A 144,179-nucleotide genomic window follows, 5' to 3' on the forward strand; every position below is an offset into this window, starting at 1 on the left:
AAGGGGTTAGCCATCAATTTGAATGTCCCTAACTAAGATTTCAGAATAACCACTATTGTCCACAACTTTATACAATTCTAGATAATAAATCTACTATGTGAAAATCAAGGTTTTTTCATTGGATTCAAGGGGTTAGCCATCAATTTGAATGTCTCTAACTAAGATTGCAGAATAATCACCATTGTCCACAACTTTATACAATTCTAGATGCCCTCTCTTGAGAATCCCAAATAAAAAAACCATGCACAAGATCCCTAACCCTTGCAAATAGTTGATCAAAATTGCTCCCTAATCTTTATATAGTGGACTAGGCTCTCTGACAATGAGGATAAAACCTGGTTGTAGAAGGGGAACTAGAAGCTCAACATCTAGAAGATATTCACATGCAAGTTCTATAAATCAATACACTAAAATATTTACGTGAATGATTATTTCAATTTACTATTAATTACAAGTTATGATCTACATTTCACGAAGACATCTTATATTCAAAATAATATTTTATTATTAAAAATATATAATATTTTTCTTTCACTTTATTTTTATTTTTATTATTAAATTTATATATTTTCACATTATTTTTGTAATCTTATTTTAAATTTTGCAAATGTTCAAATCTCATCTTTATTTTTGAGTTTTCATATTTTACTTTTCACCTTCGCCTAAAATAATATTGAAACTCTTACTACATCTATGGAAAAGATTTGATTCCTCTACGATCTTCTTAAATCTAGAGTTAAGATAGATATATGCTTAACGCACTAATAAAATGCTTTAACTATAATAAAAAAATTTATTTTCACTTGTTTTATGTAATATATACATAGTTGACATTGAAGTATTTTATTTGTGTTTGACATTCTCCACATTAAAATGTTAATACATGTCACTTCATTTTTGGAAGTAGAGAACATATATAGATATGACTCTCTCTCTCTCTCTCTCTCTCTCTCTCTATATATATATATATATATAATTGTTATTAATCTCCTTCATTCTTTGGATTAAAAAAAACCTATTGATGGAATAAAAACTTTCTCCTCCTTTTACTCAACATGTGTATTGAAATATTTGATTTATAACCCATGATAAACTTTTTTTTTTGTTATTACTACTTTTTAATATCAACTCCACGTTAAGAATGGAATAAATTACACATCTTAATAAGTGAAATTGAAATTATAACATTTTTTTTGTGGACAAGAGGAACCCAACAACTATTAGACTCTTAACTACCAGTAAACCTCTAGGGGGCTATGATATGTCCTCCTCCCCTTAGTCACAACAGGGGGGATTTGAACCTCGATCTTTCGAGTTTCAACTATTTCAATTTAATTTAAATTACTTTATTTTTATTTTTCTCTGTATAAAATTAATATAAAATTATGTTATTTAATATGGACATTGAAGTATTTTATTTCACTAAAATATTTTTTTGCTATTAATATATTTTATGTGATATCAATAATATTATTTTTACATGTCATCTTTCATATCCATATTACGCAGTAAAGGAATTACATATCTCCCTCATACTAAAAGTAAAATAATTTTTTTTATCTTTCAATTACTTTATCTTTGTGTATAAATTCGATGTAAAATTGAGGTGTAAATTGAAGTATTTTATTTATGGTCAACATTATTATTATTTTTCAATTTATTTTTTCAAAAAAAAGATTAAGAATTTTCTATTAAAAAGATAAACTGGTTTTCAAGCTAGAACCCTTATATACTTCATCCAAATCCATGATAATTCTACCTTCAAAAGTCCAAAACAAACGGAGTCTATTTTGTGACATTTTTTTCTCGGAGAAGATTAAATATATGCTTATTCTATTTTCTATAGAAAACTCCTTTAAACAAACAAAATTTAAAACAAAAAGTTTCAACTAACCAATGACTAGCTTGTACATTCTCTTTGAAACTATTAATTGTAAGACTGAATTGTGTGATTCTGAATTGCTTTGAAATACCTTCAAGTGGTGCGAATAGATACAAAGAGATGGGGGAACTAACAACCATCCAAGACGAATTGAATGAAGTCGCATAATTGATGGTATCGGTCCCTGTAGAAGCTCAAATTTTGATGTTGTTCAAGAGGTTTTTTGGACACATGTACAGTAGATACACTGGGATCATAAGTACATAGGGGGTCTGTGCAAGCAGTTGGAGGGGGTGTCATGTGGGATGGAGAAGTAATTTCCCATCGCCGAACCTTGAAGACCTCTGATGGATGACCGCCTTAATTCATAAACATCCACAAGCGCTCTCAGATTCCAGTTTCCTCATGTATCCATCTGCTTAAAAGGCCATTAAGGACCTTGAATATTCCATCTTTTCCAAATAAAGAGGTCATGGCAATGGCATATTTATGAAAAATTGTTTCTTCAACTCTTACATCCCTTGATTCATACTTGTGCCTTTATTGGCCCATGCATTCACTGAAGAATTCAGATGCCTTAAGACAGAAGAATTAAATCTTCTCGTATTTTTGAAGTTAAATATTGATCCTATCTAATATAGGGAGAGATTATTGTTTTGGGATATTCTCGCTTCCTATACATTTGCGAATTACAATTTGTGAATCACTAAAAATCATGAGATTTAATATTTTATTTTCAATTGTTAATTTCAATTTTTTTAAAGAGCCAAAAATTTAGCTTCATTGTTGGTAGCAACGCCCAACCCCCAAGCTTATTGAATCTCAAATTTTTCACTAAGGCTAAGGATAACCTTTCTTGCTCTTGCCACCTTTTATTTTTTAATTTATTGTTAATGTAAATATCGTTTTATTATTTTTAAACGTAACGCTACATAACAACATCTCTCTCATACTATGTTAGGATGTATCTCATACTATGTTAGGATGTAGAGTTTGCTACATAACAACATTTCTCTCATGCTATGCTAGGATGTAGAGCACCTCTCTCAATGCAACAAGAGTAATTTTTTGACGTAAAAAATTAGAATTTATAAATTTGTAATTTTTATTATTTATTTAAAAAAAATTATTAATATTTAAAAGATACAATTTTAATTATATTTTTTCAATTGTAATTAAAGTGTAAATTTTAAATTATAAATTAAAAAGAAAGGAATAATATTTATATATAATATATAAAAACATTATTTAAAAAACTTTAATTGAAATTTTTAACTGGAAATCAGTAAATATTTAGAGCCTTAATTTTAAGTTTCATCATATTAATATTATCATTTATAAATTAATCAAAGAAAAATTTACATGTAGCTTAGCTTTTCAAAGTTCAAAAACTGCCATTTATCACAAAAGGACTACAAATCTTGGCCTATCATCCAAAAATACTAGTAAATCTACTAACCGACCTAGATTCGTCTTAATTTAGGATCAATCAAGCACCAAGAAGGATCGAATATTTGGAGGCGCAAATCTTTCTCAAGTTTTGACCCCAAAAAAGAGGTTTGCACCTTGAGAGATTTGTTCCCTCTCGATGCTTGAAAGATTCAGAGTTAAGATGGATCTACACTGATTATATATATATATATATATATATATATATATACACTACTACTACAACTACTAGTAGTAGTACTTCATGCTTTTAAATAGCCTATATTACATAAGAATACCATTGGAAAAACCATGGGTTATCAAAACCTAGAACCCAAAAACTGCCAACCATTTAAATAAATTTAAATAATTTTATCTCTCCAATTTTAGTTTATTTTATTATTCTTTTTATGCCTTTATTTTGACCAAGTCAAAATGTTTACATAAACATAATATGACATTACAACATCTCTTCCATACTGGGCTAGAGTGTGTCTCTCAGCGCAATCAACAACAAAATATCAGACAGTGTTAAATTTAATAATTTCAACATGAATATACTTATTCTCTAAAGATTCAAAATGAAAACTTTGTGGTTTTTTGGGTTGTGAAGGAGGAAATGCCTCTAATGTTGGCATGCCTTTCCTTGAGTTACCTAACTTTTCTCCATCTTCTTGGAGCAGGGACTTAATGCTCTTATGCCCCTTTTTTCTGTCCTCCGTGACCAACTTGGGGAGAATTTTGAAAGAGTACATATAAAATCTTGAATGGGGATTTAAAGAACTTGAACCAAATTGAGTGTTATCATTTTGACTCTTGGATTTGAGATATTTCATGTGAATAATCTTTGATATGATGGTTTCACATGGATTGTAGATCTTTATCGAGATAAGCCTCTACCAAAGTAATCAATAGACATGAATCATCCAGATCCATGTCTTCTGGGAAGCCTTGAGTTTTATACTCTTTCATTACTAAGTTAGTTGGCTCCTTTGGTAGACAATTTTTCTAATTAGCTCTTGGATTATTTTCCTTGGCTTTGTTAGTGGCGGTAAAGATTTTGGAATACACCTAGTGGTTGGCTAGGGGACTGATTAATTATCTTCTTGTTTTGAGGTCTCGTATGGAGAGGAGAGAGACACAAACATGTTTTCAGATCTAGGATCTTGACAGGAATTTGCGAACTGAGGTCTCAAATTCCTTTTCTTTTGGGTGATTTTTTCAAAACCCTCTTTCTCTCTGTGAGTTGACCGATCTTTTAATAAATCCTTTGCTATCAAAGGATAGTCTCTAAAAATTTATCCATATTCATGATAATGCCTGCATCTAATTGAGATATTTTCATTATCCAATGTACGTTTCCAAAGATTATCATGATAATAAATCTCTATTGAAGTTGGAAGAGGCTGTGAAATATTCATATAGACAGAGATCCTTGCATAGGATGTGTATCTTTCTATCTCACTTGACTCATAAACCTTTACAAAGTTACCAATGGCATTGTCAATGCCTTTAAGGATTTCTTCCTCACAGTATTCCTTTGGAAGAGAAAAGAGCCCAACCCATATTCGAGAAGCAAGGAAATATTCCTTCTCATATTTGTACCACTATTTCCAAAATCACATGAAGAGCCCAACATTATTAAAAAGGTAAGGTCCTCCTTAAAAAACTCTCATTCTAGCCTCCAAGTTGGAAAAAAAAATCACAAAGAATCCTTTTACTCCTAGCTCTAAATATATTTGTCACTTGAGGTTCCATTTATTTTGGATCTCACTTGTCTAGGAAATTTCAGAGGGCCATAATCCAATGAACTTGTTGAACAGAGCATGATCATGTGTTAAACACACATGAAAATGTGGATAAGATATCCAACATTTCCCCCCTTTATCCGAAGGGGTATATACAAGTCCAAGAAGAGAGTTGTAATACAAAAGTGGCAACTAGTGGTTGAATGTGCTCTCTCAAATGAAGATATAAGGTGGGAGAACTCGAGGTCTCAACCGACAATGGTTTAAGGATGACCACCAACACTGGAAAACTTAGTGCAATTCTTGGAACTGTTCCAAATCTGGCTAGAATCTGAAGTGTTATGCTAGAGGAAGTGCTCCCAATTTTTGTGAAAAGGGAGACCTTTGGGTCTCAACCTAGAATGCTTTGTGCAATTCCCATAACTCTTCCAAATCTGGCAATAAGTTGAGGTCTTTTGCTAGAGAAAGTGTCCCTAATGCTTTGAAGAGGGAGACCATCAACCTGGAAAATGGAGGTCTTCAACCTGCAAAAGAAAGGGAGAGCTTCAACCTGAAAAAGGGAGGTCTCAACTTGCAGTTGTTTAAGGAAGGCCACCAACCAAAGGCATGCTCAAAGGCTTCTTTATCTCTGGCTACAACACTGAATCTAGGTATGGTTGTCTCTGGTTGTAGGCTTAGGCAACAGGTTTAAGTTATGGCTCAAGCTCACTTGATATATTGGTGAAGCTTGTAGATGACCATTAATTTCCCCCTGTGAAATATGAGGTGATAGGATGAAGAGATCTCATCTACAAGACTTTTTAATACTCGAGAACAAATCATGTGGTATAGCGAAATATATTCTTGGTCATTGAAGGCCATTGCCAAGAATCAATCCATCCAAGGTGAATATTTGTTCTTGCAGGAGGCTTGTTTCTGAAGCATTTGTTTGAATGTTGATTGGGTTGACTGCAATGCTCACATGGATGAAAATCAAAACAATGATATTTTACATCGCCAACTCTGTCACAATGTTGTTGTTTGGAAATCTTTTGTTGTGGAGGAGAAACGAGAACAGGCTAATATGAAGCATCTTGAAGGAACCCAACACTTTGAAACTTGATGGATTTGGAGTAGTCTTGGATGTAAGAGGACAGAGCCTTGTTATATCCAAGGTCAGTTTTGTGCGTATTGATGACAAGCTCTTCCCAAGGTCTGACGACAGGCTTGGGAAGGGCAACCTGTACTTCTGCATTTTTATGCAAAAATGCTCTTGCATTGGGCACTGAGTGTGAATCAATATCAACTTTATTGATCTGATTAGTTTCTCACAGCTGATGGGATTTAACTTCATACTAAAAAAGAGGATCATTATGAACAAAGCCAAGTCTAGAATGACAACTCTTCTACTATAATTCATCTCACTATAGTTGTGATTCAAGCTGCAAAAAACACAATTTTCTCATGTGCATTTTGCAGACAGATTCTAATGTCAGTGAGAATATTTTTTTTTATTGTGATTGTACCACCAATAGTAGAATGTATCAGAGTATTTAGTAACTCTAATACTCTATCAAACGTTTTCTCCAAGTCAAGTGAATGAAGGATGCTCTAATCAACTCCTAGCTCTTCAACTACTTTTGCAAGCTCATATGCTCCAAGAGGCCCACTAGCAGTCGCAAACTTTATAGTGAAAAGAGAATTTTCTCCAATGGTTTAACAGATCTTAGAAATCAACACATTGCCCTAAATTCCAATATTGTTAGCTACAACAACTACAGGGAAAATAATGTGTCTTTTTGCAAAAAAATGTAGTGGCATGTATACGTATCTCTAAAATCTCCACAACTGACAATATATGAGCAAGCAATTATATTACAAACTTTAAAAAATGATTGTGCATGAATATTGCTCAATTTTTCTTTGAAAAAGGATGCATGTCGCAAAAGTTGTGCAAGAAAATACCAATAAAGACACAGTTCGATACAACTAGTGTAGATTGTTACACTACGCACCATCACTCGTTCATTGCCACCATAAATCTTTGTCATCTGTCATTTTCAGCAATGTCTCTTCATTGTGCGATCCACTATCAAAGAAAAATTACAATAAAAAAATACATCAAAACTCCTTGCACAAGCAAGATGGATGCACTTTTAAAATTTGATGGGAATGCTGGAAACTGTTGCCATAAATAACTTATGTAGTGTGAAGAGCTTTCCATGCACCACCCTTTCTCTCAACGATGCCCACTACCATCCCTTCGAAGATTGAGTGGAAACAGGGCGCTGACATGAACAATACACTTTTGCCAAGCCATAATCTAAACAAACCAAACTCTAGATGGGCGCGAAAGATGAGAAGGAATTGTTAGTCAACCTCCAATAAAGAGGTGAAGAAAACAAGGGGTGTTTTTTTAATAATCCTTTTCTGTCTAATTAAGTTAGTTGCTTTGACTGAATATCAATGAGATAAGTAGGTTTGTATATCCTCAATTGGTAATGTGTAGTATCAATATGCTCACTTTAATCGCCAGAAAGAAGCTCCCTCAACCACCTTACATTCAATTTTTTTTTCTATCATCAGTTTCTTTTTACAAAAGAGAAGGTGAAAGATCACTAACAGAGCACGAGCATAAGTTACTAGCAAAGGGACAGGCCTGGGCGATGGCAAGACTGAGCGAGAGAAATAACACATATGTGACATGCACGGTTCTTTTCCTTAGTGTAGATTGGTACAATATTAGAGTGACCTAAATTGAAGTAACACACACTTAAATGCAAAGGAAGCAATGCAAATAATTTAATGCACAATACAATAGTTACGACAAAGTAGCCCGTGAGGCAACAAAATCTTGTTGGGAAGTCAGTGGAACAACACGCAATAAGAAATAGGCATGCACACATTAATTGGCAGTTCTTACAAGAAAGAAGGCAGAACTAACATGCAAAGAAAGAGGCCACAAAACCAGTCGCTCAAATTGGAACACGTCCTGAATTTGCCCGCTCTGATACCATATTAAACACACATGAAAATGTGGATAAGATATTAAAGATAAGACATTGAATGCATTTACTATTAATAATTATATTGTAACAACCCCAGGGTAAAAGTTCATGTAATAAAGTTAATAAAGACAAAAAATAAGACCAAGGTCATGTGACACGTATTCCAAGCTGAATGTTGGGCAAAAAGATCCTAGTGGGTGTTCACTTGGTTTATTATAGCTAAGAGAAAGCGGCAAAGGCAAAGAGGCATTATTTAGCATCTTATTTATGGAAATAAAGGAAATCGGGAGAAAAGGAAGGTGAAAGGTCACAGGTTTGCATGTAAGGAAAGTTAAAGGAAAAATAGAGGAAAATGAAGAAAATAGAGGCCTCAATGATAAAAAGGCTTTTGAGGATTAGTTCACGACTTTTGCTAGTTAATATTTTGTCAGTTCTACCTTGGAGCTCTCTTTTATTCTCTCTCTCTCATACTCTTGCACACTTAGAGCATTATTGGAGCACTCTAACATTGGAGAAAGGAAATCAAAAGGAAGGACAAGGAAAGTAACGATCAAGCAACAACAAGTTGGATTAAGCAACTTCAACAGGAATACATGCAGGTAACACGTTGCATGTGTGATTTCCTAGTTGGTTTGGAAATGCATGGTACATGCACATGTGTATTTGGTTCTTTTGTTGTCATTGGCATGGGTTTTTCCAGGTGTGACATTGGTTTGAGCCTTGCCTTACCATTTCTGAATAACCATGGTGTGATGGGGTTCTTTGATTGGTTGAGATTTGGATTGCGGGGTGGTTTTGGAACTAGGTGAGGCGGTCTCAGGAAAATTCCCAAGGGCCTAGGAATCCCTTAACCAACTTTAGCGAGGTTGCGGTAAATCTTGAGGGTGAAGAAGGGAAAATTCCTCAAGGTATTGGTGAAGAAATCTGGAGGCATCCAAGCTTGTGTTTGGGCCTAGTGATCCCTTGACCGGTTTTGGCTGGATTGCGGTAAACCCTGGTAGTGTATGTTTTTGTTTAGGCCTAGGAATCCCTTGACCGGTAATGGTGGGATTGAAGTAAAGCCTGGTTTTCTATACCCTTGTTAGGGCCTAGGAATCCCTTGACCGGTTTTGTCAGGATTATGGTAAAGCTTGAGGGTGGAGGTGGTTTGATCTCTGGGAAGTCCTAGTATATTTAGTCTTGAGTCCCACATTCGTGCTTGGAATATGGCACTGGGGTGATTGACTAAAAGAAATATTTGGTTCAACCTAATCTATGGTTGGGTGGTACATGGAAGTCCCTGACTTGGTTGTCTTTTGCATATGTTAATAAGAGCTCTTTTCCTTTTGTATTTCCATGAGTAATTGTACTTGTTATTATGTGGCTTTGATGGTTGTTCTATCATTGTTATTATTCTGGTTATATGTTGGTTATAGTCATCGTTTCATAACAAGTTCTAGTGATGGGTCTTGACATGTTTTGATTAGTTGATGAATGGTTAATGAATGCATGAGCTAATATATGTTATTGCAACTATCATGAGAGGGCATTAGACCTTTTTAATTATTCTCAGATAAGTATCAGACCCTTATGTTTAAATATGCATTCATGACCTATAGATTACATGTTCTTAATATATTTAATGAAATGACTGTCATGGTTAGGCTTGGCGAGGTCAAGTATTTGATAAAGTTATGTACGAGTGGCTTTGTCTTGATGTCATTTATCATTTTGGAAAGTCTGACTAAGTTTTGGGCAGTGGTCTGGACGCTCACCTGGAATTTAGGCTCATAATCCGAGACTGCATGCATTGAACTGGAGATTTTAGGTCACAACCGCTAACATCTAGGCTTATGGGAGCAGTTGGAGGCCCTCAACCACATGCATGCCTTGTGGTGGGAGTGGATGGGTGCCAAGTCACTAAAACATTAGTCTAGCTCAAGGTTTGGGCACATGGAGTGGTGGTTTTACCTCTGAGTGCCTTGTAAATCCTGTAGGATGTCATTTGATGGTTGGTTAGTTTCAATTTGTCGATTCCTCTTACTTAACTATACTTAGGAGGTTGAGTCATGTCACAGTAGCTCTCTCTTTCATGTTTACCCCAACAGGGCAGTGAAATTGGGTAAATGTGGAAGGGGTGGATTACATATAGGTATCAAAGCATGGTTCAATACTTGGATTTGATGGGCGGAATGTGTTTGTCATGCATGCATTTCATATGCCTATGTGTTCATTATGCATGCATTGTGATAGTCATTGTTGCAGTGGCGTTGTCATGTAGAGGTTGATGATGTCGACGTTGAGATGATTGATATGCTAATTTCATTATATGTTGTGCTAATTTTGATTGATTTTGCAGTTGAGATAGCCTCCCCTAAACTTCATTGAGGTATGCTTATTCTGTTTGTATTTGGTTTATCTTACGTAGTATACTTGCAGGAAGAAGAGATCAAAGATTACTAGAAAAATGGTGGATTACAATTCATGAGACTCCCCTTACATATCAGATGATCAGCCAAGAGATAAGTACTCTCTGGACATACTAGACACATTGAGAAGTTTAAGCGAAAAAATACGAAGTTGAAAAGAATATAATGACAGAATCATTCAGTCACATGAAAGACTTGCTATGGCACAGGAGAAACAAGCAGAGGTCCATGCAATTATCCTTGATAGTTTGTCAAAATTGTATACATGGGGACATGCAAAAATCAATTATGGATAGGAGGACAGGACTAATGGGACATATGGTAGCAGGCTTCATGGTGGGCACAGGTTGAATAGAGATGACATAATCAGAGATGGCAGGTTCTTGGATACACCTGATAGGAGAGGAAGTGGACATGGGTTATACTCTAGTTTTGGTTTGGATAGGTATCATGGTCATCATTGCTATCATCCTTACATGAGGAGTGACAAGGGATATTTTCCAGATGAGTTCAAGAAAAGCAAGCCACCTACGTTTGATGGAGAATTGAAGAAACCAGAAGATGTAGAGACATGGTTGCTTGGGGAGAAGAAGTTCTATGAGCTGCATGATTACATAGAAAACATGAAGGTCATGATAGCTATTTTTAGCCTAAAAGGGAAAGTAGATATCTGGTGGGAAGACGTGAAGTGGGTTAGAGACATTAGGACAAAGGAGTTGAATTGGCATGAATTCAAGAGACTCTTCAGGAAGAAGTACTTGTAAGAGAGGTACAATGATTGATGACTTGTTTGATCAATTTAAGGGAGCAACAATGTTCTCGGAGATTGATTTGAGATCAGGATATCATTAGGTACGCATCAAAGAGGAGTACATCTACAAGACTTCCTTCTGGGCATGGTATGGGCATTATGAGTTTTTGTATTTCCTTTTGGTTTGACTAATGCTCCATCTGATTTCATGTGTTTGATGAATAGTGTGTTGCTTCCTTATCTAGACAAGTTTGTGATAGTATTCATTGATGACATATTGATATATTCTAAGAATGAGGAAGAGCATGTCAAACACTTAGCAAAAATATTGAGATTACTAAGAGAGCATTAGTTGTATACCAAGTTTAGTAAATGCAGTTTCTTTTAGATAGAGGTACATTACTTGCCTATTATCAGGGTGGTAGGCCTCATATCTACAGTGCTCAGGAGGCACAGACAGTTAGGGATGTTGGGCAGAGCATTCCTTGGATTTATGCAGCATTCGATAACAAGCAGGTGAATCACCAGGTATCTATTATCGAGATGGATGGTAAGATTTGTAATCAAGTTGTTTCTATTTTGATTGACCCTGGATATAATTGTAGTTATGTTAACCCTGACCTGGTGGATAAGTGTGGTTTGAGAAAAGAAGTGCATGCAGAGTATTGGTTGGTGCAATTACCTACATGTACTAAGAAAAGAGTTCATCATTGGGTAAGAGCTTGTGCATTTGAGTTGAACGGTATGCCTATGTCAGTGCATATGAATGTGCTTCCATTATGTTCATACATTATGCTTTTGGGTATGGATTGGTTGTATCTTCACATGACTAAGGTGGATTTCTATGAAAAGGCTATTGAGTGCTTGGATGACAATGGAGAAAAGAGAATATTGCAAGTTAAGAAGAAGGTGACATCAATTAGAATGGTTACAACTATGCAGGCAAGTCGTAGTCACAGGAAAGGGTGTGTATTGTTTGTAGTGCATGTTTCTAGTGATAAAGGTAAGGATGTTAATGATGTGGAAGTCTTAAAGAGGTCCCCGGTTTTGCAATAGTTTCCTGATTTGTTTCTAACAGAGATTTTAGAGTTATCGCCTGAAGCATAAAAATTGATGCTAAAACACAAATGTTGATAGCTTGTAGATTTAATTGTTAAAAATACACACAGGTATTTAATAATAATTATTAATATATAAAAATTGTATATGATGATTTGAATGTATAATGAGGACCCTGCTTTTATACCTCAACAGGTGACCTTTCATGAAACGTGCAGTGAGGAGCCCCCCTCTAGGCCGCTTTGAAGGCAGCTGACAGCCATGAGATGGTCAGCTTTGCCTTCAGCTCAACTTCATTCGCACACAATCTCAGCTCTGAAACTGGTGGAAAAGAGGTTATTATACTCCTCAAAACTGCCAGGTTCTTGTTATATTGGTTGTTGCCCCCACTCTGAGAGCCTGAACTGTTCTTATTGTTGAAATGTCCTGAATGCTGATGAATCTCCCTGTCCTTCAAAAGAAAAAGAGGGAACTGTTCGAACATGTCGCAGTGTTCCTTTTCGGCTGCAGCCAAAACAAAGGAAATTTCTAAATCGAGCAACTCTACGGGTTTGTTTTTCACTTCCGGTAGCACTTGCGCTCCCCACCCCAATACCTCGAACCCGAATAGGCTTGATGGATCAGGGCTGCAACTTTGAATTGGGCAATGGAAATCACTGTTATACGGAGACAGTCCTTGAGATTGTAGGATTCCCTTTCCATGGCGTGAAAAGAGATGAGCTTGGTCATGTTTTGCATCTTGAACATTTAGATCAAGCACCTCATTCCCTATAAGCAATTGCAAACTGCCATCTGAACATCTCACAAGGTGAGCATTGATTTCATAAGAAATGGTACCATTACGATTTTGGACCTTCCTCCATCGTACTATATTATCATCCAATCTAAACTGTTTCTTAGTTCCATACTCATCCGTCTCAAAATTTTCCTTTTCAACAAATGTCTTCGGGTCAAACGGTTTTGGCTCAATTCCTATGATATTTGACATTCGCATAATATTCATATTGTCTGGCTGCCCTCGAGGTGGGCGTAATGGAAACTCCAACTCTAAGGTAGGGCCTACTGGTTTCTCCTTTTGCCTTTGCTCATACTGTTGTTCTTCATTTGATTCATATCAATCCACTTCATCATGTCTTATAAATTCTGGATATAGTCCCTTTTGTTCACTCTCAACCCTTTGATCACTAATATCTCTTTCTTGCTCGGTATCTGCTCCTTCTCCTTTACTTTCAACATCAACTTCATTTGGATCATCATCTAGATCATTTTCCTTTCGAGCTTCTTTAACTTCTGCAATTGACTTTTCTAATTGTTGAAATGCTTCTTGAATACTAAACTGTTCAACGTCATCAGGACGTGAACGTAACAACACATTGTGCGGCGAACTACGTTCAAAGGCCCGCATGATTATATCATGTGCCATGGCTCTGATACCACTGAAGCATAAAAACTTATGCTGGAACAAGAAGACTGATAGCTTGTAGATTTAATTGTTAAAAATACGCACAGGTATTTAATAATAATTTACTAATATATAAAAATTGTATATGATGATTTGAATGTACAATGAGGACCCTGCTTTTATACCTCAGTAGGCGACCTTTCGTGAATGGGCATGTTTTTCAGACATGCCTTTTCACTTAATTTAATGACTAATTAACCTAAATAATATTTAATTATTTAATATTTATATTTATTTTATTTAGCTAATTGTTATGAATTATATTCATAACACCGCCTCACAGGGAAGTGGACTTTTCTTTTGAGTTGGCACTAGGAGTAGCACCAACATCAAAGGTGTCGTACAGGATGAGCACTCCAAAGCTAGTGGAACTGAAGCTGCAGATGAAGGAAACGCTTGACAAAGGATACATTAGGCCAAGTGTGTCGCCTTGGGGTGCACCAATGTTGTTCGTGAAGAAGAAAGATGGTACTCTCAGTTTGTGTATTAATTACATGCAATTGAATAAGGTGGCCATCAAGAACATGTACCCTTTGCCATGGATTGATGACTTGTTTAATCAGTCGAAGGGAGAAACAATGTTCTCGAAGATTGATTTGAGATCAAGATATCATTAGGTGCGCATCAAAGAAGAGGACATCTACAAGACTACTTTCTGGACCGGGTATGGGCATTATAATTTATGAGTTTGTTGTAATTCCTTTTGGTTTGACTAATGCCCCAGCTACTTTCATGTGTTTGATGAATAGTGTGTTGCTTCCTTATCTAGAAAAGTTTGTGATAGTATTCATTGATGACATATTGATATATTCTAAGAATGAGGAAGAGCATGTCGTACACTTAGCAACAATATTGAGATTACTAAGAGAGTATTAGTTGTATACCAAGCTTAGTAAATGCAGTTTCTTTCAGATAGAGGTACATTACTTGGGACATGTTGTTTCCAAGGAAGGCATAGCAATGGACTCAAAAAAGATCAAAGCTATCATGGAATGGGCAGCTCCTAGGAATGTGGATGAAGTTAGATCATTCATGGGGTTAGCAGGTTATTACAACAGGGCTATGAGGAACTTCTCACGAATTTCCTATCCTATTACATATTTGCAGAGAAAGGGAAAGAAATTTGAATGGACGAAGGAATGTGCAACTATCTTTGAGTAGTTGAAGCAATTGCTTACAAATTCTCATGTTCTAAAGATTGCAGATCTAGATAAAGAGTTTGTGGTGTGTACAAATTCTTGCAAGAGAGGACTTAGTGGAGTCCTGATGTAGGACGAATAGGCGGTATGCTATGAATCAAGGAAACTAAATGAGCACGAGCAAAATTATGTGGCACATGATCTTGAGTTAGCAATGATCATTCATGCATTTAAGATGTGGAGGCACTATCTTCTTAGCAGGAGGTTTGTGTTGATGAGTGATCAAAGTGTGTTGAGATATTTGTTTGACCAACCTAATCTGAATGCCAAGCAAGCTAGGTGGTTGGCTACACTCAGTGAGTTTGACTTTAAGATCAGGTACATTAAGGGAAATAAGAACAGGGTTGCAGATGCTCTTAGCAGAAGAGTGCAGGTAAATCACATAACACCTATGAGTTCATATGGGACAAATTTACAGGATCAGATCTTACAAACAAGACAACAAGATGATAAGTATAAGAAGCTTAGGCACAGGTTACAAAAACAGAGCACAGGTGATCAGGATGTGGATTATCATCTCACAACAGATGGTTTGGTGAGATTTAGGAACATGATCTATGTGCCAGACAATAGTGAACTCAAGAAGCTTATCTTACGGGAATTTCATGTAAAGCCATGTTCAGGTCATCTGGGATATCAAAAGACTCTAATAGCAGTTAAGAAGTTCTACCATTGGCTAAATTTGAAGAAATAAGTAGATGAGTTTGTTTCAAGATGTTTGGATTGACAATAGGTAAAAGCAGAGTGCAAGCATCCAAGTGGTCCATTGCTACCGATTCTGATTCCAGAGTGGAAATGGGAGGTCATTTCCATAGATTTTATCATAGGTTCACCAAGAACATCTATACAACATGATTCTATTATGGTTGTGGTGGACAGGTTGACTAAGGTAGCACACTTCAATCCATTGAAGTCTACAAATTCAGCTAGTGAGGTAGCATAAGTCTTCATGCGGGAGACAATGAGGTTGCATGGTATTCCTAGGAAGATTGTGTTAGATAAAGACGACAAGTTCACTTCCAGGTTTTGGAAAGAGTTGTTTATAGGTTTGGGTACAAAGTTGGCCTTCAGTACAACTTATCATCCGCAAACAGATGGACAAACAGAGAGGGTCAACAAGATTTTGGAGGACTTGTTGAGGATGTATGTTATGCACCAACAAAAGAGATGGGATGAGTATCTTCCAGTGTTTGAGTTTGTTAACAACATTGGGTATAAAGAGTCACTGAGGATGAGTCCTTTTAAGGCATTTTATGGGTGGAGTTGAAATACTCTTATCAGTTGGAGTGATCCAAAGAACAGGGTACTGATTGGACCAGACATGTTGGCATAGACAGAACAAGAAATGCAGGTTATCAAGAAGAATTTAAAGGTAGGACATGATAGACGTAAGAGTTATGCAAATCAACACATGGAATTTAAGGATTTTAAGGTTGGGGAGCATGTGTACCTACGCATCAAGCCCAAGAAGTGCTCCTTGAGGATTGGATCATGTCCCAAGTTGGCACCTCGGTATTGCGGGTTTTTCGAGATCCTTGAGAGGATTGGACTAGTCGTCTACAGACTTGCATTGCCTTTGCCAGTGAAAGTCCATGATGTTTTCCATGTTTCATTGCTTAAAAGATATGTGAAAGATGTTGATCATGTGATTGATTGGTCTGTATTGCAGGTGGAACCAGAACGAGAATTCTAGCCGAAACCTCAATGCATATTGCAACATAAATAACTCATGCTCCGGAACCGAGCAATCGAGCAAGTTAAAGTGCAATGGAAGCACTTTGGGCCCGATGAAGCTACATGGGAGATGGTTGATCAGATGTAGACTATGTATCCTTCATTGTTTGTTGGTTGAGGCAAAGGATTTTTGGTATATATACATATTTATGTATGGTTGTTATTGTAAATACCACAATGAGTTGTGTTATAAAATTCCAATAAGCGGTATGATTGTCATGTTGTCATGTTGGTTTTGATTTTCAGTAGGTTTTTCATTGTAAATACTGCATTGAGCGAAGTTTTAAAGCTCCATGGGCAATATGTTTTGGTTTTTAGCAGTCTTGTTGGTCATAGGTGTCATAGAACATCGAGGATGGTGTTACATTAAGGGGGAGGGATCTGTAACAACCCTGGGTTAAAAGTTCATGTAATAAAGTTAATAAAGACAAAAATTAAGGTCAAGGTCATGGGACATGTATTCCAAGCTGAATGTTGGGTAAAAATATCCTTATGGGCGTTCACTTAGTTTATTATGGCTAAGGGAAATGACAAAGATGCATTATTTGGCATTTTATTTATGAAAATAGAGGAAATTAAGGGAAAAGGAAGGTGAAAGGTCACAAGTTTGCATGTGAGGAAAATTAAAGGAAAAATAGAGGAAAATGAAGAAAATAGAGGCCTCAATGATAAAAAGGCTTCTAAGGATCATTGCACGGGTTTTTATGGTTAACAATTTGTTAACTCTAGCTTGCAACTCTCTTTTATTCTCTCTCTCTCTCTCTCTCATACTCTTGCACGCTTAGAGAATTCTTGGAACACTTTAGCATTTGAGAAAGGAAAGAAAAATGAAGGACAAAGAAAGCAAGGATAAAGCAAGGAAAAGTTGGATCAAGCAACTTCAACGGGAATACTTGCAGATAACATGTTGAATGTGTGAATTCCTAGCTGGTTTGGGAATGCATGGTACATGCATGTGTGTATTTGGTTCTCTTGCTGTCATTAACATGGGTTTGGCCCGGTGTGACAATGGTTTCAACCTTGCCTTGCCATTTCCATATAAACATGGTGTGATGGGGTCCTTTTATTGGTTGAGCTTTGGATTAATGGATGGTTTTGGAACTGGGTGAGGTGGTCTCAGGAAAATTCTCAAGGGCCTAGGAATCCCTTGACCGGTTTTGGTGGGATTGTGGTAAAGCTTGAGGGTGGAGATGGGCAAATTCCTCAAGGTATTAGTGAAGAAATACGAAGGCATCCAAGCTTGTTTTGGGCCTTGTGATCCCTTGACTGATTTTGGAAGGATTGCAGTAAATCCTGGTAGTGTATGTTTTTTTATGGGCCTAGGAATCCCTTGACCGATAATGGCGAGATTGCAGTAAAGCCTGGTTGTTTATACACTTGTTAAGGCCTAGGAATCCCTTGATAGGTTTTGGCGGGATTGCAATAAAGCCTGAGGGTGGAGGTGGTTTGATCTTCGGGAAGCCCTGATAGATTTGGTATTGAGTCCCACATTTATGTTTGGAATATGGCACAAGGGTGATTGGCTAAATGAAAGATTTGGTTCAACCCAATCTATGGTCGGGTGGTGCGTGGAAGTCTCTGACTTGGTTGGCTTTTGCATATGTTAATAAGAGTTCTTTTCCTCTTGTATTTCCATGAGTAATTGTACTTGTTATTATGTGGCTTTGATGGTTGTTCTATCATTGTTATTATTTTGGTTATATGTTGGTTATAAGTATGGTTTCATAATAGGTTCTAGTTATGGCTCTTGACATGTTTTGATTATGAGTGATTGGAATCTTCCACAGTTATTAGTATTGTCAGAGATTTTCAGAATAACATTGTGTAATATGTGTGATCCGTCCAAAGTTTCGGATGGAAACTCCATCCATCATCAGGGACCAAAGAAAGTCTTGTGAGTAAACGATTGCTGGAGAGCTTTTTAATAGAAAAAATGAATTATGTATTCGTCGGATTAATGATCAAAATTTAAAAATTAATAGATAATATGTGACCAACTTCACTTTTTGAAAAAATAATGATTAAATTAGGATTTATTAATTTTGAAAAAATTAACAAAATTATCAGAGAAATGAAATGGTAGGAATATGAATTAGATTTTTAATTTTGAAATCAGAATTAAATTTTTAATTTAAGAATTAGTTTAAAAAATTAAAATTTATTAACTTAAGAATTAGTTGAAAAAATAAAAATTAATTGAAGAATTAAAAATTAATAACAAACATAGATAAAATAATAACAAATATATTCATCTATATTTGTTATTAGTATCATAAAATTAATTTTGCTAAATGACAAATTAGTTGAATTTGATCAACTTTTAAATGAAATAAGGATTATTAAGATGAAAGGGAATTAATAAATCAAAAAGAATTTTCTTATTTTATAGTTAATAGTAAAAAATATAAGTAGAAAAATAAAGAGGCTAAGAATTAAAGCAAGAAATAAAATTTGGACTTAAGGATTAATTTAAACTTTGTCCATGTAGAATATATATTTTCATTGTTATTAGTTAGATAAAGTTAAGAAATAAAAGTTCTTTAAGATGACCAAAAATAAATAAAAATTATTAAAACATTAATAGATAAAAGAAAGGAAAGGATAAAAATAGGAAAAGAGGGTAATAAGAGGCACTCAGAAGGGGGAGACGGTAATCATGGTAGGGTCAAGAGTCATTGGGTGACACTGATTAGTTGATGAATGGTTAATGAATGCATGAGCTAATAGATGTTATAACAACTATCATGAGATGACATTAGACCTTCTTGATGATTCTCATATAAGTATCAAACCCCTATGTTTAAATATGCATTCATGACCTGTAGATTACATGTTCTCAATATGTTTGACAAAATGATTGTCATGGTTAAGCTTGACTAGGTCAACTCTTTGATCAAGTTTTGTATGAGTGGCTTTGTCTTGATGTCATTTATCATTCTTGAAAGTCTCATTGAGTTTTGGGTAGTGGTCTAGAGGCTGACCTGCAATTTAAGCTCAAAATCAAAGACCGCATGCATTGAATTGGAGATTTCAGGTGATAATGTTGGCAACGAGGATTGTGGGAGCAGTTGGAGACCCTCAACCATATGCATGCCTTGTTGTGGGAGTGGTTGGGGTGCCAAGCCACTAAAAAGTCAGTTTAGCTCAAGGTTTGGGCATAGAGAGTGGTGGTTTTGCCTCTTAGTGTCTTGTAAATCCTGTAGGATGTCATTTTGTGGTTGGTTAGTTTCAGTTTGTCAATTCCACTACCTTAACTGTACTTAGGAGGTTGATTCATGTCATAGTAGCTCTCTCTTTCATGTTTGCCCCAATAAGCCGGTGAAATTGTGTAAATGTGGAAGGGGTGGGTTACATATCTACATTTATACATTTTCCATGAACGCTAGATTCATCTTCCAAGGTCTCTTGGACTCCAATGACTCTTCGCATTCCACCACACCAACCCTTAGCAGATTAGGTGTCCAATGTCCTTTCTATATTGGACGTATTTTGCAATATTGTAGAAAACACCATTGAATTTTATTTTTCCAAAATGCTCCAAGCAATGGTTTCTCTAAGTGAATAGAATCTCCATTTCCTCTAACTAATTTTTGAAATGGATGCGAATCATAAGGAGTTTGGGAGGGATTACTGGTATATCGAGCATTCCTACGAATTCTTGAGATAATATGATTAAAGGAGGAGGCCAATTCCCCTACCGCAGAATTGGCCATGAATGACAATACAAAAGAAAACTAGGAAAGATTCCTACATGAAAAATATGTCATGTTATCCTTTATGACCTTCATAGAACTTGGAAATGAAGACTTGTTTAATAACCCATTCAATATATAGGAATAAGGTTAAATTGCAATTAAGGTGTGATGTCTAAGATTTCATGTAAGGTGCTACAAATTTCACCAATCCCTTCTCTAATAATTCCAATTATCACCAAACAAAGATATTGATTATCTAATGGGTATTATTCATGGATAATATTCATGACCTTCATAGAACTCGAAAATGAACCCTTATTATTCCCTGCCGCAGCAGGGTAATAACGCATTCAAAATGCGTTTGATTGTGACATTAAATCTCAATTCACTAAAAATTAAAAAGCCATTTATAAAGTTAACTTTGTAAGCGAAATATTTTTTTTTAATATTTTTATTTATTTATTTAATTTTTTTAACAATTTGATTGGTTCAAGCCGCTTGACTCTTATTCCACCATCATTGTTTCAGCCATCATCGTGCAACTGCTGCAGACTTTGTTCTAGAGTGTTGTACGTCGTCATCGTGCAGCTAGGTTTTACCGTATAGATTTGGGCTTTCACGATGACAAGTCTCCAGATTTGGGCTTAAACCCACATTCAATGCGTGCCCACGACTAGAACCTGGGCACGATTCACAAGAGCCACATATTTTCAACCGAGGTTTCAAGATTTCAGTGGGGTTTCAAGATTTCGACCACTGAAGAAATAAAAGAACCTGAAAATAATATACCATGGAGTCAGATATTAGGCCTACGATTCCAATACAATGAATGCCAACATCCACGCAGAAAATATAAGCCAAATTTATTACGCGTGTGAGTGAGGACAGGAGAAGCAAACAAATCCATCCGGTAGAATGAACAGAGTCCTTCCGTCTCCAATTGCTTAATCATTCTTCTTCTTATGAAAATTTGCCCACTCAGGAAGTTTGGATCAACATAATAACAATGATGCCCCGAGTAAGCTCTATAAATCATCCTTGTAAAATAGCAGAAGCCGAAAAGATAGTTGAACAGAGACCCAGAGGCTGCCCGAAGAAAAAGCTAAGAAGCACAATAGCTTTAGGCTCGCTGATATAAGGACAGATGAGAGATCCAGATTCACTAGAGCCGCGTGTTGCAATCTCAACTAGCATGTGTCAATATGCATCGTTGAATTGAGACAACTATTGGTATAAAGTGGCAGACGCCTTGTTCGTGAAAAATATTCCATTCAAAATTTTTCTGTAAAATATTCCATTCAAAATTGATTGATTCTAAAACATTAGATTTAAGATATATATTTTAACATACTCTGTCGATATCATAGAAATTACAATAAATCGCAAATCACTATCAGATTTTGGCTAATTTTTTAGCCTATCTATTGTCGGGTGGCTTGCAGAACGAAAACCACGAGGAGAGGGCGATATGAGTTTGGGTATTTTTATTTTTTTCTTCCCACTTTGTACTATGTCGAAATTCAACAAACCTAATGTTTATAAGTGATGAACAAACAACAAAGAGGAACGTTAGAGTTATTAAGAAGTACGAGATTAGACAACACTTAAGGTCTCGGGACTTGAGGAAAAGAGTGAGTTGACTGTCGTCTCTTGAGGAGAGATATCGATTTTTTCTCAAGGTGTACCCATGTCATATCCTCATCACCACTTTGATGGTTATCTTCAACCTGTGATGCATGGCTCATCTCCAGTCTGATGTTGGGTTGAGGTTAATTAGAAAATTGAGGTTAAATCATTGTTTCCATGTTTAGTAGCATGCCTAAAATACCCAAAGAAACTCAACTAGAATCTTCCAAACCCTAGGATTAAAACTAGGACAATAAAACAGAAGAATGTGAACCCCAAGACAAGAAATTGCATCAAATTCTAATGAATGGAGCTAGGTTAAATGACAGATAAAACTAGTAATTAAGTTTGTTCACATAAAATAGGGCACGAAATCATATACATAGGATCGATTTGATATTCATTGAATTGAGATCGGATTTTGTTGGACACCTAATCCCTTAAGGGTTGGTGTGGAAGCTGAACAGCTAAAGGGAGCCCAAGGGACCACTTGGAATATGAAACCAAGGGTCATTCCTATGTATTATAAATATGTGTCATTGTGAATAAGAAAAGAAATCTAATGTTTATCTTTCCTATTACCTCCGCCATGTATGTGTTTAACATGGTATCAGAGCTGCAGGCAATCTCCTTCCATGCTCATATTTGAGCCATTTGTTTTGTGGCCGCTCTATGCATATTTGGAAGAGTGTTTCTGAGCGAGTGGGCATAGTCTCGAACTGCGTTTTGTGATTGTTGGTTACAGATTCTTCTAGATGCGTTGAGCATGTCTATCTCTATTGGCATTCTCGATGTGCATTGGAATTGCTCTGGTGCGATGCAGTATAGGTGTGATGCCTTTGATTTAACACTAGTGCGGTGAACACTGATGCATTGATTGGTATGTGCAACTATTATTCTATGACTCGTAATGCATTAATATGTGTCATATTGTAACACACTCTTGGTTGCTTCTGGCCTCCCCGCGACATTACATAGTCAATCTCCTAGAGGTACCACCGAGATCCTAACTCCTCATGCGTTGAACGCTGGCTTGTCATACCTTCCACTACCACTCTATAATCCACCGTTTTTAATGTATAACAATGTGGTAATATTGTGTTGCGACATCACTTGGTGGCCCTGCCTCTTTCCCATACCGCTCATATGCATCCATCCCTTTGTAAGTAAATAAAATAGTTCTTTGCCAAAATCTTCATACATTCGCAACGCCTCCACCACCATGAGTTCCTTATTATTTGTGTTGGTATATGCTTGAAAACTGAGCGTTATTCCTCTACACTACTTGTTGGCCATGTTTATGAGCACATTTGGGTGATACATTGGTGTATGTGTTTTTGCTTATGCGATTGGGCTGCTAATTGAAACTACATCAGAATTTCCTAATCTTGTATTAGACTGTCCAGTGCTCCAATACATATCATCAATATTCCTGTAGCAGCTAGTAGGGAGGACGAGTCATTTTTGAGTATTTATGAGTTGCATATATTTGTACAGGGGTCGGGTATATAGATCGATTGATCCAACTGTTGAAGTCGGGTTGCATATATTTGTGAATGGGTTGGGTTAATCTTTCTTGCAGATCAAGTTCTTCAGAAGAGGTCGAGATTTGGGAGGTGAATCACTGAATTCATATCCATATTAAGTCCAAGACCCTTTTCTGTTGCTAAACGGAAATTTCATCATCCATTTGTGAAGGAGGACATAAGCAAATTTTAGAGGGACCGTGGGTTATCTACACAGGCTGAGAGCAATCCGGAAGGTTGCCGAAACCTCTTCTCATTGAGGCTGAGTATTATTCACCTTGGGAAGGCCGAATCAAGACACCTTATATAAGCATCATTTCAGGAAGATGTGTTATCTTTGGGAGGCTAAGTAGTAGGATAATCCACTCATTACTGAGAGGTTGAGTTTCAAAATTCATAGAGGACGTGTTCTTAGTCAGCCAATAGCAGGCCAAATTCATCTTTGTTGGAGTTGAGTGTTATATATGGTTAGAGGGTCAAGATTCTATCTCAATGTTCTGAACAGTATCATCGTTAACGATGATCCCCATACTAGGAACTGGAGTGGGAATTATTGTCACAGTGGTTTGTTTGGCTACGACCTCTCCTCCAGCCTTTCCATGTTGAAACAAGCCATTGCGCATACTCTTGTCACTGCTCTGCCAGGAACTCTCTCGGCCTCGTTTCTAAATTTGGCAGAGACATTCACCTATAATTTGGTATGCTTTGTAGGAAGAAAAAGAACGGGGAGAAAATGCAGGCTATTGCAGGAAGCAAAATTTTCTTGCCTTTGGATGGGCACAATCAAGTCTAGGGATGAAGAACCTTTTGCAGCGGATCATCGGCGAGGCCACTAAATTTGGTGGTGACTGAGGGACCTTCAACTAAAATTTCGAAGGGCGCAGTTGGTTTGAAATCTTTAGTGTGGGGATCACGAAAGATATGCAAGGAAAAGAGAATGAATTTGGGCTTGACGAACAAGTGTGGTAGTTCTTCTAAATTGAACTCGAATAAATCTTTACCCAGGTTGGATTATTCCAAGTAAAAGGGGAGAGTCCGTGTTGCATTTCTCAATTATTAATGCCCAAAGATTTGGTGACAAGGAGGGAGTGTTTCTACACTAATTCGAGAGGCTGATTTGATGTATGTGCTAAAAAAATTGGAAGCTGGTTCATAGGGATCAAAGTTCTGTCCAAAGGGGACTGAGTGGGGTTTTCTTTCTCATAGAGTTGAGCCAACAATTATATATATACATATATCACCATCAGACCAGGCCTGATTTCTTCCTTAGACTAAGTTATTTATGAGTAGAAGATCGAAGAGGATGTGTTTATTTATGAGCAGAAGAAGTGCTGTAGGAATGTGGCAGTGAAGGAGGAAAAGTCATTCTTTTGTGCACCCAATTATCACTTGCGTTCTCCTATAGTTCTAGATTTGTGTGTGCCTCTTGGATCAATTTTTGTATGCATGTAGCCACCTATACATCAGAGACCGAGTTGATTTCTTACACCTATAACAACTTTTTTTTAGAGAAAGACGAGTTGTTATCATCTTTGTAGTAGGCTAGCATCCTATCACTATAGATCCGCATTTCCTATTGCTGTAGCAGCTCATTCAGGTTGATGTGATTCCTGTAGCAACTTGTTTGGAGTGCCAAGTTGGGTTCAAATAGCCCTAGATCAGCCCATTCAATCTTTGTCCATTGGGATAAATTACCAGGTGTATTCTTTGCATTAGTATTGTAAAAGTTTGGCGTTGCTCTCTGTGCTGGTTTGAAACATTGAAGGTTGCGAACTGAGTTTTATTTATTTTAGATTATTGTTGATGAATTGAATTGACCTATTGAAGTTTAAAAATGACTTAAATTGGAAATTTATTAGAGTTATTAAGAACTCTAATTATGTCAACTATTGAAAGCACAATCAACATTAGCAAGGAAACTCTTTTTGACATTCAAACTTGCTTGCAACATACACAAGAGAAGATTGATTTTTTGTAGCTTGAATCTCAGCTTGAGCAAGATGAGTTACAATAGCATAAGCATCATGACATCCATCAACAACCAGCAAGTGGTCAAATCAGTAACATTGAGACAAACTCCCATCAACAACAAATCAATAATGTTGATCTAGTACCCAATGAAGGAGCAAAATTGCATGCAGAAGCAGAAGTTTAGTTTGCACTTCCCAAGCCCATCATCATACCTTGGGAAGAACTTGTCCATAACAAGCACATAACTGGTCTTGGATATGAAAAGGAGGTGTCCTTTCATATTCCAGATTACTCAAAGCCCATTTAGTTTCAAAGTGCTGGATTCCTTCATGACAGTTCACCTTCAGTTGTTCCAGATTCTCCTCCTCTTCCACAACAACAACAACAAATTTTTAAATGCCAATATTGTGACCGAGTTGGCCATATGAAAGATCATTGTTTTGATCTTCATCCATGCAAGCAATTTCAAAAAACTAGTCATTCTTCAAACAGATGCTTCAAAAACAAGCCTCCTGCAAGAACAAAGATTCATCTTGGATGGATCACTTCTTGGCAATGGGCATCAACAACCAAGAAGATATTTCAGTCATATGTCCGAACTTGTTCTAGAGTATTGAACAGTCTTGCAATTGAGTTTTCTCCATCATCACACCTTATATCTGACAAGGGGGGAGTGATGGTCATCTACAAGCTTCAAAGTCACATCAAGCGAGCCTGAGCCACAACCTGCCATACCAGATTTAGAGTTGTAGCCAGAGACAAAGATGCCCTTGAGCACGCCTTTAGTTGGTGATGCCTCTTCAAAGAATTGGGGACACTTCCTCTAGCATAAGACTTTAGCTTCTTGCCAGTTTTGGAAGAGTTTAAGGAATTGCATTAAGCATTCCAGAGTTGTTGGTCATCCTTAAACCATCACAGGTTGAGACCTCCCTTTCATGGTTGAAGGTTTCCCTCTTCAAAACATGAGGAGCACTTCCTTTAGCAGAAGACCTTAGCTTCTTGCCAGACCTGGAAGAGTTCCAGGAACTGCACTAAGCATCCCAGTGTTGGTGGTCATCCTTAAACCACCTCCCTTTATACCAACATTTCAAAGAGCACATTCAACCTAGTGCTGTCATGCATTTTTGCACATTTTGTATTACAACTCTCTTCTTGAACTCATACATAACCCTTCGGATTAAGGGGGGGATTGTTGGACACCTAATCCTCTAAGGGTTGGTGTGGAAGCTGAACAGCCAAAGGGAGTCCAAGAGACCACTTGGAATATGAAACCAAGGGTCATTCCTATGTATTATAAATATGTATCATTGTGAATAAGAAAAGCAATCTATTGTTTATCTTTCATATTGCCTCTGCCATGTATGTATTTGACATGTTTGAAAACCGTTCAGCCAAGGCGAATTTCGACTTTCAAACCAAAAATGCGCCCAATGCGATGACCTACGTGTTAACCCATCTTACGAATTATTACATTCATTCTTATGAGGTTACATTTTATAAGGAGTTTTTCATATTCACATATTTTTTTATTTTTTATTGTATTTTATTATTTTATTATTCCCTGTTGCAACATGGTAATAACACATTCAAAATGCGTTTGATTGTGACATTAAATCTCAATTCACTAAAAATTAAAAAGCCATTTATAAAGTTAACTTTGTAAGCGAAATAAAATAATTATTATTATAATATTTTTATTTTATTTTTTAACAATTTGATTGGTTCAAGCCACTTGACTCTTATTCTGCCATCATTGTTTTAGCTGTCATCGTGCACCTACTGCAGACTTTGTTCCAGAGTGTTGTACACCATCATCGTGCCACTGGGTTTTACCGTACAGATTTGGGCTTTCATGGTGACGAGTCTCCAGATTTGGGCTTAAACCCACATTCAAAGTGTGGCCACGACTAGAACCCAGGCACGTCACCTTCGAATAAAACTTTTCCCCACTAAAGAAAACTATGTTCAAAAGAATACAACAGACGCGTGGCATATTTAATATTGTATAATGGTGTATATAGTTTATATTTGATTTTTTAAATACATAACAGGGAATTCTATGTTATTTAAGATTGCATTACAAAATTAGCCTCGTGCTTTTAGCCTTCATTGCCCATTCACACCATAGGTCGATAATTAAATATGAGCCTTATTATTTAGGATTACATTGAAATATTGACTTCTTGCTCTTAGCCTTGTTTGAAGCTTTAATTGATAACTAAACCAAAATATTTATGGACCATTCATATCATAATTTAAGTTGATAATTAAACTTGAGCCTTGTCATTTAGGATTACATTGATTATTTTAAAGTATTAGCCTCTTGTTCGTAGTCTCATTTGAAAGCCTTGTTAGGATTACATTAAAGTATTAGCCTTTTGTTTTTGGTCTCATTTGAAGTTTTGATGAATCATTTATACTATAACTTAAGCTGATAATAAAATTTTATGTTTTATGCTAATTGTTTTTTGTTTTTGTTTTTGTTTTGTTTTATTTTGTTTTGTTTCTTTTTAAGTATATATATATATACAGATTTTAATCTTTTAATTTTATGCGTATTAATGATATTTGGTCCTAATGTCTGTCTCCGCTTAACTTAACTAACTTTATGTTAAACATACGGGTTTTCACTTTACTGATAAATTAAACTGATCCCTTTAGTCACAAGATTTTCCATTACTTCATGACAAGGGTTTGGTCGTTCGATCGAATCCGCCTGCTCACGTTCAACTAGTGGTACATGGGAATCCATTGTTCCAGAGTGTTGTACGTTGCTTCGAAATATTGTCCAATATCTTGTAGAGCAGGCATTGCCTGAGAGCAGAACTGTCTATCTGTTTGCTTACCCGCACACTCTCCGAGATCACCCTCTCCTTTCTCGTCACCGACGCCATTCCACAGTCTCAATTTGTCTGTGGCATCCACTACGTCGGTGGATCACATGGGTCCTCCTGTGAACTAGCGTTCAAAGTCCTACACAATGCTAATAAATGCTCCTCCAATGTTGCTTGTACGTTAGTACAACTACAAATCGAGCACGACTCCCTGGTTGCCAGATGTATGCAAAATAAAAATAAAAAATAAAGGCAACTTAATAAGAGTCCAATCATTAATAATGAAGCATAATATTGATGAATAATTTGAAAACAAAAACTAATTTATATTCATTATAGAGCATGAGCTCTTATACAACAACACATCCATAAAAATACCTTTGTCGATTTGGCAATAATAATGGAACCATACATTGTCATCAAGGGCGATGTAGGATTTCTATTTCTAAAACTATTAGAAATTCCACATTATTTTTTAGTGCACTCCTTTGTATTATCATTATAATTGTATTTTCCTTTATTTTTCTCAAACTGTTCTGGAGAGGCTCCTCCAAATTCAACAAATTCCAAAAAAAAGCCTTATAGCGAAAATAAGTATATCCTAATACAGGAAACTAATGAATTATTTAGTTTTTAATAAATTTATTATCATTTCCATCAAAGCTTTTGTCTTTTTCTTTTATTCTCATTCCCTCTCAAATGACCGTTCCCAGTCACACAAACATATTTTTTTGTGTTTTTGCGTTACTATGTAAGATTTGATAGCCTATTAGAACCTGATGCTAAACTTAGATGCAAAACCGTGCAGAATGTTACTAATTTTTGCAAAAGCATGGATGCTTTGTCTTTGCCATAGATTTGCTTCCCAATAAATTGTAATTATTTATTTGGACAATAATGTAAAGTTTTGTCTATATGCATAGTTGGTTATGTTATACAAACTTATTTACTTCAAATCAATAATATCTCTTTATAGGGTTTGGAGGTTTATAAATTCCATGAATATCATCTCAAATATAAAATAGTTTAAATCAATAATATCTTTTTATAGATTTTATAAATTCCATGGAGATTCTACCAAACATAAAATATTTTGACATCCTGTTAAAATGAAGTTTTACTTTAATGACTTGTGAATTACCCCTTTCTGCATGAAAATAATGTCATTACCCAAAAACTTGATAGTTTAATGGACAAGGAGGTGGGTATTTACTAGATGACATATGATGCTGAAAATTATATCCCTTCCATCTATTATGTTATTTTTCTTAGTTTTCACATTTTTTCCCTTTTACCAAAAAAACAAAAAAAATGAAGAAAATTAAAATATATACATAACCATGCCCATGGCTTCTTTTATTGGCTAATGAAAAAATGTTTTAGAAGTATCTTCATGATACAATATATTTTATAAATTATCTATATCACATTCATTCTTAGTGTGGTTCCTGTATCACCTACACAAATAATAGATTAAAATGAACAAATATGATATTAAAGTTTATAAAAAAACTATCCACAAATAGAGTTCTTATTATCTCTGCTTAGCTAGAGATAATGCAATCATGAATTATCTTGCTATTTTAATTGTAATTTTTTATTAATATAAAGTTGTATGTTTTTATTGGTTTTTACTCCAATTTAACTATATCTAAACTAAGCTAGAGTAGCTACTCTGCCTTGGTTCAAATGTGGGAGCTGGTTCATACATTTCAAAGTTCAGTAATTAAACTAAGCGGTAGGGAACGCTAGCTATGCGGCCTTGTTTAAGAACTCATTCAATAAATAGGATTCCATGACATCCAAAACCTTAATTTGTTAACATGGATTAGATTCCTAAATTGAAATTACATTACAATAAATTGAAAAATGTATTAGTCGAAAATTGCTAAAAAATGGTAAAATGGACCAAAGCATCCCAATTTTTTTTATTAAGAGGCTCCACCCTCAAACCCATTACATTACAATGAAAAATATATTGGCTAAAACACAAAAAAAAAAATCCAAATGGATCAAAAGATCCCAATTTTCTTCTTCTTAAGGGGCTCTACCCTCGAACCCCTTAGCAAGGGAACCTTGCTACAAATGTCACGAATCCTTTCTCTAATAATTCTAATGATCACCATACAAAGATATTGAGTATCTAGTGGATATTATTCATGGATAATATTCATGACCTTCAAAGAACTTGGAAATGAACCCTTGTTTAAGAACCCATTCAATATATAAGATTCCATGACATCTATAACTTTAATTTGTTAACATGGATTAGATTCCTAAATTTAAATTACATTACAATAAATTGAAAAAAGAATTAGTCGAAAATTGCTAAAAATGGTACAATGGACCAAAGCATCCCAATTTTTTTATTAAGAGGCTCCACCCTCAAACTCATTACATTACAATAAAAAATATATTGGTCAAAAAGCACTAAAAAAAAGGTCAAAATGGATCAAAAGATCTCATTTTTTTCTTAAGGGGCTCTACCCTCGAACCCCTTAGCAAGGGGACCTAGCCAGTACTCCCGACAAAATGCAATGCATGGGGCGTAAGGAATATATTACACCTAACATAAGACATTAAGGTTGTTAAATTGAAATTAAGGTGTGATATCTAAGATTTCATGTAAGGTGCTACAAATGTCATGAATCCTTTCTCCAATAATTCCAATGATCACCATACAAAGATCTAGCAGATATTATTCATGGATAATGATTACTTTTTTGTTCTTGCAATAAGATCTAAAATTAGTTTTTGATTAGTTAAAGGCTTCTTAATCAATTTTTGATTAGTTAAAAGCTTGTTGTCTTCAGGTAAGCCTTGTTGAGGAGATTTGAACTTTAAATCTCTTAATATAAAACACTTCATTTTCAAGAGCTTGCCAATTACACTACAGAAGAAATTATTAAATATTAAATATCAAGATGTACCAAACTTTTTTAATATGTAATTTTAAATTTTAAAATTATATTTAAAAAAATTAATCTATATTTTTTAATGTGTAATTTTTTAATTATAATTTATAAAATTTAACCTATATTATATTTTATATAAAATTATATAACATTTCAATATTTCAATTCAAATATAGTTTAATTTCAATTATTAACCCATGACAATAAAGTTTATCTTGAATGTAAATTCTTTTCCAATGGATTTAATTGACACAAATACCTAATTATTTATTATTTATTTAATTTCCTTTAACCATATATATATATATATTTACATTTACACATTAATTATATATATTAATTATTTTGATTTTTAAATATAACATTACTTTAACTACATATCTTTCATATTAATATATTACAAAACAATATCACTTTCCTAACCTAATATTAATTATAATTTAAAATAGAAATTAATCAACACAATTTTGACATTTAACATTTCAAAGTAATTCTAAGTTAATCATGGGAAACTCCCATGAATCAATACAAACTAAACAGTAAACAAGATACAAATTTTGCTTAACATTGATTTCTATGATAAATTATAATATCACTCAAAATACCTTGAGAGTTTTAAGGGCTTAACATTGATTTCCATGATAAATTATAATATCACTCAAAATACCTGGAGAGTTTTAAGGGTCTCCACATTGACGGGTGACTAGAAAACCCTAACATCCAGTAGATTGATCAAAATTTGATGATATAGTCTCCCAGATTTAGGGGAAGGCTCGCTAAAAACGTATGGTTTGCATGCTGGATACACAGCCCCCACCAACCTACCATGGCTACAACACGCCGACATAAAACATTGTGCATACATCACCACTGCAAAAACTTTAGTTCTATTGTCGTGTCAAGAGGTCCCATGTAACAATCGAACCGCCAACCACCTGACAACTTTTTGGACAGAACTCTCTGCGGCAACTTTGTGACATTGCGGTTGGGATTGGAATATATTTCAAAAGATTGGGAGAAACAGCAAGCCAGATTTGGATGAGGGGCGTCAAGAGCAGGTTCATAAGAAGCTGAAATTTGATGATTGGCGCATTTATTAAGGGGTTGGTGCAGAACGGAAAATCTCCCACGGTACCTGATAACTCTAGATCTCGCCAGAAATAGAAATCAGGATTCTTAACGACAAAATGTGAAGATCTGTGTGTAGACTACGGCTACGGCATTGGGCTCTATGCAGATGGATACCCAAATGGAAAAGGACGAAGATCGCGAGAGGCTTTTGGAATCCGAAGAAAACAACCATGCGCCTCATGACAAAGTTGAAAGGAGGAGCAGCTTTGAGGTGGATGAAGGACTCCAGAGGAGACACAGCAGAAAAAAAAGAGGGGGGCTCTTTGCATCCATTGACAAGCGGTATTGGTTTGCATTCTCCCTACCTGCTTTGCTTCTCCTTATTTATTTTACCACCAATTTAAATAGCTGGTTTGGTTCTACACCAGATCTCAAGGTCGAGTTTCCCCAAGAGCAAATGAGAGAGGCAGAATTGCGAGCTCTCTACTTGTTGCAAAAGCAGCAACAAGGTCTTCTCCACCTCTGGAGCTATATCACCATGAATTTGACAGCCAATGCCGCTACCAATATCACTCCCAATAGATCTCTCATTGCAACTCCCAATCCAGCTCTCAATACCACTCTAAATGCCACTTCTCCTCCATCTCTGAATACTACTTTCAATAATAAATCCCCTAATTCAGATATATCTCCCAATACCACTCTCAACAATAAATCCCTCTCTCCAGATGAATCTCCCAAAACCACTTCTAAAGAATCTCCTAACACCACTTCAAATTCCCCTGAGAATACCACTTCGAATGTCACGCCTAGTGCATTTTCTAATAACGTCCCTAGCAATGCGGCTTTTAATCCAAGTATTTCTGGGGCTTTCGTCACAGAGTTGCTTTCGCAGATTACGCTAAACCAGGAGATTCAACATACATTATTATCGAGTCATCAGACTGGCAATGTATCAGATTCAGAGCAATTTGATGTCAATACGACTCTCAATTACTATGGTGGTTCCACCAGTAGATGTGGTAAGGCTGTTAGCAACAATGTGGAGAGGAAAACATTGAAGTGGAAACCCCGGCATGACCGGTATCTGGTGGCAATATGCCTATCTGGGCAGATGTCAAACCATCTAATTTGCTTGGAGAAGCACATGTTCTTTGCCGCGCTGCTAAACCGAATTCTGGTTCTCCCCAGCCCAAAATTTGACTATCAATATGAACATTCTCTGGACATTCAGCACATGAAGGACTGTCTGGGGAGCAACACTATAATGACATTCGAGGAGTTTTATAATAAGAAAAGGGACCATTTGCATATCGATAGGTTGATCTGCTACATGGCCTCACCACCTTGTTACATGGATGATGATCATGTGAAAAAGTTTAAAGGACTAGGATGGTCTATTGGCAAAACAGAGGTCGCTTGGCCTGAAGATTCCAAGCTTAAAAGCTATCCTTCACATCCGCATTCAGAAGAAATCGTGAAAAGATTTTCATGCAATGATGAAGTCATTGGAATTGGTGATGTATTTTTTGCAGACGTTGAAGAGAAACGGGTGATGCAGCCTGGTGGTCCCCTAGCCCACAAATGTAAGACTATTGTGAAACCAAATCGGCACATTCTTTTGACTGCCCAGCGGTTTATTCAGACTTATCTAGGAGCAAATTTCATAGCCTTGCACTTTCGTCGATATGGCTTTCTACAATTCTGGTTAGTGACTGGACCTTTTCATTCATCTTTTTGTGGAAAATCCTGTCCAATATTGAGTACTGGTTGAAAACTACCATCATCTAACAATTAGCCAAAACCCATTTTGTTTTGAAGTATAGTAATATAAAGTATTATCGGTAACTACAGCAGAAATAAGAGTAAATTGCTGAATTATGAGGAGTTTGATTACTTCCTGATCGATATTGTAACCCTTTTCACTGTTTTGTTTCAAATGATGCTACTTGATTCGCTTCCCTTAGCGTTGATAATGATGACACTTGATTTGCTTTTCTTAAGAATAATCAAATGATGTAATTCTAGCATTCTTCATTCGTTGATCCAGGTCTGAAATTGTTAGGAAGTTTTTTTCAATTTTTGTTCACAAGCTTCTTTTAGCTCATATTTTACCTCTTGAAGGTACTTGATCCTCAGCATGTCCAGAGTCAAAATCAGTTCGTTTAGAATGAACTCACATGGAATTAGAATACACCTAAACTTGTATGGTAGCGAATTGAAGTTGGGAAGAAAGAATACACAGCTGACATTGTTTTTGTGCCATTTGCAATGATATCTTGTTGTTCTCTCAATATTTTTTGCACATACTATTCTTGGCCTCCCGTCAATTGGGAAACTCTGTCTCTACAATTATTTTGAGCCCTCAATAAGTTTGCTTTCAAATGTGTGACAGTGCCCCAGGTACTGGCATCAATCAATGTAGTTTTCTTTCTTTCTGTAAATTGAACAATTTTGTCAATTGATATTAAACAAAATATTATAGCATATGATCAGGATTTGTCCACATTTTTGCTTTTTCTCTGTTTGATATGCTTGGGCTATATTCTGTCAGTGAACTGAACTTTCAGGGACACCTAATGTTGTCATTGTGGTTTTAAAACGAACGTTTTCAACAATAATAGTGCTCTGTTATTCTGGAATACTGGATGTGATTTGAGCCTTTCTGTATACCATCATGTATAAGCCTATAAAACTGTCTTTATCTGAGTCTCATCTACTTGAAGATTCTATCCTATCACAAAATCTTGAGTGTGTGATTTGAGCCTTTCTGTATACCATCATGTATAAGCCTATAAAACTGTCTTTATCTGAGTCTCATCTACTTGAAGATTCTATCCTATCACAAAATCTTGAGTGTGTTTGGCATGTAACTTCATTCTGTATCATTGCACATCCATATACATTGCTCCCCATCAGTTCTAAAATGCTCTACTCTTCTACACTATGTTTTGAGACCTGAATTGGCCGTCTTCAAATTTATTGAGTTGTCCTAGCCACTCTTAGCATTTAATACATAATGTGTCTCTCTTATTCGTCTTGTGAATCAAATACTTTTCTCCTCTATTCCTCTGCAGTTTTTAGGGTGAACAATTGGTAGTCATCCTCATTGTACTTTTATTGTCTTCTATCAGATTGATGTCTGTTTTGCTCTACTCCTTTTAAATGAACTATACTTCCTTTAGGAATGTATGACCAGTTTTTGTCATCTGACCTTAAAATTACAAAACTATCAACTTGAGACGTGTGTTATAACTTTTTCCTTTTTGAATATCACATAAGATCTGAGATAAATGATTTTTCATGTGGCATGAATGGACACATTTTTATCGAAGCTGTTACTTATGACTTATTCTGCTGAACATAATCTTAGATTCTTAAACATGAACTGTGATTCTTGTGTAATTCTGTGGAGGATTGGGTTGCATAAATGGCTGCCAGCATATGCACACAAGCTTTAATAATTCTATCAACTGTTTGAAGTCATTGGGTGTAATTACTGCCATACCATTGATTTATTTGTTAGAGCTTTATGGTAATTTTGACAATTTATTGCATGGTAGCAGAATTTGGTTGAAACGGGCCTTTGTGTGTGTAAATTTGGCTAAAAATCGATTGAGCTGAATTTCCCTAAAATTCAGACTTGACTTGCAAGGAAACTCCAAACATCTGACATTGACAATTGTGGAGCATGTCATATCCATCTGTCTAATATTCCTATATTCATCACATCTGTCTATTATTCCTATATTCATTAGAGGTATGTTGGGATATACATTAATACTATTAGTTAAACTATAAAGTTTTTCTTTTTTCTTCTTGGTTTTATTAATTCTGCTGGTCTACTATTCATTGAGCATTTAAAATCTCTGTTGTAACTCGTGCTGTGCATTAATATAATCAGTTAAAAGCATATTTCACACTCAGTATTGCTTTAGAGAAAACAACATGAATACATTGGAGATTTGAGTATCTACTTTGTATCCGTGTAATGTATACTTGTATTTTTTTGAATTGACATTTTTCAATATGGTTTTTTTCACAATCATACCAAACCCGAATCCGTATATGCTAACTAAGATTTATTATAGAATCTAAGGTCCAAAATCTGGAAGCTATTATCATTCTTGGAACATTCTGTGCTGGATTGCCAGTCTTACATATTGCATACTCACCTGGTTCCAAATTGCATGTTAAATGGCCCTGTAGTAGATGTGGCTCCTGCATATTCTTTTCATTGTAATGATATGAATAATTTGTTCACTGTTGAGGTGGTTGGATGAAGAGGATAGTGTTATCTGTGTTTTGAGATTTACTTGCTTCCAGATGAAGAGAGCATTGGTAGCTTAGTTTTTTTTCTTTTTAAAATTACTATATATGTATTTATATATAAACTTTATTTTTTGTCCTTATTAGTCAGTGGGTTTGTGTTTCTCTTGTTCTTTGAGGGCAGTGATTGGAGAACATGTGAGGGATAACTAATGACTTTCTGCTGCTTGTCTTTAATTCCAGTAATGCAAAAGAAGAGAGTTGTTTCTTTCCCATTCCACAAGCTGCAAATTGCATTCTTCAGAAGGTCCAGACGTCCAATGCACCTGTTATTTACCTGTCAACTGATGCACCAGCAAGTGAAACTGATCTTCTGCAATCTTTGATTGTGTTCAATGGTCGGACAGTTCCACTAGTTAAAAGACCTGCTCATGATGCTAGAGGAAAATGGGATGCGTTACTTTATCGACACCGTCTTCATTCTGATGATCAGGTTTACATTTTATTTTTTTCGATTTTCTATCTACTCAAAAGCTAGGTTTGCACTGACTTGTTTAAGAAACTTTTTTTTTTAAAATTATTTTGAGGTGAAACTCCAATGAAGCTACATTTCTTCTTCTTCTTCTTCTTCAGATTTTCTATTATATAACGATTGTGATATGGAGGATATCGAAGATATAAGGGTTGGCAAAGGGCTCACTATCAAGAAACTACAAATTGTCTAGATCATTGATGCCACATCAAACTGGAGGACAGATACGCCTGATAAAAGAATAGAAAAAATTGCTGAGCACCACAATGTCCAGAAAGACATATAGATAGTGTTAATCCTCATTAGTTGGGTATTACATGAACACTGTACCGTAACCACATTAAATGAGTAGCAAGAAAAGTTTAAAATCCTACACAGATTAAGCATCTGGAGCCACTCAACCAGCGGGGGCAGGTTCGTCATCATCATTTTAATTTTTCTTGGAAAATGCAGCATATATCACATTACAAATCATTGTACATGGTACATGAAGAGTAACACATCCAGGAGCCAAAGAGTAGGCACACCAAATTCCCCACCGTACATAAGGAAAGAGTGGTAGCATATCATTGTGTTGGACATTGGATAAACCAATGCTCCCCGTGTGTTTCACGACATGGACTAACTGCCTCTTGTGGATCCTTATCTCTGGCGATGCGATCGTTGACTAACACCTGCGGGTTTTGGTCTAATGGCAATTGTGATTCCCAACAGGTGGTATCAGAGCGTAGGTCACAAGTTCGATACACACCCGGCTCGCGTTGGGGGGGGGGGGGAGATTGTTGGATATTGGATAAGCCAATGCTCTTTGTGTGTTTCGCGACATGGACTAACCACCTCTCGTGCATCCTTATCTTTGGCAATGCGATCGTTGACTAACACCTGTGGGTTTTGGTCTAACGACAATCGTGATTCCCAACACCTTGTTAGTTCCATTGTTTTAAAACTCAGCCTCAGCCTCAGAATCGGTCGAGGTTCAACTCAAACAAGGATCAACTTGGACGGATCTGATTTCTAAAAAGATAGAAAAATATTTAAATTTTAATGAAAAAATATTTTAAAGATTCCAAACCATGATTCTAAACCATTAAAGACAAAATATGCAAAATCTAATCATGTATATACCACGTAAGGGTGAGAAAATCAAAATGGCACTGAGTGCAATACATATTAGCGACAAAATACATAACCAATGAGGCTTGGTTGCTCTAAAAGGCCTCAAGAGTCTAAAAATCATGCTACAAGCTATTGGAGTCTGGCTTACTACATTATATGTTATTACATAGTACATATCATTGATCGACATGATCAATCATTAAACTCCTTACCATTTGCTAGGAAAGGAATCTTCAACATGAACTACAAAATCATCCTCTAGCTCAGAGTCTTCAGACTCCTCAGGGACATCTGCAATTGCATTCGCTGTAGTAGTTCTAGCAGAAACATGATTTGGCTGAGCTGCATGGCTAGTGCTTGCATCTACAATAGCTGGTGCTACGTCCACTCCTACTAGTGGATATGGATCCAAACCAACCCTCCACCAACTCCAAGTTATCAATATCAAAATCGGGATCAAACTCTATTGGGTGAGACTCCTCCACCCATTCTAACTAGCATTGCTTTTTAATGTTGCTCCAAAACTCCAAATGTTCACAAATGCTCAATGAGATAAGTTTGAGGAAAATAGAGGGGTTGGGGGTCTTCTTATGGTTGTGGTTTAGTGTTTAGGATGCATTGAATTAGGTTTTAGGAATTTCTTTTTTAAAAATAGAGTATTTTACCTTCAGGCCATGATAGTGGGGTCTAATGAGTGACTCAATTGAGTACTGATGGACTCGACTGAGTTGTACTGATATGGTATTGAAGCGATCGAGTCAAGGGTCAACTCGACTAATTTGGTACCAAATCGATCATTTGAGCCAAGTCACTAAGTCAATACGAAGGGAGGTTAACTCGGTCAAGTTGACCGATTTCAAGTCAACTTGGACCGAATATGAAAACATTGGTTGATTCCAAGTGGAAGGGAATCTGAAGAGCTAAATTTGATCAAAATGTAGAAACTCCTCTATTAGATTTTCCACAACCCATCACCGGGTGTTCAATTCCAAGCAATAAATTACTGAATAAACACATAGCTAGGTTCCTAGCAAAAATATTTAGCGGAAACAATTAATGGTTTGAATCACATGAATACACATAGATTTCTGCCCAACAATTGAGTTCATCATTAATAAAACTCAAAACCTACTTGGGCTCCTATCCTGGGATAATGGCCCAACTGAGAAAAGATACAAAAATTACTTTGGATCTGATCCAACAGATTTGCCCTAGGTTGATGTTTGATCTCTCCTGTAGATCTAGATCTCCAGCCTCTCTGCACTTCCTCAGACCTAATACACGCTCATTGAGATACTGCTGTCAATGTTGTGCTGCTATTGTATGCCTTCTCCCTCTCCCTAGTCTTGCTTTTATAACTTTGCATTGAGCCAAAACTGTAACTGTAACCCTAATCTCAATGTGATTAACAATTGAGATTAGATCTTGCCTCACTTGAGATCAATGGCTAAGATTAAAACTTACTCATTAAAGTAAATTACCTTACTTTTCCTAAGTTTTATTAGCTCAATAAGCCAACATATTAATATGTGTTTTTTCCTAAGCTAGACTTAGGCTAAGTTACTTCAGCTACTTGCTCAGCCTAGAGCAAGTGTTCTAAGGAGATGTTGGAGACTTTTGCACACCTAGACGTAAGGCTTGTGTAGAAGTACCTATCTGAACTGCAAAAAATGAACATCCTCTGTTATTTTAGGTATGTTCTATGCTTAGAGCAATTTATTTCAATTTTCATAGTTAGCTCAATATCTTTCCCAGATTAGCAATCCCATCAGCATTAAAGTAAATTGCAGATAGAACATTAACATAAATCACAGAAGACAAGCCAAGACAAGAGGACACAAGATGTGGCGCTAGCTAGGGATAAACCCCAATGTGGGGAAACCCTTGATCAATTCTTCTTATATGTTCTTCAATAGTTCAACATAGAGAGAGAGAGAGAGAGAGAGAGAGGGAGAGAGAGAGAGATGGTACATTTACAACAAATGTCAACACTTTGACTTATCTAGATAAGAGCTTAGATCATCTCTAAGAAGATGATACATGAGATTAGTTGAAGACATGTTGCTTCAACTGATTCTCCAAGGTGACTCCTTCACCTATCATCGTGCTGCATCTCGTCGTCATGCTGTACCTCATTTGCCACCATGTGCTTGTTGCACCTTGTTTACCATACTGCTGTCCCAATTTCTATCGCAACACTATGTCTTGTTGCTGTCCCAATTGTTATTGCAACACTATGTCTTGCTACTGTCCCAATTGTTATTGCAGCACCATGTCTGTTGCTGTCCCATTGAAGCATTGTTGTACCATGCTTGCTGTAGCTTTTGGTCTCCTCAACGTGCCCAAACAATCACTTAATTTCCAGTGTTTACTTCCTCATCTACTCGACCTTGCAGCCTGCCCACTTGGCCCTAAATCCTTGGCCCTCCATCCAACAATTCGGTCACTTGAAGTGGCTTGCGGCTAGGGCATCATGGAGCTGTGGCTAGGGCAAGACAAACCAACATTTAGGGCTTCTCCATAGGGCAGCGTTAGGGCTTCTTCATAGGGCAACGTTAGGGCTTCTCCATAGGGCAGCGCTAGCTCTTCTCCATAGGGCAGCATTAGGGCTTCTTCCTCATAGATTTCTCTCACACTAAAACCCAAGATAAGTGGAGAGAAATCAAGAGAGAAGTTGTGTGTAAATGACTCTCAAGTCATCTCCTTTTATACTAAAACGTTGAGCTCATGAGGGGTTTATTTGGTTGCTGGCCGACCTTGACAAATTGTCTTATAACACAAATAAATTCATAACTCCATGAATATTTATCGAAATTGGATGATCTTTAGATCAATCCTACACCTCTCGATGAGAGGGATCCAAGAAAAATATCAGCTGCCATAAATAAGATGGTCCACATGGAGTTCTGCCCTAATTGCCAATTTTAACATCCTCCCCATCCATGGGATAGTGAATCATCATTAGTAGGTAGATTTATTGTTGAGAAATATAGCTTGGATAGAAACTTTTGCCTAAGTTCAGTGTGATGTGCGAGAAATAGTTCAAGATATTTCAAAAAAGTAATTGTATTTTCAAAAAGCAATTCATTAAGTTTAGTAAAAAAAAATGAAGTGCCTTTTATTTAGATGTTGAGCCTAAAAAGTGTATTTCATGCATGCATGACTTAAACTAGGGTAAGGATAATTTTATTAATGTCTGACTAATGACCATAAAAGTAGGTTCAAGGGATTGTTGAGTATGATCATGTCATTTTAAAGCAGGAATCCAAAAGGTCTCCTATCAAAAGCAAGATGCAGGATGTAAAGTGAAGTAGAGAGTGAGATGCAAGCTGAGACATGAACAACTTTTGACCTCGAGCCCAAACCTGCTCTAGGGTGGAGATGTATAGGAGGAGAAGATATAGGGACAAGAAGAACCAAAAGTAATGAGGTAGGTCTATCATGGAATAAATCCATCTCTCATGTCATCCCATGCTGAATGAAGGAAGCTCAATATACTTTAATGTCTAGAGGAAGAACCGGTGGGATGCTTGGATAGTTCGGTGCACTATTGTCTGGAAGAGGTAATTCGTCATTGAGTTTTGGGCTGTCTCATTCATCTCATTGGTAGGGATTTGATTTTGGTCATGTTGTTGAAATCTCGTGGGATGGGGGAAGGTCCCATGGGTTTGCATTGACCTAGAGTTCAAAGCTACATTGATATTCGTTTGTCTCTTAGTGCCACTTGTTGAGGGTATCATCGTGAAGAAGGCACTGATCTAATGGGTAGAATCTGGTCTAGGAGGAGGTTGAAAAAATGAGCTAGGAGCTTGAGGGCCTCCTACATGAATAAGGCCAAGTACCTCTTATTGGAATATATGAAGAAGCTAGTGAGGGTTTGAGTCCCTCTGAATAGGCAACGAAACCTCTCTCTGATCTCATAGTAGATGGGGTAGTGTAAGATGAATTGCTCCTTAGTCTTGACCTCTTATAAATGACATAATTGGTAATCTTGTGTGATTAATGGATCTAGTGGTTTGTCTCTACGCGAAGTCTGTGAGAACCCACACTAAACTGGCTTAGGGAAATGTGAAGAGATGCATCTAACGGACAACTATATAATATGTTTGAAGAGTGAGCCCGCCCATAAGCTCAACATAGAAGGCCATCTTTGGGCATAACTCACCTTGAGGGTTAACCCAAGTGATCTGGAAATTGCCTATAAATGTCATCCCTGGTGATCTTGTTCAACTCTTGTCTAGTAGGTAAGAGGTGGCTAGGTGTGTTCAAGGAATATCTAAATGGGGGGAGATGGTCCATCTAAATGCCCATGGACTCTAGAAGATTTGAAATTCCTATGAACAAACCTCAAGCTCGACCTGAAGCGATAGAGAGGGCAATGGTCTTTGAAGAACAAGAGGTCAAGTATGGATACCAACCCCCTTCATTGAGTCAATGAAGCTTTGAATGCAATGCATAAAGGAGACTAGTTTGAACATTGTCTCAAGTCGAAAGGATAGAGCTTTAAACTTTGTTAGGATGATGTGCTGAGGGACTATATGCTTGCATCTAATGATGTGTCAGAGGAGAAGGGCTTTGAACTCTCTCACTTGACGCTCAATTAGACTCAAGTAAAGAAGGTCCCCAAATCTAAAAAATAAGATTAGGGTCTTGGTCTTAGCTAAAAGTATAAAGAGAGGTCAAGGTAGAGGGTTCAATCATGGTTGAACAATTGAGCAGGTTGTGCAACTGAGAGAGCAAGAGAGAGAGAGAGGATAGGGATTAAGGAAAGAGGTCTTTTTGAGCAATGGGGAAAGATGTATAATCCTGTATATTTGTATAGAACAATTCGGTGCAATTGTATGGAAATGACTATGCAATCATACAAATAGGACAATGTAGCAACATAGAAATCCGTACAACCATACTGACAAGTCATATAGTCGTATGGACAATGCCATATGATTTGTATAACCAAGCATATAGTCATACAACATGCCATACTTTCTTAGGTAAGTTGCACTGTTTAGTTCAGGGTGATTTTTGTTTACTATGTAGTTGCTTGGTTTTAGCAAACTATGGAGGTTTCCTTTTAGGTTTTTTGAAAGAATGAAATGCTGAATTTGAAGGAGAAATTACTTGCATGAAACTATTTTTATGCTTTTGCTATTTAATATCCAGTTATTGTGTGATTGATGCTATGGTCTGAAATTTAAATTTTGCATTAAGTTCAACAATTAATTTGTTTAATTGAGATCATAAGGACATTAGTAAGCTTGGAATTTTCACACGGTATCATAGTTAATATCTTTGATTGCGATTTTCAAGGATTTGCAACAATGAATCAATTGCAGGAAAGAAGGACTAGCAGTTAGAGGGTTTCAAAACTAATTTTCAAATTTGGGAGTTTGTGCAATAGATCATAGAGATAACATCAACTAGCCTCAGGTTGGAATATGAATAGGATGGCTCCTCAAATTTTTTATCAAGGAAAATGAGGGTTGCATTCTTACTAGAAGAGAATAATCTTTGGGATATTGTTAAGGATGTTGTACCTTTGCCTACAAATTCGTAGTAATTGGCAACTCACAAAAAGAGGAAAGCGAAGGCCAAGCAAATGATATTGGATGCCATAGAGGATCAACTAATCTCTCTCATATTTGAGAAGAAGACAATGAAGGAGATGTTTGATGCCCTAGTAAGTTTCTACCAGTGTGAGAACATAAATTGGAAGATGTTGTGGAACAAACTTAGATCCATGGAGGTGACTAGATTAAATGTAGTTGCTAGTTACTTTATGAAGGTCACATAGGTTCATCATCAACTTGTAGCAGTTTGGGAGAAGGTTACAGCTGAAGAGCTAGCGAACATGGCATTGAATGGATTCTTAGCTTCTTGGGAACCATTTGTTAAAGGTATTTGTGCTTGAGAGAACTTTACTAACTTTGAGAGGTTGTGGGATGACTCTATCTAGGAGATTGGATAGAGTCAAAGGCAAACAAGAAGGGTAGTGATGAGAACCTAGCTCTATTTGGTTTATCAAATAAGGGTAGAGATAAAGGACCCAACAAGGGTAAGGGAAAGAGTGAGGAGTCAACATCATAGCTGAGGAAGAACTTGAGTAAAATTAAGTGCTTCATTTGCCATAAGCATGGTCATTATGCATTACAATGTCCAAAGAAGAAAGGGAACTCGTAGTAGAAGCAAGTGACAACCTTTGCAGAACTTGAGATGCACAAGTTGGCTAATAAGTTCAACAAGGGTTTTTCATTGATATCTTGCTTTTCTACCAACACAATTACGAGGAATGCATGGTATGGGGTAGTGGGGCATCTCAACACGATATTAGCTCGATGGTTTTGTCTAGTCTAGAGAAGCATGGCTCAAGAGTATAGGTTGAGCTTGGTGATGATGCCAAGTATATAGTGGCAGGGCTTGGTACTATTCTCTTCTAGCTTGAGTAAAGTAATTATGTGGATTTTGACAATCTTCTATTTGTTCCAGGTCTTAGGAAGAACTTGCTTTTACTTTCGGTCATGGAGGATAAAGGCTTTGCAGTTGAGTTCATGAATTACCAAGTCCTCACTAGATTGAAGGATTCTAGCTTAGATATAACTCAAGCAATAACTGTTGGAGAAGGTAATTTGTACATGTTGCATGGTGAACTTGTTCGAGGTTTGGTGCATAATAGTTACAACTTATGCAAGTTGTGGTACAAGAGGATGGGGCACTTGCATTATAGTGCATTCCCTATTATGAGGGAGTAATCAGAGGTCTTCCAGGGTTCAGTATTGATCAACATGGTGTATGCAGAGGGTGCACACTTGGTAAACACGTTAAGGCTACTTTCCAAAGTTGTGAGCAAATGTCTTACTGGATTTTAGACCTAATAGAGTTGAATGTTTTTGGACCAATGTTAGTAGCATCAATAACATGAAGCATTTATTATGTTTCTTTCATCGATGATTTCTCTCACAAGGCTTGGATATACTTCTTAAAAAGCAAGGATGAGGTTTTTAGCAGGATTCAAGAGTTCAAAGCTCTAGTTGAAAACCAAATGGCAAATAGGGAAGAAGATCAAGATTTTGAGGTCAAACAATGGGGGAGAATATACCTTCAAGGAGTTCAAGGGTTTTGCAAGGAAGTAGGAACCAAGAGGGAGCTAACTATTTCGTATAACCCACAACACAATGGGTTTGGAAAGTAGAAAAATCAATCCACCATGGAGGTTGCTAGGGTTATGATGGATGACTAGGACTTGTCAATGTTTCTTTGGGCAGAGGCATGCAACACAATAGTCTACATCTAGAATTGTTGTTCTCATAAGATCTTGGAGGACAAGACACCATAGGAGGCATTCATTGATGAAGCTAGAGGAGAGTCATCTTCCCAACATTGCATGTCTAGTTTATATCCATGTATCAACAGAGAAGATGACCAAGTTGGAGCCCTCTAATAGGAAGCATTTATTTGTAGGTTATAGTGAGACTTCAAAGGCTTACAGGGTCTATATCTTAGAGAAAGGAAGACAATGGTGAGCATGGATGTAAATCTTGAGGAAGAATTTGTAGTTATAAAGTTCCATGAACATATTCCAGTGATACTGGATGAAGACCTAGAAGCTCTGAAGGCTGAGCTAGGGTCACCAACGATTTCCATAGTAATACAGAAGCCTTCAGGTGAAGAGGGGGAGACAATTGCGACATTGCCTCTTCAACTTTTGCAAGGAAACCTCAATTGTTCACTCAGGTATTGAGGGATGGTTAGGAGCATGTTGAGACCCCTCGAAACACCTCCAGGAGAGAAAAATCTAATGAAGTTCCTAGGATACATGGCATTGATGAGTGACATTCTAAATTTTGAGCCTTCTAGCTTTTATAAGGCAGTAGATTGATAGGTATGGTGGGATGTGTTGAATTTTCCACAATAATGCACAGTAGATACTGATCTTCTGCTTTTATAATTACTTTCCAATGATTTCCAATCAGGTTAACTTATGTCACATATATCATTCATCAATTATACAAAGAAAATTTCAACAATAATGCAATAAAAACAATAGGATCATAAAGAGACAACCAAGCACAATAGAGACAACAAAGTTACCCTGGGAAAACCCAACCTTGGGAAAAACCCAACAACTATTCTTTTAAGGAGAAATTGTTCATCAACAATATTTACAATTTCAAGAGAATTCTAGAAATTTGCGCCACATCCAAGTCTAAGATACTAGTTAAAGCTGTTCAAATACCAGCGAGTTAATGCTAGTCAAACCTCTAAAAATTAGAGAAATTAGTTTTGGTCAATGCTGGTCAACAATGTGAGATTTCAGCTTGAGATCAGCTCAGTCCTGCGGTCAACTGTGGTTGACTACGACCCAAATCTATGGTCAAAATCTTCTTCTGCGGTCCAATTTTGGCCTTTCTTTGTGGTTAAACTTAGTCAAGTTCTCAGTGAAACACAACAAATTCTCAATCAAACAGAGTAGGTCAAACTCGGTAAAATGGCAACATCTTTATCTTGGTCAAACTTCAGATTTCCTCCTCTTGAGTTTGCACGCGTGGATAAAAAAATAGAAGAATGTGTTTGATTCAAATTGGTCCAAATGAGATGGTTATCATGTGTTTTTATATTAGTCAAATGGGTGATTTTTTGACCAAAAGTCACACCCTTTCATGGTGGGGCTGACTTGACCATTTGGGGCCTACACGAAGCCCAAAAATACATAATTTTAATTTTTCATTTCTATTGGGTGCGTGTTATATTCTTTCCACGCATCATGGGGTCTGGGGCAACGCCCCAATTTTTTTTATTTTATTATATGCGAACCCAATAATAGTTGGGTAGACCCAAGAATGGGGGGCGGACCTACCCATGGTTTTGCGCATGGTTTTTGGGCACGATGGTTTTTTCCCATGCTATTTGTAGATCTGTTCAAGGAAACTACGATTATGTTCTAATCCAGGGTTAATGGATTGGGGTTTATGAATGCTTCGACATGTATATATATGTATTGTGACATTGAAAGGAATATAATGAAAAATCAATTGGGTATTCCCTGTAATAGTTGGGCGGACACAAGAATGGGGGGCAAACCCAAAGATGGTGGGTGGACCTACCCATGGTTTTGCACATGGTTTTTGGGCACGTTGGTTTTTGCCCATGGTATTTGTAGATCCGGTCAAGGAAACTACGGTTACATTCTAATCCAGGGTCAGTGGATTGGGGTTTATGAATGCTTCAGCATGTATATACATGTATTATAACATTGGAAGGGATATAATGAAAAATCAATTTGGTATTCCCAGTGTATATTTGTTTTATGTTCTCGCCATTGTATATTTTTCTGTTTTAAGAATATGTTTGCAGGTAATTTCTATACAAACTTAAAACCTACAATTTCCATAATTTTCTTTGGCCGACTTTGGGGGCCTTTGGGCATGCGGGAATACCTCTCGATGCTACACAAAAATCAACACTCTCTCTTAGCGAGGGAGGTGTTGTCGCGCGAATTGACACGACAACGCTCAGACCGGGGGCTGTCACTCTGATCCCCGATCCCTCCGTTTAAGCCCGTCTCCCGCGGCTAAGGGGGGTAGACCCTGCGAGATAGTGAAGACCAACTGCCAAACAGTTGGGTGGGAGACACGATACACGATATGAAAAGCACTAGATGGATTTAGAGATTTAATAGACCAGTGCCTTGTGGAGTCAATGTTTAAATGATTACTTTTTAAATGATAAAGAAACATGGACCATGAACAGCAACCATCTATCATCAGCTAAATCATGTGACCAAAAGATATCCGGCAACTGAAAGCTTTGAAGAGATAAATGCCTTAAACCACCATGAGCATCATGAGTTATTGACCAGACATTGGATTTCGTGTTTCGACTTGAAAATTTCAGATCTCAGCATGAAAGATATATCGCGAAAGCAACTGAAACTGGCAAAATGATTTTCCACAAAATTTTTATTTTTTCAATTTTTTTTTTAAATCTTTTTTCAATTTTTATTTTTTAATGTTATGGAAATTATAAATGAATCTAAAAAAATTAAAATTTTAAAACTAATCTAATTTTAAAACTAAACTAAACAAAAAATTAAATTAAGATTAAAAAAATCTAACAAAACATTTTTTTTTTTTAAATAAATTTAAAAAAATGAAATTTAAAAATTAATCTAAAACTTAAAAAAAACAAAACTAAGGCTAAAACAAAAACATTTTCTTTTTGATTTTTTATGACAAAACTTTAAAGCTATTTTAAAATCTAAATAAAACAAAACTTAAAGAATTTAAACTAAAGCTAAACATTAAAATACAAATCTAAAAAATAAAAAAAATCTAAAATCATTAAATCTAAAGAAATAAAAACTAAGTTAATGAAACTAAAGCCTAAGTCTAACATATATACATTTCTATGAAATAAAACTTTTAAACTAAAATAACCTACGTCCAAACCCTTTTTATTTGATTTAAAATACTATTGAACGAATCTAAAATGAAATCAAAACTTAAAAAAAATTAAAATCTAAACATAATGAAACCTGAACTAAACGTAAATAAAAAACTACGACAATATATACATAAACCCAAGACGTTGAAACGATAATGCCTGACCCATTCAAAGGAAAAATTGAAGGAAACTCACGCTGGAGAAAATGAAACGACACGCAGACGCTTGCAAAGGGAATTTACCTGGCCCGGGACTGAGGACGGCGGACGGATTTACAATTACCTGATGAAACTGGAGTTTCCGCGTGATATGCCCACTGCTGAATCACTTGAACGCTGGACGTAATGAGTAAACGATTCGCCCAGCCAATGTCCTTGCTGGATCCACAGGCTTGCGTTTTTTAGACGGCTGATCTTTCAACGCATGGTTTGAGGCCTCAAGTCATCACCACGTGAAGCGTAAAGTATGCGGAATGGGTCATTCGTTGGTAGCCCGCCTTGTTACAGTGCCTCAGGACAGAGATTATATGAAGTTTCAGACGGTCAATAATGCTCAGAACTGCATCAAATACTCAGGGTTTTTCTTTGCTATTTCGGAATGTCTTCATGATTGAGTATCTCAAGCCGCAAGTACTTTAAGGAGCTCCGGACTGAGCACGTTGGAGCGATTTCGATTTGGATTGGACTTGCTGGCTGGGCAGCTGCAATAAAAAGAAAAAATAAAACCCTAATTTTAAATCTGTGTATAGAGCAAAAATTGAAACCCAAAACAGCTAATCAATGTACAGACTTGGCCCCTGAACAGCCAGATTTGGCAATAAGAGCAGAAATGTTTTCAGTATATCAGAAATTTTGAACTTCACTGTGAACAGAAAGAAAATCTCTCAATGTAAAACAGAAAAGAAACTCTTAATGATTAACCCAGGGAACAATCAGCTGGGCTCTGCACAGAAAAGCCAGTGGGAGTCGGCTGGTTCAGCCTAGAACTTCCCCAAACGCCCACAATTTCCTTCAGAAAGGTTTTCCTGCACATCTCAAGCAACCATCAGCAAAGAGAGAGAGAAAGCTGCTAGATCTCAGGAAATAATGGAGATACCTGCCATTATTTCAGAAACCCTAGCAGCCCTCAAACCCTAGCAGGTGAACAAGATACCTGTACCCACAATACTCTACAAACGCTATTATTAACAGCTGAAAATAACATATGCAGAAAATTAAAACAATCTCACAGCATTTCAAGAGAGTAACACCAGCAAGATATGGACCCCAAAGTCTTCTTTATTAACCAGAAACAAATTTACAAGAGAGCTTCTTCAGTCTTTGACTCACAGATCGAATCATTTGAAATGACCCCCTAAGACCCTATATAAAGGAAATGATCCTAAGGGCTAGTTCGAGTGATCCATGTAGAAATGATCTCGACCGTTGATGAGGATCAAGACATCTCTTGATCTCATCCGTCGATTTATTAACTTAAAATATTATTATTTTATTAGTTAGGGTTTTTGCTTCATTTTTTAATTTTTTATTATTTTTTTATTTTTTAATTCATTTTAAAATGGATCACTGAACTAAGCCTTTCGGAAACATCACCTAGGACCTAGGACTTAGGACTCATGAGGGGATTTAAACATTTCTCGACCCTCAGGACTCATTACATCATGACTTTTACAAAATTACATCTTAAGGGACAAGCCCATTTAATACAGACCCTCACAAAACACCCAGTTCTGCGACACAACTATAATCTAGCAGATTTAACACACTAGGGTTTTCCTAAAGTTCTAATGACAAAATCCATCCCGGCTTTGGGGTCAGGTTTGAAGGAAAACTCTGCCGATCCATGGATTGGTGAGACGAAAAACCTCCCGGGACGCAGATCATCATTAAAAAGTTAGGTCCACCTAGGCAACTTTACATACATGACTCTGATCTGCTTAGATTATTTACAACTTATACATGCAGACTGGGTTTACTACAAAAATGATCAAGCTGCTGATGATGGCAGGATGGCACGGACATGCATTGACACGACAACGCTCAGACCGGGGGCTGTCACTCTGATCCCCGATCCCTCCGTTTAAGCCCGTCTCCCGCGGCTAAGGGGGGTAGTCCCTGTGAGATGATGAGACCAACTGGCGACCAGTTGGTTGGGAGACACGAGATACGATATGAAAAGGACTTGATGGATTTGATTAATTGAGCAGACCAGTGCCTTAAGAGATTGTGGTTAAAACGATTACTTGTTAAATGATATAAAAATATGGACCATGAAGAGCAATCATTTGTCATCAAAGGCATCAGCTAAATCACATGACCAAAATGATATCCAGCAATTGAAAACTTCGAAAAGATAAATGCTTAAAACCACCACGAGAATCATAAATTATCAACCAGATATCATATTTCGTATCTCAAACTTGAAAATTTAGCATCTCAGCATAAAACATATGGCGTGAAAGCTCCTGAGACTTGCAAAAAATAATTTCCCACAAAATTTTATGAATTTTTTTCGAATTTTTTTTTTTTTGTTGTGTTTGTTTACTAAAAAAAACAAAATTCTAAAAAAGCAAAATTCTAAATCTAAACCTAAAACCCTAAAAAACTCATTAAAAAATATTTTTTATGATTTTTTTAATTAATAAAATCCTAAAAGCTAAAACTAACTAAAATAAAACTAATTTACGACTTAACCAAAATAAAGCTTAAATTATTAAACCTAAGAAAGTCTAATTCCTAAATTAAAGCAAAATAAAATTTTAAATTAAAAAGAAAAATGAAACAAAAATTTATAAATCCTAAATTTAAAAAAATCCTAAATTAAAATTTTATTCTAATAAAACAGCTAATCTACACCAAAACGTATCTAATCTAAACTACACTAAAACAAATCTAAATCAAAAAATCAAATATCCTAAACTAACCAAACTCAAAGCTAAAGTCTAAAAGTTAAATTACAAAAATGATCAAATTTAAAATTATATTAAACTAAGCCTAAAAAAATAACTACGCTAACTCTGATCGTATTGCTAATGAACAAAATCGATTTCAAATTTTCCCTTTTTTTTTTTTTTTATTTGATTTTATATGACTAAATAAACCACGCATGACAAACAGCAAATATTTTTTTTTTATGAAAACGATTGAATGGTTTGGGGCGTAAGACTCAGACTCAAAACTAAAAACAAAAACGATTTTCGTGACAGGTTTCGTTTTTTTTTTAAAGGCGTGAACGTGGGTGTCTGGGGCACAACACGATGACCATATGCATGGATTGACTCGAGACCCTGTGCAGAACAGCGAGAAAACCCTGTGCGGAACAGTGAGGGAGAACGCCAGAATGATTTGGGAGCAGTCGATGAAATATTACTGAAGCATACCTGGAATATGCATGACTTTTTTGGTTTGATATTACCTGAGGATCGATGAAACGATTTTACCTGCGGCTCTGAATTTGTTTCTGCTGACCGGCGTAAAACAAAGAAGAAATTTTGATGCCCACGCAGATATACGCCGACGGGTTCGTGGACCTGCACATAAACTCTAAAACGAAAACGCATTTCCTCACAGGCCGAGAAAAGACATTACAGATGCAGGGTGATTCAATGGCGTGAGAATGATAACAGGGTTTCCAAGAGCTGATGAATGCCAGAATTCAAAAATCGTGACCCTAGCTCGGACCAAAAAAATTCTAACACAGGCAAAAGGAAATATGGTAATACGCAGAGCCTCTTAGATATTCACCAAAAGATATACCTTAATTCAGATACCAGATTGCAGAAATGTGTAATACGACTAAAACAGTAAAAAATTGTTTAGCTGTTACCATGAAATTTCGATGCCGTTCATAAGTCGATGGATTACCGTCGGTTTGCAAATATCTCATCCATTCCTGACGGTGTTTGTTTGCACTGAGACACGGCCCACAGATTCCCGGTTCTGAGAGCGGATTTTTAAATGTAATGATGGCTGTAAGCTGGTCTTGCAAAGACAAAACCCTATACCTGCAAAAGACAAACAAAACCCTAATGAAGACTGAATAAAGCAAAAATTTTGAAACCCTAGATCCGAAAAATTAATTTACAGATTCGGCCCCTTAACAGCCAGATTTAACAATAAGAACAGGAAAATTTTAAAGAAAAGAAATTTCAGATTGTCACTGTGAAGAAACTTCAGAAATTCTCTCATGCAGATCAGAAAAATAAAACCGAATGATAAACCCAGGATCAAATCCACTGGGCTCAGCAGAAAATGCTTGTGGGAGTTGGCTGGTTCAGCCGAGAACTTCCCCTAACGCCCACCAAATCTTCTTCCACAAGGGTTTTTCTGCACAACTCAGAAACAACCATCAGCAAAGAGAGAGAGAAAGCTGCTAGATCTCAGGAAATAATGGAGATACCTGCCATTATTTCAGAAACCCTAGCAGCCCTCAAACCCTAGCAGGTGAACAAGATACCTGTACCCACAATACTCTACAAAAGCTATTATTAACAGCTGAAAATAACATATGCAGAAAATTAAAACAATCTCACAGCATTTCAAGAGAGTAACACCAGCAAGATATGGACCCCAAAGTCTTCTTTATTAACCAGAAACAAATTTACAAGAGAGCTTCTTCAGTCTTTGACTCACAGATCGAATCATTTGAAATGACCCCCTAAGACCCTATATAAAGGAAATGATCCTAAGGGCTAGTTCGAGTGATCCATGTAGAAATGATCTCGACCGTTGATGAGGATCAAGACATCTCTTGATCTCATCCGTCGATTTATTAACTTAAAATATTATTATTTTATTAGTTAGGGTTTTTGCTTCATTTTTTAATTTTTTATTATTTTATTATTTTTATTCATTTTTTAATTTTTTAATTCATTTTAAAATGGATCACTGAACTAAGCCTTTCAGAAACATCACCTAGGACCTAGGACTTAGGACTCATGAGGGGATTTAAACATTTCTCGACCCTCAGGACTCATTACATCATGACTTTTACAAAATTACATCTTAAGGGACAAGCCCATTTAATACAGACCCTCACAAAACACCCAGTTCTGCGACACAACTATAATCTAGCAGATTTAACACACTAGGATTTTCCTAAAGTTCTAATGACAAAATCCATCCCGGCTTTGGGGTCAGGTTTGAAGAAAAACTCTGCCGATCCATGGATCGGTGAGACGAAAAACCTCCCGGGACGCAGATCATCATTAGAAAGTTAGGTCCACCTAGGCAACTTTACATACATGACTCTGATCTGCTTAGATTATTTACAACTTATACATGCAGACTGGGTTTACTACAAAAATGATCAAGCTGCTGATGATGGTAGGATGGCACGGACATGCTGATCAGGTGCTGCTTCTTTTTGTCAAAAAAAACGGGATGCACTGCATGGGTAGTTGACCAGTAGAGGTCAACAGGAGGTATTCTACGCAACACATTACCCTTGTTGAAATATCCCCTTCCTTTAAGAAAAGCTTATGAGCTTGTCATGTTGTTGTGTGTCTATAGATAACTCCATCCTGGAGTGGGCAATGTAACTCTTTGTATATCCTGGGTTGGCTAAAGTCCTTTATGGTTCCTCAGGCAAATGTATCGATCTCCTTGTGGTCATGACCTAGCCAAGTCCTTTGGCATTCAAGTTCTTCTAGCTTCTCAGGAGAGAATTTGCCTTTTGACCATTCACCTTTTTGGTCAAAGTCCTTTATGACCTAGTCAAGTCCTTCTGGCTTCAAAGGTGAACTACATCTACCCTCTTCGGTGGACATAGCCAAGTCCTTCTGGCTTCAAAGGTGAACTACATCTATTTCCTTCGGTCGACATAACCAAGTCCTTCTGGCTTCTAAGGAGAAGATCTATCCAATCCAATAATTACCCTAAGACATTCACCTTTGGTCGACCTAACCAAGTCCTTCTGGCTTCAGAGGTGAATGTATCCTATAATTGCCCCTGTAATTGTCTTGGGCCATTCACCTTTCTAGTCAAAGTCCTTTATGACCTAGTTAGATCCTTTTGGCAGCCAAGTCCTTCTGGATTCAAAGGTGAATGTATTCATCCCCTCTTGGTCAAAGTCCTTTATAACCCAGCCAAATTCCTTTATAGCTTTAGGAGATTATCAACCCAATCTTGCAAAAACCTCATCATTTCCTTCCAATGAGGGAGACATTTAGTATCAAACTAAGCTTGTCTTTGTCCACAATCTACTCATTTGTGGATATGTACTGGAGTTGTACTGCTCCTCTTTGCGTCATGTCTCAGATGAAGTGATCCTAGCCATGTCCTTCTTGCTTTTGAAGCCACAATGCTTCATGACTTGCGATATTCTTGCAAGACTCACTTCACCTCATGAGCCGCATCTCAGACCACATCCAATACAATGTAGGTATCACATGCTTTGCCACTATCCACTGTATATGCTTCTGTTCAACCATAAACGGGTTTAGGATGTTCATTGCTAAGCAAATATCTGGCTTGGTGTTAACCAGGTACTTCTAAAATCTAGTCAACTGCTTGTACATTGTGGGATTCACTAGAAATGAATCTCCAATCCCAAGAAATAGTTTATCTGTCAGAATCCTTCATTTTAATCTTCGAGGCCAAACTCCCTCCGACACTGAAGCAGGTTTTCTTGTGGTAGTCTTGGCTGCTCCCTTTGTCATGGAAATGAATACTTTTGTCATTACTGCTCCCTCTGTCGTGTAAGCAAGTCCTTATGCTCCTAGAGACCTTTTGTCTCTAAGCATCTAGTCTGACAATCTCAATCCCATGATATCTTCTTGGAAGGATGCTCCTTCCACTTTGCCTAATTAGTTCCCTTGGAACAGGAAACTCTTCCTATTGTTGGACACGATCCTAGATGTTAATTAGTACAATTTCTTCCAAACATTCTTAAGAATATGACCATTTGTTATGGCAGCAAAAATCTTCTCGTAGTCCACTCCCTCTTATTGCGAGGACCCTCTTGTCACAACCTTGCCCTATACTTCCTAATGCTGCCACCTATGTTATAGCAGTGTTTGCAATAGACTTGATTATCTGTGAACCTCACTTAGGGGGCCATGGAAAATGGAATCAAGTCCATACAAAAATAAAAAAAGTCGAGGTTGACTAAATAAAATAACAATACTCAAGGGAGAGAAAAAATACTCATCTTTTAATTCTTAAAAAAGAAACAATTGAGAATAGAAGGGATTTGTCAATTTCTTGACATATCTAAAGGAATTTTTTTTGACTTATTCTGAGGTGGCTGCTCATCATCATCCTTTTCAACATTGGCTGTTGATGCATGCTCCCTTTCCTTCCTTTTTCTTTCAGGGCAATTGGATGCACAGTGTCCAAAATTTTGACAAGTGAAACACTTCACTTTTGACATGTCCTTCTTATCTTGCGCGTGAGCAAGTCCTCTACCTGAATTCTTCTTACTAAATTTTCCAAAATCCTTTTTGTCAAATTTTCCAAAGTTCCTTTTTCCCTTTCCTTTTCTTGTATGAGTTGCAAGGACTAATGTTTCTTCATTTTGTGGAGTCTGTGAGTTATTTCAAGATGATAATCTTGACTCTTCTTGAACACAATCAGTCTGTTAATTTTAGGTATGTTCTATGTTAAGAGCAATTTACTTCAATTTTTCATATTAGCTCAATAACAATTCCATATTAGCAATCACATCAGCATGATAGTAAAGTGCAGATAGAACATAAACATAAAAGCATAAGACAAGCCAAGACAAGAGGACACAAGATGTGGCACCAGCCAGGGACAAACCCCAATGTGGGGAAACCCTTGATCAAATTTTCTTATGATCTTCAATAGTTCAGCAGAGAGAGAGATAGTACAAATACATAAATCTGATATTTATGGCACCAGTAGAATACCCTTGACCAGAGAAGTCAATGCTGGTCAAACTAGACAGAATCTTCCATCAAGTGGCATCAATAGAATGCTCATCAAACTGAGCCAAACATAATCAAATCTTGACCCAAATCATCTCCCAGAATTCTGATGTCGTCTTGCTGCACTAGCTGTCATTGCTTCATGAGATATGGCTTCAACATTCAGTCAACAATACAGGTCTTCGAGGTGAGGCTCTATCACTTGTGCAATCCTTAGATCAAACTGTGCTGCTGGCTATGGCCTATGGCCTAGCGCAACAACAAGTTAAGCCTGTGATCTCCAGTCATATTAACACATCGGTATTGAGTCCAACAAGCTTGACTCAATCTGAATATGCTGATCTTGGACCAGGACAGATTTATTCACTGCAATGACAGAGGTTTGTCAGCCTTATAAACTGTCCTCATGAACAACCTCATCACTGCACTGTCACCATACTTCTAGGACACAATCATGAAGAGACTTGATGCTGTCAACATGATGACTGGTTAGGGCACTTCTTGGTTGTAGCTTAGTGATCTAAACAACACTCAAACAGTATACCCTAACTCTTCCCTTTTGTGGATTCTGCTGTCCCTCAAGAACAATATCACTATGCCCAAACAGTCTTCAAATAAGCCACGCTGTCACCTACAGCAGTGTGGCGTTATGACAACAGTTGAGATGACTGTAGCTAGGTCTTTTGGAGATTAGACAGCTGCTTGAGACCTCGTTTGCAGTGGCTGGAACCTCCTTCTTGGACTGCGGCTAGGGCAGATAGAAGCCTCATCAAACTGCGGATTAGGGCTCCTAGTTTGGGCTGCGGATTAGGGCCTCTTGACTGTGTTTTAGACTGCGGATTAGGCTGCAGATTAGGCTGCAGATTAGGAGACCTTTTGAGCTGCAAATTGAAGCTCCCTTTGACTGCTAGAGCTCCCCTCTAGAACTGCGGCCAGATCTCTCCATTACCTGCGACTAGGGTAAGTTTAGAATCCTCCCATTAGGACTGCAGCTAGCTGTGAGTTTATCTCTTCCTCTTGACTGCGGCTAGGGCTCTTTTAGAGCTTCATTAGACAGTGTATAGAGGCTTCCTAAGGTATTGAAGCCTCTCCTTTCTGAGAAGAATAGCCTCATTTAGGACAATGTATGACTGTGATTTTCTCTCTTTAGGGCAGCGTATAAGATTCTCCCATGACTGCGTCTAGGGCACTCTAGAACAACGACATAGGGTCTCTTCTAGACCTGCGTTAAAGCCTCTCTTCCATAACTGCGTCTAGATATCATTAGGCAGCATATTCTCCTCTAGATCTCTCCTTCCACCAAAACCCAAACAAGTGGAGAGAGATCACAAGAGAGATGTGTGTGTAAAATGACTTGAAGACCTCTTCTATTTATGGTGAAATGTTGAGGATAGTTTGGGGTAATTTGGTTGCTGGCCGACCTTGACGAATCGTCACATAACACAAATAAATTCATATCTCCATGAATGCATGTTGGAATCAGATGATCGTTAGATCAATCCTACACCTCTCGACGAGAGGAATCCAAGAAAAATATTAGCTGTCATAAATAAGAAGACCCACATGGAGTTTGGCCCTAGTTGCCAATTTTAACACAGTCCATATCTCATCAAATGTGGGTAGTTTTGATTGTGCACAAATTCCTTGAATAAATGGTTCCCATGAGGAAGGAAATCCATTGAGAGTAATTGAAACAAGTTCTGGATCTTCAATGGTGTCTCCAATGGCTACAAGCTCGTCTCTGACTTGTGAGATATTCATAAGATATGAGACAACAAAATCTGATTTAACCATTGTGATATTACGAAGTTTCAAGGCTAACTTCCTATTGGTATTGATGCTTGCATACAATTTCACGAGAGCATCTTATATTGCCTTGGCAGCCTTTAATCCAACATGAGGAATCAAGTGATCTTTTATGGAATCTACCAAAATTCCCTTGGCCTTAGCTTCATTTTTCTTATATTTGGCTTTCTCTTTAGCTCCCTCTAGCTTTGGTATGACTTTCTCTTTAGCTCCCTCTAGCTTTGGTATGACTTTCTCCACATGATCGTTGTTGATGCCGCCTAGCACACATGCCTAGGTTAGTGTGGGAAGAGCCCTTAACCCCGCAAGGTGTGGCTTGGTGGCAAACCTAAGAGATGGGGCTGTCAGCTATTCCCAACTCTCTCCGTTAAAGCTCTCTCCTAAGTAAGCTAAGGGGGGTGGTCCCCAATGAGAAGTTAGATGAAATTATATGAGTTTCTAGGAGACTAAGGTTAGAGGAAGGCTTGGAAAAAATAATTTTTTTCCAAAGACAGGAGCAAGTAAATAAACAGACATGAGCAATATTCAAAGATTCCACCTAAAGATAAATAATCATATACCAATGCTTGAAATAAATAGTTGCTCAAGATAAATGACAATAATACTTGATCAAGATGGAAACTTAAAAGATGATGACAAGTAATCCTGCTAAACAAATCAATGTTAGATAAAAATGATATCAATTTCAAGATACATATTGCACTTTAAAGAAATGCTTAAATACAGATACTATCGTTCATAATCATAAGCATGTATAGTAGCAATTTGGAAGAAAATGACTTGCAAAATATGAAATTAGATGAATCCCAAATATCACTTGCAAAGGAAAAAGTTGTACTTGCTAAATGAGATACTTCAACAACAAAAATGATTTCATCAATGAGACATGAGATCATTCATCAAGCACATGAAATGAATAAACTTGCAAGTAAATTGGAAAATGCTTTAAAAAAAATAAATGAGTTAGAATGATATGCACTTCCCTGAAGTGAGATGCAATTATCTTGGTAAGTTTTTAAACTAATTGCCTATTTCTAGGTGAGAGATTTTCCTTTCAACTTCTTACCAAAGGGTAAAGATTGGGGTGATTTTAGAGAGAGGCGCTGAGGAAGTTCTTGTCTTCGTTAACGATACCTTTCCCCTAATCCTTACAAGCCATGTGTGCCGTCGTTCCTAAAATGGGAAAATGGCACCTTCGTAACTGCAGGGTCACACACTTTACTCCATACCAGTTGGAAGAACATTCAAAGAAAATCTTGGCCCTATCATTTCTATTCAACCAAGCTTATGTGTTGAGAAATCAATGCTAGTAGAGTTAGGGTTAGATTTCTCTTTCTTGATAATTACTTGTGAATTATGTTGGCTTCTTTTACTTCTTTGTTATATTATCTTTCATCAAGCAATTACCAAATTATTTGTGTATGAAGATCACGAAAACACAAGACACAAGATGTAGGCACTCTGCCAGGGAAAAACCCAGTCAAAATCTCTTCCTTCAATAGTTTTCTCGAGACTCTTCAACCTAGACACAAACCTCCTCCAACCACCAAGTCAACCTCTTCTTCCAGCAACTTCGACCTTGAAGCAACATCACTTCGACCGAGCAAATCCATAATTTCGGCCTTCCAGTAGCAGAATCTTTGACCCAACACTTCCAAAATTTCGACCCTTCCAACAGTAAAACTTTGATCCAACAATTGGCCCAGTAACTTCGCATAAGAGAGAGAAAGAGATACCCAAAAACTTCGACCTTGATCCTTCGAGCACTTCTTCTTCTCTTCTTGCAATTTCGCACTTTTCTGCCTCTTGGATTTCGAACTTGTGTGAGAGATGCTTCCAAATGAATTCAAACTGCTTGTATATATAGGTTTTAGGTGAGGTCCAATTGTCCTGTTTGAGGCCGACTTGGTGTGGAGGTGTCAAATACCTAATTTGACTCAATAATAAATCTTTTTACATGATTCAAAAGCCCAAGAAGGGTCTCATAAAATGTACAATGACTCTAAGGACTCAATATAAATCTTAGGAGTACACAATGGGGACTTTGACTAATAAAAGATGACTCAAGCATGAAACCCATGCTTTAATAAGTCATTTTAATAATAATAAAATAAATCTTTTTCATTCTTTTGACAAGTACATTACATAATGACTCAAATACATTTATGAAAACTGAACCTAGTTACATTCTTCAACACTCCCTCTTAACTAGGGAGGTATTCATAACAACATATACAAGTACAAGGAAGATCTCAAAACATATGAACTATGAAGAGTTTAGGCACCGTAATTCCATGGACTAGATTCCTGACCAGGGCAATCTATCCAGGTGGGACTAAGATGGACTAAAGCTTTCAGCCTCTCTATGTACCATCAAGCTTATTGCTAACCATCAACCCAAGGATCTAGGTGTGTATCCGAGGTCAGAGCTCCATGACCAACGCCATTCAGCCTACTTCGTGAATAAGACATCAACACATAGTGTCGACCAAATGTCCTCCCAAGCGATGTGTCTTACACACAAAGCCTCAACAAATCTCTTCCAAACTTTTATCATCATCAACAATATCAACTAAATCAAGCATGCTTTTAAGATATTCAAACTTCTTATTAGGAGGAGACTTTGATAGTATATCAACTACCTGATCGTCTGTCGGGATACACTGTAGCTTCACTATCCCATCTTGCACCAAGTTCCTAATGTAGTGGAACTTATTGTTGATCTTTAGATATCTTGATGCAACTTTGATTATCACAGTTTATCACTGTAGGACCCAGAGGCTTCTCGAACAAATCTGTCAGAAGCTTTCTCAACCATACAACCTCCTTTCCTACTTCACATGTAGCCACATACTCTGCTTCAACACTACTCAAAGCAACGGGATCTTGCTTTCTACTAATCCATGAGATCATGGTAGATCCCAAACTAAAGCATCTACATGTAGTGCTTCTTCCATCAATTTCACTAATACCCCAGTCAGAATGTGTGAAGCGAATCAGCTGGACTTCCTTGCTATCATACTTTAGGCAGTGATGTATAGTGCCACGAAGATATCTCAGTATATGCTTGGCAACTATCCAGTGATCATGATGAGGCTCCAACTGAAACTGACTAAGAATATTCACAGCAAAACATATATTTGGTCTAGTATTTACTAGATACATCAGAGAACCCACCAACTTACAATAGGAGGTACGATCTACGAGACTTGAGTCAGAGCTCCTCAACTTCTTGAGATTGGTGATCATAGGAGTAGTCATGGGCTTGGAATCCATCATCCCAAATTTTTGCAACAACTTGATGATATATTTTCCCTTCGCCAGATATATCTCCCCAGGCTTCTGCCATACTTCTAGAACTAGGTAATAGTGCATCAATCCCATGTCCTTCATCTCAAATTCGCCTGCCAACATCTTCTTGCATTCTTGTATCCTTCGCTCCACACCTGTAATGAATAGATCATCCAAATATAGTAGAATAATGATTGGCTCGTTATCCACAACCTTGGTGTAGATATTTGGATCAACATTACTCTTCACGAACCCAATTCTTAGAAGGTATGCATCCATTATTGCATATCGTGCCCTAGCAGCTTGCTTTAAACCATATAGGGCCTTCTTGAGTCTACAAACATGAGTGTATTTGTTATTTACTTCAAAGTCTTCGGGTTGTTCAATGTATACTTCCTCATCAATGGTCCCATTCAGAAATGCTGCCTTTACATCCATTTGATGGATATTCCATCCCATTGTAGCAACCAATGAAACCAAAGATCTAATGGTAGTATACCTTGTGGTGGGTGCAAAGGTTTCTTCATAATCTATGCCTTCCTTTTGAGAGAAACCCCTTGCAACAAATCTAGCTTTGTATTTGTCTATACTTCCATCAACAACGTGCTTGATCTTGTAGATCCATTTGGAGGTGACAACCGATTTGTCACTAGGTCTAGGAATGATTTCCCAAACCCCATTTTTCATGATGGATTGATATTCTTCCTTGCTTGATGTAGATTCTATATGCCTTTGAGGAGAGACTATAGCCAACGAAGACCCCTTTGATGCTTGTAGAATCTAACTTCTTTCGTTTGTCCTTTGGAACATGGATATAGGCAGGACTCCCAAAGATTCGAAGATGGTCCACACTTGGCTTCTTCCCTGTGAATGCTTCCTCAGGTGTCATATTCTCAAGAATTCTATGAGGACTTCTATTTTGAATATATTTTGTTGTCATTGTTGCTTCTCCCCATAGAAATTTTGGTAAGTCTTGATCTAGGAGCATTGTTCGTATACCTTCTTCAATTGTCGTATTCATTCTTTCGACCACTCCATTTTGTTCGGATAGTAGGGAACAATAAGATCCCTCTTAATTCCTGCTACTTTACAATATGCAATCAATTCTTTAGAAGTGTATTCCCCACCATTGTTGGATCTCAAAGTCTTTATTTTTCTTTCTGTTAGAGTTTCCACTTCAGATCTAAACTCCTTGAATTTTTCAAATACTTCATCCTTTTTCTTGAAAGGTAGAGCCATGTCTTTCTAGAGTGATCATTAATGAAATGTCAGACATAGGTCCACACACATCAGAATGAATGAGGTCTAGTATTTATTTAGACCTTGTTTCACTATTTGTAAATGGTTTTCTTGTATGTTTACCCAAGGAAACTCCTTCACGATCTTCTTTGATATTTGGGATGCCATGAACTAGTTGATTAAGAGTGGGAATGACTTTCTAGTGTAGATGACCATATCGTCTATGCCATAGCTCAATGGGATTGATTTCCATGTGAACTAGAGCTTGAGGAGATGGTGTTATGACTCTATATAAGCTTCCTTCATGAACTCCAATAACCCTAGCTTTATCGATACTTGAATCTTTTCCTCAAACCAAAACCTTTATATCAATAAAAACATCTCTATCCCCTTTATCTTCTAAGCAAGAAATTGAAAGCACATTCTTTTTCAAACTTGGAACATATAGTATATTGTTGAGATGTAGCTTAGCTCCATTCTCCAACTTCAAAGGATAGCTTTTGTTGTCTCCCAATTCCATTGCATGAGAAGATGGTTCCTTTGATAGAGTGTGAAGTTGTTTACTCTTCCCTGTCATATGCCTTGATACTCCACTCTCAATAATCCATGCATTATCATCATTAAGTGGACATGTAAGTGAAACCAAGAACCCTTGACTTTTGACCTTGTTGAATAAGTAGTAGAAGATCTTCTTGATCCGACTTCCTGCAGTATTGAATCCCATTCTCATACAACTTATCATAAAGGGAGTAACCATTTCTTTCAAGCCAATAGAGTGATCTTCAATCTTCCTTGACCTTAGCTCTGAAACCATGTTGAGAAATCAATGCTAGTAGAGTTAGGGTTAGATTTCTCTTTCTTGATAATTACTTGTGAATTATGTTGGCCTCTTTTACTTCTTTGTTATATTATCTTTCATCAAGAAGTTAACAATTATTTGTGTATGAAGATCACAAAAACACAAGACACAAGATGTAGGCACTCTCCCAGGGAAAAACCCCTATCTAGGGGAAAACCCAGTGAAAATCTGTTCCTTCAATAGTTTTCTTGAGACTCTTCATCCTAGACAAATACCTCCTCCAACCACCAAGTCAGTGCCTTCTTCCAGAAACTTCGACTTAGAACTTCGACCTTGAAGCAGTAGCACTTCGACCCAACAAATCTAGAATTTTGGCCTTCCAGTAGAAGAATCTTCAACCCAACACTTTCAGAATTTCGACCCTTCCTATAGTAAAACTTTGATCTAGTAGTTGGCCCACTAACTTCACATAAGAGGGAGAAAGAGATACCCAAAAATTTCGACCTTGATCCTTCCAACGCTTCTTATTCTCTTCTTGGAATTTCGTACTTTTCTGCCTCCTCTTGGATATCGAACTTGTGTAAGAGATGCTTCCAAATGAATTCGAATTGCTTGTATATATAGGCTTTAGGTGAGGTCGAATTACCCTGTTTGAGGCCGACTTGGTGTGGAGGTGTCAAATACCTAATTTGACTCAATAATAAATCTTTTTACATGATTCAAAAGCTCAAGAAGGGTCTCATAAAATGTACAATGATTCTAATGACTCAATATAAATCCTAGGAGTCCACAATGGGGATTTTGACTAATAAAAGATGAACCAAGCATGAAACCCATGCTTTAATAAGTCATTGTAATAATAATAAAAAAATCTTTTTCATTCTTTTGACAAGTACATTACATAATGACTCAAATACATTTATGAAGACTGAACCTAGTTGCATTCTTCAACATGTAAGTTTTTCCCAAAAGAGATGTTGATTGTAATGCTTCAAGATAAGAACAATGAGATAGTGCTCAACATAAATTGCAATAATGATTTTAATTGGAGAAATTAAATGGAAATTAGCTCACAAGTGTTGCATGTGCTTCACAAATTGATTGAAAGTAGACAAGCTAAATGAAATGAGACAAGCAAATTGCTTAAGGTAAGATTGCTTCAAGTGAAATGTAATGTGCCAATAATCACCAAGATAGTGATATGGAGCATAAGTTGACACAATAATGTAACATATATCCATATAGTTATGAAACAATTAAACAAGTTGAGTGCAAATGGAATAAATCAAAGCTTGTCAACAAAAGTAAAGTGCTTGCACATAAATGAAAATGCTCAAGTAGCAAATTGTCAATCTTGAAACTTAGGCATGCAAGAACTTAAATAGCAAACTTAATTAACAATGAAATGTGATGGTGAGGTCGTGTTAATTCCCAATTAAGCGTGCAAATGAACTAAGTAGAAAAGCTAGGACGATGCAAGTCAATCCACCGACAAAGTTTACCTTCTAAATGAGGAGGAGGGATGCCATGGGTAAAATCCCAATCTCCCGCAAGAAAATAAGAATTTTATTAGATGCTATAATGAGGAGAATGCTTTTTAGAAGGCTGCCCAAAAGATGAAGGAGAAACTTTACAAAACAAAAGCTTTGGAAGCTAGAGTCTCGTTTCAAAATTAGTAACCACAATGGCCAATGGGATTCTCTCAAAATCTGAAAATTATGAGGACTAAATCAGCCCCAAAGGCCCACGACCTAGCTAATTTGCAGCTGCCCCCTAATGCTCATGACCTCCTTGAAATTGATCTCCAAATGAGTGATAGGTCCTGCAAACACTAGTTAGAAAGTTTCCAAAATTCTCTTCAAAACTCTTGTTGCCAAAAGCTCCAAATGTGGGCTGCAAAACAAAAGATATTGTTAGTGGAAAGAGCATGCAAAGGAAACAAAACATAATTCATACTAATATACAAGAAACCAAACCAAGTGATATGAGTGAACCCCCATACTTGTTTAGCTTGGAAAATTGCTCTTAATTAGCTTATGTAACCTTGAAAGCTCTAGATCAAAAGAAACATGTAATTTAAATGAATAGATGATGCAAGTAGATAATGGGAAAGAGCAACTTTGAAGTGAAAATTGGTGAGTCTTGAACAACCTTGAATCCGGGAAATGAGTTGATCTATGGGAGACTTATCCCACGCCCAAATGGATTCCTACACACAAAAATCAAATAGATTTATCTCTACACACTTGAAATAAATATTAGTTGCAAAATGATTAGAGCACACAATGGGTGAATAGGCCAAATATTCTTTCAAAAATAAATTGGCAAGTTCACTCCTATAATGCTGCTCTAAATCAATGATACATGCAAGATAGCTTGTACATTTCAATCCAAACTAGATGACAAATATAAGCTAACAGTATTCAAATATGCAAGAAAATTTAAATATAATAACAATAACATGGAAGGAAATTTCCTCAAAGTGCCAAGAGAACACCACCAAAATTGCCCCAAAGCCTTTGATTTTGTTAGTTAATTGCAAGTACAAAGTCGCAGAGTTTCCTCAAGCCCAATAACTTATAACATAAATACATAGTGAGAGCCCAATGCTCACTTATATAGAAATTTGGGGGCTAATCCCAATGAATCCAAGTGACAAGTGGTGATGGAGAAAATATCAAGAAGAGAAATCGAATTCCAAGTGTAGAGATGAGATGACAAGTGTGGAGCTTCAACCAAATCAAATTCCTTGAGGTGGCCATCCAAATCTTCATCAAGCAAGTCGAAATGTGCAACAAGAGGGAGTTAATCCCTAACCATCAAGCCATGAAGTGCCACATCGAATTGATGTTCTCAATGTGCCATGCGTTGGAGCTTCTTGAGGAAATGCTTGGGCTTTCCTTGGGGAACTCATTGATCATGATGATGCCAAGTGTAAAAGGACTGGAGTTGTGTTGGAGACAAACCTCCACCAAAATATCAATCAAAAATCCATCCAAATATACCTTCATGTGCATTATCTCCAACAAAATTGATTTTCCCAATCAACAAATCGAACTCCCTTTTTGTAGCAAGAAAATCGATTTTCCCATGTGATAAATGCTTTGATGGTGTTGGGTGCCAAATCATTTCCCACTTGTCCTTTGACTTAATTTTTGACTTTAGATAATTTTCAAGTTATTTCCATGTCATTTTCTCACATGGAGTTATTTATTTATTTCCATTTATTTAATTTCTGTGTTAATTTATTCCCACATTTTCCATTAGACTTAGGAAAAATGGGTTTTGAGGGTCTAGAACTTATTTTTTACCCCTCGAAGTATGTCTTAGTAGAAAATTGGCGAGGAGAGATGTAATTTTAAGCACACATACCCCATACAACATCTCTAGTCTATACTTATCACTGTAATGGCCCACCAATAACTACAAGCAAAATGTGGATATTAGCATACATACGGGGTATTCATATGATAGTTACATATGCATGAACCACATGTATTGCACTAGTAGACATACTAGCTAATACTAGAAAATGCTTAAGTTACAGGAATGAATTAATTATCGAAATAAATTTCCATCTCACCAAAACATAATAAATATATCATGTTAGGTATTTGATATATATATATACCACCCTTATATACCATAAGAGAATATAATTTAATTTACAAATTATATTGGAGCAAAATGAATAATATAATAATGTAATTTAATTAAAATTATAAATAAGGTGAATTAAATTAATTAAAAAATTAATTAAATTAATAAAGTAATGTTAAATTAAACTAATCAAATAAATGCTACATAGCCTATTCTATTAAAAAAAAATCTACACAATCAAATCTATAAAGATCATTACGAGATCTTTGACATGCATAGTTCCACGTAACAAGAGTGACACAGATACAGGAAAGGGAAAAAAAGTGGTGAGTCGGAGAAATAAAAGGAAGGGAGTACGATTGAGAAGGGTGACTTTTATTGGGGGAAAATGACGTGCAGGGAGGAGGAATTTAGTTAGAAAGTCACAGACTAAGAGAAGCCTCAATTGTTCTTGGGTTTTTGGGCACGGGGGCAGAGTACTTCATTTGTGAAGTACTTTGGTGCTAGGTACCGAGGTTGTGCTTAGTTTGGCTGAGAGGTTTTGGTCATTTTGATAACGGAAGCAGGAGCAACAACCGCCACTAATATCATCAGACATAGTTTTGATTTCAGGAACACTCCAAGCAAAATTACAAGTAAGTACTTATTGATGATTTGCTAAAATCAAGAATGTCTGCTTGCTTCATAAATTTAAGGGTTTAGTTCTGTATGAATGATAATTTAGGGCTTTATGTATGTAATGGCAAATTAAGGCTTTATAACTGTTTAGGGCTTTACAATTACAATTTACATTTAGAGATTATTCAAATTTCCGCCCTGCAAGAAATTTAAAATATTAAAAAACTAACCTTTAGACATATTCAAATTCCACGAAATTTTACGAGTGATCTAGTATGGTGATATACAATGACTCTAGACACTAGAACTCACCCAAGGCCTTGCCATCAAGCCGCACTTCCGCTTTGGGGCTATGCTTGGAGGAAAAAACTCAATTAATTATTAAGTTCTCGAAAGAACTTGATTATTAACCAAGTAAAAAAAAACCTCCCAGAGTAAACTCACTTGATGACAAGTGCCAAGTTACCTAGGCCTATTACATGACTTAAATCATCACTCTAGCATCACTTTACATCATCCCCGTAGGGGTTGTGGAATCTGAGTACAACATGAAAAGAAGATGAGAAGAAGAAATAGAGTTAAAAAACTCTGATGACATAGTGAACTCTGATAGTACATGAGGGTTCTGACACATCCTCGGGCATGGAGTCTTCAAAAATTTTTAGGTACACTTTAGTGGTCAACAATCTTGAAGTTCATTCTCTTCCAAAATAAGTAGTGTTTTGGTAGTCCAAGATCTGAAACTGATGGCACCATCCAACCTATCTTCAATTGCCAACATGTCTTCAATTCTAAGGTTTGTTGCCATTTTAGGCAAGAGACCCAAAAACCAAATACGTTGCTTGAACACTTGTCTCTAAAGCTGACTTTAATGGCTGTTCTTTCAACAAAGTTTTGATACCATGTTGAATTTTCTAGAATAATGCACAATAGAAATTGATCTTCTGATTTGATAATTACTTTCCAATGATTTCCAATTAAGTTATCTTATGTCACATATATCATTAAGCAATTATACACATAAAATCTCAACAATAATGCAATGAAAACTATAGGATCAAGGAGATAGCCAAGCACAATAGAGACAACAAATTTACCCTAGGAAAACCCAACAACTTTTCTTCTAAGGAGAAATTGTTCTTTAGCAATATTTACAATTTCAAGAAAATTCTAGAAATCTGTGCCACAAATCCAAGATACTAATCAAATTGATCAAATACCAACTAGTTAATGTTGGTCAAACCCCCAAAAATTAGAGAAATTAATGCTGGTCAATACTTTGAGATTTTGGCCGGAGGTTAGCTCGGTCTTGCGGTCAATTGTGATCAATTGTGGTTGACTACAGCCCAAATCTGCGGTCTTCTTCTTCTGCAGTCAAACTTGGCCCTTTCATTGTGGTCAAACTCAGTCAAATTCTAAGTCAAACACAATAGATTCTTAGTCAAACAAAGTAGGTCAAACTCAGTCAAATAGAAGCTTCTTTATCTTGGTCAAACTTCAAATTTCCTCATTTTGACTTCGCACGTGTGGATCAAAAAATAGAAAATGTGATTCAAACCAAATGAGATGGTCAACATGTGCTTTTATATTAGTCAAATGGGTGACTTTTCAACCAAAAGTCACACCCCTTCATGGTGGGTCCGACTTGACCCTTTGGGGCCTACATGAAGCCCAAAAATACATAATTTTAATTTTTCATTTCCATAATTTTCTTTGGTTGACTTGGGGGCCCTTTTGGCATGCGAGAATACCTCCTAATGCTACACAAAAATCAACAAGATGCCATGGTGGAGGAGTACATCTCCATCATGAAGAATGATGTTTGGGACATATTGCCAAGACCAAAGGGGATGTTAGTAGTGAGTTCTAGATGGCTCTACAAGATCAACAGAAAACTGATAGGTTCCTTGATGTATTTGGTCAACACCAGGAGAATTTGATTTAGCCAGAGGAGTCGCCAAATCTATTGCTGAAGGCTAGGATATACTCCATGGGGCCAAGCGAGTCAAGGCAGAGACAGGCAGAGCTGCAGGATTCAGTGAATTTTGAAGGTACAGCAGATAGAGCATGTGCAAGAATTGTGCAGTCTCACGCAGGGGCAAGTCGTATAGCCCAGTTTGGCCATATTTCAGAGTAGGATCAATTGTGGTGCTGAGGTATTTGCCTCAGTTATTTTGCCAGTATTTCTCTCAGGAAGAATTGCTAGTTTGGCGACATATTATTGTACTCAGAAATTCATGCTGTTGCATAATAAAATAAACCCTCAAACTGTTGCATCGGTTTTCCCAAGTTGGGTTTTTTCTGGGGACTTTTGTCCGAAAATAACTATGTCAATTTTTATGTGTGTGCTAAATTATTTCTCAGTTTATAGTTTATCTTTTGCAAAATTTAATTTGGTGAATATTGCAGTTGTGAATTATTCGTTGTTTGTGTGGGAAAATAAACTGTTAATTAATTTACAGTTAGAAGAATAATTTCCAGTTGTTGCACTAGTTGAAATTTTCACATGCTATTGGAGCAATATTGATCAGGCGAGGAAGGGAGTCTGGCAGCATGATTTCCAGATTTGCACAGAGGTTGGCTTAGCAGATTGAACTGCTGGGCAGGGGGTTTGATTTTTCCGGTGCAAGTGGCAGGGAAATTCGCAGAGCCCTGTAGAAGTTCTAACAAGCAGTTATTTCGGTGAAGCAGATCAGTATTTTCACAGAGCAATTTTTCTTGTCTGGGCACAGAGGCTTTTACAATAGTTTGCTAGAGAAAAATCAGTGCCGAGTGGAAGAGGAATAACACACAAATTTGTTTTCAGTAAATTCGCTAGTATGACCATGGATTGATTTGATATTCAGGGGGCTTATTTGCTTGCTTATTAGGCTTGGCTTCGCAAGGTGTCTGGTATATAGATAGTGGAGCGTCAATTCACATGACTGGGGTTAGAGAACATTTCTCTAGCTACAATGAGGAGCATATGGATTTCCAGATTACGATGGGAAACATAACGAAGTGTACTCAAATGGGAAGAGGTACCATTGATTTTCAGAGGGAGTCAGGAGCAAATACCAATGCTACATACGTACTACATATGCTAGGATTGGGCATGAATCTGATTTCAGTATCCTAGCTACAAGATAAGGGATATGATGTCCAATTCTTAGGGAAGAAGGTGTTTGTCAAACACTCGAGCTAGAAGAAGGTGAGACAGATTGGAGTTCGAAGCAACAAGTTGTATAGGTTGCAACTCGATTCTCCAATGGCACTGGTACGTAGTGACAATAGCAGTGGGAAAGAACCGAATGAGCTTTGGCATAGGAGAATGGGACATTTGCACCATGGAGCACTCAAAATGCTCAAGGAGACAGTAACAGAGGTTCCAAAACTTGGCACGAAACACGATGATGTGTGCAGAGGGTGCGTGCTTCGAAAATATGCTAAGGCAACATTCCCAAGAAGTGACAACATAGCAAATGGCATGTTAGGACTTATACATTCAGACATTTGTGGCCTAATGTCCACTAGAGCTCTTAGTGTGGTCGAATACTTCGTCACTTTTATTGATTACCATTCCAGGAAAACCTGGATATACTTCTTGAAGACCAAGGATGAGGTCTTTGATTGCTTCAGGGAGTTTAAGGTTCTCGTGGAGAATGCGGTAGGTAAGAAGATCAAGGTGCTTTACTCAGATAATGGTGGAGAGTATATTGATAAAGACTTCACAATTTTTTGTGCAAAGGAAGGCATTAGAAGAGAGTGGACAACTCCATACAATCCACAATAGAATAGGGTAGCGGAGTGGAAAAACAAAACTATAGCTGGGGTTGCAAAAGCAATGTTATATGACCAGGATTTGCCCAGGTTTCTATGAGTAGAGGCATGTAACACAACAATGTATATTCAGAACAAGGCTCCTCATAGATCATTTGGGAAGAAAATGCTAGAGGGGGTCTTCACAGGGAAGAAGTTAAAAGTTAGTCACTTTAGGATCTTTGGCAGCGTTGCGTATTGCCATGCGCCAGATGAGAAGTGCACCAAATTGGATCAGACTACAGAGAAGGGTTCCTCGTTGGGTATAGCGAAACCTCCAAGGCATACAAGATCTACATTACTAGCAATAAGAAGATTGTAGTGAGACGGGACGTAAAGTTCATGGAAGATCGAGCTTTCAAGAGATCTCGTGAGATGCTTGCAGGTGATCAAAATCAACCAACTGAAGCTCCATTGGTCTTGCAGCAGGGGCAACCAGTAGGACCACCAGTGGGGTAGGCACAGGGATCTAGTATAGTGACCAGTACTAGCATTTCCTCAAATGCAGGGTATTCGGTGAGATCTCAACAGACAGAGCAGTAGAGGCAGGATGAGGAGCTGGTGGAACCTCCCACCACTAGTGGTCGAACCAAAAAAGAAGTTCGTCAGACATTGGGAGATGCAAAGGAGTTCGTTGGAGCTCCTAGAACGAACAAGAGAGAGTGGAGACAACCTGGCAGGTACCAAACATTGGTGGCACAGGTTGCAGAGCCTTCCAGCTTTCAGGAAGCCGCACAACATCAAGTGTGGGTGGATGCAATGGTAGAATAATACAACTCTATCATGACGAATGATGTTTGGGAGTGGTGCCTAGGCTTGAGGACATGTTGGTTGTAGGTTCTTGATGGATTTACAAGATCAAATATGCTGCAGATGGTAGCGTGGAGAAGTATAAGGCTAGGTTCGTGGCAAAGGGGTATGCACAAAAAGAAGGGATAGATTATGAGGAGACCTTCGCCCCAGTTGCCAGATACACTTCTATTCGGTCAGTTATATCCCTAGCAGCTCAGATGGGGTGGTAGATTCACCAGATGGACGTCAAGACAACATTCTTGAACGGGGTGATAGAGGAAGAGGTGTACATAGAACAACCAGAGGGCTTCGAGACTCATGAGAGGCACACTCATGTGTGCAAACTGAAGAAAGCTCTATACGGGCTCAAGTAGGCTCCTAGGGCATGGTACGGTCGGATTGACAACTACTTGCAGCAGATGGGATTCGTCAAGAGTGACGCAGATCCCAACCTTTACTATTTGATGGTAGAGGGTGAGCCACTCATCTTAGTATTGTATGTGGATGATCTCTTCCTGACAGGGTCATCAGGGCTCATAGAGGACTGCAAGAGGAACCTGGCAACAGAGTTTGACATGAAAGATTTGGGGTTAATGCACTATTTTTTAGGATTGGAAGTGTGCCATAAGGATGGGGAGATCTTCCTTGGGCAAGGAAGATATGCTACAAATATTTTGAAGAGATTCAGAATGTAGGATTGTAGACCCATGTCTATGCCCATGATCACCAACTGGAAGAAAATAGATGCATCAGATGACAAGGATGTTGACCCCACCTTGTATAGACAACTCATCGGTTCTCTCATGTATCTGGTCAACACTAGGCCAGATATCTACTTCGCAGTCAATACCCTCAGTCAGTTCATGGTGGAACTGAAGAGGGTACATTGGACAACAACGAGGCATATTTTGAGGTATGTGCGCGACACAATCGAGTATGGGTTGAGATATACCCGAGGGGATGACGTCAGACTATGTGGGTTCACAAATGTAGATTGGGCAGGCAGTTCAGTGGACAGGAAAAGTACCTCCGGGTACTGCTTCAGCGTTGGATCAGGAATGGTTTCTTGGTGTAGTAGGAAATAGAAGCTAGTAGCACTGAGCTCAGCAAATGCAGAGTATATGGCAACAAGCACAACTACGTGCGAAGCTGTATGGCTTTAGCAGTTGCTGGTAAGCTTGTTCAGGTAGAAGATGGAGGCAACTAGTATCTACTGTGATAATCAGAGTTGCATCAAGCTCTCTAAGAATCCAATGTTTTATGACAGGTTGAAACACATAGATATTCGGTGTCATTTCATTAGAGATTGCGTGCAACGGTCCAATTATAGTATGTTTCCATAGATGAGTAGGTTGCATATATACTCACGAAAGCTCTGGGAAGAGCTAAGTTCGTCTATTTTAGAGAGTAGATGGGTATGGTGGAGAACCCGTTTCAGTAGTAGGGATAGATTATTTCAGATACTTCTCAGTTGTAGCAACAACAAATGAGAGGGAGTTGCAGTGCAGATGCAGAGTTGGCAGCGGTATAACAGTATTAGTAGCAACACAAATGCAACATCATAGTTGCGCAGTGGTTGGTGGGTAGTGGTAGTCAGTCACAGTGGTCAGACATTAACACCGTGACAAAGGGTGATACAGAGATACGGTGTTGTAGCAGTTGTGCAACACTAGAACACCTTCCTCGCTAAGAGGGTGTTTTATTTTTTGTAGCATTAGAGGTGTTCTAGTCTCTAAACTTTGTGGAGAGGCTAAAACACAAGAGTTCTCCATAACCTAGAAATTGTTTCTGGAAATTCCACCTAGAAGTGTCTCAATTAGATTATTAGCCTATTTTTAAATGTTTTCTAAGTCTAAACTTAGGAAAACTGGTTAATTAATCAATATTAATTGAGAAAGGTGTGAATCATCTAGAAACTCACACGGATCGATCCAGAAATGATCTCAGCCATCGATTATGTTTTAATCTTGGCCGTTGGAGTCCCAACAGGAGATTATAAGAGGAGGTCGATGGGTAGATGGAGAACACACTAGTGCAGATACTCAGTGATCTGGGCAGTTCGATTTTCCAGTGCAGGTGATTCAGCAGGAGAAATCGAGCCAGTAGATCGAGTAGCAGGTGGCAGAGGGGCAACATAGTAGTTTTCGGAGGAGATTTCCAGTTCTAGAAGAGTCAACTGAGAGAGGGACAAGTTTTCCTCAAGGAATTGCGCAAGGCTTGCGTAGAGGGTTTCTAGGGAGAATTCGATTCAGTTAGAGGAGTCAACTCAGTTGCTGAAGGCCAGGATATACTCCAGGGGGCCAAGCGAGTCACTTTCCAAGGCAGAGACAGGCAGAGCTGCAGGATTCAATGAGTTTTGAAGGTAGAGAAGATAGAGCCTGAGAAAGGATTGCATAGAGAATCACGCAGGGGCAAGTCGTACAACCCAGTTTGGCCAGATTTTGAAGCAGGATCAATTGTGGTGCTGAGGTATTTGCCTCAGTTATTTTGCCAGTGTTTCTCTCAGGAAGAATCACCAGTTTGGCGACATATTATTGTACTCAAAAATTCTGGTGCTGCATAATAAAATAAACCCTCAAATTGCTACACCGATTTTCCCAAGTTGTGTTTTTTGGGGACTTTTGTCCAAAAAATAATTGTGTCAATTTTTATGTGTGTGTTAGCTTATTTATTAGTTTTCAGTTTATCTTCTGCAGAATTTAATTTGGTGAATATTGCAATTGTGAATTATTCGTTGTTTGTGTGGGCAAATACACTGTTAATAAATTTATAGTTATAAGAATAATTTCCAGTTGATGCACTAGTTGAAATTTTCACAACTTGTAGGATTTTTGATCAAGAGTTGGATCCCACAATCATTTACAATCAAAGTTGTATCAATCTCTATGAGAATCTAACGTTCAATCATAGGTCCAAGCACATAGAGGTCAAATATCACTTCATAAATGACAGGGTTTAGATGGGAGGCATGAAGCTATAGTATATTCCCAGAGATCGTTAAATAGCTGATATTTTGATCAAGCCCTTGGTAAAGGAGAAGTTTGAGGCATTCAGAGATAGAGTTGGATTTGTTTAGAATTCCTTCCTTGCTAAGAGGAAGTGTTGAGAAATATATTTTGGACAAGAATATCTACACAAGTTCAATGTGAATGTGCGAGAAGAAGTTCGATATATTTCGAAAGTGGGTTTATTTTGGAAAATTAATTCTATTTTGTAATTCACTTTAGTAAAATAAGTGAAAAGTCTTATGTTTAATTGTCGAGTCTAATAGTTCTATTTTATGCATGCATGAATTAGGCTTGGATTAAATAGATCAAGATTTTGGTTTCAATTAAAAGTATACAGATATGTCAAGATAGAGGGTTTAGCTATAGTTGAATTGTTGAGTAAGTTGAGCAATTGAGAGAGAGAGAGAGAGAGAGAGAGAGAGCAGGGTTCTTGGAAGTTGTTTTCACGTAGTAGGTAGATCCGTACAATAATACGAACAGATCTGTATGGTCACAAGAATAGGATTGTATGGTTGTACAAAAGTTCGTATAGTTGCACAAACATAGATGTGCAGTCCATACAACAAACTGTATTGCTGTATAGCAGTTGTACTCTCTCAAGCAGTTCATATCGCTCAATTTAGGGTGATTTTTGTTTACTATGCAACTGCTTGGTTTGATCAGATTGTAGAGGTTTTATTGTAAGTTTTTTGAAGGAATAAAAAATTGAATTTGAACGAGAGATTACTTGTCTATGTGTTTAATGCTTCCACTATATATTTTCCAACTATTTTGTGATTGATGCTATGGTTTGAATTCAATTTCTGCATTAATTAAGTTCAACAAATTACTTGTTTAATTGAGATCGTAAGGACATTAGTCACCTAGGGTGGAAATTTCTTCATTTATGATCCAACCCAACCCTACATTAGGTGGTAGGTATTTATTATGCAAGATTGCAAGTACACTGTTTGAAATTTATACTTTAAGGCAAAATCTATTAACATTACGCCCTTGTCACGACTAGCTATGACTTCCATAGTTGCATTTTTGTTTGCTTGATTCCTGTGTTCGAGGAAGCAATTCATTGTTGTTGTTTGGGATGCCTTGCGATGCCTTTGGTGACACCCTTCTAACAAAGTAGATAAGATAAGATAATTATAATAATGTCCAACAAATGACCACAAACGTAGGTCAATGGGATTGTTGAGAACAATGATGTCAATATAAAGTAGGTTTACCAAAATGTCTCCTATATAAAGAACACGAAGTAAAGTAAAACCTAAGGCCTATATGCTAAAACATGAAAAACCCGCAGCTCCAAGTGTGGGTGGCCACAATGAGAGGGAGAGGTACAAAGGAAAGGATCTAGGGATTGCCACCTTCTCTAGTAGTTGGTGTTGGATTCGCAAGGATAAAATTGTTAAGACCATAATCTTGCTAGTCCAAGAAAACTCTAAGCTAGCTATCTGACTACCAAAATAATGTTGCTACAATATTTTTGAACTAGAAATAATATGTTGATCCTTGTTATATGCCATTCTTTGCTAATATTGGTAGTGCAAAGGTGGTTATACCCAAAGAGAGTAATTTTTGAAGATATCAAGAAGGGGTGAAGTCAAAAGTTTTGTCCACTCTTAGTTAGCTAGGGTTTTTTTGTACTAGAAGTATGTGGGGTTGATTTAGAGCCACAACAAAAAGCACAAGTAGTAAGACCAATGTAGGATAGATGACCGCCCTAAGTCACTTGAAACGGGGACATGAGACACATTGAACATGAAAATATGAGTGTTTGGCATGTGACACGATGACCCCCCCCAATAGGGCATGTAGGATCCATTTTATATATATAATTAATAGATACATCATATTACTCAAATTCTTATGATGATACAAATTCAATCATACATTATGCATACATTGTACTTATTACAATCATGATTCATCAATGATACAAGTTTACAACTTGTACTTACTACTACGTCAATGACGATAAATTGACAAACACACAAAATTGACCATAAACTGCAGTTTTCTCATTAAGTCATCAAAATCAATGTGTATTACATGTATTACCTTTAGTCTTTAAATCCCACTCCTCCATAAAAAAATGTTCAAAATGTAGTCCAAGATAACTAATATGAAATGAGAGAACACTGCCCAACTTTCACAAAAACATTGGTCTTTAGAAATTGTCCATCCATAATGATGAGAAATCACTTCCCTGCTTTGAAAAAAAACGGCTCTTTGTTTTCAAAAAACCCTCTTTTCACTTTTCTTTTTGCCCTTTTATCTTTGATGAAATGTTGCTTTGTTTTTAGCTTCTCATGCTTTAGAGTTGGTGGGGATAAGTAGGGTTAGAAAACCAATATTTTTATAATATAAAAATAATGGTAACAATCTCAACATTTTCCAGATTGCTAGAACCTCTTAGGCAAAGAAGGCATGACTCATGTGGTCGACACAGAGTTTATGCCATATAGATCGATAATGCACATGACCTAGTGGACTTGCAAAGCATGAGCCCTGTAAATAGTCTCCAAGAAACAAAGGCCGGGAAGATGCAAACAAACAACTTTAAACATATAATTAATTTCATTAAGCCTTAGATTATGTCACTTACATGACATGAGCACACGTGTGCGCATGCATGTGTGCACAGTGCACACACACACACATATATTGAGGTTAAACCTGACTAAGTGAAATAGTCAAAGTTGTTAGTTCAATAGTGGTGGTTTTTGGGCCCATGGTTTTGGTAGACCTTGATAACATGCTCGTGGATTGCATGTAATGAAGCCTCTAACAGGCTTGGGATACTCCATTATAATGTGCTTGGAGGTGGGCAGTATAGGCTCACTTGGCTGGGTTTGGCCAAGGACATGAATAGATCTATTGATGTTGGTTTTTCTGGAGTTGGGTTTTGTCAGGCCAGGCAGTAACTCCACAAAACAAAAACCGATTCGTATATTATTCCATAGGTAGGTCTTTGTTATATACAATAGGGAGTGACTACTCAGTTCATCTCCCGATGACTGTTCACATTCCTAATTTAATTATTTACATAAAATTCACCCAATCACAAGGATTAGGTGTCAACATTCCCCCCCTTAATCTGAAGGGATGTTGGTGAGTCCAAGTATCATTCTGAATCGTTCAAGCTTTTCCCTTCCAAGCACTTTGGTGAAGATGTCTGCAATTTGCTCATTTGTGGAACAATGACGGAGACGGATTGTTTTGGCCTCAAAATGATGTCGAATCAGATGATACTTAGTATTGATGTGCTTTGTTCGATCATGGAACTTTGGGTTCTTGGCCAACTTTATTGCAGAGGTGTTGTCAATCATGAGTGGAGTTGATTGTACTTGTTTTATCTGCAAATCTTCAAGAATTTTCCTGAGCCACACAATTTATTTGTTGCTTCAGCTGCTGCCACGTATTCTGCTTCTGTTGTGGAATCTGCTGGAATTGATTGTTTGCGTGATCTCCAGGAGACAACACCTGATCCAAGACTCATAGCATATCCTGAAGTAGATACCCCAGTTTCTTTGTCTCCATCGAAGTCTGAATCAGAGTATCCGATCAAGCTGAAGTCATCCACCTGTGTGTACTTGATTCCAAAGTCTTGAGTTCCCTTCAAGTACTTTAGAACTCTTTTTGCAGCAGACCAATGTCCCTCACAAGGCTTTTGCATAAACCTGGAGAGGATTCCAACAGCAAACGAAATTTCCGGTCTGGTTGTAGTTAGGTAGATGAGACTTCTACAAGCTGTCTATACTTTGTTGCATCCTCAAATTCTTTTCCTTCAATAGATGTGAGCTTTAAGTTTTGTTCCATTGGAGTAGTGAGAGGATTGCACTCTGTCATGCCAAATCTGTTCAATAGATCTCCAATGTATTTCTTTTGAGAAAGAAATATGGACTTTGGATGTTGGGTTACTTCAATGCCAAGATAGTAATGAACATAACCCAAATCAGTCATTTCAAAACTTTTCCCCAATTCCTTCTTTATGGATGCAATGTAGCTTTCATTGTTCCCTGTCATTAAAAGATCATCTACATATTCCACAAGATATACAACTGTTTTGCCAACTTTCTTGACAAATAAAGTTGCATCATCAAGATCAAAATGATTGAAATTCAGTTTCAGAAGATGCTCAGTTAGTTTTTCATACCAGGCTCGCGGTGCTTGTTTGAGGCCATACAAGGACTTCACAAGTTTGCATACTTTATGTTCATGTCCTTTCACAGCAAATCCTTCAGGCTGGGACATAAAAACATTCTCTTTTAGATCTCCATTCAAGAAAGCAGTTTTTACATCCATTTGATGGACTTTCCAACCGTTCTGAGCTACTAGTGCAAAGAGTGTCCGGATGGTAGCCCATTTTGCTGTGGGGGCAAAAGTCTCCTCATAATCGACCCCTTCCTTCTGTGCAAAACCTTTTGCCACAAGCCTAGCTTTGTGCTTGTCAAGTGAGCCATCAGCTTTATACTTGTTGTTGTAGACTCACTTGTAGCCAATTGGTTTGGTTCCTAATGGAGGATCAACCAGCTTCCAAGTGCCGTTCTTTATGAGGGCATCATACCCCTTTTGCATCGCTTCTTTCCATTCATCATGAGAAGCAACTTCTTTGAAGGAAGTTGGTTCAAAATCTGTAGACAAGTTCAATTCACAATCATAAGAAGCATCCATATCAATAAGTGAATTAGAGTCATCTACATCACCTCTGTTTTGTCGGTTTCAATTTCTGGTTCCTGTTTCTCCAATTTCATCAGGATGAACACTTTCAAGTGTCTTCGTCAGCCACTTTGGGGGACCTTTCTGAGATGGTCCAGGCTGCTCTGTTGATTGAGTTGGGACTGAATCAACATTGAGTCTCCCAATTCTATCAATTACATCACTTAAAGCATCATCCGTTGTTGGAGTTTCATGCGAGGGAGAGTGTTCTTCAGAAGAAGATTCCACATGTTGATCTAGTATAGGAATCCCCCCTTCAAGATGTGGAATCTGATTATCAAATTCTTGAAATGATTTTGTTTTTGCGAATCTATCCAAGCGATCAAGTTGCTGCTCAACAACATTGTCAGTTTTGGATGATTCAAGGAAAATTACATCTCTAGATACAACAAACTTTTTATTTACTTCATCATAGAGGCAGTATGCTTTGGAGGTGTTTGAATACCCTAGGAAGATACACTTACGACTTCTAGCACCAAGTTTGTTTCTATGTACCTTTGGTATCAAGGCATAACAGGTGGAACCAAAGACCCTGAGATGTTTTACCGAAGGAACATGTCCATACCACAATTCATAAGGAGTCTTGTTTCTTATAGCATTAGATGGACATCTATTCTTTATATATGCAACACATAGAACAACATCAGCCCAAAACATTATCTTTACATTTTTGAAGAAGAGCATGGATCGTACCATATTTAAGATTGTCCTATTCATTCTCTCAGCTACACCATTCTGTTGGGGATTATAAGGCACAATTTTTTGATGTTTGATCCCATGTTGGCGAAGATAGTTTTCAAATTCATTTGATGTGTATTCTTTTCCATTATCAGTGCGAATAGACCCAATATGAGATTGTGCATCATTTTCAATCCATTTATGAAAATTCTTGAATGTTTGAAAAGTATAAGATTTGTTCTTCAATAAATAAACCCAACACATTTTGGTGTAGTCATCAATAAATGTCATGATATATTTATTTTCATTTGCAGAAGGAACAGGCATTGGACCACATAAATCTGAATGAATGAGTTCAAGCTTCCTATGTGCTCTTGAATGTGAATCATGAAAAGACTGTTTGCCATGCTTTCCTAGAATGCAAGCATCACATTGCTTAAGTTTCCTAGGAATTGTAGGCAAACCAGCAACACCATTTTTCTTCAATAAGCGGAGACTGTCATAGTTTAAATGTCCAAATCTAGCATGCCATAATAAACTTGATGGAAGTGTATCTTCTTCATGATGAGAAATATATGAGAAATGTTGTGCATGAGCAGATGTTCCCTGCAGTTTGAGAAGCCTTGCTTCTTCTATTCCCTTCATGACAAGTGAGTGGTCAGATGCTTTTCTTACCTCAAGCTTGCCATCAAACATATGAATGGAGTGACCTTGCCGACGGATGTGGACCAAGGACAACAAGTTTCTCTTGAGCCGTGGGAGATATAGAACATGATCCAGAAGAAAGTCTGGAAGACCAGGCAGTTTAAGCCTGATTGTGCCAAGCCCTGATGGCTTGATTTTTGATTGATCTGCAAAGTATACTGCTCCATCAACATTGTTAGTAAAATCTTCAAAAAAATCTTTTCTATGAGTCATGTGACAGGATGCTCCTGAATCAAGCAACCAATCATTTTTCCAGGAAGCAAGTGAAGCATTAAACAAATCTTCATTTACTCCAATGTTACATTGTGCCTCAACATAGTGAGCGGATTCAGGTGCTTTACCTTTGTCTGTATCATTAGTTTTACCTTTCTGTTGATTCAGGGGCTGTCTTCTTTCCAAAAGATTCAGAAGATTCAGGGGCTGTCTTCTTTCCAAAAGCTTTCTCTCTTTCAGCAAACTTTTTCACAAGAGAGTCAAAGGTTATATCTTTGAGATTTCCATTTGCTTGCAAAGACTCAAGATAATTGGAGTAAGTAGGATAAAGTGCCTTGAGAAAAGCAATAAGAAGGATATCCAGCTCAACCTTAGTGGAACTAATATCATGCATTATAGACTTTACTTCAGATGCAAGAGTAAGAGGATCATTATTTTGCAGTTCAAGAGTGAAGAGTTTAATCATGAGTTGAACAACTTCAAGTGCAGAATGTGAGTCATAGAGTTCTTTCAGCTTTTGTAAGGCTTCAAAGGCAGTTGAATATGATGAAATATGGTGACTCACCTCTTCATTTACAGATGCTGCGATTAATGCATAGGCTTTGCTGTTCTTGTTTTCCCAAACGACGAGCCCTTTGTCTGAGGTACGCTGTACTGGGTCATTGTCTCTTTCTCCGACACACACTCCTTTCCACAACTCATTGAAGATGAGGGTGTGTTTTATCATTCGGGACCATTCAGGATAGTTCTCCTTGCCAGTGAGAACTATTCCTACCATGGATATGATTGAATGCATTTTGTAAAAAGAAAAATTTTGTTGATAGAAAAGAATACTTTTGCCAATATACAGTAAAAATGTACTCAAAAATTTCTGTGGGAAACGATTTTGGTTGTTTAATTCATATCACAGTCAATAACCAATCATTCACCGTGAGCTCTACAAAGTTGGAGCAGCAACGGCATCAACCGCGAGCTCTACAAAGTTGGAGCAGCAACGACATCACAATTTCAAGCTCTGATGGCAGACATCTCATGTAATCTGAGAATGTTTTAAACAAAACATTAAACATCTATATTCTAGAGTTGTTGCTTACAATTTGCGGCAACATAATAGTAGAACTAATGAAATCTGCAAAGCTCACTGAAAAGACTAAAAATCACCATAAATCCCTTTGATTCTCTAGACCTTGAAGCCACGATTGTTTCTCTTACCACGAGCTATCTCAAATTTCCTACCCTATGATCGAACATATGGTTTAGTGTGGCTGTGCGGAACACCTGGTGCTCTTCCAAAGTGCCTGACAGCCTCATGATGGCTCTTGGGGCCACGTAGCAAGACTTCCTTCCAAAGTGCTTGACAGCGTTAAAACATATGGCAGCGTTAAAAAATATGGAACAACGTTAAAACATATGGGACAATGTTAAAAAATATGGGACATCGTTAAAACCAGGAGACACATGCTTGAAGTGCCGACATTGGTAGGTAGATGGAGCTTACGGTTTCTGCTGGAGGCAAAATTCCGCTCAGATTAGTATACAGTAGGACAGCGATCAATATACGCTGCGTTCTGGTGGCTATGATTCCATGAGAGGGCAACGATAAAATAAATGCTGCATTTTGGTGGCTATGATTTCATGAGAGGGCAGCTATAAAATATATGCTGTGCAATATTTACGAGGATATTGACGTGAGTCAAGAAACAGAGAGACAGTGAGCTGAAGAAAAAAACTTAAGAGCAGGAATACTAAAGGTGTCACATATTTGATAGCCACTAGTATTTCGACTGCTTGAAACAGAGGGCGTTCACTTAAAAACGCATATGACAGAGGGCGCAGATAATGTCAGACTGTGGAGAGGGCAGTGGACAGACTCCACACAGGGCAGTGGACAGATTGCAAGACAAGATGCAGAAAGGAGTTACAAGACTATGCCAAAAATGGAGCTGGCTCTGATACCATGTCAGGCCAGGCAGTAACTCCACAAAACAAAAACTGATTCGTATATTATTCCATAGGTAGGTCTTTGTTATATACAATAGGGAGTGACTGCTCAGTTCGCCTCCCGATGACTGTTCACATTCCTAATTTAATTATTTACATAAAATTCACCCAATCACAAGGATTAGGTGTCAACAGGTTTTCCTGGAAAAATTATGTGTCATGATTAATGTGCTGTTGCCATGGTTTTTATTTTACTTATTATTATTTCTCTTATATTCAAAATTTTTAATATTATACTGGAGCGAGGTTGGCCTGGGCATTTCTCTAATGATGGATTTGTTATTTGCATCTGTTGTTGATAGATTGAGATGTCACCATTGACATGTTTCCCACACTTCGTGAATATGTAGTCATCAAAGACTTGTGGTAGCCCTCATAATTGCTCGTATGGAGGTTTCGATACTAACTTAGAGGAAGAGCTTGGATTTAGGACTTACTTCGTATGGGGAGAAACCATGAAAAAGCAAGGTAGGTAGCATGGATGACAAAGGGAACATCACTCTAACAAGGCAAGAGGAGAAGAAGCCCCTGGATCGAGGTGCTCACATCAATTTGAAGGATAAAGGCCAATATGTGAAGAAACTTGATTGCTAGACACAAGTTTGGAAGCTATTTGCATCTAGTGTTGATAGATTGAGATGTCACCATTGACATAGTTCCCACACTTCGTGAATATGTAGTCATCAAATACTTGTGGTAGCCCTCGTAACTGCTCATATGGAGGTCCTGATACTAACTTCGAGGAAGAGCTTGGATTTAGGACGGACTTGTTATGGGGAGAAACCATGAAAAAGCAAGGTAGGTAGCATGGATGACAAAGGGAACATCACTCTAACAAGGCAAGAGGAGAAGAAGCCCCTGGATCAAGGTGCTCACATCAATTTGAAGGCTAAAGGCCAATATGTGAAGAAAATCGATTGCTAAACACAAGTTTGAAAGCGTTAAATGAGAGCCTGTCGTGGAGGGAAAGCATACATGGTGTGACGCAACTCCTGCAGCGATGGAACAATTGGAGGAATGATGGATTTGCTATTTGCATCTGTTGTTGATAGATTGAGATGTCACCATTGACATAGTTCCCACACTTTGTGAATATGTAGTCATCAAAGACTTGTGGTAGCCCTTGTAACTGCTCGTATGGAGGTCCTGATACTAAATTTGAGGAAGAGCTTGGATTTAGGAGTTACTTGTTATGGGGACAAACCATATAAAAGCAAGGTAGGTGGCATGGATGATAAAGGGAACATCACTCTAACAAGGCAAGAGGAGAAGAAGCCCCTGGATCGAGGTGCTCACATTAATTTGAAGGCTAAAGGGCAATATGTAAAGAAACTTGATTGCTAAACACAAGTTGGAAGCGTTAAATGAGAGCCTGTCGTGGAAGGAAAGCATACATGGTGTGACGCGACTCCTGTAGCCATGGAACAATTAGAGGAATGATAGAGAAATCAGGGCAATTCAAGTCCTATGGTCGTCCTCAATATAGTATGGAACCTGAAGTTTGTTGTAGTGGTGATACCAGTACTCATCCTCAATAGTGATATAAACCCTAACATGCTCGATGAGGTTTGGGTAATGGGCTATGCCTGTCAGTGCATTTTGTGCATGTTTTGCATGTTCAAGGAGAGTGGACCAATGGTGTAGACGATGGTGATATACACAATAGTTAAGCATCTCAGCAAATGGCTTGAAACCCAAATTCTCTTTTTCGTGTTGATTTGTGTAGCTTGGGAGGTACTCCAAGCCCTAGGGTTTGGGGTTTGGAGGGAAAAGCGCCACAAGAGTCACTTGTGGGCTTGGAACCCAAGTATGGAGTTTTGCACCAAATCATGTTTTGGGCATTTCCATGAACACATTTATGCATGAGATGGCATGAGATGATAGAGGGCGAAAAGGAGAATCCAATGCTTCGAGAATTGTCGAAGTTCGAATTGTAGGAGTGGAGATATGAATTTTTGAAGTTATTAAATGGGTTTGCACATGAAGTGTCAAGGTCGGCATAAGGTCAGTTAGGCATGTGACAAGTTGGAAACCCCTTATGGTGACATTTTAGAAGCCCCTCTCTTTGGTATAAATAGAGGGTGATATGTGAGGTTATTTCACATCCATTTGTGCAACACACAACAAGTGACAAGCTTGTAGAAGGGAGAAGATAACTCTGTTTTGGGCTGCAGAAGTGAAGGACAGACCAACAAGTTTCAAGGGCTGTTTCTAGGGCATTTTGAGGAGGTCGAAGTGCAGGAAGGAAGGCCGAGGGCCTGTTCTTGGAGGTCGAAGCAAAGGAGAGGAAGTATGGGCTGTTTGAGGGCCAAGTGGAGGGGAGGCAGACCCTAAATAGGATGTCGTAGGCCTGTGGTGGCTTGCTGTAGCAGGCCGCAGGCAATATAAGGCAAGCAGTGGTTGTTAGTAAGGGCTAGACTGCCCAGAATCACAACAATAAGGGTCAGCCTCCTAACAAACGGCAACCACACTCCTTAACAATAGATTTGGGCAAAATTGAATGCTGGATATGGGACTGTAATGATGCCCTAACCAGGCCTATGTGGAAGCATAGGAGTGGACCTCAAACAGTGTGTTGGAGATGTGTTGGATTTGAGATTTGTGGATCAGTTTTGGATCAGATTATTGGGCAGCGTGTGGGAGCCAATTTGGAGGCGTGATTGGGTGATCGTGAGCCTTAATCGGTACATATCTTGTAGTGTAGTATTGGGTGCCATTGATCTGGTGGAGGGTAGTGTGATGGCTACCCAAAGTAGCCCTAGACAAGCTATCTTGAAGTGACGAAGAGGAGCTAAAGGTTGGGTGAAGTTTGGTGTTGAAGTGCAGCACCTTGATGGACAAAGGTGACTACTAGCCTGGCAGTTTGGAGCTCGGAATTAGGCCTACCCAGAGAGCAGATTGGATGAGCCCGTGTACATGCTATAGAAGTGACTTGCAACAGTGTTAGGTGTTGATTTCTGGCAGCATCACATGTGCTCCAAGTCTCAAATTTTGCAAGGAGGCTTAGGCACATGTATTCCAAAGAACCCAGAAAGTGTTTTGGGAAATTCCACCCAGAAACAGTTTTATTAAAATAATTAATTATTTTTAAAGGACCCCAAGTCTAAACTTAGGAAAATAAAATAGTTAAGGGTATTAATATAAACTGTGGGTGTAACTTCTAGAAGAAGACAAGGATTAAGCATAAATGATCTTAGCCATTGATTAGCTTCTAATCTGGGCCGTTGAATGTCAACGAGGAGATTATTTAAGGAGGCTTGAGGGTCACTTGGAAGGACACACAGAGAGAGTTCAAAGAATTGATTTTTTGAAGCAAAGCAGTTGCTGGGAGATTTTCGATAGTGAGTTTTTGCAGTGAGGGGCAGGGATAGTTGGGTTGGAGTATCTTCTCCATGACCCATGATCAACAACAGAGAGGCAAAGAGACACCAGGAGGAGGCAGCGCAGACCTAAGAGGGGTTGACGTGGGGCCAGAAGGGCTCACGCAAAGGCAACACAATCTTCCAGTGCAGAAATCCGAAATTTGTGGGGGAGTTGAGATTTCTGAGCCGGGAGGGCTGGAAACTGCTCCAGGGGACAGACGTTTTCCAGTTGCGCTGACGCAAGGCCTACGCAAAGATAGTCGGGGATAGTTTGTTCAGCTGTCGGAACAACAGGAATTGCCGGGTAGAGTGAGGTAATCTCACTAAGTTTTTCTGCTAGTTTATTTTTCTCCGTAACTGGATTGACGGAAGGGCATCCAGAGTTGTATTTAGAAACTACTGTTTAATATTATAAAACCCTTAGAGCTGCTGCACCGGTTTTCCCGCATTGGGTTTTTCCGGGGAATTTGTCCAAAAAATACCATGTCACTTGTTCTTCTTTCTCTATTTGTTCTGTTCTTGTTTTGGGCAAATTAATTAATTAAGTGAAGGCTGCAGTGTGTTAGTTTCGATATTTGTTGTAGGAAATAGTAAATAATTTGTTTCAGTATTTAATAGATAGGAGAAGTTTAATTAGTTGCTACAATAGGTGATTCGGGTGGGATTCTCGAATTTTCACATTAGGTGGCAGCCTTCCTGGAGTCTTGACGTGTTGTTCTTTGAAGGACTAAGGGGCAGCTAGTGAGCAGTACGAGAGCAAAGGACCTATAGGACAAGATACGACATAGAAGCTGCAACGAAGTTTGTCATTGTATCTTTTATGTCATAGACTGTTGTATTATTCAGATTTGGTTAAATATAACAAAGATTGGATTGTACATTATTGTACAATATTTGTTAAAAATTGTGTATATTGGTGCATATGTGTTTTATTGCTTTATATTTTCCGCTGTGCAAAGTAGTTTATGGTTGAGATTCTCGGTTTGGTAGCGTCAATGATTTTAAGACTCTAACCTAGACCCAAGGTCGTGGAAATTCAACATTTCGATCTCGACTTCACGAAGATCCAAAGGTGGTTGTCGAGATGCTTGGGAAGTCCTACATCACATCATGATTTGGACGTGGCATTCAACTGATTGAGGTAGTGGCTACTTCGATCATGACTACGGTCGTGGGGATCATCGAATGTGAGCATGAACAATGGTGCAGGTGCGCTGGTCAAGGCTGTGGAGCATGGCGTTGGTAGGTGGGGTGCTCTGGGTTGGTGTTAAGCATGAAATCGATGTACAAGAAGGCATTGATTGCTTGGTTTGGAGATGAGTGTTAAAATCTATGATTATTTAGGATCAACCTACATGAAGTGTGGGCTCGCGGATTTGAAGAATCTACTTTGTGGAGTGCATCACTCGTGGTTTGCTTCAAATTGTTGATTGGAAGTTTTTAGTGGTGCAATGAGTGACTTATGAAAGAGAGATATGCACAATGTTATCTTGGTTGAAATGGTTTGGTTTTTTGATAGTTTGTGGATATACTAACCATGGTAAATAGAAAATATATATATATATATATATATATATATATATATATATATATATTATAATGGAGTTGAAAATTTAATTACATGTAAATGAGCATACCACTGTAAGACTGGGTAAGGCATGCATACCCGGTAAAGTCTTAATGTAGACCTAGGTGATAGGGGGGGAGTATATTGAATTCACGATACTTTATTTATAGACTTTGAGGGGGGTAGGGATGGGAGGTGAGTGGTGAAGGCTCACTTGGTTGATTAGATCGGACTCGGTTAAGGGAAACCCAAGTCAAGTTTAAAAGGGGGAATATTAGGTTAAACTTGACTTGATGAAAGAGTCAAATTTGTTAGGTCAATAGTTGTGGTGGTTTTCGGGCCCATAGTTTTGGTATCTCATGAAGTCAATTATAAAGGGAGAATGTTAGGTTAAATTTGACTCGGTGAAAGAGCCAAAGTTATTAGGTCAATAGTGGTGGTTTTCAGTCCCATGGTTTTGGTAGCTCGTAGTATCATGTCCATGGATTACATGTAATGAAGACTTTAAAAGGCTTGAGATACTCCATTATAATGTGTCTGGAGATGAGTAATGTAAGCTCGCTTGGTCAACTTGGCTGAGTTTGGCTGACAACATTAATAGATCAATTACTGTTGTTTTTTCCTAAGTTGGGTTTTCCAAGACAAATCATGTGTTTAGAATGTGAAAGAAATAATAATAAGTAGAATAAAGCACATGGCAACAACACATAAATCATGACACACTATCTGTCTTGGAAAACCCAAATGTGTGTCTATATATATATATATATGCGCCATCTAAATGAACTAAGGGTATGTGATTCTCAATTTATGTGTTGTCCACAAAGTGATGTTATAGGGATAGCTATATGGGTATCTCAAATGTCCAAATGAAGGCCCATCCTCCAAATATAAGAACTTTGTTGTAATTTGTCATTACTATACCCCAAACGCTAAATGATAGCCAATTTGTGAAACAACTCACCATAACTGTTACCAAAACAAAATGTCATACTCTAGTGCCTTAGAGCCCCCTTTTTTTTAACAAAACGAGCTTCTGTTAAGTTTCAAAGGGACATGTACATAGATAACTAGTTTTCCTACAACCTGAAGTTCTCATTAGGGTTACACTCAACCATGTGATACAATACCAAAATTGGCATCTATATACCATACTATGAAGTTACTTATAAGCCTTGATTCTAGACTTCCTGTATGACTTAAGAAAACAAAACAATAGGGCTTCCATTTCAAAATAGCCTGCTTACAAAGTTACAACATAAACCCCTACTAATTTCAGCTAAGAAACCCAGAACAAAGAGCACTACATACAAGATAACAACCCCATTAAAACTATTCATTTATATCACTCAGGAGGTCAATGACTTTGTTCATCTCCTGGTTTTAGCCTTCATTTTCTGTCATCAATGGGGAGTCTCCTGTTAAATTTCCATGAACCTTTGCAACTACTTAGATGAATAATTGAAAACTGAAACTAGTTTGTTGAAATTTGATGGTTAAAAAAAGTTTCTTGCAATCTCAACCTGGTTTTAATTTCACCTTATCACTCCCATTCAGTTAAATGTCCTTTCCCATAAACATACATTCAACCAGTGTTTTTAAAACCGGAACCGGTGACCGGACCGGTCCACTTAATGAACCGGTTTACCGACCGGAACCGGTCTAACCGGGACTGGTTTGGTCTAAACGAACCGGTTTTTAAAAAATACATTAAATAATTAATTTTTAATGAAACAAAACTATTTTTAAGATGTAAAACCATGATTCCAAGCCAATAGAGACAAAATATGCAAAGTTTGCTCATTTATATACCATGCAAAGGTGAATATATCAAAATGGCACCGAGTGCAATACATATCATCGACAAAATAGCAAAATACATAAGAAATGAGGCTCTAAATGGCCTATAAAGTCCAAAAACAATGCTGCAAGCTATGAGGCCATTGGCCTACTACAAGTCTATAGTGTACCTCCATAAACTACTTTTTTTTAACTACGAGCAACTGTTTATGGTCAAAGAAAAGATTGAGAAGAAGGTATGGTGATGTTACTTTGACCCCCTGAAAGATTGCTTCTATGCAATGAAAAATAGAATGGAAGTTGTTTTTGGAATCTGTTGAAAACTTGAAACCTTTTCCTAAATCTGAGTATGCAAGGTGAGGGGTATATTCATGAGCTGTAGCGATCTTTTTTAATTGGGATTCATCTTCTTATATTGGACCATGTACATTTGGATTCCTCATAACTGCAGTTATGTTGAGTGTGATCTGTTCTGAGAAGTGGGCACCTTTCTCAAGGAGCTAGTAGTTATTTTAGCAAGAAGAAGAGATGGTTTTACTCTTTGTTTTCCCATAGTAGAATACTAGAAACCACCTGCAAGCATTTCCATATGTTGGAATGATAAAACCTGTTCATACTCGACATGAACCTATGATACTCGGATCAAATAGATCAAACTCGGGACAAATCTTTCAAACTAAATCATGAATGGTCAAAAGTGGTTCACGACAGTCCCACAAGGTCAAATTTGGCCACACTCTCCCGCGTTTTCCAATTCTTTTAATGTCATGTAACATGGCGCGTATGCTTTGAGTTTGAAGTCCATAAAGGCACAAGTCAAAAATATAACTAATATAGTAAAATACTAAAGGCCATTTCAGAAATATAACTAATATACTGAAAATTAAAGACTACTTCAAAACCATAACTAATTTAGTAAAAACTCATAGCAGACAGAGTCCTCTTCTGAAATATCAGCAGAAAGAATATTTGAGGAAAGAAATGTGATATAATTGTGAACTCTGTACTATATGGAAATATCAGCAGAAAGAAAAATGGTTAAAGGATAAAAACTGTATTATGTAATTGCACTTCAGTTTGTCTATTGCGTGCCAGCTCAGTTGAGGACACCATGATCCCCTTCAAGAAGAATATTGGACTTCTGCCATGGCGCTGAGAGTATAAAAAACAATGATTCTAAATACAATCATTTCAAAGATAGACAACTCCAAACCTCTTACATGCAATCCACAAAGCCACTTCAACATCAATCCAATACAGTCCTGAAAACAGTCCAAACTTCTAATCCCAAAAAATTGGAAAGCAGGCCACTGCTGGACAGAGCATCCAAACAGTTAATAAGACAATCTCCATCCATCAGAAGATGTCCATAGATCAGAAAACATATAACTGTGGGGCTTTGATGACTAATTCAGACTTATCTATCAATTTTTGAAGCATACTCAATTTGGAGACATAAGAAACAATGCTGTCCATAAACCGGCCGGTTTGCTACAAACCGGCCGGTTCCGCCCTAAACCGGCCGGTTTTGACCGGTTAGGGCCTGTTTTTGGGCACATAAGGTAATAAACCGGGTTTGTTAGGCCGGTTCGGACCGGCCAGGCCTCCAACCGGCCGGTTAGACCGGTTACCGGTTTTTGTGGCCGGTTTTTAAAACTATGCATTCAACATATAGAATTTTGGAAATGAAATTTTCAGATTAAAACACATGGGACTGTCAACAGATGCTGAAAATAAATATTGACATAAACAGACTAGCAACACACATATAAATACACAGATTTTTGGTCAACTTAGACCCAGGCAAAACCTTTCAATCTTCTCCAGGGAAAACATGTTAGAGAGTTCTTCAAATTTATTTATCTTTCAAGTTCAGGAAAAATACATTTGCAGACAAAACAAAACAACAAAATACAGCTTATCTCTTTAGCCCAAAACTCCTTGAAAACCATGCCCACTTTGCCTTGATTTCCATGCCCACTTGAAGCTAAAAATATGTACTGTACGAATACGTCTGTACAAACTATACTATACGTATTTTGTATGGATTTCCGTACCATTGTACAGATTTTTTTTTTTTTTCAAAATCTTCTCTCGAACGACGTACAACTCACAACATTCAATGCTATTCGTACTGTACCTTATGTCGTCTTTTATGCCTTGATTTCCGTGCCCAACTTTGCTCAGAAATCACTCTTTCAGCTTGCTGCAACAAATTTCTCCTTCATAACTTTTCTCCATCTCTCAGCCTCCTTTCTCCAATCTGCTCATGAAGAATGGATGCAGTCTCTCTTTTCTTTTCCCCCTTTTGATTCCCTAAATGACTTTTGGGCAACCCTAAGATCTAATGGCTCAGATTCATTTAGATCAAGGGATGAGAATAAATGTGGATTTAATTTTCACTTACTATTTTTTAACTCACCCATTAAATAAAGTACCCACATTGTACTTTATGTCTAAAGTCACTGTTCCATTTATAATTTAACATTGATTTTACCACTTATAAAGTCACTTTCACTTTATAAAGTCACACTTAGGAAAATAATTATTTTGGACACTCCCTAGGTAGAGACTAACCCATGTGAAACCACTTGTCCACGGTACTTTAAAAATCAACATAGTTAACTTTCACCAAGATACAGAGCCTCTTAACAACTTATAAGTAGCGTAATAAATACACAAAGATAAAAACACATGCACAAATTGACACACTTATTTTCTCAGGAAACCCAATAGGGAAAACCTGCTTGCTTGATGTGGCTATTTTATTGATTGTTCTTGAACACTTAGATATATTACAAAGCAATCTGTGTCCTTGAGAAAGTGTTCTGTTTCTCTCTTAAATCTCAGCTAATACAATTGATCTTGGCTTGCCTTGATCACTACTTGACCTCGGTTCTTGCACACAACTAGTCCTCTGTTGCCTCCTTGACTTTCTCTGCAAAACCTGCTCTTCTTGCTTCAGTTCTACTCCTCCTTCCTTGTGCACTTGGCCTCCTTAATCCTTGCGCTGATGTCCTATTTCTTACGCACTTCAAGCCCTATTTCTTAGCGCACTTGAGCTCCTATTTTCTAGGACCCCAGCTCCACACAACCTGTGCACAACCAATTGTCCTAAATCCTAGTGCACTTGTGCCTCCTATTCTTTAGGACACAATTCTTGTGCTCGACAATCAAGGCTCTCTCTCACAAACTTGTGAACTCTGTCTTGTCATAAACCTTTGTGCACAAAACAATTGCATTACCTTGTTCCTTCGTCCTCTTTATAAGCCCAATTCGAACATGCAAGGAGACCCAGTTCTTATTTTAGAGGTCGAATTATGATTGAGAGCTAACTGATAGTTCTTCTCGTCCTTTCTCCAATCAACACTAGAGTTCTTAACTCATTCTCTTTCTAATCAACACTGGAGACTAACTTGCTCTTCCTTCAATCAAGACTGAAAACTAACTCGCTTTAACAAAACTGCTAACTGCCACCTCATTCTGTAGTCAATCTGATGAATATATCCAGTTAACTGAAGCTCCAACTATGCACATGCTAACTTGATGATTATTCTAGTAAATTGGAAATAACTCATCCTAACTCAAGTCTAACTCATGAGGACAATTTGAGTTCTTCACTGCTAAGGCACAAGCCAGAAGACCTTGCTCGCTACATTTTCAACACTCCCTCTTAGCGATGAAGGTATTTCTGGAAGAACCTCGTCCACCTGGATTTGTCTTCAACACTACCACATTCTTCGTTGTTGCAGTTGCTCCCTCTGAACTAGAAGACTGCCTTGCTTTCTTCCGCAGAATTTGATTTGAAGACCTGTTCTTTCCAACTATGCTCTGCGAGTCTATCATCTCAGTCATAAGTGCCATGTACCTCGTGTACCTCTGTGGCTTCTTACTCTGCCTGAATGTTGTACTGGGAGATCCAACTCTCTCCTGATCCCCCTTAAAGAACTCGTTTGCCCACCTGGCTCGAACTCTCCTTGTACTAGGAGTCACTGACCGAGTGGCTGCCTTCACTCACCCTAGTCTTTTCCCCTCATCATCTTGCTAGTCAACCCACTTGCCAACTAGCCGAGACTCAAACCAAGATTCTGGTTGAGACTCCTTTGGAGCTCTATCTTGCTCTCACTCTAAGGACTCCCTCAGAGCTCTGTTCTCCTCCAACCTCATGTCTCTACTCTGTGCACTACTTGTCTTGCTACTCAAGGCTGTGCCTGTCTCTACCTGGAACTTGTAGAGATTATTCATCCTCACACCTATCTGCTTCTTACACCCAAAAGCTAAGTGTTGGAGGTAAGCCTTACCTTTGCTTGATATCATAACCCTTGTCCTCAGGGGTAGCTACTGAAACAAGATTTTGCTTTAGGCTTGGAACATAGAGGACATCTTTGAGGGGATTACCTTACTCCCTCTGAAAAATGACAGTACCAACTCCTCTAGTTGCATACATGCCATCATCTCCTAGCTCAATTTGAAACTGTGTCCTTCTCCTTCAGATGGCCGAAATACTTCTTATTCTTGATCATGTGGAAGGATGCTCATGAATCAATATACCATGCACTGTTGTTTGCGGAGTTTTCCATGCAAACTATCAATGAGAAATCTTTCTCGAATTGGGTAGAAAACACATCTACCTCCATTGATGCAACTACATGATCCTTACTGGACTCCTTCCGATTAGGACACTTAGTGGCATAATGTTCAAACTCATGGCAATGGAAGCACTTGATCTTGCTCAAATCCTTCTTCTTCTTCTTGCCCTTCTGACTGGACTCAACCTCTCCTTGGCCCTTCTTGCCCTTGTCTCTACTACGTTTGCTTGCAAGGGAAAAATTCTCCTCGTCCTTTGCTGGAGCTTCTCTACCAGCTTTCCTCCCTCTCTGGATTTCTTCTTGAACACAATCACTCCATAACCTTTCCCAACTAGGAATATTCTCTTTGCCACTTACTGCATCTTGGAAACTATACCAAGACTTATGGAGTCCCAGAAGCGCAAGACTCACAAGGTATTTTTCTGCTACTATCTCGCCCACACCACTTAGCTCATCCCGAACCTGAGTGAACTTTGAAAGAGATGTGATGATGGGCTCTCCTTTGCTCATTTAGATACTTCTCAGCTTCTCTTTGATAACAAGATTTTTGGTATCATGGAACCCTAATGCAGATCTAAGATGGCTTTAAACATCTCATATATAGTGTTCTTCTCACGGAGATAACGAATAATATGGTCTTTGATCTCCTCAAGAATGATCCTCCTCGCCTTGGTGTCATTCTTGTTATGCTAGGCCAACTATTGGGCATCTGTAGGTGGCACTATTTGCTGCTTCACAAACTCTAGCACCCCATTATCTTCGAGCACCAAAGATATCCACTCCTATGCATTGAATTTTGAGGCTCCCTCTAAACTGTGATCTATCCTTAGTCCTAGGAACGCCATACGGCCATCCAAGAAATTGCTATGCTCTTCAAACTCTAGCGCAAACCTTGTGCTTGATTTGTGTTGTCCACTAACTGGTTAATTTGGTGCTACTCTTTATATTGATCTCTGCTTTGATACCATGTTAAATTTCCATGAAACTCTGCAACTACTTAGATAAATAACTGAAAACTGAAACTAGTTAACTTTTACCAAGATACAAAGCCTCTTAACAACTTATACGCAATGGAATAAAAACATAGAGATAAAAACACATGCACAAATTGACACACTTATTTTCTCAGAAAACCCAATAGAGAAAACCTGCTTGCTTTATGTGGCTATTTTATTGATTGCTCTTGAACACTTGGATCTATTACAAAGCAATCTGTCTCCTTGAGAAAGCGTTTTGCTTCTTTCTCAAAACTAAGCTAATACAATTGATCTTGGCTTGCCTTGATCATTGCTTGGTCTCGGTTCCTGCACATAACTGATCCGCTGCTACCTCCTTGACTTTCTTTGCAAAACCTGCTCTTCTTTCTTCAATTTTGCTCCTCCTTCCTTGCCCACTTGGCCTCCTTAATCCTTGCACTGATCTCCTATTTCCTAGCGCACTTCAGGCCCTATTTCTTAGCGCATTTGAGCTCCTATTTTTTAGGATCCCATATCCACACAACCTGCGCACAACCAATTCTCCTAAATCTTATTGCACTTGTGCCTCCTATTTTGTAGGACACAATTCCTGCGCTCCACAATCAAGGCTCTCGCTCACAAACTCGTGAGCTCTGTCTTGTCACAAACCTTTGTGCACAAAACAATTGTATTACATTGTGCCTTCATCCTACTCTTTATAGGCCCAATTCGAACATGCAAGGAGACTCAATTCTTATTTTAGAACTCGAGTTCTTATTGAGAGCTAACTAAGAGTTCTTCTCGTCTTTTCTCCAATCAACACTGGAGTTCTTAACTCGTTCTCTCTCCAATCAACAATGGAGTTCTTAACTCGTTCTCTCTCCAATCAACACTGGAGACTAACTTGCTCTTCCTTCAATCAAGACCGAAGAATAACTCACTCTAAAAAAACTACTAACTTCCACCTCATTTTGTAATCAAACTGATGAAGACTTCCACTTAACTGAAGCTCCAACTTTATGCATCCTAATTGAAGTCTAACTCATGAGATTCACTAGCTAAGGCACAAGCCAGAAGACCTTGCTCACTGCATTTTCAACATCTCCAGCCAAGTGGGGAATGTCCTTTTAGAAGTTTTCCTTCAATCAAGACCGAAGAATAACTCACTCTAAAAAAACTACTAACTTCCACCTCATTTTGTAATCAAACTGATGAAGACTTCCACTTAACTGAAGCTCCAACTTTACGCATCCTAATTGAAGTCTAACTCATGAGATTCACTAGCTAAGGCACAAGCCAGAAGACCTTGCTCACTGCATTTTCAACATCTCCAGCCAAGTGGGGAATGTGCTTTTAGAAGTTTTGATGACTATGGATTCATCTTCCTTTGCAATCATTTAGTCCTCAATTCAATAGGCTGTCAGAGCCTCTTAACAAGAATGTAAAATTAACAATAAGGAATGGTTGCACAAATTTACATGATGAGGCAATCTGCATGATAAAAAATTAAAAATGGAGCCCACGTATAACAAAGGTACCAAAATAAAATGTTGCGTGTCCGTTGCAGCTAAACATCATGCTAGAACCAACCCATGGTGGCAGCGCAATTGGTGAAGTCGTGTCATGTAAACTATGTGATTCAAGGTTCAAATACCCCTGATTAACCCACATTTGTGGAAGGAGTGTATGTAGGCACCTAGATGTTACAATGTTATCATAACTGGCCCGGTCAGAACTGTATGGGAACCGGTAACCAGTTAGAACCGGATAAGAACCGATAAAAAAAAACTGGTCAACCTAATGGCAAAAACACATAAAATACTCAAATTTTAAATAAAAACATTTATATTCTTGTGCATCCATATGAATCCAAACCATTTATACACAAATAAGCAAAAGTTGTCATTTATATTGCATGTAAGGGTGCACATAGCCAAAATTGCACCTAGTGCAATCCATCTCTAAACAAAAAATTCATCAACAAAGAGGTCCTAGATGAAAAACAGGTCTTAGATTGGTCTCTGGCATCCAAAAAAATCATGATACAGCAAATATCTACATATCATCAAAATCTTTGCCTATATTGGGATTTTGTCATCAAAATAAGATAAGATGGAAAAATCTTAGCATGTCAAGTCAAGATTTTGTTTGAGTGATGGGTACATTTTTAGTAGCATTATGATAGAGGAGTTCAGCAATCAATGCCACTAACATCGAGGTATATAGAGGGGTTGGTGCTCTTGATTAAACACTAGTTCCATACCCTCGTACATGACAAAATCCAATGGAAACATTGCAATCCCTCCAATCCTGAAATCCTAAAAAACAGTTAAGTCTGCTGGATTTTGAGTGGGATCTAAAATTCTATTTTCTCCATATGAAATCCAATGATTTCGGAACCACTCTCAAACATCCCAAGTCAATTAATGGTAATGTTAAAAATCTAAGTAAAAGTGATGAAATTTTCATCACTTTTACTTTAAGAATTTAACATTACCATTAATTCCATAGCATTAGTAGGGTAATATGGTCAAATACTAGGCTTCCGCAGTCATAAATCATTGCTTCTTTTTAAAAAAAATTGCGTACAAAGGGTCCTTGGTAATATTGTACAAAACTGGCTGGTTCGGTACCAAACTGGTAAAAAATGGTCTGCTCACTGGTCCAAACCAGTTTTGCCCTCCAACTGGTTGGATTGTCTGGTTCTGACTGGTTTGGTCTGGTTCTGATAACATTGAGAGGTTATAGTGGTAGTGGTCAGAATTGACCTTGTGTCACATGAGCACGAAATGGCCGATTCCTCTAGTTACCAAAAAAAACAGCATGCTAGAACCATTAAATACAGCACTGACAAAAGACCAAAAAAGTACTGAGATGTATATGCAAGAGGTCCTTGGGGTGAAAGAGCTGATACCTCAATTTCTTGGTGAAAATAAATGTAGAGTGCAATCATACTTAATTTCCCTCTTCTAATCTAGGTTTCTGCTCCATGCAAGTTGCTGCACTTCATACAAAGTCACTATGCATTCTATTTTCTGTTTCCTGGCAGGCTATAGAAGACAAGTTCCATTAGGATACATTCCGAAATTCTACTGGACCACAGGTAGTAGTTCCAAAATAGTAAGCTGTCAGAATATGTAGTATGTACTAGTCAGTAATCACCACACTCTCTCTGGCAATAATTGCAAACTGCCCTTTTGACATTCCAAGTGCTGCCCTTAATTCTGTACTACCTTCTTTAATTTCTCACGATTCACTCACATATGTAAATTGCTATGCAAAAAATAAGGTTTCCTGTTTTCACATTCTTAAATCCATTATACATGTAAAAAAATTAGCCAGAACTTACTCACAAAAGCTATTGTACTTTACCTTGGTAAGAGTTGCTCTCTAATCGCATGTGCATGTATTTAAAAAATGTGCAATAAATACTAGTATTTGAAGAAGAAACAGGATGATATGAAAAATGATCAAGTGGAGAGTATACATATTAGTTTCAAGCCCACCTCCCTGGACAGCTTTATCATTGAGGCAGTGCATGGGACCTGCCAGCACGGAGTATAATCACCAACTGCCCTCATAAGGACCCGGCTGTCTTGGGGGTTGACTATTGTGTGCAGGCACATTCTAATTTTAATATGATCCATCTTTCTTCTGACAGAAACATAGTTAAATATTTTAAAACCAGAATGGCTACTTGTGCATGCGCAGTTAACGTCTTTCTGTTAACCTTTACTTTGACTGTAACAATTTTGTGCTTCCTCTTGATAAATTGTAATTGTTTTCCTTTGTGTTTTTTTTTTTCAAGCTAACAATTACTATTTCTTATTTAACAAAAGCTGAACTGATTGTATGCGTGCAAAATTTTGAAGGTGTTTGCAATGCTGGACAAAACAATTTGTGCATTATCAAGTGTATTTATTGGGACAAATGGATCCACCTTTACCGATGATATAATTAGACTGAGAAGAGATTGGGGAACTGCCTCAACTTGTGACGAGCATCTGTGCCAAGGTGAGAAACCAAATTTCCAAGCAGACTTGCACTGAGCAGGAAAACTATATAGCGTGGAAACATCTATTAAGAGAGTTTGTTGAACCATTGAACTCTTGAATTGTCTTGTGGATTCACTGAACTTCTGCTTCTGAGGTGATGGGTGTAATCTCAATATCAATGGGAAGCAGTATTCTTCTCCATGTGTTGTATATTATTTTAGGTGATTATGTGATTGTTTCTTGAAGGTCTTGAATTCACATGTTGTGAAAAGCTAACTCATGCTTTATTTTTATTGGGTAATGTGAACAAATCATTCTGCATTCTTGAGTACGCAGAAGTCATATATCTGTCATATTCATGTGAAATGAAACAGATTTTTATCTCCATATCAATGCTCTATAAAAGAGGCATTTAAGTTGGCTCACAGATTTGAGAGATCTTCATTTCAAAAGCATGCTTGGTGCTTGTAAATGTTCTAACTGCGATTTCTGGAGGAAGCAAAAACATGAGGAGAATTTTAGAGTCAGGATGCCTCTTACCAGTGACAGACCTAGCATTTCGTAGAAATATCCTCCAATTATGAATTAATATTTTGATATTTTATGGATTTTTCTCTTGATATTTTCACTTTGACAATTACTTATGTTTCTGTTGGCATTTTACAAATGGGAGGTGAGTTACCTAGACTTAAATCTTGGAGCAGATCTCTATTTGTTACTTTAACTTCAGTGTTCCTTCAGCATGAATGTTTAAATTATAGTTCAAAATTATAGCCAAACTTATTCTCCAAGGCTATGTACAGACCCAGTAAATTGTTAGCTTATGTGTTCTGAAAGTGTTTTCACCTAGCTAGTGGAGGGTTTGTAGTTCCCTATCCCTTTTTATTTTGGTAGACATACATTTGGAGAACTTAATGGATGTATGCTTTTACCTTGGGCTCAGTGCTAGTGAGGCACACTTCCCGATGTGATAGTTGGCACCTGTGTTGATTTGACATCCTCTACAAGGGTGCACTAGTTGAGGAGGATGGGCACTTGGGACATGTGGAGTGATCACCTTGGAGGAGTGCGCTATGCATGTAGAGGTTGGGCACGGAGCATTGGGAGCAATGGAATTACCTTGTACATACATTGAGGAGGAATTGAGTTGTGGAGCCTATGTTGGAGAACACACCATCTTGCTTAGAGGAGGGCTTGACATGTGGACACCTAGACTTTGAGGGTGTGCCATCTTGGGGATTGTACAAATCCGTTGTGCTATGTTGGCATTTATGGTTAGTATGGAATTCCATTTGGGCTTTGTTGTTGCCATTAGCCTAAGGCTTTGTAATGTTCCCTATGGATTAATTGCCCATGGGAGGATGAAATAGCCTATCCAACCCAGTAGGCTATAGTCTTTGATGAAGGGGGAAACCCATTATCCAGTGTTTTGGGGCAACATTGAGTAAGTTTTGGGGTAGCTGGAGCAAAAAATCAGAATTGGGGGCTACACTTGTAACCCCTCATGTTAAATTAAGGAAGAGAGCCCCAATGAGGAATCTATAAGTAAAGGAGAGAGAATCATTTTCTCATCATCATTTGGACTGGAATATCTCTGTTTTCTTTGAGCTGAGGCTCTGAGGGTTTTAAAACCCCTTTCTTCTCTTAACTAGTTTCGGTGTAGGTGATCCCACCCTTAGCTAGTCTCCTCCTTTCTCTGTCCCGCTACAGCCTAATTCCTTGGAGCAACTAGGGTCTGTTCTGGCTAGCAAGGAAGAACTTTTATGGTTATTTTATTGGTCAACAAGATTTGTTTTAAGAATAACATAGGTCTATTCTTGAGGAAACCCTCCTAAATTCCCTTGAAGCTGATGTCAAGGATCTGAAGCTTAGCGAGTTGTTTCTGTGATAGCGGTGGCACATATAAGGCACAAAATCTCACAACAGAAACCCCCCCCCCCCCCCCCCGAGTCACACTGAGGTTAACATCAAGGATCTGAAGCACAATTATGTGTACCAGTGATAGTGGAGGTAGTTCAGGGCTCGATTTGAATGCTGGTTAGGGCAATTTGTGCATTGAGTGAGCCTCCCTGCGACAACATTAGGGCATCTGGGCATTTAATCAAAGTTTCCTGCGGCAGCCTGTTAGGGCAATTGCAGATCAAACAAGGCTCTTCCTCCGAAAGTTTAAGGTCTCCTGCGGCAGTCTAATGGTATCCTTGCAGATGAATAAGGACACCACTGTAGCTAAGCAAGGATTTCCCTGCAACACCTGATTAGTGCTCCTGTGCAACAATTAAAAGAAGACTCTGTCATCACAGTTTTGGTACAGCAGATTAGTCTGAACAGGATACCCTAGTCATAACATCAATAACTGGCAAACAGACCTAAGAAGCAGGCCTGTAAAGGCAGCAAGGCAATCAACCCAGTAGGGCATCATTAGTATAGCAGAATTCTTAGTCAATTATTTTGTAAGTAATCAAGTTGTTTGTGGGATCACTCTTGATTTGATTTCATTACCGTTGAATATTAACATTACAATTGGGATTGTTTTGGTGGATTATTGGTTGTGTGGGCCTGCTATTCTTTGGACAGTTAGTCCTAGCCTATAGAAGTTTGCGGAAGAATTTATGGCTATTGAATACCTTCTATATCATTGAGAATACCTATTGTCATATGAATCAATGTTACCATACTTGGAATCGGCAATAAATCGGCGAGGCAAAAGAGCGAAGAGTTTTAATCGGATCGGGGAAAAATAGGGAAAAAATCGGTGAATTCAATAATTTAAGATATACACATATATTGAATTAAAAAAAAACATATTTCATTGATATTCAATAAAGCCATGTCCAAACAATGCATAATATCAATAGATGTCCAAAATATCATGAATGAATAACTATCTCATATATGTTATGAGTCCAAACATGATCCAAAGCACTGGGTCTTGACTCCTAACCTGTGACTACATCGAACCAAAAGCATCTGCTTCTAAAAGTTTATAAAATACTGCATACTAATCAGTAAAAAAGTAGTAACTGAAATCTCTTGATTGTTGCTAAAATGATACGATAATGGTTTGCTACTGAAATCTCTGACCAAGCACATGCTAAAGCTACAATGGAGCACACTGCACACTACGCCTCTATTACACTATGACTCAATTACGTGAAGTAAATTGAAACTGAAACCATGCCTCTATTACCTTCTCGACGTATGAGTTGTAGGCTTGAGCAGTGAGAAATGTCTATTACAGACCGACTTTTAATTTTTAACCTAACTAAACTACGCAACAAAAAATGCGATAACCCTAAAAGTTAAAACCCGTGCCCTTCGAGTTGAGGGTTGAAAATCACCTTAGTCGCCTAAATAGTAATTTATTGGTGAGTTGCAAGTGAAACTCGCGTTGAGCACGAGTCAAACACAGTCAACGCGAGTTTGACTCACCCATAGTTATATCAGATCGTTTGAGGGAAGAGCAAAGTTTGACTCGTGATTAATTGCGAGTGATCGGAGATTCATGTTTCACTGATATGAATAGATGAATGTGCATTGCTGTTATGATCTACAACCCTTTTCATGATTTGTTGAAACCCTAGACAAAAACAGAACCCTAAGGGAAAAAAAATTCCCAAGGGACATTACAATGGTATCAAAGCTGTGCATCTTGCCAACTTGTGAGTATATGAGCCTTGTATGCTTCCAGAAGATACAAGCAATGTTATAGTCAAAAGGAAAATGATTACCCTCAGTTCAACTATGGAGGATAAGGGAGGACAAGAGGGACAAGATCCTGATGATCCCTTGAATGTACTAATCCAAGGGCAACGACAAATAGTCCAACTGTTAATACAGGGGCAACAATAAATAGCCCAAGGACAACAACAAATGACATAGCTCATTACTGAGGCCTTAGGAATGTAAACAACACTGGTTACAATGCTGCTAATGTTGATAATAGGATTGGTGTTGAAGGTAGCAATAGCCATAATCCTGGTTCTTTCAACATCTTTTCGCAATCCAACACAAAGGCAACCAATGGAAGTAATCATAGATCCTTCCTCCAGTTTTAGACAGTCAGACAATGATAACCCAAGAAGTAGCAGAGTAGAATGGACTCTTTGATGAATACTTCCGACAGTATGCAACACTAGAGGAAAATACACAGGCAACCATGTCTTTTCAAGAGTACAACAACATCAAATACAAGAATAGACCCATGGGACAACATAATCAGGATTTGATGCACAAGGTAAATATGCTATCCTTTCCCTCTTTTGATGGATCATCTAAGTGTTCAACAAGGGCTTGGATACAAAAATTGGATATCTGCTTCCACTTTAATCCCACGTTGGAAGAAGACACTATCAAATTTGCCACATTACACTTGGAAGGGGAGGCACATGAATGGTGGTACCATGGACTAGTCACCTTAGGGCACTCCAGTATAACTTCTTATGTGGATTTCACCAAAAGATTGATAGAACGTTTTGACCAAAAGGATCCTGATATACACTTTAGAGAGCTAGCACAACTCAAGCAGACTGGGTCACCAGAGTCTTACATCTCAAAATTCAAGCAGCTAGCAATCAATGTGATGGATATTTTTGAGCAGAGGTTGGTTATGCTCTTCATCAGTGTTCGATGGAAACTCGTACCCCCAGGTGGGAAGCTCGTCCCTTCGCTTCCCCACGTTTCCGGGGCAGGGAAACCTTGGTGGAAACGTTTGCCCAACGTCCCCCTTTTGGGGAAACTCAAGGAAACATTATTTTCCCAGTAATGGAACAAGTTTCCCCAAGGGGGGATGTCTAGGCGTACCCCCTCAAAAGGAAGGGGATGTCCCAATTTTTTCCTTCATTAAAAAAAAAAACTAATTTCTTACCTTTTGACTTACCTACGCAGTGGTTTTTTCTTCATTCATTTGAGCTTCCCACGATTGATGGAGCATCAATAGATTCAACACACTCCATGTGCTTATTAGTTATTTGACGACGGTGTTGATTTATTTCAGCGGCTTGTCATTGTTTCAGTTTTGACTCTAGATAACAAATATTGATGACTAAGTCCTTGAATCTTTACTATATACTTGTAGTATTTACTATTTTATGAGATTTTATTTACTGTGAAACTTTTATCTATTTCACTGTTCTAACTTCTTTAAATTAGTATACGACCATTTGCTTTTGTCTATTTCATTGTTCTAGACTTCTAGTTTTAATTGTACAATATATTCCTCTGAAAGTACTATTTTTAATTTTAAATGTTTGAATCTTGATGTGCTTGTATCGATTATCAATGATTCAATGTGAATAGTTGTTATTGAAGTTTTGAACTAGCTTAAACTTTAAAGTTTATATGATACATCTGTATCGATTACAAAATTGAAAATACAAATACGAAATTTGAGTTTACTTTTAGATGTGAATTGCATAATGTTAAATTAAGTTTTTAGTATTTACATGGTAATGTTATTGTTGGTATTTATCATTTTTATATTTTAATTTTTTATGACTCCGAAGTCCCCCCGCGCCCCCAAAATTTCACCAAAATTGGGGGTTGCTTCTACACGTCCCCCCTTGTGCGTTTCCTCGCTCTCGCATTTCTGTGTCCCGAAAATTCCATGGAACACTCTCTTCATAGAGGGTTTAGTTGAACCACTGCATGGGTGGGTCAAGACTTTCAATTCTGCCACATTGCATGATGCCATCATCAAGATGTTGGAATTTCTAAGTCTAACTTTTGGAAACCCTTCATGTACTTTTTGATTTATTTCTGCCTACTTGTTTTGTTAAATTAACAAGTTATTTACCATGTAAATATTGAAAATAAATACAATTACATGCTGAACACATTACAAATCATCAACTGAAGGAAACAAAAAACATGTACACAAGTGACACGTTGTTTTTGGACTAATGTCCCCAGAAAAACCTAATGCAGGAAAACCTGTGCAACTATCTGAAGGTTTTATTATTAAGCAGTTTCATAATATAATCTGGGTGCCAAAACCGGCTCACCCAACAGAGAATGATCTTGGCAGTAGTACCTCTCAGTCGGAGACAGATATTCCGGCTAAAACCCCGGATGAACAATCCCACAGCTCTCAATTCCAATCCGCCCCACGAAATCTCCCATCATCTGCCTCTAGGGACTGCGTCAACCTCTCTAGCCCAACATCAGTCCAATAACCCTTGTGTCAACCTCTGGAGGCACTGCATCAGCCTCTAGAGCCTCTGCGTCACCCACGCTGACTCTCTGAGGCACTGCGCAGCTTTTGGATGCGTTTGTGTGGGCCCTAGCTAGCTCTGCGTGGCCTCTAGTTGACTCTGCATCCCTCTCTCCCGACTTTTGCGCTGATTCTCCTGGTTCTCTCTCTGCCTCTCTGCTTATGTATTCACTGCCCCTCAGCTGCAACACTGATCACTCCTTCGATTTCCTCAGCAAGCCCTGCCCCAGAAAATCGAATTCTTGATCAACTCGGTGTGTTCTCCAAGTGACCCTCAAGCCTCCTTTTATACTTTTCTCCTGGACAAATCAATCACTGAGATTAAGTCCCTAATCAATGACTAAGATTAACTCTGGCTTGATCCATGACTTTTGGACCCTTCTAACACAGTTTTATATTATTTCACATTAATATTTTATTTTCCCTAAGTTTAGACTTAGAGAGACTCCATTAAAAATATTAATTATTTTAATATCTTTGTTGAGTTTAGGCTTCTGTGATCCATATCAAGTATTGAGAAGATTTTTTAATGAAAATCACATCATAATACATTTATCGACGCGTTTCGAACCAACAAGTGTGGTTCATCGTTAGGACAAGTTGAAGAACCAGATCATGGAAACAATTTAAATAGAGAAAGCAGATCATCCAACGACTATAATTGAGCAGGAAACGACTATATTTGACTAGGAGAACTCTATGAACCACACTTGTTGGTTCGAAATGCGTCGACAAATGTATTATGATGTGATTTTCACCGAAAAATCTTCTCAATATTTTAATATCGCTCAAACTGTTTAGAATCTGCCCAAACCAATTTCTGGGTATTGGAGATCTCATGTGCTTTAGCCTCTCCACCAGTTTTCGTGGCTAGAGCACATCCGATGCTACCCCAAATCAACACAAGACACGAGTTATGGGAGATGCTACACCAAAAGTGAAGTTTCCACTCAAACCACAAATCCCTCTGAAAGACGAGGACAAGAAGTCATTTCAAATAGATGGAACCATGAAGGATCGATTGAATGAAGAGACTTGAAATGAGCTACTAAGGAAGGAAATCTTTTTCACTTGCAAGGAGCCATGGGAACATGGTCATAGATGTTTGGGGAAGGGAAAGGTTCATAGCATTGAAGTGGTATCCAGTAGTGACAATGAGGATGATACAACACTGACACCAGGTAAGGAGCCTAGCGTTTCAAGAGAAGAATCATCCCTGGAAGAGGCCAAGGGAGACTAGAAGCTACGTCCAGGAATTGAAGGAGGTACTATTGCCACTCTCTCCAGAGTTCCTAAATATTACACCTTCAAAATCAAGGGAATCATACGAGGACAACAAATTATAGCATTAATTGATGGTGGAGTGGCGTATAACTTTATTGATGCAATGGTGGTGGTAAGGTGAGGCATCCCTACAAAGGAATTTGAAGGCTTCGAAGACATGCACATAGGTGGTTCCATGTTTGAGCATAACATTAGGTAATTATACGTTCACTGATGATATTTATGTGATAGAACTGGCAGATACCAATGTGGTGCTAGGAGTACAATGGTTGTACTCGATAGGAAGGTTCGTCATGGACTACCAAGTGATGGAACTGATGTCCCAGACTCAAATGGCAGCAAGGTAAGTATTAAAGAGGCATGACAAATGGTTCCCCCCGGGTTGTAACAACAAAGCACATGGAGGTCATGCATAAGCTTGAAGAGGTAACTTGCATAGCAACCTGTACGAGGGCAGACCCCAGGTTGTCAAGTAGCAGCCTACAAGCCTATGAGCTGGAATGCAAGGACGTTGCAATTGACATATGCACTCTCACGAAAGATTGGAGAGCCCACCTCTCAGTAGAGTACTCCAAAAATAAGTTTGCTTGCAAACTGATGGACAGTCTCATCCAAGATGACAGGTACAAGATAGAAGACAAGATCATTTTCTGTGAAGACCAGAGATATTTTGTCCCTGAATCTACCCTCAGGAAAAGATTCTTTATGACCACACATGACAGATCAGCTGAAGTCACATTGGAGTGCTGCCCTCAACTCAAGGAATGTGCAACCTTGAATATGGAACTAGAATCTTGTGAGAGCACGTTGGAGGCTGATGAGAAGGACCACAAAGAGAATCAGATTGCAACTCCAGATTTTCCTGGAGATCATAGCAGTACCATAAAGGAACATATGGAGGGTCCTATGTGTCATATTCATGACAGAAGTCACTTGCCAAAAATGGAAGTAGGCAATAATTTTTCTGGCTGTTGACAGGCAATAATTTGCAACACGATCTCTATTGGAGTTGAAGAGGAAGATAGAAAGAGAACATGGGTTGCAGATGCAGAGGAATGCAAGAAGAGGGGATCAATTGAAACTGCACGTGCTATCTATGCACATGCCCTTACAGTGTTTGTTGCTAAGAAGAGTATTTGGCTTAAGGCTGCCCAGCTAGAGAAGAGCCATGGAACTAGAGAATCCTTGGATGCTTTACTGAGAAAGGCAGTGACATACTGTCCGCGAGCAAAGGTGCTATGGCTGATGGGAGCTAAGGAAAAGTGGCTTGCAGGAGGCTTATGCTGCAATACCCAACTCAGAGGAGATTTGGCTAGCTGCATTCAAGCTGGAGTTTGAAAATCATGAGCCTGAGGGAGCAGGGATGCTTCTAGCCAAGACTTGTGAAAAAGGTGGTACAGAAAGAGCCTGGATGAAATTAGGAATTGTTGAAAAAGAGTCTAGAAACGCTGCAAAGGAGAGGTCACTGCTTGATGAAGGGCTTAAAAAGTATCCTGCATTCTTTAAATTGTGGCTAATGCGAGGACAACTTGAAGATCGTCTTGGGAACTTGGAGGCTGCCCGTGAGGTCTATGAGCAAGGCCTCAAGAACTGTCCAGGGTGCATTCCTCTATGGCTCTCAGCTGCTAAATTGGAGGAAAAAATGGGTGGTCTGAGCAAGGCGAGGGCAATTCTTACTATAGCCAGAAAGAGGAACCCTCAAAATCCAGAGCTCTGGCTTTTTGCTATCAGGTCTGAATCAAGGCATGGCAACAAGAAAGAGAGTGAGATCCTTATGGCTAAGACGTTACAGGAGTGCCCAACCAGTGGCATATTATGGGTGGCATATCCAACGGGCATTATGGTTATTGGGCTGCAAGAAATAGAGAAAGGCACTGGTATTCTCGCTATGGAAGTTGCAGAGGAAGCTGAAAGTTTTAAAGGGATTTCTCATCCTTAAAAATGAAAGGACAAATTGTGCAACACCCGAACGTGCATTTGCTTGAGGACAAGCAATGTCGGGAAGGGGGAACTGTAATGTTCCTTATGGATTAATTGTCTAAGGGAGGGTGAAATAGCCTATCCAATCCCGTAGGCTATAGTATTTGATAAAGGGGGAAACCCATTATCCAATGTTTTGGGACAACATTGGATAAGTTTTGGGGTAGCTGGGGCAAAAAGCTAGAATTGGCGGCTACACTTGTAACCTCTCACATTAAGTTAAGGAAGAGAGTCCCCCATGAGGAATCTATAAATAAAAGAGAGATAGAATCATTTTCTTATCATCATTTAGATTAGAATATCTCTGTTTTCCTTGAGCTGAGGCTCTGAGGGTTTTAAGTCCCTTTTCTTCTCTTAACTAGTTTCGGTGGAAGTGATCCCACCCTAGCTAGTCTACTTTCTCTGTTCTGCTACAGCATAATCCCTTGGAGCAACTTGGGTCTGTTCTGGCTAACAAGGAAGAAGTTTTCTGTGGTTATTTTATTGGTCAATAAGCTTTGTTTCAAGAACAATGGAGGTCTATTCCCGAGGAAACCCTCCCGAATTCCCCTGAAGCTGACGTCAAGGATCTGAAGCATAGCGAGTTGTTTCTGTGATAGCGGTGGCACATCTAGGGCACAAAATCTCCCAACAGAAACCCTCCCGAGTCACAAGTGGTTAACATCAAGGATCTGAAGCACAATTATGTGTACCAGTGATAGCAGAGGTAGTTCAGGGCTCGATTTGACTGCTGGTTAGGGCAATCTGTGCATTGAGTGAGCCTCCCTGCAGCAGCATTAGGGCATCTAGGCATTTAATCAAAGCTTCCTGTGGCAGCCTGATAGGGCACTTGCGTATCAAACAAGGCTCTCCCTGTGGCAGTAGAAGGTCTCCCCCAGCAGTCTAAGGGTAACCTTCTGGATGAATAAGGACACCACTGCGGCTAAGCAAGGATCTCCTTGCTGCACCTGATTAGGGCTCCTGTGCAACAATTAAAAGAAGACTCTGTTATCACAGTTTTGGTATGGCAGATCAGTCCGAACAGGATACCCTAGTCGTAACATCAATAACCAGCAAACAGACCTGAGAAGCAGGACTGTAAAGGCAGCAAGACAGTCATCCCAGTAGGGCATCATTTGTATAGCAGAATTCTTAGTCAACTATTCTATAAGTCGATTAAAGTTGTTTGTCAGATCAGCACTCTTGATTTGATTTCATTTCTATTGAATATTAACATTACAGTTGGGATTATTTTGGTGGATTATTGGTTGTGTGGGCCTGCTGTTCATTGGACAGTTCTACTCTATAGTAGTTTACGGAAGAATTTATGACTGTCGAATACCTTATATATCATTGAGAATACCTACTTTTATATGAACAGATGAATATTTACTATTTTTACGATATTAACCCTTTTTATGATTTGTTGAAACCCTAGACAAAAATAGGATCCTAAGGGTAAAAATTCTCTTGGAACGTTACAGGATTGTGGACTTAAGTCCATATTTTATTATTGGTCTCCTTCACTGTTCTGTATATAAAAGGAGAGTGTATTTGTAATGAATCACTCTTAGAAAGTGTGTTTTAGAGATGCTAGAGTTGGTTTGATGCTATCTATTGGATCATCTTGGAAGAACATATATTTACTCTTGTAAGAATGATAGTGTTTTTGGGATGAATGTGCTAGGGTTCTCTGGTTTGTGAGATGCAAGTGAAGAGTGTGAAGCTTGTATGATACAAGTGCATGGAGTTGGACAATTTGGTGTGATGCTAGCTTTTTGTTCAGGTCCTTGGAGAGGTTTGTGTAGCTTGGTAGATGCCTTTCTAGGCTTTGTTATCACCGGTTAGGCTTTGCAGTGATTGTGGATGCTTTAACTATTGTTTGAGATCCATTAAAGAGTCTTTGCTTAGGATGAGCTGAGGTTTTGTACTTCATTTTCATTATTATGATGAAAATGAGTTGTATCATTGCTATAATAAATTCACCTACTGCACCTCAGATTTTCAGATTGGTTTCGATGTGTTTTGAACAAGCTTCATTGTTGTTTTGATATGTTGATTAATGGGGGCAGCTAGTCTGAAGTGTCAAGTGATTTGGCATGCCTTGGATGCAATTTCAAATTTGAAATGCACTACCATATTTTTGTTGTTAATGTACGTAATTTGGACATTTGCATACTTGATTAAGATTGTGCCATAAGATTGTTGTGTCGATCTAGTGTTGAAATATTTTGCGATATATTATCCCCCGGAAATTCCTGCTTTGCAAATGCTGAAGGGAGTCCAAAAATATAAGGAAATAAGCACTATCACCTTGATTATTTCCCCTTACTTGAGAGGGTATCTTTAAATGATAAGGGCTCAATACTCGGAAAGTGAAACTATTGGTTACACCCAAGATCAATATTAATGCTGCTGTCTCAAGTAAATCAGCGAACGAGTGAAATAACAGCAAGCTTACAACTGTAGAAAATATGTACAATGAATGATGCAAATTTTTATTTTTATGCTATGGACATGAATCCCAATGCAACGATGTTGATAACAAACTAACGAAGTTGCATCACAAATTTACAATGAGCTGTTAATTGATTGTTCTAAAATTGTAAGTACTAAGCTAATGGCATGAAAAACAAGATATAATTTTCATATGATGTTGGGTACAATTCAATGCAATTATAATAAACAATTGTGTAAATAATGCAGAAAAAAGAGGGACAATAAGTGGTTGGGGTTGCTTTTTCATCGTAAATGTAATTTAATACGTTATTTGCTTGATATTTTTAATTATTTATGCATTTTTTATGCACAATTTAATGAAGGGTATAATTCATCTCTTTTTCTGCACCAAATATGTAAAATGAACAAGCTAATCTTGTTGTAATTTGACAGAAAATAACTTGGACACAGTAATTCAAACATAAAGTTTTAATGCATAATTAATATCCTTAGAATTTTTAAGATGAACATATTTTGTAAATATGTTCACTTTTTAAATTAGTGATCTAACAATGGAAAATTATTGAACTAGTCCCTGATTGGAGTTGAAAATATGAATAAAAGAAAGCAAGTAGGGTCGAATAAAGATCCAATTCATAATATTCCAGTTCTATTGAGAATGAAATTAAAAGCAAGTGTATGAAAATTATAGAAAAATTCACTCACAAAGAATAAGAGGTAGTTGTCTGAGAATTGTTTGATCAACTTTATTACCAAGGGTTGTTCTTCCTACAACCCTTGATAAGTTTTTACAAAAACAGTTTTCCAATTACAATCATCTTCAGCTGGATGGGATAGTTAGTAGGTTGAAGAAAGATCCAATTCCTACCTTAAAGTTCTATAAAATACAAATTAAAAGTGAGTATGAGAATTATAAAATTTTCACATGTAAAAAATACAAGGTAGTTGAAGAATTCCTTGATTGTCTTTATTACCAAGGGTTGTATGAAGAACAAAATCATTGACAGTCTAGACAAGAAAGAACTTTGCAATTATAACTGTGAGTTGGATGTCATAAGTACAATCAAAAGAAGAAGTTTTCAACTATCATAGATATAATGGGCTAGCTTTCATACCCCTCTCAAATTGAATGAGTAATGAAATGGGTAATTGTTAATGATATAATGATGTAGGATAATTTTGCCCTAAAATTTCTTATGTACATTAAGGTTTTATGAACAATTTTCTTTTACAAAATGAAGGAAACAAACAATTCCATAATAGCAAAATGCAACAATATTGCTGTTTACTCACTAGCAATTCACTTTCCATTCAACAACAATGCTAATGTTCATAACTCAACCAACTGTATCAAAATTCAATGATCTGATGTCTAGTCCAAGTTCAACAAAATACAACTATTGAACTGTCTATAGACTAAATATCGCATGTCGAATATCCCTTGAATTCTCTGACCCAAACTCTATAAACATAGTATGAAGGACTCTTATAGGAATATCATTTACTCTCTTTATAATCTCAGACTTCTTTAGGTGATGAGGAATAGTCCCATCACAAAAGGTTCTTGTCCAAGAGTATAGAGTATTCGACCCTATCTTCAACTACACTGACTTCGTATGATACTAAAACTACCTCAGGGACCCTCACACTAGATCAACCTTAGATGATTCGACCCCTTATCACATAATTGATCCCGTCTTAGCCTCAAAATTTCGTCTACCGCCGAAAACCATCTCCTTTACATCAGGTCAGACTTAAATCAATTGTGGATTGCTTCAAGAGGATTTCACACCACTTCCAACTTCAAATTGTTCACAATTTGCCTCAGGAAATTCAACTGGTATTACCTCAATATAATTTCGGTGGCCTTAGAAGTTCGGTCTACAACCTTCAAGGAACTTTTCAACTACCCAAAATTTCGTTCTTTGCTCAGAAGGACTTCGACCTACTTTAAAACTAATCCAGGTGGATATTGGTGGCCACCCGCTAATTCCACTTGGATCCCCTCTAGTGCTTCTTACAGTTTTTTTCAGTTTCCTTAATTATAGCACAATTTACTATTTTTAGCAGTTTTTCGGGTCCTAAACTTTCGGAGCTGTTTTGAGGCCCTAAACGATGTTTTTTGGGAAATCTACGGCCAACGATTTTTCTGATAAAAATCGTCTTTTCCGTCGTAGTCCTCGGAGAGATCTTTCCAACGGGCTATCATACACGTCAAACAGAGATAGTACGACCAATTCACGACCCCGGGAAGTTGATGTACCAACTTACCCAAAAACGGGGCCCACAATTTGGCGTTTCATCTTCTAGGGTTAGGTTTTTGGAATGTGAAGGGTTTTCCATTGTTGCTCAACAATAAATAGGCCTTCGAGCCTCATTGTAAGACAGTTCAGAGGCATGTAGCCACCACATCTCTTCTCAGAGATAAGTTACCACCGCCCTAGCTGGTTTATTTCCATTTCTGTTTGTAAGCATATTTCAGTGTTTTACAGTAATGAAATGAGGTATTATTTCCACTGCATATCTGTCTTTATGGTTATCTCTGTATTTTATTGCGTTCCTGTTTAAATCCGGATCAAGAACATAACCTTCAACTGCCTCCAGAGTAATACTTCTATTTGCTACAAAGCAACCCGTATGACCTCAAATAAGCCTTCCCAAAACTTTGCTATTTTGTCCTTGAACAAACTTGCTTGGTTACCAGTACTATGATTTGTTTAGGTAATAAGCTCATGAGGAATTCAACCAGCCTCACAGATTGTCTTGAGATACCTCACTATTCCTTGTATGAAGAGTCCCTGTGCCAGAACAAGAAGCCAATAGAAAAAATAAAAGAGAGAGTGACTACGTAGGGTGGGATCACCTCCACTGAAACTAGTCCAAGAGTGAAAGGGGTCTAAAACCCTCAGAGCCTCAGGCTCAAAGAAGAACATAGATACAATGATCCAATCCAATGATGCCTCAAGTGCTTCTAAGACTCTTGTATTTATAGCTTTCCACGAGGGGGGTTTTCTCTTTAATTATTTTAGTGATGTTTACACCAAGCCCCCACTTTGGGATTTTTTGCTCTAGCTACCCTAAAACTTGCCTAACCTTGGTTATTTTGGGGGTTTCCCATTTTTGAGGACTATAGCCTACGACGATCGATATGTTATTTCTTTCCTTGGCCTAATTAATCCTTCAGGGACATTATAGTCCCCCCTCCCTGACATTGCTTATCCCCAAGCAATGAAAAATATGAGCACTGACACTTTTTCTCATCAACTCCTGTTGTCTGATCATGCTCTAGTAAATTTTCCCTTACTTTTCTTCTCTTTGTAGCCCTTGTCCTTGTTGTCCGATTATGAGTTGGAAAATCTTCATCAACTTTTTTTGTCTTAGGTGTTGCATTCACCTGTTATGAATGTCTCTTTTTGGCTGTTCTCATGGGGCTTGAAAGCTTAATTACAAAGTCTACCATTGAATGATCTTCACTATGCATATCACCTTTATTGTCCTATTTTAAATCTTTATTCCCTACAGATTTTCGCTTGTCTGAAACATAACCCCCTCTTACTTTTACTCTTGAAACTATAGATTCATTAGGTCTTTATACCCTTTTGAAACTTCTTGATTCTCACGTGTGAGTCCTTGAACACCCTTTTCTCCTTTTTATTTCTAAACTGCCTTTGTTCAATTGTACCTCCTGTTCAAGGTCTTCTTCATCACCATTTTCATATCTTACCTTGTACCAAGAATTTTCTTGATCAAATCCAACTACTTCACCCCATGAACTGTCTATTTCCAAACCATTTTCTAACTTTCTAACCAATAAATACATCTCCACCACTATTGGGAGTTTGTATTGCAACTTGCTCTTGCTTTAAATGAAAACCTAGTTCTTTATATGTCACAACAATTGGAACACTGTCAAGCTCCATTGGAGGGAACTTATCTATGGAAGTCCTATTTTTATTAGAATCCAACGAGATTATCCCAGACACTGTATCCAAATGGCCCTATGTTTTGGGAGAAAATTTTGACTTTTTAGAAGACTCTATATATGTAATAGGAGCAGTGTCTCCCCCACATGGCCCAATGATATCGTGCACACCATGAACTAACCCAATGGTATGTCCAATATTTGCTAGTGAGTTAACATCCTTGACAAACTCAAAATCAATTTTTTTGTCTTCAAGCATGCTTTGATCAGAAGTAGGTTGCCTTATGCCAATATCCAGTGCAACTCCCACAAAAGGATCATCCCCATTGATTGGTCCAACATGGCTATCCAATCTTTGAATCACATCCTCTGCAACATCTACAGAGGCACTAGAGACCACATGGGCGTTTGCTTCCCCATTGGCCGTATATTATGCATCTTTAGACATTGGAGATATCTTCACTTGGGACATGAATTTAGTATTTTCAAGTGGATTAGCATTCACCACATTTGCAACAATGGAAGTCAAATTTGTTTCAAAAACCAGGCTAGAAATAGAGTTAGTATTGGTAGAGCCTAAATGGTTGCTTGTGTTTGCAACTTCAACATAGGAGTTCTCAACAGTAACAATGGTTCTACTGTTGCTAGATATTCTTTCAACTTCTTTGCTTGATATGCCAATGATTTTTGTAGCTGGACTGCCTTGACCGGAGTCTTCCCAGTAGTTTGTGTGTAATCATTACCCCCAACTTCAACTAGCTGAACATTGACCCATGCACTCTTGTCAATATCAACATCTACAGATGCTAACTCTTCATTTCTAATATTTGGTTCAACACTCATAAAAAGACTGTAAGCTATAATAACCACAACATCAGCTGGCAATTCATTACTAGCAAGAAATTCCAACACAGATGATGGAACTTCATGAACTTCAATAGGTATATTATTTTGTTTGCAAAAGCAAACTGTCATCATTCTCAACATCTATAACACTCTTGTCACCATCAACAACTACAGATGCATCCTTATTACTTCTAGTAGTAATTTCAACACTTGAAGGTCGACTGTGAACTAAAGTTGATCTAGTATCAACAAGCAATTCATTACTAGAAGGCAATTATAACTCAAAAGATGGAACTTCATGAACTTCAACAAAGGCACTTTTGTCACCATCAACATCAAGAGACACTCTCTTGTCACTATGAACATCTACAAACACACTCTTGTCACTTCTAGTAGTAGTCACAACATCCAAAGGCAGACTGTAAGGTGAAGCAGATATAGTATCAGTGTGTAATTCATTAGTAGAATGTAATTCCAACTTAGAATATGGAACTTCATGCACTTCAATAGGTGTACATTTCGTCTACAAGATTTTCACCACTAATATTATCCTTTGCAATGACATTAGTTCCTATGGCTTGGCATGGAAAGGATTTTGTCCTACGAGCCATGCTTTCTATATCAATATCAAGTTCACCATCTGCAACATTGAATCTTGTGCCTAGAGGAAATTCCCCATTAATCAATGCTACAATATGGTCTCGGTTGTCTCTAGATAGAGTGGTTATGACATCAACTATAGTCCTTTTTTCAAAAGAAGCTCCAAGACTATAGTTCTTAGGATCACCATAATTTGAAGTGCTTGCAAATGCAACGAAAGAAATGCCAACAATTTCAATCGAAAAAACAAGCTCTCCCTGAACAAAAGCCACAAATGTAGTAGCAGTTTCTGTAGGTGTGTCCAAGGGTTTTGAGCTTGATTTTTCCTGGTCCTCCATGCGACTCTATTTCCTCAAAATCTGATTCTTGTCATCAACACCACCACCAACCTATAACTTGCCATCAATACTATTAGCTCCCTCTAACTTTTCATTAATAACATGCTAGTTACTAGGTTGCTCATGTATTTTTTCATCTAATAAAATATTATATGGTTCCATATCACGACTAGCACCCACTGGAACCAGTAGATCTTCCTCTTACAACTTCATAGTAGACCCTGTAATACTCTTAGTGGAAATGTCAGTATCACTATTTGATGTCTTTGCGCTTGATACAACTGAGATTAAGCTATACAGTGATAAACAACTACAAGAGGTGTCTGGAGAGTCCTTGCAGACACTACTTCCTTTACCTTCCTTTATACCAAGCATATCTGAAATTTGAATGACGTTGCTATCAGAACGAGTGTCCCCTTCCTTGAGATGACCATTCTGTTGTTTTCTTTCAGCACCATTACCACTAGGTATGGTTTTGTCTTTAGGATTTTTATTATGTTTAGGAGGATATAGCCATGACCACTCTTCTCGGTATGCCTTTATCCTTGCTTCAACTTCTTTTGTACTTTGTTTTTCTGTTTTGGGCTCACCATCAATATCACTCAATTTGTTTTTCTTGCAACTAGCCCAAAAATCGTTCCATTTCTTTATACTTGCTTTTTTTGTGTGCTCTTATCATCAGGTTCAAGAGATTGATCCTCTTCATTTTCTTTAGTTGTTACAACCTTTCTGTCCAACTTCTCTAATTCTATAAGAGCCATTCTGTTCCAATATTGCAATTTTTTTATAGTTTCTGTTTGCTGCTCTTCCAACTTCCTCCGAGACTCTGCATACTTCTTGCCAAAAAATGCTTCTAACTGTCCCATCTTCTAACACCCTCTAGGCGGGTAGGGGAGCCAACTTTGATACCGCTATAACGATCTAGGGTAATTTTGCCCTAGAATTTATAATTTCTTATGAACACTAAGGTTTTACCAACAAGTTTCTTTTACAAAATGAAGGAAACAAATAATTCCATTCAATAACACAATGCAACAATATCACTGTTTACTCACTAGCAATTCACTTTCGATTCAACAACAATGCTAATGTTCATAACTCAACCAACTATATTAAAATTCAATGACATGATGTCTAGTCCAAGTTCAACAAAATACAACCACTGAATTATCTATAGGCTAAACATCACACGTCCAATATCCCTTGAATTATCTGACCCGAATTCTACAAATATACTACAAAAGACTCTTACATGAATAACATCTACTCTGTTCAAAAGCTCAGACTCCTTCAGAACATGAGGAACAATCCCATCATAGAAGGTTCTTGCCCAAGAGTATAGGGAATTTGACCTTGTCTTCAACTCTATTGATTTTGAATGGTACTAAAGCTACCTTAGGTATCCTCACACTAGATCAACCTTAGATATTTGACTCCTTGTCACAAAATTGATCCTGTCTTAGCCTTAGAATTTTTTTTTACCACCGAAACTCATCTCCTTTACCCCAGGTTAGACTTAAAACAATTGCGGACTGCTTCACGAGCATTTCACACCAGTTTCAACTTCAAATTGATCATGATTTGCCTCGGGAAATTTGATTGGTTTACCTCAGTGGACTTTTCATTGGCCTCAGAAGTTCGGTCTGCAGCCTTCAGGAAACTTTTCAACTTCCTAAAATTTCGTTCTTTATTCAGAAGGACTTTGACTTACTTCAAAACGTAACCTTCAACTTCCTCCAGTAATACTTCTATTTGCAACTCGTATGACCTCAAACTAGGTTTTCCTAGAACTTTTCTATTTTGTCCTTGAACATACTTGCTTAGCCACTAGTATTATGATTTTTCAATGTGATATGCTCTTGAGGAATTCGACCAACGTCACAGATTTGTCTTGAGATACCTCATTGTTCTTTGTATGAAGGGACCTTGTGCTAGAACAAGAAACCAATAGAAAAAAAATAGACATTGATTAGGTAGGGTGGGATCACCTGCGTCGAAACTAGTCCAAGAGTGAAAGAGGTCTTAAACCCTCAGATCCTCGGGCTTAAAGAAGCAAAAAGATAAAATGATTCAATCCAATGATGCCTCAAGTGCTTCTAAGCCTCTTGTATTTATAACTTTCTATGAGGGAGATTTCTCTTTAATTAATTGAGTGATGCTCACACCAAGCCCGCATTTTGGGCTTTTTTTACCACAACTGCCTCAAAAATTGCCCAACCTTTGGTATTTTGGGGTTTTTTCCTTTATCGAGGACTATAGCCTATGGGAATTGATAGGCTACTTCATGCCTTGGGATGATTAATCCCTCAGGGACATTACAAATGAAAGTGCTTGATCACTCACAAAAAAATTGACCGTTTCCCCTTGTGAATTTGTGCAATATATAGATTGAGAGAATGAAAATAAGAGAGAAGAGATAATAGAGGAGTAAGGATAAAATACTCAAGTATAACATTCCTCTTGTGATAAGATAGTCATTGTATGAATAAGAATTGCTGAGGAAAATTAATTATCTCTCATTTAATTGTCAACCCGGGGGTTTCATAAAACTTGTGAAGCGTGCGTGCACTGTATATGCTAGAAATTAACTTTCAATTTAGATCAATCTAACTACAATCACTCTTAACCTCTAGATATGGAAGAAAATAAAAACAATCGCTCTTAACCTCTAGATATGAAATAAAATAAAAACAATCGCTCTTAACCTCTAGATATGAAATAAAATACAAACAATCGCTCTTAACCTCTAGATATGAAAGAAAATAAAAACAATCACTCTTAACCTCTCACACAGGAAAAGATATGAAATAAATAAATTTTAATCTATGAAAGCGATAAATAATAATCTATGAAAAACAATAAATTTCACACATTATAGGTGGCCAATCCAAAAGCATGAGAGATGGCAAGTTGAGAGGCTCCCAATGCAAGCATTACCAGAAAGAGGTGAACATCACTCATGAGCATGGTGCTAAATCTAAATTCCATTCATAAGTAATATTAACTTGGACACCCGAGTATCTCCAACTTTACACATGCCTTTGAAAGGAGGAGGCTCTCATATTTATACAAAAACATAAGAAGCTACCTCATTAATGGAGGTCCATTATTCTCTCCCTAGATCCCTAGAAAATCTCATAGAGTTACAACTCAAATAGGTAATGATGAGACACATATCATCTTTGACCTTTATCCAAATCTTCTTCCATGTCTTGAAGGGAATTCGAATTTGAGCATTGGAGGCCACATAAAGGTGCCTTGGAAGCTTCCAAATGGCCTACACATGTCATGAAACTCAAGCCACTTTTAAGTATTAGCAAGTATATGTCATTTTTCTAAGTTTTAACCATAAATTCACTTAAAATTAGAAATCATTAGCTTTTGGAAAACACAAAGGTAACCCCATGTAATCATGAAAATGGAAGCTAATGAAAGATTATATGGCTATGGAGTTGTGACATGTGAGTGAAATTGTGGCGATAAAGGTGAAAGTGGATGATATTTTGAAGACATTTTGGAGACTCTACAATAATCCTCCAACACAAGGGTTACCTCACCTAAAAAGAGTAATTGTCTTCTTTTATGACCACCACAACTGCCCATAAAAATGCCCTCCTCTAGGGTTTACTTATTCTAGAATAAAAAATTGATTCTCTATTAAATAACCCAAAAATAGAACTTCCAAATTGAATTATCCAAGAATGGTAATTTGCATGTATTCTAGACTTAAGCAAATGACTAGTGTGCACTTTCAAGCTTTGAATATAACACCATTTGACACACAAACCAACTTGGAATGACAATATAAAAGTCTACGTAAATTTCCATTTTCTTTATATTTTGATTCTTAGCTCTTTACTTAAATATTTTATATTATCATTAATTGTTCCAAGATGTTTGAGAGGGGTTTTAACCACATCGAAATTAATATGAAGAAAATAGAATTTAACATCCCATCCAAAATTCAACAAAATTAGTGGTTTCTATTAAATTTCACTTCATTGAACTGTACACAAGTCACACTAAACCATCAAAATATGCCAAATTTTACCACTTCATTATGCCAAATTCCATCTAGTCCTTAAAATTTCAAAGTGCTCAGAATACATCAAATCAGATGTTGGTGTTGCTCAACATACCAGGTTCCCAAAAGTCTAGCCACCCTGTTAAGAATAACAGAACTAAAAATAACATCACCTCATAATCAACCAAAATTTGATCAACCAATCCATCCTTGTAATATACCCATGAACAAATTATGATAGGCACTTATGTTGGATTTTGAAGAAATATAGTTTAGGTGCTAACACTAACTCCAATTGGGGAAGTAATCCCTTTGTGGAACACTAAGAATTCCAAAACTCCGGAAGAAGAAGACTTGTAAGATAAAACCACAAGATATCCCTATGAAATAAGCCTTGCATGTGCATACTTCAAAGTTATGTTGAATGGAAGCTAGCAAATGTCCAAATTACTGCAAGCTATAATTGTCAACATGTACAAATCTCCACAGTTGGATAATTAGTCGATATTGACCATGGAATAAGATCTCTAGTAAAAAAACATTAATGTCAATTCCTGCTAGTCACATAGTAACCTGCTAATAATGCTAAGGGGCTCCAAGCTACGAGTTCAATTCCATCATATGAATGATCTAAAGATGAATAATCAAAGGAATTACAATCACCCGACGAGAATTCAATAAGGAAAAGCTTTGCTAAATGATAGGTAGACTACTTGTTTATTTTAGGGCTAAATTGTTCTATGGTTTAGATAATTGCATTTTAAATATTTTTCATCAGTTTCACATTACACTCACCCCATATCATCATAGAAAATTATACATAGAGAACATTAACATGAATAATGCAACAAAACAATAAGGAACATTAGAAGAAAAGCATACACAATGGAGACACCGAGATTTAAGTCAGAGACCAAGGTAAAATCCCATAAGGGGGAAAACCCAAAAATCAATTCTTCTTCTTCTTTAGATATTCATAAGATGTTCAACTGAGATAAAATGTACAATTATGATGAGACACAAGACTTTCACCATCAATCACATTAGGCCTCCTAGGGCCAACCTTGGATCACACAATATCTTCATGAGATGGAAATAGGGGCATTCATAAGCCCTCCACAAAACCTTTGATGGTAATCAACAAATGAACCCAAGAGAGTTGCCTCCATATCGTTTTCAAAAGAGTATATATCTCAAGTAGAATACATGTTATTGTATCACATACATATCTCTGGCAAGAATTACTGTCATCACAATTATAAGCACCATTGCCATACTACCATACATCACTGTCATAAGGACATTCCATACATCACTGTGATAAAGAACACTATTATATATATCATTGTCATAAAGGATACTGACATACATTATAGTCACACAGATAAATATCCTTGCCAAGTATCTTTCCATTCATCACTGTCAAGAGAACAAATATCATGGCAATTCATAACTGTCACAAGGGCAAGTATTATTGCCACACATCACTGTCATACATTACTGCCATACCTAGAAAATTAGGGCACAAAAACCCTTATCATAGGGCTGCTCAAGTAGGCCTAACAAACCTCATAAAGGGAAGCACAAAATAGTCCTTAAATATCACATAAACAATCCCAGAGAAAGAGCACATATATCCACAATGAAAGGCATAGAGAAAAGGCCATAGATGTCAATAGAAAATGCCACAGACATTAGGGGAATTTTGAGGTCTAAAATGGGCCTCCTATGAAAAATGTACAAACAAAATAAACTTTATAAGAACCAATAGGATTCAAGATGATGATGTCAACCATGGGAGATGATTGACCATTTTTGGAGTGAAAAAGCAAAAAGGTTAAAAAATAATAAAATAATAAAACTATTTTTTCAGCTTGTATTTTCAACTTATCTCTCTAAGGTTTTACTCAAATTTCGAGCGGGAGTGATGAAAAATTCAATTCCTTATCTAAGGAGTACCCATGTTGCATACATGAAAAATGAGAAATACAAGAAAAAACGTGATTTCAATCATGTTTTTCATGTACAAGGGTCCATCAAAAGTATGCAACATGGGTATTCCTTGGATGAAGAATCAAATTATGCATCCAATGAGTGTTTTTCTCAAAATTTGAGTAAACCCATAGGGAGATAAGTTGAAAGTACAAGTTGAAAAAATAGTTCTTTCTTTTTTCCCTCTAAAATTTGATGATGTAATCTAATCTTATTTTATTATTTCCACTATTATTTTATAATTTCCTTAGGAATCCCATTTTAGGCCTCAAAATTCCCCTAATGTATGCCGCAATTGATGCCACAGGTAAGCCACATAAGATGACTTAGATAGGCCACAATAGATTTGAGGTTAGGCTGCATTAGGATGCCACAATTAGGCCGCATTAGGATGCCATAGATAGGATGCATATGATATGAGGTTATGCCACATTATGATGCCATATATAGGTTGCAGAGGATATGAGGTTAGGCCACATTAGGATGCCATATATAGGTTGTAGAGGATATGAGGTTAGGCCACATTAGGATGCCATAATAGGCCACAAAGTTGCCACAATTTGGGCCGCATGAAATGCCTCAGTTATGCCGCATAAGAAAAAATATAGGCCGCAGATATTAGGGCACAAATGTGTCCAAAAAAGCCATAGAAGAAGGCCGCATATGAGTAGAGATATGCCACAAACATTCATATAAGAGGGTTGCATAAATTAGGTATCCTCACCATAGAGCATACCTTAGATATATGTGATAGATATAACTCCTTTGAATGTTGGAACAAAGCTTCCTTTCCATCGAAATTTCAAATCAAGATGAAGACTGAATTGAATTGCAAAATGGAGGAGGATAGGTGCCAATTTATGGTTGATTTTCCATGCGAAGGGTCACAACCTTTGGGCAGGGTGACTTGATATATTATGAGTCCAACATGTAAATATGGAGGGAAAAACATAACTTAAATTTGCTAGTAATGCCTTGGATATCACTTGCCCAAATAAATGTCACATCAAATAATAATGAGAGGATTACCAAAATAATATCAAAACAATAATTTTTCCTTCAACCAAATTGAATTCTCTTTTGGGGGAAATATTGTTTCTTCTTGGGGAAATTCATTTCGAAGCTACCCCAAATTTCAACATTACTAACAAGGCTTGACATCGAGGTACTTAGCTTCTAGATCAACCCCTAGTTAAAAATATCTTGTAGTTGATGAGGGAAGACCTGTTGCAAGGAAAATGAGAAATAACCAACTAGTGTAGACCAAAAATACATAGAACAATAAGGCACATATGTGATGGAAGTCCAAAGAATTGAGTTTCAGACTTGACCTTTTTGACTCACACTTTAACCTATGACCAAAAACATAAAGATCGAAGTTAAAACCTTTGTATGCTCATCCAAGCTATTTTGACACCAACTGGATCCATGAGAGTAGATAAAAATGGTACTAAGGACTTTCTTATGACGACTTTATTTTTTGACTCAACATAAAGCAAATCATGACTCCATAACTTGAAGAATGACCATTCCAAAATAAAACCTTGACATTATAAAACCATCTCCCAAGGAAAAAACTTGAAAGTAAATATTGGGAAATAAACATTATGTTCACAATGAAAAATTGAACATTGACCTATGGGAAATGGACTCAACCTACCTAATAGCTCAAAAATAGAACAAATGAACATTGGCCGAAGGGAAATAGACTCAACCTACCTAATAGCCCAAAAAGAGAACAAATGAACTTACTAAAAAACTTAGATCCTTTTATTTTTTCCCCCCTCTCTCTCTCTTTCTCCCCCCTTCATCATATATCATGAAAATGCATTAGATATGCAATGATTAGCATATTCAAACAACTAGTACAACCATGCAAATAAGTGAATGATCTTACAGACATGATCAACATAGTCAAATATCGAGGGAAGCCAATCATGAAATCCACTGAGACAAAAATAAGTCTCCATATGCTTGATTTTCAAAGTTGCTCCTAATGAATAAGAAGAAAGTAGAAAAACCAAGCATTTTTTCAGATGCCTCAAATACTTATATCATCCTCAATTTAGCCATATCACGATTGAATCTAATTTCAAAAAAGTGATTCAATTGAGAATCAACTTAAGGAACAATAATGCATTGTAGTATCATTACCAAGCTATGAGAAAGATTATCCCCTATTTGTGTTGAAATATGTAACTAGGTTTAGTATCCATAATGATATATGTAATTATGATTTTTAATGAGAAAAATAATTTTGTTATTGTTTTCTTGAGGCATGGATTTATGCTCAAGATGAATTTTCTTTTATAGGTCAAGCTCCCATTGAGAGCTTCTAGGGATTATGAGTCATTGTCATGTATGAAAGAACCATGTGGGCATGTTACATATTGTAAAAAGAAAAATTATTTGAGTCAAAAAAGAATCAAATGACCCTCCAAGACTATGTCAAGATGAATGCTTCAAGTCGGCCTTCAAAAGAGCTAGTTGACCTACCTAAGAAGACATGTTGACCTATTAAGGGACCCTAGGAGGCCTATATAAAGGAGGACTCAACCTCACTCAAGTAGGCATTCATTCAAGCACAAGAAGGTTCGATCTAGACAAGAAAAGAAGCCTAATACCTAGTGAAGGAAGAAGAAAGAAGAACGAAGCATTATTGATCTGTTTTGGGCTAAATTCCTCCACACATGCGAAGATTAAGGCATCATCCTGCAATAGAAGAAACCAAAATTGCAGTCACTCAAGGGAGTCAAAGTTTGGGTCAAAAGAGGTTTATCTAGTAAACCGAAGTTCCAAGGAAAGGAAGTCAGGCCAAGTGAAGTAAGAAGGAGGCAAATTTGTCCATATTAAAGCCACAAGTGTGACCTAGGGTTTTTGCAGAAGACGCCGAAATTGCAGGTTTGCAACAAGAAGCTGAAATTCTGAGCTAGGGTCGAAATCTGAAGCAGTTTGACCAACGTTGAATTGAAGGAAGAGAAGTTCATTGAGAAGGAGATTTGACTTGGTTTTTTGGTCAAGGGTCTAAGTCTTGAAATTTGTCAATTGAAGATTCTATAAGAAGAAGAATTCTTGCGGGTTTTATTATCAGAGTTTGAGAGGTTTTGGCCCTGGATGATTGCCTACATCTTGTGTCCTTTGTCTTATTGTTATTTATGGTTTGATATTTGTTTGAAGAAGAGAATACTAATAATAATTAAGTGAAATAATAAATCTAATCAAATTAATTAAAAAATATCACAAACAGTTATCAAAGATAGAGAAATTACCTTAATAAGGTGTTCACCTTGACCAAATTGATTCATAAAAATAGGCAAAAAAAATCTCATGGTGATCATATATCTCACCATCAATTTGTTGCACCTCCTTATTTCCATCATAAAGTATTTTTTCAATGAATTTTGCATATGGTTTTACACGAAATGGAAATATCATAGAAGGAACACTAATCCTCTTGCTCAATTATGTCTTTTGATTCCTCATCATGTTGAATGAATACATGAGTGGAAAAAGGCGTAGTAAAAACATCATTGCGTACCATTTCTTTTGTAGGATCAAAAGTCAAGGTTGTTCTATCATCATGCCCTTTCTTTGAATGGTTCTCCTCAATGTCGAAAAATTCATCACATAGTTCCTCATCAATGTTGAATTTTTATACAATGATGCATAGTAGAAATAAATTTTATGATATGATAATTCTTGTCTAATACTCTTTAACAATTTTATCTTTATGCCACTGATATCATTGAGCAATTATACATAGAAAATCTCAATAGTAATGTAGTGAAGATAGTAATATCATAAAGAGACAACCATGCACAATAAAAACAACAAATTATTTACCCTGGGAAACCCAAACTTGGGAGAAAACCCAACAAATTTTCTTCTAGGAGATATTATTCTTCGATAAGGTTTACATTTATAAAAATTGTCCAGAAATATGTGCCAAAATCCAAGTCCAAATAACAATCAAACCTAGACAAAATTCCATCCAGTCAACGTTGGTCAACAGTAAAAAAATATAGTCACAGTCAAGCTCATCCCTGTGGTCAAAGTCCCGCAGTCAAAGGTTTGTGGTCAATTCCATACTGTGGTTAGCTTCAGTCAATAGTCAAACTTGATCATGCTTGAATTCGGTCAAACTAGAGATAACTCAGTTTTCTTCTGTCCACACATGCCATTGCCTTGTAGAGAAATATGATGATAATTCATTGGTCAAAATGAAGAGTCTCATCATGAATTTATACATGTCAAGTGGGTGAATTTTGACCGGGTCACACTGGTGGGGTCGACTTGATAACTTGGGGCCTACATGACACCCAAAAATAAAAGTTTTTATTTAAATTTCCATAGTCCTTCTAGGATGATTTAGGAGGCCTCTTGTCATGCAGGAATACCTCTCAATGCTACACAAAAATCAACACTCCCTCTTAGCGAGGGAGGTATTCTCTTTGGGTGCAACAAATTTCCCCTAGCTGAAATTTCTCCTCCATCAGAAAAGTTCATGAGCTTGCTATGTTGATGCATGTTTATAAATCACTCCATCCTGAAGTAGGAAATGTGAGTATCCAGGACATTTTATGTTTGGCCAAATTCCTTTATGGATCCTTAGGTAAATGTATCAATATCCTATGGTCAAAGTCCTTTATGACCCAACCAAGCCCTTCTAGCTTCTTAAGAGAGAATCTGCCCTTGGACCATTCACCCTTAACCAAAGTCCTTTATGGATTTTCAGCTGAATTACTGATCCAGGTGGATATTGGGGGCCATCCGCCTATTCCACCTAGACCCCCCAGTCAGTTTCATCTATTTCCTTGTTCATTTCAACATTTACTATTTTTAGTAGTTTTTCGGGTCCTGAACTTTTGGAGCAGTTTTGACCCCCTAAACAACATTTTTTTGGGATTCGCGATAGGCCCATAGCCATAGGAAAGGGCCTGCATGAAACATGTAGTACTCGGCGATAACTTTCCAGCAAGGTATTGTATGCACCAAATGGAGATAATATGACCAAGTTACGACCCTAGGAAGTTGGCTGCCCAACTAACCCCAATGGGGCCCACATACTCTTGGTGTTACACCTCTTGGGGTTAGGGTTTGGTTGTTTAGGGTTTTCTCATGTTTTCCAATAATAAATAGGCCCTTGAGCCTCATTGTAACATAGTTCAGAGGCATGTAGCCGCCACATCTCTTGTCAGAGATAAGCTACCATCGCCTGAGCTATCTTATTTCCTTTCTATTTGTATGCATAGTTCAATATTTTTCTATTAATGAAATGAAGTGCTTTTCTACTGCATCTCTATGTTAATGATTATGTCCATAAGTTGTTGAGTTCCTGTTTAAGTTCGGATTAGTGATATCAGAGCAGTCTGCTCTTTCTATGTTTTTCTTTGCATGTCCCCAAGGAGGTCAGGGTATAAGGCGTTAGGGCTTGATTTGGTTGAACCATTACAAGATCAACCTCGCAAAACCTGACGACCTACCATGGTGGAAGAAAAGAAAGATGATGGGGCATGATATGCTTTCAAAATGTTGCTCGTGGAAGCCCTCGAGTGACAAATGGACGCGATGATGGATAACTTTGCCCAAATCCTTCTACGACTACCCACATGCGATGCATTTTCATCCAGCAGCCACTCTGGAGGTGCCACTCCTTTTAAGGTACAAGTTAACTTCAATATTCCGATATTCAAAGGCCTGATAGATGGAGATGCCATAGATAAATGGTTAAATCTGTTAGAAGGATATTTTTCAGTTCATGAATTTTCAAATTGGGAAAAGATTCCTTTGTCACTTCTCAAAGCTGCCCCACATGTCACGGACTGGTGGGAAACCTACTGTGAACAAAAGGATGAGAGTGAACTATCACTATTTGCAACTGCACCCACTTGGAATTCTTTTTGAGATGCCATCAAGGAACAATATTACCCTGTTAGGAGCTATGAAGACAAATACATAAAGTGGACCATGCTACGATAGGGAAGGGACCAAGATGTTTCAGAGTTCACAAATATTTTCCATACCCTTCACACGAAGCTGGGTATCAAGGATACTGAGAGGCATTTGGTGCTCAAGTACCGCGATTGTCTACACAAGTACATCAAGGATGGGATGGAGTTCCTGGGCATTTTCTCGCTCGGTACAACGTATCGGTACGTTGTCAAGATTGAGCAGAAGTTTAAACATAATAAATGGGACTTTGGATTTGAAAATCCAAAGTAAGAAAAAAGCGCTCCCAAACCACAGAAAAAAGGACCAAGCCAAGGTGGGGCTACGTAAGGCAGCCTGCTGAAGCCACAAGTAAAGAAAAAAACCGCAAAGACAAAGAAGGACACGAGAAAATGGTGTGAGTTCCATAAGAGCTCCACTCACAATACACGTGATTGTTGGGTCAAGCAGTAACTGGTGGTCGAGCTAAAGGCTTCCGAATCAGACAGAGGTCCCGACTCTGAATCAAAACCCGATAAGGGAATTGACAAAGGGAAGCAGATCATTGATGCGGAGCCCAGTGCCACCACGACCACCACCAAGATCCAGAAGATTGAGCCTGGAGATCCAGAGGAGGGGGAATGCCTGTTCCACTCATAGTTGTGGGTGAAGGGTTCTCCGCTGCAGTTCATTGTTGACAGTGGGAGCCAAAAGAACTTGATTTCAACAGAGGTCATGAAGCGGCTGGGCCTAATGACTACAACACATCCATAAATGTACACCATCGAGTGGCTTCACCAAGGACTAGATCTTCACGTCAGCCAACAATGACGCCTGCCCTACAACATCAACCCCTTCATCGATGAGGTATTGTGTGACGTTGAAGTTTGTGATGTATTGTTAGAACAACCATACTTGTGGAAGCGACATGCTGTATATGAGTCTAGACATCGCTCTGTGATTATTACTTTGGCTAATAATTTGTATAGGATACCGAAGGTAGCCCCGCCTACTGCCATCTCTTTGATCACTGCAAAGAAACGCAGTAAGATCATTTCCTAGGCTAGGAATTTTTTTTCCTTATGATTTGCCCCCTGGGAAAGAAGAATATTGTGGCCATGACTTCTAGGTAAGGTTCCTCTGCACAACAACAAAAAATGGACAAGGTTGTGGAGGAGTACAGGGATATTTTCACCTCACCCACAGGGGTACCTCTGCATTTTAGGTCAAGCAATCCATCGATCTGACCCCAGGCACGCTGCTGCCTAGTGGACTGATCTATCGATGCTCTTTTCAGGAGAACGATGAGATCAAGAGGAAAGTTCAGGAACTATTGCAGAAAGGGAACATCAGGCCAAGCTCATCACCTTGTGGGAGCCCGATTGTATTGGTACAAAAGAAGGATGGGACTTGGAGGCTCTGTATTGACTATCCGACATTGAACAAGATCACTGTCCGAAATAGGTACCCAATCCCACAAATTGATGACCTTATGGACTAGCTCAAAGTGGACAAATATTTCAGCAAGATTGACTTGATGTTAGGTTATCACCAGGTGCCTATTGAACCCTCCAATGTGTGGAAGACTGCTTTCAAATCTAAGGAGGGCCTTTTCGAATGGTTTGTTATGCCGTTCGGATTGACAAATGCCCTTGTAACCTTCATGAGACTGATGGGCGACATCTTGCAACCCTTCACCAATGCATTCATGGTGGTGTATTTAGATGACATCTTGATCTTTAGCTAGAGTTGGGAAGAGCACCTCCACCATATTCGGCATGTCCTTCAAACCCTGCGATAAGACAAGCTGTGTGCTAACTTGGAGAAATGCACCTTTGGCCTGACCCAGGTTCAATATATGGGATACCTCATTGATGAGAAGTGTGTACATGTGGACCCATCCAAGATACAAGTCATTCGGGATTGGCTAGCCCCAACCACTCTAACAGAGCTCCATAACTTTTTGGGTCTTGCCAATTTCTACCATACATTAGTTTTGGGGTTCTCTCATATCACTTGGCCTTTAAGTCAAGTCACCAAGGGTGGAGTCAAAGGACAGTTTTTTTGGTCGGAAACCCAACAAAAAGTGTTCTTTGAGTCTGTTCTACACCAGTGCTCACATTACCAGACCTGCAACAACCATTTTAGATTGAGACAAATGCCTTCGACTATAATATTGGTGCAGTTTTTACTCAGCATGGGCATCCAATGGCTTACCATAGTGAGACACTTTCAAACACAATCCAAAAGTACCCCACTTACGACAAAGAAATGTATTCCATTGTGCAAGCCTACCGTCAACGGAAGCATTACATTATGGGGAAGGAAATGACCATTCACACATACCACCAACCTCTATAGTTCATACATACATGAGGGAAGTTGCAGAACGATTGCCATCAGAGATGGTCCACCTATCTGCAACAGTTCCATTTGAACATTAAGTATAAGAAGGGAAACACCAATAACGTCGCCGATTGCCTTAACTGACCACCGGTCATGGCGTTGATCATTGTGCTCGACCCCTGTGGGCACGAGACATCGAGGTGGCCGCATCTTTACAAGGGCGATCCAGAATTCGGAAGCATATACTAGACACTCCTGGAAGGGAAGTAAGTTCCAAACTTTCACCTTCAGGATTCACTGTCATGCCATCTGGGACACATCTGTGTTCCTTCAAGTGAGCATGCCAAGATGATTTGGGAGGTGCACTACAGTCAGGTCGCTGTACATTTCGGAGTAGAGGAAATTATGGCAGTATTGCAGAATTATATTTATTGGCTGAAACTTCGTTAGGATGTTGGGAAGTACATTAGATCATGCACCGTTTGTGCCATTGCCAAACCAACCATCAAGAAGCGAGGCTTGTATGCTCCTCTACCTACTCCTAACCGACCTTGGGAATATGTCTCCATGGATTACATGTCGGGCCTTCCTTCTACTAAGAATGACAATGATTGCATTTTCATGGTCGTTGACAAATTCTCTAAGATGACCATCATGGCGGCCTACAAGAAGAGTATCACAACAAAGGCCATTGCTAAGCTCTTCTTTGAGCGAGTGCGGGTACACTTTGGGATCCCATAGTCCATTGTCTTAGATCGGGACAACGGATTCCTCAGTGCATTTTGATCAAATCTCTGGTCGATGCTGGATACAAAACTTACTAAGTCCAAAACTTTCCATCCCCAAACTCATGACCAAACAAAGGTTGTCAACAGGATGACCATACACATTAGGGGCATGTACAACTCGAAGCATCCACGCATGTGGGATGAAAGTGTCCCCTATGTACAAAATAGATACAACAGACCTTTCCATAGCTCAACATGCCATAACCCCTTTCAGGTAGGGATGGAATTTCAACCATTATGCCCCATTGATGTGGTCATACCATTTGTAGCCACTCACGTAGATTCGGCTCATGGTCAGTCCAACGCCTAAAGGGCTAAAAACTTCATTGAGCGCATTCAACACATCCGCCAACATGTCTATGATATATTGGATAGATCCAATGCTAAGTACAAGCAACGACATGATCAACATCGAGTGATGCACAAGTTCCTGGTGGGCGAAAAAACTTGGCTACATTTGCAGAAGGAGCGCCTTGCTAGACCGCCCCGCAAGCTTCACCCGCTCTGATATGGGTCATACACCATCACCAAGGCCGTCAGTGAACATTCCTCCAATCTCAACATCCCACCGTTCCTTGGTCATCACCCAATGTTCAATGTAGATCGCCTTCGGCCACATTTTCCACCATTGTTGGACACATCTGACATTTCACACCAACAGAGCTCAACCTAGATTGCATGGAACATACCACAACTGATCATATCATGGACACACAGATCAAGAGAACTCGCCAATAGAGGAAAAATTTATATCGAGTTGTCAAAGCAGGCCAACTACATCACTAGGGCAAGTGGTTCACCAAGGACGAGGTTCAACAAGAATTTCCTCACCTCATGGAGGCTCTGCACGCAATGAGGACCATTTCTTCCTAAGGAGGAAGGAATGATCTAGGTGGATAATGGTGGCCACCCTCCTATTCCACCTAGACCCCCCGAGTCAATTTCATCTGTTTCCTTGTTCATTTTAGCATCTACTATTTTTAGCAGTTTTTCGGGTCGTGAACTTTCAGAGCAATTTTGACCCCATAAACATCATTTTTTTGGGGTCCGTGGAAAACCCATAGCCGTAGGTAGGGGCATGCAAAGAAATATATAGTAATTGGCGAGACCTTTCCAACAAGGTCTCGTATGCGCCAAAAAGAGATAATATGACCAAGTTACAATCCCGGGAAGTCGACTACCCAACTAACCCCAACGGGGCCCAAAAACTCTTGGTGTTACATCTCCTGGGGTTATGGTTTTGGTTGTTTCGGGTTTTCTCATGTTTTCCAATAATAAATAGGCCCTTGAGTCTCATTGTAACACAATTCAAAGGCATGTAGCCGCCACATCTCTTCTCAGAGATAAGCTACCATCGCTCGAACTATCTTATTTCCATTCTGTTTGTAATCACAATTCAATATTTTTCTATTAATGAAATGAAGTGTTTTTATATTGCATCTTTGTGTTTATGATTATATCCATAAGTTGTTGTGTTCCTGTTTAAGTTAAGATAAATTACATATATCTCCTCTATTCAAAGTCCTTTACAACCCAACCAAGTCCTTTTGGCTTCTTAGGAGAAGATATGTCCAATTTTGTAATTTCCCTGGGCTATTCACCTCTCGTCAAAGTCCTTTATGACCTAGCCAAGTCTTTCTAGCTTCTTAGGTGAATGTATCCATCTCTCCTAATCAAATTCCTTTATGACCAAGCCAAAGTCATTTATGGCTTCAAGAGATGGTTTTCCCAATCCTGAAAAGGAATCATCACAATGAGGGAAACATTCTGTGTCACGCCAAGCTTGTATATGAAGTATACAAACTTCACCCTACATAGAGGCTAGTTGAGAATTTCAACAATTTTCTCATCCATAGTTCTCTTAGTGATGATGGGATGTACTATGTAGCTCAAAACGTTGAAGAAAAATAAACCCATGCAAGATTCCACCCTTCTCTAATTTTCTCATCTGTGGATATTTACTGGAGCTCCATTGCTCCTCTCAGTGGCATTTCTTGAATGGAGTGATATTTGATCTTAATATTCTTTGACTTTTCATGAAAAACTGTATTTCTGAAATCTTGATACATATTTGATTATCACAAAATATTATGGTTGACTCAATTTCCTAATCAAATAGCCCTGCAAGTAGCTTCCGAAGCCACACAACTTCTTGACTTTCGACATTGGCTACAATGTACTCTGCCTTTTCTATATTGAGTGTGACTGAAGTATGTTTCCTACTAAAACAAGATATCATATCCGATCCCAAGCTAAAGCAACACCTTGATGTGCTATTCCTTTATTCTTCACTTTTGGTCCAATATGAATCCGTATATCCTTGCAACTTCACTTCACCACCTGAGACCTATCTCAAGCCATATTGAACTTAATCCTTTACAGATCTTAACAAATGCTTGGTTGCAACCTAATGTATTTTCTGTAGATCAACCATATACTGGATCAGGCTGTTCACTGCAAAGAAAATATATGGCCTGCTATTGACCATGAACATCAAGGATTTGATTAGTTTCTTGTAGATAATGTGATCCACTAAATTTGAATCTAAAGCATAATCACTTAGCTTCTTTAGATTGGTCACCATAGGTGTAGCCATGGTATTGTAGTCCATCATGCTGAATCTCTTCAAGATCTAAACAACGTACATCCCTTATCCAAGGAATATTTCACCAGGTCGGTGCCACACCTCCAATCTCAAAAAATAATGCATGTGGCTAAGATATTTCATCTTAAACTCAAAGGAAAACTCCTGCTTGCACTCGATGATGAGTCTCTCTTCCCTAGTTAGGAACAAATCATGAAAATACAACACTAATACCAAGGGATCACCATAAAAATCCATGAAGTAAAGGTTAGGATCCATACTACTCTTGGTGAAGCCCAAATTCATAAAATATCCATTAATACTGGAATACTAAGCCCTAGGTGCTTGCTGGAGTCCGTAAAAATCCTTTTTCAATTTGCATGTTGGGTTTGTGTTATATTCTTTTCACGACTGAGGGGTCATAAGGGGGTTTTAGGGGGGCGTCTGGGGCAGTGCCCCGAGATTTTTTTTTTGGACCCTATATTAGGTGGGCAAAGCTACCTATTGTTTTGTGCAAGGGTTTTACACATGGTTTTTGGCATGATGGTTTTCTACCCATGGTATTTTGTAGATCTGGTAATGGGAACTATGGTTATGTTATAATACATGGTTAATGGATTGGGAATTAAGAATGCTTCGAAATGTATATATATGTATTCTAACAATGAAAGGAACATAATGAAAAATCAAATTGGTAATTCCGATTTTGGGATCTAGGGGGAATATCTGTGTATTTGATTTATATTCTTGTCATTTATATTTTATGTTTTTAGAATTCGTCTGCAGGGAATTTCTATACAGGGTTAAAACCTACATTTGGTATCAGAGTTGTTTCAGCTTCAAGGGGATGCATTTGCTGCTGAGGGGTTTTGATTAGGCCTACGATAGATCCTGTTCAGTGGGAGATCTGTGGGATCGATTCTTGCGGTGAAAGAAGGTGGTGAGTAGTGGAAAGATAGAGATCGAGAAACTTAATGGTCAGAGTTTTGAGTTGTGGAAACTAAAGATGGACGATCTGTTGGTGGATAAAGATCAGCGGATCACGATATATCTGGGTACTAAACCAACGACAATGTCAACAGAATACTGGGCGAAGTTGGATTAGAAGACAAAGAGAACAATATAGTTGTGTATCTCAGATTCAGTATTTTTGAATGTATCGGGGGAAGCTACGATGGAGTATTTGTGGGTCAAGTTAGGGACTTTGTACCAATCTAAGTCTCTGGTGAACAAATTGTTTCTGCGAAAAAGTTGTATAACCTGAGGGTGAAGGATGGAGACTTGGCGACAGAGCATCTAAACGCCTTTAATACTGTGGTAAGCCAGTTTTTATCTGTTGATATAAAAATTCTAGATGAAGATAAGTGCATCAGTTTGCTGTGTTCTCTACCAGATTCATGGGATAGTTTGGTTGTTGCAATAGGTAGCAATACAACTACCTCGAAGTTTGATGAAATAGTCTCATCCTTGCTATCAGAGCAAATGAGACATAAAAATAGGGAGATCCATAATGGATATTCCTTGTTTGTACGAGGACGATCCCAAAACAGAAACAAAAATAATTCCTCGAGTGGGAGATCTAAATCTAGAGGGAAACCTAAATCTCCGGGAAAACCTGTAAAGATATGTTGGAAATGCAGAAAGGAAGGGCACTACAAAAAGGAATGTATATATAAAGCTCCTAAGAAAGGAAAGGGATCTTATGATGCTCCTTCAACAGGGACAAAAACCACCTCAGATGAAGGTGGGGATGTGTACTTGGCTTCTTCTTCAAGTACACATGTAGATCATGAGGCATGTTTGATTGAATCAGGTGCATCCTTTCACTTCATTTCCCATAGGGAGTGGTTCTGTGAGTATGAGAAATATGATGGTGGTGATGTATTCTTAGGGGATGATAGGAAGGTTAGAATCATTGGACGCAAAAAAGTCAAGCTGAAGTTGCAAGGCCGAAGGATTAGAACACTTCCAGGTGTTCTATACTCCTGCGTTGGCCAGAAATCTGATTTCTGTAATCAAGATGGATGATGCAGGTGTAAAAAGAGTGTTCGAGAAAGATACCTACAATATGGTTCAGGGAGCACTGGTATTGATGCATGGATTTTGGATTGGAACTTTGTACAAGCTTCTGGGTAGTACTGTTATTGATGGGTGCAATAGTTCTGTGGTTCCTGAAAGTGGAGCAGAAATTCTAGTGGTCTCTAGAGAAAAGACCATTCTATGGCGTCAAAGGCTTGGAAATATTGGAGAGAAAGACCATGGAATACTTCGTGGTAATGGTATGGTAGGAGGTATGTCTAATTTTCCCTAGATTTCGATTTCTATGAACATTGTGTATATGGGAAGAAAAATCGGGTGAGTTTCCCCTCTAGTGCTAAGAGGGCAAAAGGGATATTAGAGCTTGTGCACAATGATGTGTTTGGACCTGTTTCGGTTCCATCAATGGGTATGTCTGTGTACTATGTATCCTTTATAGATGAATTCTCGAGGAATACATGGATATATTTCCTCTGGAAGAAATCTAAGGTCTTTGACAGGTTTGAAGAATTTAAGGCTCTGGTGGAAAACTAGAAAGAGAAGAAGATAAAGGTGTTGAGGGCAGATAATGGTGGAGAGTTCTACAAGAATGAATTTGAAGAGTCTCGTAAGAAGTGTGGTATAGCACGACAAAAGAATACTACATACACAGCTTGACAAAATGGATTTACAGAAAGAATGAAGAGGACGTTGATGGAAAAGGCAAGAAGAATGCTCAGTGGTGCTGGGTTAGGAGAGGAATTCTGGGTAGAGGTGGTGGAGGCAGCATGTTACCTGGTTAAAAAATCACCTTCATTAGCATTGGAGGGTAGGACTCCACATGAGGTATGGACTGGTAAGAAACCCTCTCTTTCACATCTGAGGGAATTTGGATGTGATGCATATGTACATGTTCGAAAGTCGAAAAGAACCAAGGTGGATAGTAAATATGAAAGATGCATATTGATTGGGTATAAGGATGGTTTAAATGGTTATAAGCTTTGGAACCCAGAAATAATGAAGGTTGTGTACAACTGAGATGTGGTTTTTAGAGAGGTGAAATATGTTTATAAACATTAATTCCTACCAATGGAACCTGGGAAGATAGAGTTTGAGCTAAAGGAGGAAGAATCAGACTCTACAATAGAACATGAATTAGAATATGAAGATCCACAAACTCCAGTTGTGAGAAGATCAATTCAAGAAAGAAGGAAACCATAAAGGTATATTCCATCTGCTTTTTGTTCCAATTTTGCTTTATCTATTACTGATGATGATCCCAAAACTGTCAAGGAGGAAGTAGATTTAGAGGATGGAAAACTCTGGAAAGAGGCCATGGTTGATGAAATGGCATCTTTGGACAAAAATGAGGTTTGGGATCTGGTGGAGTTTCCAGCTGGAAGGAAACCCATTCGAAGCAAATGGGTTTTTTAGAAGAAGATGAATGCAGAAGGCAAGGTGGAGAAATACAAAGCTCGGTTGGTAGCAAAATGTTATTCCCAGGTGTCAGGAATTTATTTTGGAGATATTTTTTCTCTTGTTGCCAAGGTAGCTTCTCTTAGATTACTTTTATGTGTTGTTGCTACCTTTTATTTTGAGGTAGAACAGATGGATGTGAAGACAAAATTTCTTCATGGGGATCTGGAAGAAGAGATCTACATGAAGAAACCTGAAGGCTTTGCGATGAAGGGTAATAAAGAACTGGTATGTAGGTTAAAACAGTCTCTGTATGGATTTAAACAATCACCAAGGATGTGATATCAGAAATTTGATACATATATACGGGGACTTGGCTTCACCAGAAGAAAAGCGGATCACTCTGTGTATTTTAAATTAATTGGTGACTGTGTTATTTATCTGGTCTTGTATGTGGATGATATGTTGCTGATTGGAAATGACAAAAAAATTGTCTAGGATTTGAAGACCCAATTGTCCTGCAAATTCGACATGAAGGATATTGGTGTTGCAAACTATATTTTGGGCATGGAAATTAAACGAGATCAGGCAAAGAGGAAGCTCTTGTTAAACAATAGGAATTATGTCGAGACAATACTGCAGAGGTTTAATATGCAGGATAATAAACCGGTGAAGTTTCCTATTCCTGTAGGTGTAAAGTTATCTGCTGAACAATGTCCCAAGACACAGGAAGAGGAAGAGGACATGTCCCATGTTCTATACACAAGTGCAGTCGATAGCCTGATGTATGCAATGGTCTGTACTAGACAAGGCATTGGACATGCAGTGGGAGTATCGAGCAAGTTTATGTCAAATCTAGGGAAGGAGCATTGGATAGTAGTGAAGCGAGTTTTTAGGTATTTGCATGGCACTAGTGATTATGGTATATGATACCAAGGAAGACCAGGATTAGACAGAGTTTTGGACTTCTGTGTCTTTGTTGATGCAAACTGGGTTGGAGATCTGGATCTGAGAAGATCTACAAGTGGGTATGTGTTTAACCTATTTGGAGGTGCAATCATTTGGATGAGTAAGAGACAGTCTGTAGTGGGACTTTCAACTACAGAGGAAAAATACATGGCAACCACTCATGTAAGAAAGGAACCAATTTGGTTGTAGAGACTATGTTCAAGTATGGGGTTAGTTTAGAAAGCTATAAGGATAGAATGTGACAACAAAAGTGCAATTTTCTTGGCAAAGAACCCTGCATATCATTAAAAGACAAAGCACATTGATGTTCAATATCACTTTGTGAGGGATATGGTTGAGGACAAAAGGTATTCCTGGTAAAGGTGGACACTTTGAAGAATGCTACAGATATATTGACGAAGTATGTGAGCATTAAGAAGTTTTCTTGGTGTAGAGAAACAATGGGCATTGCAGGGTTGGACCAATGACTAAGCTCTCTTGTGACCCCCTGTGTGGAAAAGAAAACAACAAGTGGGAGAATGTTGGGTGCCTTTTATATTATTTACACGACTAGTCGCACACACGAGGGGGCGAAATCTCCCCCTGTTCGTTGCGTCAGATCAACCCCCGTTACTTTGAAAGTCCAAGATTCCCTTGGACCTACTATCACTACTCAGAAAAGATCCATTGACATTCCCTTGGACCTACTATCACTACTCAGAAAAGATCCATTAGCATTCTTTCCAAGTGCACACTCCCTGCAAACACCCTCATGCTCAATTTGAAGTTTTGGAAGACCTATAACCATATTTCTTAGTGTCCGCAGAGCCTTGTAATTTAAGTGATAAAATATTCGATGACATAGCTCACATAAACTGATACTATCATGGACCAATGCTTGGGATACTTGTCCTACCAGTTTGTATAGTCCTCCTTCTCAAACTCCAATCACTTATGTAGAGTCTATGCTTGAGCCCTTAGGCCATATAAGAACCTATCCATCTACAAATGAAACTATATAACCTATATCTTCTAATGCTGAGATACTGAACATATTATTCTTCAATACTGGTACAAATAGAACTTCTTTCATGTGTAGAGAGTCTCCAGATTCCAATTGAAATGACGCTGTTCCAACTCCTTTTACTCCATGCTTGGGATATCTCCAAGTTCCAAAGAACCTTCTAAGAGCCCTTCTTCAGATTCATAGTTGGGATTGATCCAATTTTCATTTCGTGCAGTTAACTTATATATGTTCTCAATGTCTTTATCTTCATAATAATCACAGTTCGTTTCTGTGTACCACACACCCTCAGCTGGATCCAACGAGACAATTACTCGAATCTAAATCTTTTCAAATACCATGCTTCACTTCTTTAAGTTAATGATTGCGTTCATGTCAAAGGCCCAATCAATCCTGAGCAACACTGGGTATGGATTACTTTCATCGAAAATCTCATATCTCCAAGTTTCAGAAAGGTCTCAACATGAATTCATACATTTCAAGTGGGTGAATTTTCACTGAGGGTCATACCCTTTCATGGTGGGGAGGTTGACAATTTGGGGCCTACATGATGCCCCAAAAAAATATTACTTTATTTTCCATAATCCTTCTAGGCTGACTTAGGAGGCCTCTTGGCATGTGGGAATATCTGTCGTTGCTACACAAAAATCAACTTTCAACGCTCTAAGAATTCCTTGTATTCGTGGAACCATTTTTACAAAATTATAAATTTGAATATGATTAACATTAAGATAAAATGCTAAGCCCTCAACAAGAATATAAACTTTTTCTAATCTTAGGCATAACCCAACATACTTTCCTTAATAAGAATCCAATATTAACATCAAAATCACAAAAATACAAATCTAACGTACAAGCTTCATTTGGTTGGAGTAATGTATCTATCATTGCATAATATTTAACAAACATATTATTAAATTCACTAAATATCTCAAAATCTATTTTCCTAATACAAGAGAAATTAACAAAAAAAATTGTACTCCTTGCTAGCTCATTCATCTCTAAAAGCATGCTCAAAGGTAGGGAATGTATTTATATGTGAAAGTATTCATATTTCAAACTCTTCATAAATAATTTAATCTTGACATTTTCATGCAAGAGATCCAAATTTTCAGAAACAAGTGGCATATTCATCCAAGTGTGCCCGAACACTAGTAAGATCCTCCCAATCAAAGTATGGAAGATGGTTCCAATACTTATCAAGAAGTGCATATGGATACCCTAAAATAGTAGTAAAATCAAGAAGTACATATTTCTTGAACATATTAGGAAGAGTATTAACCAAAGCTAACCAAAAATCTTATGAAAAAAACTAAAGACATAACATGAATTGCAATTAAAAATCTAAGTAAATTTTCCTTATCAAAATTTCTTCTTTGTACATGTTTTCTTAAGTACTATTAAGTGGAGTTACCAAGTGAGATAAAAATATGATAGTGAATTTCTCACTTCAGTATGTGTGGCTATACTATAGATTATAAAATCTGACTAAACTCTTTGACAATGGTGCCAAAATGTTATCACTCGGAAATTCTTACCTTACAAAAGTTGAAGGGAGTCTAGAAACACTAGGAAATAGGGACTACCCACTCATTTATTTTCCCTCATTTCCTTGTTAGGAGTCTAGAAACACTAGGAAATTGGGACTACCCACTCATTTGTTTTCCCTCATTTCCTTGTTAGTGTTGACAAAATAAAATGAAATATCCCTAATTGATCAATAAAATACTTGCAAAAGGAAATGAATAAGATCCAAAATCAATATTAATTCTATTGTCTCAAATAAGTATGCAACTTAAATGTAAACAAAAACTTTTAAAAATTTCATTGGCAGAAAATATGCATATTACAAAATGATGCAAACTTGTATGTTGATTATGAACACGAATCCAAATGCAACTAAATATAAAAACACACAAACAAGTTGCAAATAGAATTTGCAGAAAACAGTAAATTGCTTATTTTAAACTTTTAAATACTAATCTAATGGCACATAAAACAAGATAAAATTTCAATATGATGTTGGGAACAAAACCTAATGAAATTATAGCAAACACTTGCATAAATAATGCAGGAAAATGTAGGAACAACAAGATATTGGGGCATAGATGCTTCCTTATTATTGTAAATGTAATTTGATAGGTTGTGTTTTTGGTACTTTAAATTTTATGTTTTTTTAATACATATAAATTGAGAAAAAGGGTATAATTCCTCTTTCTTTTTGCACAAAATATGTAAAATTAGCAAGTTAATATTGTTGTAATTGGATTAGAAACCATAAATAAATACATGATTAATATCCATGATTTATGGTTTTTAGTAAAATAAATATGTTTTTATGTTTATTTTTTTTATGTGAATGATCTAATAATTGAATGCAAGTTAACAAGTTCATTAACATAGTTGAAAATATGAATGGAAGAAAGTGAGCAAGGTGGAAGAAAGATCCAATTCCCACCATTTAAGTTTTATCTAAAACATAATTAAAAGTAAATAATAGTCTATATAAGTTATAGAAATTCTTGTACAAAAATAACAAGTAATAGTTGCCAAAGAATTGCTTGTTTATCCTTATTACCAAGAGTCGTAGGAAGAACAAAGTCTTTGAAAGGTTTAGACAATAAAGAATTGTCCAAGTAAAATCATCCTTAGTTGGATGCAATATGTAGAATCATAATCCAACAAAGAAGTATCCAACTATTAGAGATGCAATGTGCTAGACCTCAAATCTCTTTCTCAAAAATTGCATAAGTAATGAAAGGGGTAAGAACTTCTAAATATTTTAAAGGAATATATGGAGGAATAATAGGCATTAAAAAATATTTCATTATTATTATTATTATTATGTTTTGTAGCTCTATGATTGGCATCCTTAGCTAAAACCTAGCAAAAAATTTGGTCTTTTTGATGGCTTCAGGCTCAAGAGACCCTGTTCGTTTGCAACCTTTGCCTGATCTTGACATAGCCACTTCCACTGTTTTGGTTGTAGGAGGCTTGTGAGTCGAGCGAGTAAGGTCAACTTCATTTGTAAAAATATTGAAGAAATTCCAAAGATTGTAGTACATGCCAATTAGTTGTGTGTGGCAGTTCTTAAATTGGTAGATCAGGGATTAATAGGGAAATTTGTAGGCATCTAGCTCTCCCCCAGGTCTTTGAATCTATGTATTGATAAGAATTGGCATCCTCTCATCAAAGGTTATCTCTTAATTTCCTTTAGTGGCCGGGGATTTTTCACTTTTCTCTTTGAAGATAAGGAATATTAGGGTATTATTTTCCGAGGTGGACCATATTTTATAGAGGATTAAGGGCTCTATTTGGATAGATGGAATCCATATTTCAATCCTGAAAATAATGTCTCCTATGAAGTTCCTTTTTGGGTCAAGTTACCTCATTTTTCTCTTCACTACTAGAATGAGGAGACATTT

The 144,179-nt window shown here is 37.7% G+C and overlaps 1 protein-coding gene across 1 annotated transcript; it reads left to right on the forward strand.

Annotated features, from left to right (window-relative positions):
• Nucleotides 1-32,095: 32,095 nt before the first annotated feature.
• LOC149175007 (O-fucosyltransferase 5-like) lies at nt 32,096-100,708 on the forward strand. Its single transcript, XM_089419484.1, has 3 exons — nt 32,096-34,003; nt 36,809-37,058; nt 99,949-100,708. Exons 1-3 carry the CDS (start codon nt 32,457-32,459, stop codon nt 100,123-100,125), a joined length of 1,974 nt encoding a protein of 657 aa, XP_089275610.1. The 5' UTR covers nt 32,096-32,456; the 3' UTR covers nt 100,126-100,708.
• Nucleotides 100,709-144,179: the final 43,471 nt, after the last annotated feature.

The sequence above is a fragment of the Pinus tabuliformis genome, chromosome 4_1, assembly GCF_031772625.1.
Source record: "Pinus tabuliformis cultivar Carrire ecotype Pingquan chromosome 4_1, CPIR1, whole genome shotgun sequence".
In the NCBI taxonomy this organism is placed as follows: domain Eukaryota; kingdom Viridiplantae; phylum Streptophyta; class Pinopsida; order Pinales; family Pinaceae; genus Pinus; species Pinus tabuliformis.

Excerpts from the sequence above, each read along its gene's own strand:
- LOC149175007 (XM_089419484.1), top strand. The coding sequence starts at position 32,457 with ATGCAGATGGATACCCAAATGGAAAAGGACGAAGATCGCGAGAGGCTT. Across the intron at positions 34,004-36,808 it reads TATGGCTTTCTACAATTCTG|TAATGCAAAAGAAGAGAGTT; the intron begins GTTAGTGACTGG and ends CTTTAATTCCAG. Across the intron at positions 37,059-99,948 it reads GTCTTCATTCTGATGATCAG|GTGTTTGCAATGCTGGACAA; the intron begins GTTTACATTTTA and ends AAAATTTTGAAG.